General features: G+C 30.9%; 6 protein-coding genes across 9 annotated transcripts; 4 read left to right on the top strand and 2 right to left on the bottom strand.

Moving 5' to 3' along the window:
- The first annotated feature begins 3,004 nt into the window (after positions 1 to 3,004).
- LOC132737748 (linear gramicidin synthase subunit D-like) lies at positions 3,005 to 10,187 on the top strand. Its single transcript, XM_060725085.1, has 2 exons — positions 3,005 to 3,404; positions 4,411 to 10,187. The coding sequence occupies exon 2, from the start codon at positions 4,423 to 4,425 to the stop codon at positions 9,250 to 9,252; it is 4,830 nt and encodes a 1,609-aa protein (XP_060581068.1). The 5' UTR covers positions 3,005 to 3,404; positions 4,411 to 4,422; the 3' UTR covers positions 9,253 to 10,187.
- Positions 10,188 to 14,158: 3,971 nt separating this feature from the next.
- On the bottom strand, positions 14,159 to 25,931 carry LOC132737747 (iron-sulfur cluster assembly 2 homolog, mitochondrial-like). Of its 2 annotated transcripts, none has more exons than XM_060725083.1 (4): positions 25,798 to 25,931; positions 23,473 to 23,593; positions 20,777 to 20,892; positions 14,159 to 15,509 (listed from the first exon to the last, which is right to left on the bottom strand). In XM_060725083.1, the coding sequence occupies exons 1-4, from the start codon at positions 25,836 to 25,838 to the stop codon at positions 15,335 to 15,337; spliced, it is 453 nt and encodes a 150-aa protein (XP_060581066.1). In that variant the 5' UTR covers positions 25,839 to 25,931; the 3' UTR covers positions 14,159 to 15,334. The 2 variants fall into 2 exon arrangements, with proteins under 2 accessions (XP_060581066.1, XP_060581067.1); XM_060725084.1 differs by lacking the exon at positions 25,798 to 25,931 and adding an exon at positions 24,388 to 24,454.
- LOC132737746 (protein ZNRD2-like) lies at positions 25,891 to 29,334 on the top strand. 3 transcript variants are annotated; one of them, XM_060725081.1, is made up of 5 exons: positions 25,891 to 26,015; positions 26,514 to 26,677; positions 27,209 to 27,357; positions 27,664 to 27,748; positions 28,454 to 29,334. In XM_060725081.1, the coding sequence occupies exons 2-5, from the start codon at positions 26,674 to 26,676 to the stop codon at positions 28,828 to 28,830; spliced, it is 615 nt and encodes a 204-aa protein (XP_060581064.1). In that variant the 5' UTR covers positions 25,891 to 26,015; positions 26,514 to 26,673; the 3' UTR covers positions 28,831 to 29,334. The 3 variants fall into 3 exon arrangements, with proteins under 3 accessions (XP_060581064.1, XP_060581062.1, XP_060581063.1); XM_060725079.1 differs by having other exon boundaries at positions 27,206 to 27,357; XM_060725080.1 differs by having other exon boundaries at positions 25,920 to 26,025; positions 27,206 to 27,357.
- A 2,453-nt stretch (positions 29,335 to 31,787) lies between these two features.
- LOC132737744 (uncharacterized) lies at positions 31,788 to 33,497 on the bottom strand. The gene is made up of 2 exons (XM_060725078.1): positions 32,458 to 33,497; positions 31,788 to 32,232 (listed from the first exon to the last, which is right to left on the bottom strand). Exons 1-2 carry the CDS (start codon positions 33,495 to 33,497, stop codon positions 31,788 to 31,790), a joined length of 1,485 nt encoding a protein of 494 aa, XP_060581061.1.
- Positions 33,498 to 34,526: 1,029 nt separating this feature from the next.
- On the top strand, positions 34,527 to 94,377 carry LOC132737743 (inversin-like). Its single transcript, XM_060725077.1, has 19 exons — positions 34,527 to 35,430; positions 43,631 to 43,821; positions 57,051 to 57,270; positions 59,019 to 59,274; positions 59,726 to 59,962; positions 61,617 to 61,691; positions 64,058 to 64,070; positions 68,915 to 69,048; positions 71,385 to 71,542; positions 76,998 to 78,207; positions 78,653 to 78,733; positions 80,405 to 80,481; positions 83,662 to 83,745; positions 86,054 to 86,277; positions 86,703 to 86,857; positions 87,166 to 87,240; positions 89,070 to 89,300; positions 90,381 to 90,455; positions 92,857 to 94,377. Exons 1-19 carry the CDS (start codon positions 34,942 to 34,944, stop codon positions 93,057 to 93,059), a joined length of 4,188 nt encoding a protein of 1,395 aa, XP_060581060.1. The 5' UTR covers positions 34,527 to 34,941; the 3' UTR covers positions 93,060 to 94,377.
- Positions 94,378 to 97,061: 2,684 nt separating this feature from the next.
- Positions 97,062 to 99,357, top strand: LOC132737741 (uncharacterized). Its single transcript, XM_060725075.1, has 4 exons — positions 97,062 to 97,189; positions 98,138 to 98,202; positions 98,523 to 98,625; positions 98,984 to 99,357. Coding segments are annotated over exons 1-4 (357 nt in total). The 5' UTR covers positions 97,062 to 97,187; the 3' UTR covers positions 99,171 to 99,357.
- Positions 99,358 to 121,896: the final 22,539 nt, after the last annotated feature.

The following is a 121,896-nucleotide window of genomic DNA, read 5'->3' as shown; positions in this document are numbered from 1 at the left end:
GTCACGACATATCTAAAAAAAACCTCAATGGAGTACATAAATTACTGTAAGGATCTGTAGGAAATTCAAAATAAAAATTCACGTTAAAAATTTTCTCTTTGTGTAAATTAATTGCTAATTGGTTATTTAAAACAGAAAAAAACAACACGATTTGTGTTTTAAAAGTACTGGTCGTGATCCTGACATGTTCTTTGTAAATATAGAGCCATGGATTCATAAATGAATACATGTATATATTTCAGAATGCAGAATGTCCTCTTTAACCTGTGTACAGGACATTAAATGTCCTCTAAAACCTGTGTACAAGACATATATAGCAAAGGTACTTGCTTGAACTATACTGGACAACCATATGGTTTCGTCGAAACATTGGCAAATTGGTGCACTGGTCTACTTATTATATCTTGACCCAACTACTAACCTTATGCTAAGATAAGAAATTGTAAGATGACCCTATGACGTGATCTCGTCATCAATTGAATGTCTGAATAATTAATTTGATATTGATAAGCATCTTAATCATTGTAGACAAATACTCTTTAAGATGGCAAAAATTCGAGTATATGGACCAGAATGTATATTCACGTAAAAACATAAACCCACAAGAACGTTGAGTTTTTTCACATACATGTATATTGACATAGATAATGTATCTATATATACACACGAAAATATATGAAGTCAGTTCTTTTTCAGTATCTTAAATATCAAACTTTGATTTTATACAATGCAAATAACAAAATACTGCACAGTTTTTAAAGCGGCAACTTTTTTTTCCATTTTTTATTAATTGAAGTTTATACAGGGCACAAGCATCATTACATGAAGGAATTCTTTATCAACAGTCATATAATAATGAAATATAATCAAGATATGTAAAACAACACAGCTGCTATTGTAATTGTGTGTATTCTTATAAACCTAAACGTTTGATAATGTTTTATAACGGGATACAAAAATATTTCTAGAAAAAGAGAGAAAACGGTAAGATACTCGGCCGAAGTCAAACTTGTTAACTTGCATAGGATAAGCTACTACTAACCATGCCAACCGCAAACAGAACATTTTATTCGTCCTCAATAGTTTTATTACAGTTCATTTTTACCCGCAATGTTTTTCCCCCTTTAATTGTCATCTTATATTTAAACAATATTACTTACATTATTTGATTTTTATCAAAATGGAATTTGATTTGAATAGGAAATTATTATAAAACAAAGATTTAGTAGATACAGTACACTAATTCCACGAAGAATTTTGCAACTGTAACTTACCGTGGTAGTCGAAAGTTCGTTTCAATCGTCTTATGCCCGGTTCGAGAAGAGAATATAATGACTAGAACAGCTTAGAAGAGAAACCCATTCGAACGCAAAAGTGTCAAAGGCGATCTGTCATATTTAATATCACATATATATTGAAAAGCTGTTAGAAACATCTAGAAAATATCATTATTGTGTTTTTATATTTATTCTGACTTAATATCTTTTTCCAACACTTCTTGCCATCGCGCACTCGAACAGACCTCTACATATAACGGTATCAATCGAGCAGGCTATTAGTGTTAAAATTCTGCCTATATTCATTTCTTTACTGTTAATTTAAGCGGAAGTCAATGTGAAATCAGACGGCCTTCGGTCGAAAAAGATAAAATGATTTCTTTGCTCAAATCGATGTCAATATTTTGCTTACAATTTACCCGCTGTTTTTCAATTACGTTCCCCTCTATCTGAAAAAGCGATTACACATTTATGTGGATACCCAATTTATGTGAACATTTTTCTTAGGTTTATAAAAACTAAAAAAAAGCTTTTAAAATTCTGTTCTGTTCTGTTCACAATTTACAATTTTTGACGGCTTGTCAATTGATGTCTTGCATTTACTGTCACAAGGTCATACTCGTATCTTCTATTACAATCATGTATAGCACCCGACTTTTGTACCGTTGATTGATGTGAGATATTAATTTGATCATGAAATCTGTATTCTGTATTCGTTTCTGATATCATTATGTGATGGAACGATGTTGATTTCAGTGTCACGGGTTAAATTGTCTAAAACTCGATATATCCAGTTGGAAAATTATGAGGTATACCCGTATACATTATTGAGTACAATACTGTATTCTATTGGACGAATACACAGCTATCAAATCTATATTGGACGAGGCGCAAGCCTAATCTGATATAGGTTTTGTAGCTGTGTACGAGTCCAATGGAATCAGAATTGTTTTCAACAATGTATAATGTAGATTTGATGTAAATTATTGGACTCTGAAAATGAAAACGATGCTAGGTGGAGTACAATATGAATTGAAAAATTGAACTCTGAAAATTAAAACGAGGCTAGCAGGGATACGACATGCATTTAATTGGACAAAATTGATAACATTGCATTTAATGATTTCTATTTGAACAACACATAGTTCAAACGCTCATGATTCATTGGTTATAGTTTATACGTTGTGAAATAATATTTTATATTAATCGCAAATGGCTAAGGACTTTTGCTATAACATTACTTAACCAGAAATAATTATTCTGCAATTCTACGATCATCACGTGGTTACGACATTTATATGTTCTGATGACGGTTCTAATAGATAGAGTACAATTTTCAAAAACCATTTTTTATACTGCAAAGCAAAAAGGAAATATTGGACATGATGCAACCACGGAGAACATGGGAGCTCTGCGGGAAAATGTCTTTAGACTTTGGGGTCAATTCTAAGTTAGGGCTATCTAAATTCAATTCTAAGTGTTCTGCTGTTTTTGTTGCTGTATATTCTATCTTTATTTTCTTAAATAACTTTCCAGCCTATTTTATCTAAACCGAGAGATACTTTCTGCATACTTTTCAGACCGTTTTACATTTGTGAGATGCATCTAATGCAATAATACTATATGAGCTAAAACCAACTTTGATAAAACACATAACAGACCAATCAATGTTGGTGAAGATTTTTTTATTTACAATTTCTTTTGAAATTAGTGGTCCGTGAAGGCGTCAATTGGTATGATAATATTTTATTTAGCAGCGCAATATGAAACTGCATTATACATGTGAAGTATTAGAACTTGCTGGGAACACCAAACGTTTACGACGGACATTGCAGCATCTAACAATCGTAAAACTGCAAAGCCATCGAGCGTTGACAATATCGCGCTTACAAAAGAAAGAGCCGAAATTTCGCCTTGAATGACGACCTGTTACGTTCATGGGCAGAAATGTCCAGTAGTTTGGCCTTATCTGCTGACCTGTTTCAGACCAGGGCAAATAGTTATAATAACTCTAGTGAAAGGGTCAGTGTTGACCATTATTCGTACAAATTTCAAACAGGCAAAAACAGTTTGATGATTTAGAAACAATATAATGCAAGTGCAATATCGGAATATGCGTCAAACCAGGTAATTTATTGTAGTTATAATATTCTAAACATAATAAAAAGACCAAATATGAACATTTCAATATAAAAAAAAATGCAGATCAGTTTAATTTTTCTTTTATTTTATAATTCTGAAAGTTTTAAATAGTGCCCTATTGTTTCGATGTAAAGAATTGATTAAATGTACATATGTATGTTTAATATGACCATGGTAAGGCAATTTAAAGACTAATTTGGCTACACAATTATTTTTTAAAAGTCAATACAAGTTTTGCAGGCATTTTTATCAGAAATGATGAATAAATAAATAAAAAAAATAAAAAGAAATACACATAAAATTTCACAAACATTTCCTTTATAGACAACTAAATCGATGTTATTCACTAGTTTCATAAATTATTCATAAAACACAACAAATAAAGTTCTCACAATAAAAATCATTTCCGAATAATTCAAATGATTCTTTCAAAATACCCATCTACAGAAGAAGCAGCCCTTTGTTCAAGAAAATTCTCAGTATGTTAAAAATAGTTGTACATGCAGTTGGCTCTGTGGCAAAATATCACTCTTAGGTGTATTAAGCTATATATCTGCTGCAAAATTTATTGTTTGAATTTTTAAATAAAGGCTTGTATGAAATAAATTTGGTAGTAAATTGCCTAAAAATCGAATGGCGCATACACGAAATCATTGCTTAACTGATAAAACACCACTTAAGATAGTAGATTAATATTTTGTTCTAGAACATTTTATTTTGACTTTCAATATTCATATGTGTTAAATAACAGAAAAATTCTATTCTACTATTAGAGTAGATTAAGGAACCAATATAATTTACTGTTGATAACATTTAAAGAATATTTCATAAAATATAGCTTTATACCCTTTAAACAATTTTGAAAACAAGAATTGACATACTATAAAAGCATAAAAGAGATCTTTTGAAGTACTCCGCAATTATCGAAATCACCGAAACTCAAATTAATATTCATTATACCTTACTCACGCCGTTTATTATTCGTTTGCAGATAAAAAGTTACATGATGTCAAGCACAACAGTCGAAGGCATAACTTGTGCAGCCATCGGAGAAGGTAATCTTCTTTTGTGTTGCCTTAAAGAACTGCGTCGACGTAAATTTGTTATCAATGCAGTTTTTACGAACACTGAATATGTTGAAGCATTTTGCCACGAAACAAAACTAGTTTGCTACAAACGAAATGAAGACATTGTTAAGGTATTACACAACCATCGAACGGATTACTTGTTTAGCATCTCAAATCCACGCATTCTTAGGACAGATGTACTCCGCATTCCAAAACAATTAACCATAAATTACCACGACAGTCCACTTCCGACTTATGCAGGTGTTCATGCAACATCATGGGCAATAATACGAGGAGAACGCCACCATGGTATAAGTTGGCATGTTGTTGAAGCTGACATTGATACTGGTGATATTCTACAAAGTGAAGCGGTTGAAATTCTAGAAGATGATTCAGCTTTCACGTTGAATTTGAAGTGTGTGGAAGCATCAAAACGTGCTTTTTCTCGATTGCTGGAAGAAATCACAAACGATGATATAAGTAAGGAGAAGCAGTCAAATAATGGACGATCATATTTTGGTCTGTACGAAATACCTCCGAATATAGGCGTACTTAACTTTCATAAAACTATGGACAATGTTTATGATTTAGCTAGGGGCTTAGAATTGGGACATCATGAAAATGCGCTTGGTAGTCCAAAAGTGAAAACTTCAACTGGAGAGTTTTTATTGGTGACCAATGCTTCAAAACCGTCAAACGATAAATATGTTAAGGCGAAAACACCCGGGACCATCTTAGAAATAATTGACGACACGTTAGTTGTAGCAACCTTGACGAACCCCATAAACATCAGTATTGCAAACCTTGATGGTACGGCTCTCTCAGAAGGTCTTTTCCGTTCTCATGGTTTAGTTGTCGGTGATACGTTAGACGACATTATGAATGTTGATGTTAGAGATCTCATTCCGGTAAGAAAAAAGGAGGCATTCTGGCGAAAAAGACTTGTACAGTATGAACCTACCATGTTCTACAGACAAAAGATGAATGTTGTTGCAAGTATTATTGACGTATCTACAAATGTCAACGTTAAGGCGGTCAAAATGGAAGTACCTACATTGAATGACAACATCGGTGACATTTCTGACAGAGGCTTATTCTTGCAAGCATGCTTTTTGGCCTTTCTAGCGAGAATAAATTGCACCGCAACAGTTCATGTTGGATTTTTGACGGAGAAAAAAGACATACCAAATGAATGCATTGACCTATATTCAGATATAACACCTGGTATTTTTGACGTAGACATCAATGCAACAGTCAATGATGTTTTTGAAAAATGTCAAAAGGAAATAAAATTTCAAAAAGAGGCAAGAACATTTCTAAACGACATTTTCTATCGGTACCCAGAGTTGCACGGCCATAAGCCTACTCCACAACATAACCTAGTGCTTGGAGATTTAAAAGAGCTTAGCGACCAATATGTACAGCGCATTTTATACAACTGCAACATACTCATACTGTTCGGTGGAGAGAAAACGTCAGAGATAGAAATTCGTTTCCATGATCGACCAGCACAGGATTTTGGACACATTCTAGATGTTCTACAACACTTCACAACATTCTTGGCAGCTGCCAACGATAGAAAACAGACATCGGATCTCAAAAGCTTGTCGATGATTTCCAGGAATGAGATGAATCAATTTTACAAAGTTTCACCACAGTTGGAAAATGATAGAATCGGAAATGAATCAATATCCAGTCTTGTAGATCGTCAATGCCGACTTACTCCTCTAAGTATCGCATTAAAGACAACGTCATGCATGATGACATACAATAAAATGGCAAACGAAGTAGACATATTACAAGATCTACTAAACAATAATATGTTTGTATCAAACAATGACAAGAAGAAGCCAGTAGTTGCAATATATGCCCCGAATTCTATTTCCTACGTCATTTCCGTTTTGGCCTTAGCAAAAGGTCGCATGGCATTTCTGCCGATTCCCTATGATTTGCCGCCAGATAGGATTGTTTTCACACTAAATGATTCAAAAGTAAACAAAATGATAATGACCAAAGACATTTTCGACAAATGCAATATGAATGGACTGACACCTTTCATGAGAGTAGTAACAGAGCATAAAATTGCTGATGAAAATATTGTCTTGGTTGAATTTGATCGTGTTTTTCAGAACGAAAATGATCAGCTCAACACAGACAGCATAGAAAAAGATTTTTTGTATTTGATGTATACTTCCGGTTCAACAGGTCGCCCGAAAGGAGTAAAGGTGAAAGAATCAGGTGCAATTAATCTCGCACGCGCTCAGATTATGTGTTGGGATATTGTTCCAGGAGATGTTGTAGCACAGTTTGCATCTATCGGGTTTGATGCTTCAATCTCAGAGATCTTTACCTCCCTACTTTCAGGAGCATCTTTGGCAGTCCTCAATCTTTCAGAGAGACTTGGAAATGACTTTTTGGTAGCAATGAATAAGTTGAAAGTTAGTGTTATAACTCTTCCACCATCCGCATTGAATATATACTCCCCCGAAGATCTACCTTTTCTTAGGAAAGTTATTGCTGCAGGCGAAGCATGCACGTTGAATATAGCGAATAAATGGACATCTGGAGAAAATGTTCGATTTTTCAATGCTTATGGCCCAACTGAAGCAACAGTTTGCGCAACTGTGTATGAGCACTTTCCAGACACAGTTTACGAAGACGTAAATAGAGACCTTCCAATAGGAAAAGCTATAGATGGTGTGTTTGTATATCTCTTTGATGACTTTATGCATCCAATTCCTCCTGACGTTGTTGGAGAAATATACATTGGAGGTAAAGGTCTTGCTCATGGATACATTGGTCACGCTCAGCACATGTCTAGGGAAAGATTTGTGCTGAATCCGCTTTCTAAAGAACCATCGCTTCTTTACAAAACAGGTGACCATGCCTTTCAAGATGTCGATGGAAATATCACGTATGTAGGAAGAAGTGATGATCAAGTAAAGATTCGCGGTCATCGAATCGACTTAAGCGAGATCGAGCAAGTACTTATTCAACATCCGAAAATAGAACTGGCTGTAGTCGTTGTCCACAAATGCTCATCAGCAAGCGAATTATCCGTAGCTGCATTCGTTGCACCATCATTTATTTACATATCGGAGCTTCGAGAATACCTAGCGAAAGTCTTGCCTCGATATATGATACCAACATACATAAAGAAACTAGAGGTGAAGGAACTACCAAAGACATTGAATGGAAAAATCAATCGCAAGAAATTGGAGGTTGACGAAAGTATACATGATACCAATGAAACAAATGGCCATAGCCATTTGAATGAGACGCAGTTGGCTGTTGCTAAGTACTGGTGTAAAGTATTTAAGTACGACGAGTCCTTCATATACTCACTTCATCGACAAAGCTCATTTAGCGAATTAGGAGGAAACTCTTTGCAATTGGTCCTTCTGCTGAGATTATTTGAAGATGAAATGAGAGTAAACCTTTCATTTACCGATCTCGGTACTGCCGATACAATTGAAGAGTTTGCAGATGTTATACGTCGACGACGCGATATCAAAGCTAGAAATGAGCAGTGTGATGTCAAAACAAGAAGCGAGTTACGAGAAATGATATTTCACGACTCTGAGTTAGATTCAAGCATATTCCCACATCCGGATAGAAGACGATCCGTTCAATTTACACATTTTACAACACGCATACACAAAGATACGCGCAAGCATCCAAAAAATATCCTGATTTCAGGGGTAACTGGGTTTCTAGGAGCATTCCTTTTATCAGAGATTCTTGAGCAGTCAAATTCGCATGTTTGTTGCATGGTTCGTGAAACCACCGAAGCAAGAGGCATTGGTCGCATCATCGATAATATGCGAAAATATAATCTTTGGAAATTCGAATACAGTTCACGTATTGCTGTGGTTATATCAGATTTGTCACAGAAAAATCTTGGTATTGCGCCTGATATATACAAGTCATTGTGTCATGCCATAGATGTTATCTTCATGAATGCAGCACAGATGAATTTCAACACAGCCTATGATGATCATAGAATATCAAATGTCCATGGTACTAAAGAATTCATAAAGCTGGCATCTACAGGAGTACAAAAATATTTGTTCACTACATCATCACTCAGTGTGTTTCTATTCCCAAAGGAAAATGTAGAAACTGATACTGACAGGCGGGTTTGCAAAGAATCGGAGTTTTTTGATGATCCATTGCTAATTGAAGGCGGTTACGGTCAGAGTAAATGGGCAAGTGAGCGTCTCATCATGCAGGCCCTTGACTTCCTACCGGGTGGTGCAATATTTCGGCCAGCTCGGGTATCCGGACGAAGTACAGATGGAGTTGGTCCTAAGAATGATCTTTTTGCATCAACAATGATTGGGATGAAGAAGATGGGATCTTATCCGGATATGTCTTTCCCATACGACTTGACGCCTGTGGACTTCTGTGCAAGATCAATGGTCGAAGTAACCTTGAAAGTATGCAATTCCGAGAGTGGAACATACGAAAAGATTTACCATTTGTTCAACAAAGATACGATACCGTTCCGAGACTTATTCAAAGGCATGGGTCTAAAGGGACTTTCACTTGATGACTGGCGGAAACAGCTAAAACAAATTGACAGCAGCAACAAGGCACTTATTCCGCTGACACCGTTCTTTCTATCAGCATTTTGGGACAGAGCCCCTGAATGGCCAGTATTTGATACTTCTAACCTCGATAAAGCTATATCTGATCGTGCCAGAGAACTTATTCGTCCGTCTGCAGAACTCTTACAAACATATAAAACGTTCTTTGGCATATAAGAAACTTCTTTGTCTGTAAATAAAATCAATAAAGAACAAAATTTACAATCATGGCCTGTAACAGCGTAAATATTAAAATAAAGCAAAGATATTGGCCGAAATCAATTAATTAATGGTCACTGCAAACTCTTTTCTATGACACAAGCATTTTTCAATCTAATTCGTAAAAACTCGTGCAAAATTATCGGTTTATGTATTGAACAATAAAGTAATTAGTTAATGATAAAGACAATAATATCATTTATGCTAATTTTATTAAAATAAACAACAAGAGGAACACAAAGGCGGGGCAATATACGCCGGAACGAAACTTTGTTTGCGTAATCAAAAATAATCTTTCAATAAGGAAATAAACTCATTCATAAAATTTCACAAAAAATATCTTAGATATTCTTTTAATACTAGATAACCCAATTGTGGGAGCATCTTTACCCAGGTGCATTATTCAGGTCTGCTTAGCACTGCCACATGCTAGATATATAAGCGCTGAGCACTGCATTTTTTTACAAAAAGATTTGATGTGTTTTCTAATACATCAATCTACATAATGCATGGTGACGCCAAGGGCAGAGATATTTTTGACCTGGTTAATCGTCATTGTTAATATGATTTCTGTAGAACTCTATAAAATGATGTTGCATGCCAATATCAAAACTCTGGGCTTTTACAGTATAGGAGTAAATAATTTCAAAATATGTTAACAGGGTGGAACCAATCCTTGCCCAAGGATAATGAATTTTGTCCGTTTTATAGAGGTCAAATAAGCTATGCTATATGCCAAATATCTAAGCTCTGGGCATTTTTGTTTCACAAAAAAACTTAAATATGTTATCATATACAAGTCTATATTAACCAAGTGACCCCTGGGACAGGGCAAATGTTGACCCAAGGGGTATGATATGAATCAATTTTGTGGAGTTTCACAATTTTTCGATATAATCAGGTGACCCCAATAATAACTTTTGGATGATATATTTAGCAAATAAACATATTTAGACTTGCATTTCCTATGTATAACAGTACTAAAGTGAAGTGTGCTTGGAAATGTATCATGTATCATTTTTTCTTTCAATTTCGAGTAATGGAACTTGTCACCTAAATTTCTATTTTCTAATTACATGTAATACATGATCTGTATTCTAGTGGTCTCTTACTTCAATAACTAGTCTATGGTTTATTGTTCTAACTTAAAACAAGAATTTGTAACAGAGTTACCAACGTCCCCCGCCCCGGGAGTTTTATATGAAGCATAAAATTGTGCTATTTCAAAAGATTGAGGTATGGATCTCAGGACATTCAGTCCAAAATTATGATCAATGCTAGATCTGCAAATGTAACAATAAATTTGTTAAAAAAATAAAATGAAACACGGAATTTAAAAATCTATCATGTTAAGCTTTGACCTCTAAGTGTGACCTTGACCTTGGAGGTAGGGGAGCAGGTGTTGTGCATGACATAACGTCTTATTATTGAGACTATTTGTGCCAAGTATTTTCAAAATCCCTTGAACTATGAAGAAGTTATAGATTGGACACAAAATATACCCTATAACAGACTATGTAAATCTTTGACCTCTAAGTGTGACCTTGACCTTGGAGGTAGGGAAACAGATGTTATGCATGACATATCATCTAATCATTGTGACTATTTGTGCAAAGTATTTTCAAAATCCCTTAATCTATGAAGAAGTAATGGATGGGACAAAAAATATACCAAATAACAGACTCTGTTAACCTTTGACCTCTAAGTGTGACCTTGACCTTAAGAGGTAGGGGTGCAGGTGTTGTACCTGACATATTGGCTTATTATTGTGACTATTTGTGCAAAGTTATTTTAAAATCCCTTGAACTATGAAGAAGTTCTAGATTCGACACAAAATATACCCTATAACAGACTATGTTAATTTTTGACCTCTAAGTGTGACCTTGACCTTGGAGGTAGGGATGCAGGTGTTGCGCATGACACATCCTCTTATTAAAGTGACTATTTGTGCAAAGTATTTTCAAAATCCTTTGATCTATGAAAAAGTTTTAGACCGGACAAAAAATATACCCTGTAACAGACTATGTAAGTATTTGACCTCCCAGTGTGACCTTGACCTTGGAGGTAGGTGACCGGTTTTTGCGCATGACACATCATCTGATTATTGTGAACAATTATGGCAGGTATTTACAAAATCCCTTCATAGATAAGAAAGTTATGGACCGGACACGACATATACCCTCAAATAGACAATGTTGACCTTGAATGAGCAAGTACAACCTTGACCCTGAAGGTACAGGTCTGGTTGTTGCGCATGACACATCGTCTTATTATAACAAACATTTGTGCCAAGTTATCTCAAATTCCCTTGATAAATGACAAAGTTATGGACCGGACACGAAATATACCCTGTAACAGATTATGTTTAATATTTGACCTCCAAGTGTGACCTTGACCTTGAAGGTAGGTGACTGGTTTTTGCGCATGACACATCGTCTGATTATTGTGAACAATTATGGCAAGTATTTACAAAATCCCTTCATAGATAAGAAAGTTATGGACCGGACACGACATATACCCTCAAATAGACAATGTTAACCTTGAATGAGCAAGTATGACCTTGACCCTGAAGGTAAGGGTCTAGTTGTTGCGCATGACACATCGTCTTATTATAACAAACATTTGTGCCAAGTTATTTCAAATTCCTTTCATAAATGACAAAGTTATGGACCGGACACGAAATATACCCTGTAACAGACTATGTTAATATTTGACCTCCAAGTGTGACCTTGACCTTGAAGGTAGGTGACTGGTTTTTGCGCATGACACATCGTCTGATTATTGTGAACAATTATGGCAAGTATTTACAAAATCCCTTCATAGATAAGAAAGTTATGGACCAGACACGACATATACCCTCAAATAGGCAATGTTGACCTTGAATGAGCAAGTGTGACCTTGACCCTGGAGGTAGGGGTCTGGTTGTTGCGCATGACACATTGTCTTATTATAATATTTGTGCCAAGTTATTTCAAATTCCTTTCATAAATGACAAAGTTATGGACCGGACACGAAAGTGTGACGGACGGACGGACAGACGGACGGACGGAGCCTATTTCTATATCCCCCTTTTATCTTCGAAAAGGCGGGGGACAATAAATATATCAATTATTTGTGATGAGTTTCAACATTTGTTACATGTTTTTCATTATTTTGCTGAAAATGTTTATATCGTCTGCAAGTTTATACATGTACAATAAAAAAACATCCATTATGACAGATAAAGTAATACATTTTTAATTAGAAAAATCATGATATTCCAAGACATGTAAAAGCCCGTAGAAAGTAACATGGTACATGAACTTTTGGTGACTTGATGCGAAAAACTTGAACAGTCGAATTTTTGGACATATATTTTTATAACAGTAAATTAAAATTAAGGTTATATCATTTTAAGTACGTGTGATATAGTGTAAATATTTATAAGAATAATTGAACATTTTTTAAAAATATTTTTTCCTGATTTTTGTCTTATATCTCCATGAAATATATTTATGTCATTTCCATTTGTAAGATAAATATAATGAAATGAAATATCAATATTTGTAAATACCTGTATATATTCGTATGATTTGTGTTTGCTTGTACAAAGTTGATATTGATACAATAAACAAAATAATTAACTGAATGTTTTCTACTATTCATGATTCCAAGGTTATTGTTAAATTGTAAAGAATCTATAGCACAGATATTATCCACGATAGTGTTTCCTTTGAACGCATGTGTCTACAATAATATCTGAATAATTTCCATTGACCATTTAATTCCGTTAACAGGTATATCACAAAAATGTCTAGATGACAGTTATATCCATTTATCGTTTTTTTTTTAAAATTTATTCTTCAAATTCCATGCTTTTTATCAAGTAGTCTCGTAGTACTAGAATGGCTAAATCCAGATGATTTGCTTGGTAACCTTATAAAACATTATGCCAACAGGAGCATCTAAATGAATTATCTTACTGACAACAAGACATTGGCATTGATTACTTGATGAACTTGACATTCAAACCGCAAGAAGAAAATTAGATAAGATTATAAATAAAGTAAACTGCTGATCACCAAAATGTTTAGTGTTTTAGATATGAAGTGCTGTCTACTATCTAAAAATAACAGGTGTCATTTCTTTCCCAAACTTCACAATATTGCCACACTGTTTGCTCTTGTTTTCTTGAAAATAGTGCCATTAAATAATGATGCAGAAAAAATAGACATCAACATGAAAATTTCAAAACATTAGTCAGACAGTACAGTAGAGTAACTACAAAAATCATTTGAAAATATTCAAACCTTCACTTAAGAGAAAGGCTATCATTTAAGTACTTCTGGATCTAGGCAATCACAAAAGTTGTACAAGGTTGCTTTCTCATGAACGAACCGAGCCAAATATAATATAAGCTTTAGGCATTGCAGTTTCTGAGAAGTCTTGTAAGTTACCTTTACATAAATGACCCAATTTAAAGGCAAGGCCACTTTTTACCCTAGGGGCATGTCTTACATAACTTTTGTAGTGGTCCGCAAGGCAATACAACATGCCAAATATTTAAGCTCTTGGCATTGTTGTTTCACAAAAGAACAGCTAATGTATATTCCTATACAGGTCTATATAAACTAAGTGACCCCTGTGGTGGGGCCATTTGACCCCAGCAACATGATTCATTTTGTAGAAGACAATAAGTTGATGCTCCAAAGGAAATATATGTACTCTGGTATTTGTAATTTCAGAAGATTTTGAAAGATCATTTTTAAAGTCTAATTTTAGCTCATGTGACCTACCTAAGCATCAGACTAGAACCATTTATGAAAATTTTGTAAAGGACCACCAAAGGATCAAATGTAAATTTAAAGTTTGGTCAAAATCCATCAAGTGGTTAAGGACAAGATTTTATTAGAAATTGTGGTGGATGAGAAACACACTACTATCTCAAAAGCTTACCTATGAGCACTTTGTGTTAAGGTAAGCTAAAAACGTTTTATAACAAATTATTGTGAAATTTCATATTGTATTTATTCAAAAACAGCAACACATATTTTATATAACAAATAACAAACTATATCATAGAACAGTTGGAGACATGACCATTTATATATAAGAAAACAAAATAAAATTCAATTGTGTAAAGCTATGTCTGCTTTTATTACAAAGTAACAGTTACTGTCTTTGTTTGCAAAGTAACAGTTTCAGCTTACTTTTTAATAAACTTTTAAAGATCACAAATTCTAACTAAATTTCTCTACCAAATATGCCATAATAAGAAAAGCTTGAACTCCTATTCACTTCTCTTTTACATTGAACAGTAAATACTCATAAATGTTTAATAAATTATCATTAAGTTGTAATTAAAAAAATATAAATCAAATGCTTGTTCTCAAAGGTGCAAAACATTTAGTGCAAAACAAATGCAACTCTGACAATAAAAGTCTTTTAAATAAATATAAACCATTTATTGCAACTGTAGAACATTCTAATACAATCACACTTATAATGTACATGCACTCATAACACAGAATTTCAAAATAAATATTTGCTTAAGAGAATCTTATTAAGAACAATTGCATGGTCCAAATTCAGATGCAAAGTAATAACAAAAACCTGAGGTCTGAGTAATCAAATTAGTAACTTCTGAATAAAATAACCAAAATGCAACAATCACATGACAATGCCAAACTGAAAATCTTTTTTAGCAAGACACTCTTTTAATAGGAGGTGAAATCATTAAACTATTTTGTACTATAGTAAGCCAAGAAGTTATTCACTTGTCATTGTTAACTAAACCAGGGTCTTTCAAATTGCAATTTGAATGACCCTGGTTAAATAACATAATATGACATGTCAAAGTTTGATTTTTGACATTGTCATTGTAATTTTAAATATTTGGAAGCATAGTCTTTGTTATAGGATATTAAACTGAACTGTACTAGAATATGTATTTGATCATACTCTACTGTAAAGAAGGAGCCTGAATAAGTCCAAACACTTATCAACTAGGTATAAATCCAAGTGAAATCACAGGTTTAACATAATAAAACATTAACAAGATTCACAATTTAAGTGCAAAAGAAGCACCACATGAACATCCTTGTTCTGCTTGTGGATTGTCAATCACACGAAATGCAGCCTTAATCAGTTCTTCATGATAGTCTATAGTGGATCCTTTGATAAAATTTAAAGATTCATTATCCACAACAACTTTCACTCCATCACGCTCAAATATTCTGAAATAAAAGATACACACACAATTATATGGCAGATATGTTGACAAACCTGTCAATAACAGTCAGCGTCTCATTGTCCAATTAGGAAATAATGTAATACAACATAACCTACAATAAGAGACAACCTGTCAAAAAAGACCTTATTTAACATTCTCTATAAGTGATAAGTGGCCTGTATATATAGCTTGGACTGTAAATGATGTTGCAATCAACCAAAACATTAATCAACCCTAACCATATTAAATATCTTAAATGATCTTGCCCATCTTTCATTCTGGACACAATCATTCTTCATATGTAGGGAAAATTTCATAATAAGTACTGGTTGAATAGCAAACACTGCAAACCTGATGAAGATGTACCAGAACATCTTATTAATTGACTCAATAGCCCCTCTTCCTTCGGGAAATAGCAGGGACATTAACTTTTTTTATTTTCAAACCTCTGGTAAGGGCCAGTCAAGCATACAGTCAGATATCAAAATCCCTGTTAAAAGTCCTAGCATTGTGATTCAGACATATTCATGGCCAATATGGCACCAAGACAAAACCACAACATTGACTCAGCAGTACAGGGAGAGATGCAAGGTAAATATTTGTCTCATTTTGCATCAAAAACAGTGCCTTTCCCAGGAGATGGGTGGGGTATAGTCTCAACTGACTGGTGCATAAGTACTCTTGTTATTCAATTTCTTGCAAAAAAAATCATGTTTTTTAGACATAAACCACCAAAAGCGTTGAAGCACTTAAAACTTGATATCTTGCAAAACAGACAAAATTCAATTCAAGGATAGTATATACATCTTCTTTAAACTAAACTAATGATAAAGAGACTTTTCCATCTGTAAATTTTGAGCTGTTGCACACAATAACAGATAGAGTAAGGCCACTGTGTCTAAAGGAAAACTTAATCATCATGAAAGGTTAGATAAGTGTGAGAATTTTAACATATTTGATTATGTACTTAATGTGCCTGTTCACCTCTGTTACCTTTATAATTCTTAATAATTCTAATAGTAACAGGTTATATTCTATATCTATATTAACCATCAAAGAAGAACATTTTAGAAATATTCCAAAATGCATTTGTTATTTAAGTCAACATATTGTGATAATGTTAAACAAAGAACAATCCGTGATCTGATGAAAGCCAATTAAGCAGTTGTATGAGAGGGTAATGGGCAGTCTGTTCCTTATATATCATTCACATTAACATTAACAGCTCAAAACAGTTTTTGTATTCAAGGGCCATAGTTCAGCCAAAAATCATTCTACCTGAAAATCCATAAAAAATATACACAAAGTACCTGAGCTGCCAATCAATCCTGTGAAGTTTCACTCAAATTTCATTAGTAGTATTAGAGAAGAAGTCCAGGCAAAACTTTAAAAAGTAAACGTAATTAAAGGGCCAAAACTCTGACGAAAATCATTGAACTGCAAAATGCTGATGATATGCACAACTTAACTTGGTACTGATCATTCCTGTAAAGTTTGGATGAAATTGCACCAGTTCTTTTTGAGGAGTAGTCTGGACAGAGAGACAAAGGAAGTGATCCACATGTACATTATATAAGAAGTGGCTATTTTTTACCATGTATCAGCTATTGTGTAGAAGGTGACACACAAGAGCTGTCACAGGAGACAGCCAAGCTCGACTAATAAAATACTTGACGCAGTAAGGAGGACAAAACTATGAAAGAAAAACCAATTATGTATAATAATGTATTAAGTTAAAGTAAAAAAATATCATTGTTAACATAAATTCCAAGATCAAGGGGAATAATTCTAGAAAAAGTCATGCTAGAGTTATAAACCTTTCACACAACATGTGTGTAATGATAAGAAATATATATTTGAAGTTTGAAGTAGATACCTTAAAAAGTAAAGAAGTTATAATTTTTCTTAAAGAAAATCCTAAGTTCAAAGAAAGATAAATCTGTAAATATTGCTTCAAGAGTTACAAACATTGTCACATAAAATGTAATTGATGATAAGGAATAAGTATTTGAAGTTTGAGGTAGATACCTTTAAAACTAAAAAAGTTATAGTAAAAAATAACATTTTCTAGTAAAAAAATCTAAGTTTATGGGGAAAAAATTCTTGCAATATTAGGTCAGAGTTATGAACCTTGCCACATAAGATGTGGATGATGATAAGTTACATAAATTTGAAGTATGAAGTTGATCCCTTTAGAAATAAATAAGTAACAGTAAAAAATAGTATTTTTTGAGGAAAATTCTAAGTTCAAGGGGAAATAAATCTGAAAATATTTGTGCTAGAGTTATGAACCTTGTCACATAAGATGGGGATGATGATAAGGTACATAAATTTGAAGTATGAGGTTGATCCCTTAATAAATATGGAAGTAACAGTAAAAAATAGTATTTTTTGAGGAAAATTCTAAGTTCAAGGGGAGATAAATCTGAAAATATTTGTGCTAGAGTTATGAACCTTGTCACATAAGATTGGGATGATGATAAGGTACATATATTTGAAGTATGAGGTTGATCCCTTAAGAAATAAAGAAGTAACAGTAAACAAGAGGGCCATGATGGCCCTGAGGTCGCTCACCTGTATATAGGCCCCCCACCCCCGGGCCAATTTTTACCCAAGGGCTTTTATTTGTTTATTTGAACAGACTTGGTAGACACCCATAAGAAGATGTTTCATGCTAAACATCTAAGTTCTAGCTCATTGGCTTTTTTAAAAGAAGATTTTTAAAGTTTTTACTATACACATATAGTTAAAAACAATGTCACCCCTGGGGCAGGGCCAGTTTTGACCCCCGGGTGTTTATTTGAACAAACTTTGTAGATATTTACTAAAAGATGTTTCATACTAAATATCTAAACTCTAGCTATTTGGGTTTTTCCAAAGAAGATTTTTAAGTTTTTGCTATACTCAATCAATCAATGACCCCCCCCGGGCGGGGCCAGTTTTGACCCCAGGGCTTTTATTTGAACATACTTGGTAGACACCCATTAGAACATGTTTCATGCTAAATATCTAAGCTCTAGCTCTTTGAGTTCTTTAAAAGAAGATTTTTTAAGTTTTTACTATATGCATATAGGGAAAATCAATGACCCCCTGGGGCGGGGCCAATTTTGACCCCAGAGCTTTTATTTGAACAAACTTGGTAGACACTCACTAGAAGATGTTTCATGCTAAATATCTTAGCTCTAGCTCTTTGGGTTCTTTAAAAGAAGATTTTTTAAGTTTATACTATATGCATATAGGGAAAATCTATGACCCCTGGGGCGGGGTAAATTATGACCCCAGGGCTTTTATTTGAACAAACTTGGTAGACATTCACTAGAAGATGTTTCATGCCAAATATCTAAGCTCTAGCTCTTGTGGTTCTTTAAAAGAAGATTTTTTAAAGTTTTTACTATATGCATATAGGGAAAATCAATGACCCCCTGGGGCGGGGCCAATTTTGACCCCAGGGCTTTAATTTGAACAAACTTGGTAGACACTCATTAGAAGATGTTTCATGCTTAATATCTTAGCTCTAGCTCTTTGGGTTCTTTAAAAGAAGATTTTTTAAGTTTTTACTATATGCATATAGGGAAAATCAATGACCCCCTGGGGCGGGGCCAATTTTGACCCCAGGGCTTTTATTTGAACAAACTTGGTAGACATTCACTAGAAGATGTTTCATGCCAAATATCTAAGCTCTAGCTCTTACGGTTCTTTAAAAGAAGATTTTTTAAGTTTTTACTATATGCATATAGGGAAAATCAATGACCCCCAGGGGCGGGCCAATTTTGACCCCAGGGCTTTTATTTGAACAAACTTGGTAGACACTCAGTAGAAAATGTTTCATGCCAAATATCTAAGCTCTAGCTCTTATGGTTTTTTAAAAGAAGATATTTAAAGTTTTTCTTTTGGTTGCCATGGCAACCAGAGTTCTGCATGGAATTAAATTCTTTGAACAATTTTTAAAGGTGACCACCAAAGGAACATTCCTGTGAAGTTTGGATGAAATTGGCTCAGTGGTTTATGAGGAGATGTCATTTAAAGCAAAAGTTTACGGACGGACGGACGCCGGACGGACGGACGCCGGACGAAAAGCGATCACAAAAGCTCACCCTGTCACTTTGTGACAGGTGAGCTAAAAATAGTATTTTTTAAGGAAAATTCTAAGTTCAAGGGGAGATAAATCTGAAAATATTGGTGCTAGAGTTATGAACCTTGTCACATAAGATGTGGTTGATGATAAGGAACATATATTTGAAGTTTGAAGTTGATACTTTAAGAAATGACAAAGTTATAGTGAAAAATATTTTACTGCACCAAAACTTTAATCTGAAATCTGGACGCGGACGTGGACGCCGACGCCGGGGCGAGTAGGACAGCTCTCCATATACTTCGTATAGTCGAGCTAAAAAATCATTAGTTACCTTCATATATCTTGTTGTCTTACACAAGTTTCAACAAACATAAATAAATATATTTCCAACAGATCCCACCAATCAAATATCAAACTATGTTGCTTTTTTTTTTCATTGGGGGAAAAACAAATGTCAGACATAGCATGCTTCAACTTAAATAAGATGTTTATTTACATTAAAATGTTTTTACATTAAAAAGTATAAACCTATATGTTAAGAAATATTTTAATAATCTTTACCAACAGTAAAATTATATTGGTATCATAATATTTTGGTTGATTCTTGAAAGTGATGTAACATGGAATGTCTTTGTCATTTATCACACATGAATATTATTTAGTGCACAACTTTATTTGTCATCCAATGAAAACGCTGTATTTCTTAAAAATTCTGTGTGTAAATTTTCATAGAAGAACAAAAGTCAATATTATATTGAATTCCGTTCATAGTCGACTTCTATTTTTCCTAGTACTTCACAGAACCGCATAGTGATGTAATAAAGTGAATGATAATGAGGCCAAATAAAGCTTGACACTAAATATGTTAGTATTCTTCCGTAGCTGTTCTACAGAAATTAGAAACATTCTCCTGTCACTATCGCTCCAGTCGAAGGTTCTAATTTCTGTAGAACAGGACGGATGAACACTAACATATACACGTAAACAGAATAAATTGTTCCAGAACAAAATATTATCCTGCTACTTTAAGTAAGGTTTCATCTGTTTAGCAATGATATCATGCATCTGCCAATCGCTTTTAAGACAATATACTACAATATTTTTTTCATACAGGCATTTAGAAAGAATTCTCAGACAATAAGTTCTGCAGCATATCTATATCTTTTACACACTTAAATGTTGTGAAATAGATTTACCTGTCATCTTCTGTTAAATCTTTACTGAGTTCAAATTGATATTGAAACCCGGAACAGCCTCCACCCTCAACAACTATACGCAAAAACGAGTCATTACCCTTAATGTTTTTCAGCCGCTGAAATAAAAAGAAAAATATGAAAATAATTCAAGCACATCAATATTTGTTTGTCTGTTTTTCTAATGCCAATTTAACTAGGGTTTGGTCCTATCTCCATGGTCAATCCACAGGTGCTTGGCTCATATAATGCTGAAAATCATGTCAAGACATTTTTATTTATAGTAGAAAGATCTGATAATTTACATTGCCCCAGCCCCACTTTAAATTTCTGCTGGACAAAATTCAAAATTGTCATTGTGTTACATGTAATGGTCACTTCATTATAGTGAAACTATGAAATGAAGTGCAGAAAATAGCCTGATATTAACATATAAATATTTCAATTTTGTCTTATGTTACTTGTTAGCATACTTTTCCTTCAGCTAAAACACTTTTCTAATTTTACTACTAACTACTAGAGGAACCCTCCATGCATTATTCCAGTACAACTTGATATTTGAGAACAACCATATACCTTAAGCTACATGTAGCTGCTTAGCTACCTCAGCTTACATTAAACTTAAAGTATACAAAGTCCCTTGTGAGATACAAAGTCCCTTGTGGTATACAATCCCCTGTGGGATATGAAGTCCCTGGTGGGATACAAAGGCCCTAGCAGGATGCAAAGAGTAAATGGTGCATGCACTAAATAATTAGTAAACAGTTATAACTCTACTTAAAATAGCAACATATTAAGAGTATGGAAACAACATAATTTTCCATTTATAAATTTTATTTAAAAAATCATAAAATAAAGTTTTATACCCCTCTAAACAAAAAAAACAACAAAAAACAAAAACAACAGAAAATTTAAAAAAAACTTTTCAATATAAATCTGTTATCATTCAGAATTAAAACATTATTATTTGAATTTCATTTTATTTCAACTACTCCAGGTAATGTAGGGAAACAAACTTTTAATGAAATTGTAAAAAAAAAGTTTACCCCAGCTGTTCTTTTTAATTCAATTACACAAAAATTTGAACATCATTTTTGTCAACTTCATATCAATAAGGCAATAATTTATTCTATCCATAATCCCTAGAAAATGTCATAATATCCTATGGAGTAGTTTAACTTATAAAACCAATGTAAACAAAATCATGACTAATTTTTCATAAATTAACTGCTCTTGCTCACACATATTTAATTCACATATATATCCTAAATATAATAAACATAAAATTCAAATACACCAGATTCAGGCCAAAACATGCTTAATGTTTATATAAATAATCATCTAATCAGTAAGCATTTTAAAATTCCTGGTTCAAATTATCACAAATATTTTTTTAGGAAAAGGGAGGTAACTCAAGTTGTTTCTCTTGTAGCTGGGATCTTATTACAGAATAGTCTCCCTGTATTGTACACACATGAACAATTGACACTAAACATACCTATACAAAACATAAATGACACTAGTAACTGTAACGTCATATTTGTACACAAACTGTATCAATACATTCTTGTACATAACTGACACTATCACTTCAGCACATCACACTTAACATTTATTTTACACTGAAACATATACATTGTACCTACATGACTGTATACAAATTCAAATATACTTTTATTTTAATACTAGTAGGAAGAACATGTACTGCAATTTTTTACATAGGCAATGACGAAAAAAATTAAACTATTACATGTACTTAGAAATTTCATTAAATTGCAAGTTTAAAGAGAATTATGATTAAAGCAGCACGCCTCCAGATTCACGCTAATTTTCATTAAAATTTTGAAAATGTATTTGAATGTATAATATTGTGAAGTAACCAAAAGGAAGCAATTTACACATTATCAATGGCACTTACAACCCACATAAATTACCAAAAAGTGGTCAAAATATGCATAAATACCCCTTACTGCGTTAGTAACGGAGTCGAAATATAATTGTAAATACTAAAAAATTAGTCATTTACCGGACATAACATGTGAAATATTACTTGAATCTTGAATCATTTTACTTTTCCTAAAATCTTAAAACATATTTCTCAAGTTTGATTGTATTGAAATATCTTGACTCATCTGGAGGCATGCAGCATTAAAATAAATTTATGAAAAGCAAGACCTGTCAGTGTAAACAGACATACACCCTCAAAACTACATTATACAAAATTACATTAATTTCATGGATAATGGAAGTTGAGATAAAAATTATATTAAAACCAATAAATTTCTTCAAGAACAAATATTACTATTCATTATATAAATGTTGATACCAAACAACCTAAAGTCTAATAGCATATATTCTAAAAATTCACTTTCAAAGACAGATATTTTACTAACCAAAAATTGAATGAAAATTATGTGTTATTTTTTTGTTTATTTTTCATACATTTTTTAGATCTACATTGTATAATCATGACACTATAAACTTTTTTCACCAGGTGAGAAAGATGTACAGCATTACTGGGACACTAACATACCACTCTGGGAATACCATTCCAAAACTTTCCTGACTGAGCAACCCAGCTGCTTACACATTTTCTCCCCTAATAAGAAAACAATTCTATATTGTGAAACTATTATCAACTTAGCCTATATCTATACATATGCATATTAAATCATATTTGTACAAACTAAAATAAATACCTGTACACAACTGTCACTAAGGCGAAGATCAGCATCTCCCTGGTTACCAGGTTGTGAGCTTGACTCAGACAAATGTTTAGAATTTTGATAGAAGTGTCTCTGCATAGACCATGAAACATTTCTGTAAAAACAAGAACTTTTCTTTAAGTTATTATGGTCAAATGCTAAATGGAAAATGGCTATTACACAAGGAAACCTATTTTTAAATATTATCATTTTAATATAATGATTAACCCTTTACCTCATATATACGCGAAACCACACACTTTCGACCCCCCCCCCTCTTTTAGGCCTCAAATAGTTATAAAAATGTCCTATTTGGGCCCCAAACACATGTTTTTGCTTGAGAAATGTTGCTAAAAAAAGTGAGCACTTTTTCGGCGCCGCTCCCATCCAAAAGATACATAAGGGGGTTGCCAGAAGGGGGATGTGCCCCCTTCTGTTTAGGGGGTTTGAAGGGGGGTGGAAGTTCCCCTCATCGCAAAGAAAAATTTGGACTTGTGAGAGGCTAAAAATGACCCCAGATAGATCATAAGGTAACGTGTAACCAACGCTGAAAAGCATTTGACTTTATCTCAATCCATTGAGAAGTTGCAGCACTTCGAAATCAATTTTGATGGAAAAAATCAATGCAAAATAGTGATTTTTTGGTAATTTTGAGATGTCCCCTCATTGCCATGGTAACAGGAAATTTAAGCCTGAGCATGTTGTTACAAAGACAATGGTCCAGTCAACATTTGTGCCAAGTTTGATTAGTATTGAAGCAGTTTTGATAGTTTTATAGCAATTTGAACTTGTAACAGGAGACTTTTCAATGAAAACAGCCATTTTTCACAAAATGCTCATGAAGTAATGGGTTAAATATTAAAAATGAACACAACTTAACAAAATGGCAAAAACAATATAATTAATTACCTGGGAAGACAGAATCTGATAAGAAAATATAAACTTTAATATAAGGTTATCAACAATTTTTTAGTAATTCTCGCATAGATAATACCACTGCTTATTCAATGATGAATGCCTTAATTTATACTACTGGATGACAAAATATAACAAATACCTATCCTGTGTTCCATTTCCCTTATTGTCTTACTTTAGAAAACTTTCGTAACATCTTTGAATGACTCAAACTCAACATTCTACCACAACAATCTAGACTAGAACTTATCTTATTTCAAAATAATGTATTTAAAGGCCCATTATGCCTCAGAAAAGCTTTTATTTTTATTTCTCAAAAGTTGTCTGGTAAAGTTTCCAAAAAAATACTCCTGGACCAGTTATCTGTAATTCGTCTTTTGCTTCAGTTGATTTTGGCAATAAGTACAGTGATGGTGATTTAGTATTTTGTATGGAAGTTAAAATATTAGTTTGTTTACCTATTGCTAATTTTATGACAAATAATTTTACATTCTACTCTTCTTTCTTCTTGTAAAAAGCACCTTATAAGCTTTAAAAAGTGGTGTTCCTTCAACAACCATTAAGCCATTTATAAATCGGACAAAAAGCACAGAAAATATCTCAAATTTCAGTAAACAATCATGCTATTATTTCAATTTGCAGACAATTATTATCAACACAGAATTAAAATCAAAGCTGGAGCTTGTGATGTAAATCACTTTTAAATTCTAAAAATAAATTATATAATCCATAAATAGACTTGTCAAAGAGACACTGAGATAATTAAATTTTGGACGGTCCATGTCTTTTTTCCAATCAAATTTTTCCATAAAAAAGACAATTAAAATTAGGCGTAAAGGTTCAACATTATCAGTAGGAAAAAACAGTATGTAAAATGGGTCAGACTGTTAACGCCAAAATAAATAGGCTGGAAATTGTAGTATACATGTAAAATTACTTCAAATCCTGATTTATGAAATTATGTAAATTATAATTTATTACGCTAGAACTGTTCCCAGATCTACATAAGTTTAATTTCTGATATAAGATATAAGCATTTGAGTCTCATCTATTACATGTAAATACAATTTGTATACATAATCAAACTTGAATTCTTAAAATACATGTATGATGTAAAGGTCATTCTTTTAAAGTAATATTGGAGATAAGTACAAGCACCATGGTTAAATATCAGTATAAATGGCATGTAACCTCCAAAATATGTACATTTATGAAGTATATTCCATTGTACATTACCCCAATTACAATGTATCTTTTCTGTCTGGAAAATTTATCCGAATATAAATATCCGAATTGACGTAACAAAAGGTTATTTCATTTTGACGCAATCATAATTCTTGAGGCACAAATACTTATAATAAACATAAGAAAACATTACAAATAATTGAAAAAAGTATCAAATACCTGATCAAATTAGGTCTAATTAAACAAAATTTACGAAACATTTTTAACTTGCTCAGGATCACGTAGACGCTTTTGAAATTGTTAAAGGAGGGTTTGTTTATGAATTACTTCCCTTGTAAAAACACAAATTCACAACGTGTTTTGCCTGTCATTTATAATGAGCTAGTTTGTGCTAATTATCATTTATGATTTAATTGTGTCACGTTATAAGATAGCAGGTAAACTGGTGTAAGAAATAAATTTATTGCAGATGTCTAGTTATCTTTAACATAATATTATTCATGTTGAGAAAGGGACCCGGCACAGTGTTTGGATAGTGTAAAAAGTAATTCTAGAAAAAAAAAAGTTTATATTACTATATATTACATAAAAACTATATATTTTTTCTAGAATTACCTTTTTACACTATCCCAACACAGTGCCGGGTCCCTATGGAGTAGATAGGCCTATATGATCTGATGATTTAGATTATCAAATCGACATGTACATATGATAATCATAATATTATAATCTACATGTACCCTGGGACTATAACGTATCGTATGTTCCAGATGTACCAACTAAATTGTGATAAAATCAGGAAAAATACAATGTAATTTATTTTATCAGCATCTACTTTTAGACACTTTATAGATGTTGTTTTTTACACTTAACAGCTTGTCAATTAAATTGCTAGTAAGGCAACAGTGAGTTAATTTGTTATTCCTTCATTTCAGGTTTTAGATAGTTTCTTTATATGCAGCTGAGATAGTTTCTTCATAAGGACCTGTGGTTGTTGTATTAGATCTAGTATACAACTTTACAGATAAAGACGTTTGTCTACCAACAACAAAAAAAAGTAAAATAGGAACATACAAAGCATTGTCAATAAAAAAAATGGGTAAGCTTCTTATTTAATTTAATACTTGTATTGTATAATATTTAGGCACAGGAACTTGAAATTCTATCATATTTGTTTATTTATACTGTATAGGGGGTATATTTTGGATATTATCATTAATATTGATAGAATTTCAAGTTCCTGTGATTTAGGGGCATCCCTGGCCGAGTGGTTAAGGACGTTTACTTCAAACCACTGGCCCCTCACTTCTGTGGGTTTGAATTCAACAGGGTTTTTAGATTCTTTCATGTAAGGAAGCTATCCAGTTAGCTTGCATCGGTGGTTCTACTCCGGTGCCCGTTGGTGCTTGAAATAATGCATGGAAGGGTACCGGATAAACCACCACATGACCTGTACTGTGTTGGTGGGACTTAAGAAATAGAATAAACTATTACAACATTTATCTTAAGCTTGACTTTTTAAAACGTTTTTACTATTTTGATGTGTGACACTTAAGTATAAACATGTTCATTGTATTTCTATTTTAAGTTCATATTAAATAATAATATCTTGTTTATGTTTATAAAGCAGATGATGAATATGAGTGGCAACCACCATCAGAAGCCGAGATGAAGATTATACAGGCAAGGAGAGAACGCTCTGACAAAATCAGTAAACTTATGGGAGACTATATGCTGAAAGGTTACAAGATGCTGGGTATAGTCTGCCAAGAATGTTCCGTATGTATAATCTTATATCTATTCAATGTCACCGGGTGAGAAAATGTGCAGCCTGACCAGGACTCTTAAGTTTAAAAAAAGTGTTTTGCAACCCTACTTACAGAGCTGTCCAGCAGCCTACACATTTTCTACCCTATTCATATACAATTACATTTTTGTAGATGAAAAATAACATTTCTGCAGCATTTACTGTGAGACCTGTTTATAGATTTTGTTGTTTGGCTTAAACCCAAACAAAAATTGAACTGTGTTGTACTATGATATGTTATTGTGTTGTTTCATGTAATTATACTTTTGTTGTTTCAGACAATACTGTTACAAGATAAACAAGGTGTAAATTATTGTGTGGCATGTAAGGAGTTGGATACAGACACTGATAAAGATGACCCAGGTTAGTATTCATTGATTGATTAATTTTGTGGCACTAAATATACCGGAGAATGTCTATGTGCATGAGTCCAAGTTTTGATGGCTCAAAGTTTTTACTGAAGTTTTCTGTAGTTATCTTAGGTTTTGTACAAGTAATTTGTTTTTCCATGGGAGTTAATATCATATCTGACTTAATTAATATAAGCTTTTTCAGGAGATACCTCATATCCATACTTGGCAGAACATAAAACTTAATTCATAGATTGATCGCATTGGGAAGCAATGCAATGTCCAGAATCTGTATCTTTTGCATAATGTTTCTGTTATTGCCCTTTTAAAATTGTTCATATAAACAATTTTTGTGAGAGATTTTGGAGAACTGCACTTAGAAAGAAGTATTACTTTCTGCTCATAATCTTAGAGTTATTGGTTTTGTAATTTTAAAATACCCTGCTTACAAAGCAGCATGTGGAGGTATTTGCATACCAAGTGGCACCTGGTTATATCAGTAACCTGGGTGGCACTATTAATTTCTTTTGATATTGAAGTTGGTTTGATGTCAGATATTGAATCACTAAAAATTTTGATATCAGATATGACAGACAGACTAAAAATCTCACCGATCAAAATTATGTTATTCCATTTTTTTCAGAACCGTGTCTAGAAATATAGATTTTAAATGTTTCCTATGACTTTCTCTATTGTCAGCTGCTGTTTTTATTTTCAGTATTAAGTAGAGATGCTGCAAGGTCTCAGATAATGGAAGGAAGTGTGGCAGAAGATGATGATACAGACTTGTCCTTCATGAGGAGACAAGATCAAACAACCAGTCCATCACATCCTCAACAAGATTTACAGAGAGCCATTCCACTATCCATGGCAACTGTGACATCATCAAATGTGACGTCATCAGTATATCCTAGCCAATCAGCTCAAAGTAGTTCAAATTTGAAATTTAGTGACACTGTAGATACTTTATGTCAGAAGATAAACTGGGCAACTGAGGAGTTAAAGAAAGCCTCAAGTGTAGATTATTGTGTTAATCTCTGTCAACTGATTAAATCCTCCGCAGAAGCTTTACAAAGTTTAAAAAGTGTTGACTGATTTTTTTTTTGTATTTCTAATTTTACATTCTTACAGAATTCTTGAGCAACATAAACGTACATGACAAGTAAAAACATATTTAGCATCAGACTTTGGCAGAAGCTTTAGGAAATTTTAAAAATGTTGACTGATATTTTTTTCATCTTCCTTATTACTAAGGTTTATATTGTTCATAAAGAAATAATTTTTTGTTTTACATTCTTAAAGGAATCCATAGTGAGATATGTAAAAATAAAAATGATACAAATACTCTGCTGAAAAGGAAACACGTTTTTAGCAACAGAAAAAAAGGTGTTATGTAACAAAAAAGGAACTTGTATAAACAGGAACAAATAGAAATGAATTGTCAAAGCGGAACAAATGAATTTACTTACTACAAAAATACATTACATTTTGTATCAGTCAAATGTTTTTACAGAAAAATATCAATAAAGGCATTTGACTTAATTCCCTATGTATTTTAAATGATGTGATTGATCTTTAATATATAGGAATCAAAAGTTATTTGTGTGTGTGTATTTGCGTTTATTTATACTTGCAACCGGTTGCCCATATGGGCAAGGCATTAAGAGGAGTATTAGTCATTTTAGATTTTGGAGGATAGTGCAATTACAGATACAGAAAGATGTCCCACTTCCAGAAGCTTCTCCTAGTTCTTTAGTGTGCCAAGTGTTTAAGCACCCATACACGGGTACGTAAAATGTAATGAATAATATACGTTAGATTCTCAAAGGAGTAGGAGGAAAACCATAGAAAACCATCCAGCAACAGCCTCTCACAGTTTCAATAAAGAGCCGTTCAGTTACAAGTACATCATATATTGGTGTCGATTCTGTAAGCCATCATACCCATAAGCAAACCCTTCTATGATTACTTCTAATTATTTTGGGTACTTTCTTTTTAGACAATGTCATTTTTATCTGGAGGCGTCCTGCTCTTCTTTCAGAAATTCCAAGTTGAAGATCCACGATTTACAATACAGCTTGAACAGACTGCTCCCAAGTGTCATCTAACCTTGGTCTATTGATTTTCATCGCATATTTGCATGTTGGTGCTTAGACAGAAAACAATGATTAATAATAGTATAGTTATTACTTGTCTTGGTAGATTGTTTATTTTACAATTGAATTTAAAATTTAATCAAGTCTGTTCAATCTACTTATTTTCAATCAATTTCCGTTAAAACGAAGAAGAAAAAGAACGGTAGTCAGAATACTACACTTTTGGTTGATAAAATTATATCTGGAACCCAATTATGGCCTATATCACCTCTTGTTCACAGACTTAAATCAATTCGTAATGGTTTGTTACCCTTTATTATTTGCGTCATATTAGTGTGTGGGTATTACAGGCATGTCGCGTAATAAAACTTTCATGAAAAAAATAGGAACGTGCTGTCTATTAAAAACCATGGGTCGTAGTTTGCGGACAAAAGTTACTGGTAAAGGTTTTTTCTAAAATATTTTTTTTTCACCTTTAATGATGAATGTATCAATGTATACTTCTATTTTAGTAACAAAAATAGTTCTGATAGTCAGATCTTTGAGATAATTGACAAAAGGCTTAAGAATACTACATCTACATCATACTGCTTAACAATCAATTCTGATTATGACTAGCAGGCGCGTTGTCAGGGAACTGTTAATAAAAGAATTTATTTATATGCAAACTAAAATGTTAAAAGAATAAAAGTTCTACAAGACTATTAATTTAAAAACATAGTGTGCAGTTTAGAATTTATAGAATGGGTCAAGCCTCTCAGTAAAGATGTTTAAACTGGGGCTAGACTGAACAGTTAGGGGAAGGCTATTCCAAAGACGTATGCTCCTAGGAAAGAAAGAATTTTGAAGATATTGTGTCCTCGAGTAGGGTATCGGTTAGTTCAGATTTCTTGTTTGAGTAAGGTGTTGGTGGTCAACAAAAACAATATTGTTTTGGATTTTATACAAGTAGGTTACAGCACTGATGTTTCGACGCTGTTCAAGGGTTTGCCAATTAAGATCATTTATCATTTTTGAGACACTACTTGTATAGTCATAATCATTAAAAATGTATCTAGCAGCTGATCTTTGTACTTGCTCTATCTTATAAATTAAGTATTTCTGCCAAGGATGCCAAACTATGGAGCAATATTCAACCTGAGGTCTAACATAGGTCTTATATGCAGTTTCTTTTATCTTTTTATTTGGAGTTTTAACATTTCTTCTAATGAATCTGAGGGAGTTATTTGCTTTAGATGTGATGTTGTTTATATGTTTGGTCCATGAAAGGTCTTGACTAATAGTGACTCCTAAGTATTTCGCTTCTTGAGTTGAGTTAAGTTGGATGTTATGGAGGGTATAAGGAAATATTACAGGGTTTCTTTTTCTTGTTATCCTGAGAACTTCACATTTGTCAGGGTTGAATTCCATGGACCAGTCTTTTTCCCATTTTTCTAAAGCATGAAGGTCATCTTGGAGGGTTTGGGCATCTTGTTTAGATCTGATGGTTAGGTAGACAACAGTATCATCTGCAAAGAGTCTAACCTTACCTTTGACACTATCTGGGAGGTCATTTATGTAAGAAAGGAAAAGACAGGGACCTAATACCGAGCCTTGGGGGACACCTGAGAGAACTGGTAGAATTCCTGATTTTTGACCTTCAACTACAACTTGCTGGGAGCGTGACTTAAGGAAGGAATGGACCCAATTTGTAACCTCATAACTTATACCCAATCTTTCTAGTTTACTCACAAGTTTGTGATGGTCCACCTTATCAAATGCCTTACTGAAATCCATGACTATGACATCAGTTTGTTGGCACTTTCAAGATTGTCATGAATTTCCTTGGAGAAGTTTACTAGCTGGGACTCACAACTCCGTTTTGACCTGAAGCCATGTTGATAGGGGCTAAGGATGTTGTGTTATCATAAAAGGACATAGTATTGGACACTAAGATGTGCTCCATCAATTTGGACGCTATGCATGTGAGGGAGATTGGTCTATATATAATTGCTGGGTTTGCATTAAAATGAGCCTTTTTTGAAAACTGAGGCAAGAAATTGCATGCTTCCAGTCTTCTGGGACAATACCTGTTTTAAGTGAGATCTGGAAGATGTGGGTCAGTATGGGAGTAACCTCTCGATGGAGCTCTTTTAATAACCTAGGGGATATTTGGTCAGGACCAGAAGCTTTATTTGGGTTTAGGTCTTTTAAAAGTTTCTTCACACCATCTTCCGATATAGATACTTCTGGCATAGATGGGTGGTGTTTCTGTTTGCAAGCCTGGGATAAGCTAAGGGGCTGAGGCCGAGAGAAGACAGACTCAAACTGGGAGTTAAGGATATCTGCTTTTGCGACTGGATCAGTAAATGTTTGACCTTCTGATTTGAGGGGTGCCACACCACAGCTTTCAGTTTTATTACTTTTAACATATTGGTAGAATTTTTTATTTTTCACATTTTGTGAGTCTTGGCTAAAAATGACAGAGTCTAGGTATTGCCAGTATGCTTTCCTAGTTTCTCTTTGGATTTCACTTTTAAGTACTTTGAGCTTTTTGACCAAATCATTTGATGGGGACTTTGACCTTTTAATGTTTGAATAAGTTCTATCACGTTTCCTAATTTTTCGAATAATGGACTTGTTTAACCATGGTAGATCTCGACGTGTTTTAGTGACTTTAGTTGGTATGTGAATAGAACAAAGGTGGTTTAGTTCGTCCTTGAAGGAAATCCAGGCTTTGTTGGGATCAGTGTAGTGTGTTTCACTGTAGACCTTGGCATATTTACTTACGTCATTTTTTAAACAATTCCAGTTTGCCTTATTATAACATTGGATTTCCCTCTTTGTTTGAAGTGGACGCCCTCTGTTAATTTTGATTTCATGAAAGACTATGTCATGATCTGAGGAGCCTAAGGGAGGTAGGGTTTTTGTACTATGTACGTGGGAAGGCATGTTTGTGAGGAACAGGTCAAGGACGTTGTTACCTCTGGTAGGGATGTTGACCATTTGCTGTAGGTTTAAGTTAATGAGATTTTCAAGGAAAGAAGTGTATATGTTTGGGAACTTACAACCTTCTGTCAGGGATTCTGTTGACCAGTCGATGCTTGACATATTGAAGTCCCCAAGCACCCAGACAATACTATTTTTGGGGATCTTTTTTATGGAAGACCAAAGTTCATTGAGGGGTATCTCATCCTTCTCGTTAGGTTTATAGAAGGAAGAGATATAGATGTCCTTAAAACCTTTAAGGGACATTTTGGCCCAAACTGAATTATATTTTGATTTCGGATCAGGTTGTTCCTGGCTTAGGATGGATTTCGATATAGCAACGAGGGTTCCCCCACCTTTGCCCTCTAGTCTATCATCCCTATATACCTGGAAGTTTAAGAAGTCAGGAAAAATTTCAGCTGTTGATATTTCAGGTTTTAGCCATGTTTCAGTACAGCAAATAATGTCAGGTTTGACTTGGGATATTACCTGTTGTAAATCTGGTATTTTATTTTTAATAGAGCGGCAATTTATGTTTAAGACGCACAACCTTTCACATTCTTTAAGTTTTTTGTTTGCCTTTGGAGGATGACGCTTATTTTTGGGATTAGGGGTGGAAGTAGCAATTGGTTGTGTGCCTGGACTGCTTGAACTAATGTGTGATCTATGGGGGGAGGAGATATCACTATCTTCACTCATGATGGAGTTGAGAGGGGAGAATCTAGTATTTTCATACAATGAACTAAAAAATTCTACATATACAAACAATTTTGCACTAAACTGTTCAAACAGGAACATAAAATGATTGTATTTAGTGACAGGTGTTACTTTATACGGTAATATTCAAATGTGGCTGGTTGTTGGCACAGGTTTTATAGTATTTAATTGTGTAATAATAATATTTTTCTATATTTTAACACCTAACTACCATGTATAAATAAACAGTAACTTCCGAATATACACATAGCGCGAGCCATATACGTGCGGCCATTCATAATCAAGAAAAGTACAAATAGAACTTGTCCGGTTTCAATAACTCCATTTCTTCTTAAATTTACACTCAACATTAGCAATGGTCACTTATGTTTATTAGATATCCGTTAAACTTGTGATATAGTTCATGTTACTGAAATATTAAAATATTACACATTTAATGGTATATGACCGATCCGTACTGATCCGGTATAAGTTTTCTACTATTTTCTACAAATATTACATGACACTGACCTATAGCTTAAACTTTTTTGCTGTTGACTGTTAAGCTGATATTAATACAATGATCTAATGAGTGGGTGGGGCTAGATGTAAGTACAAATGTATATCGTAGTTTTCATAAAAAAACAAACAAGAACAAAAAACAGAAACAAGAAAAAGAAAAAAAAACAAAGAAAAAAGCAAAAGACCAAACAAAAAAGCCCACACCTCTGTTTTTTATCACTGAGAAAATGAAGGCACGGTGATTGAAGACCTAGGCCCACTTCTCACGAGCACTGTCACTTTTAAAAGAAGCGTCCGAAAGGGTGTGCAATGGAAGTTATATGCGTACATGTATATTACATACTAACAGCGTCTCTGAAGACTGTACCTAGTAACTGGAATGTCCGATATCGAGGAACTTGCCTTGTCTGAAAATTGTCGTTCAGTTAACTTCAACAGAATGTTGATTATCGAATATTTAATGTCATATAGAGTATGAACGCTTGTTGCTATATTACGCCAAATACAGCGCGTTTTATACTGACAATATAAGAGTCAGTGCTAATTCAAATTGCAATCAAACCGTATATGACTACCCGTATTGTTAATAGAATAAATATGGATATATAGGTTAAATGTGGCATGTTTTTGTAATATCTTAAGCATACTATATGTATAGTATGTCTTGTTATAAACTATAAATTAATTGTCATCTAAGAATATTCGTCATAAGAGCACCTGTAATGGTATAAATAGACGATTTATGTGAACTCATTAAAAGCAAAATGACAACTTAATGGAATTGTACCCGCTAAGTGCATGTTTAAAGGAATATATTCAAGTGGGATGTTTGCTTGTGTGTCTTATGGTTTCTCGGAGTATACTTAAATAGTTATTTAGTAGTCACTCGTTGTGACCAGGGCTTCTTGTAGAGCCCTAAGCGTAGATGGGGGAGGAAATAACCCCTAGAAAAACGGACGCATCTGTTCCACAACTTGAGAATAAGTTATGGAAGGCGGTGCAAGAAGGAAAATTAAAAAATCTTCAGACGTTCATTAATGATTATAAGGAGCATGATAAATTCGTTCAAGTATTAAATGATAATGATCCAGAATATGAAGAAGATGGTGGTCACGTGGTCATCTATTGTACAAAGGAGGGGAGAGATAAGGGTCCCACGTTCAGTGGCAAAGACTTCGGTGCATGCATTTCGTTACTTGTCGAAAATGGAGCGGACATTAATAAAAAGGACATGGCACAAAAAACTGCCCTATCTTGGGCCGTGACCTTAAAATGTCCTAATTATGTCACAAAGTTGTTGAAATTAGGGGCTGACGTGACGCTATATGACCAAGATGGGAACAGCCCCTTACACATAGCAATATATAAGGGTTACAAAGATATAGTAAACATCATTTTGGATTTTAATCCCAAAGTAAGTAAAATGTTGAAAACGAAATCGTCCTACATTGATATGTATGGAAGCTAAATGCATATTATAAATGTCTTTGTTAATTAAATTTGCATAATTAGCTTTGGCTCAGTTATGAAGATCTCTTAAAGATATGTGGTGTAGGAGTAGACGGGTTTAAGTAGAGTTAGATCAAATAAAATAGATAAACCTTTTCAAACATTTTTTGAGAACAATATAATGCGTACTAGACTTGTTTAAGATCAAAAGGTTTAAAACTATTTAACACATTTCTATAACCAATATATTTAACTAAGTTTGGGGGATCAAAAAGTACACTTTAGACGTTACAATGATACTGATACTATAAAGTTTATAAAACGTAAGCCATTATACACGTATAGATTTAATTCGATCTGCACAGTCCTGTAACTAAGTTTTAACAATGAATAAATATTTTCCTAAATAAAGGATTCGTTTACCATTTAAAATGCTGGTCGAGTTTTGTTTACTCTGTTCATAAACCGGTAACTAGTCTTATAAAATCTATATCATGCCCATTATTTTGATTATTAATACAGACCGGTTTGCTGTCTTACACAAAGAACCTTATTTCACACCGCGGTGTATGCATTTATTATTTTATTCCTAAATGACAACTCTTTTCAATTTCTTTTATACATTTCAGTTTTTGTAAGAATCTTATCAAACAGAGCGATTTACTATTTGAATGTGGCTCATTTTTTAGAATACTTTGTTGCGTCCCAATCAGCATATAACATGTTTTTTAGCCGTGAGAATGCATTCATCTAGCAAATACAAGCTCCTACTTTACTCGGAATTACATTTTTTTACTTCCAAAAATGCTTTAACAGCATAAATATTTTCCACAAATTTAGGAAAGGCAACGTTTTGTTAAAGTTTGTGAAACTGACATTCATTATTCCTGCACCTATACTGAATTAACATCATCATCAACAACAACAACAACAACAACAACAAAAAACAACAGACACCACTACCATTACCAACAATAAAACAAGACCTTGAATGATTTAGACGAATCCTTGAGTTATTCTAGTAATAAAATTGTTCTTGCTAAAATATTAGCTACAGTTTCTTTCTAGAAACCATGAAACATTCTTATATCTACTATATGATAAAATTGAAATCAACAAACTGGGATGAGCAACCATCTCGATCATTTTGTGTTTTATTTACGATGTTTTTCTTCTTAAGGAAGTTAATTAGCCCAGAAACTTTGATTATGTTGATATTAATATAAAACATCCCTTTCCATTGCCCAGTTTGACAAAGAATAAAAGTGTGCTCATCTTCTGCATTTAAATTGCGTTTTAGAAAAAGAATTTAAATGTCGATTATCCTTAAGAGGAAACTATTAAATACAGGCATTGCTGACATTTGTTTTTGTCTGGGATACCTTAAAATTTTCTTATAAATTGAATGCAAGCCTCATAGGAGGATTTAGTTGTTATTTATAAAAAAACTAGCCTATTGCATACTGCAAATTACAATACGTTCAACAGTACGTCTGCCAACGAATAAAATGCCAATTTCTTTGGCATTTAAATGATTAAAAAAAAAACAAGTAACAGCATTTAATCATACATGTACTTTATTATATATTTATTGTATAGATTATTTCACGGTCAGAGTGACTGCGCGCTTTTGTTATAGTTCATGCACACCAAAAGGATAACGTCGATTAACTCCCTTTATAATGATAACGCTATTTGTTTTATTCAGGTAGATACGTATTTAGATTTAATAATTTAGTATACTACACCAGGGTCTTTTTCTGCCAGTATTTGAGACTGAAACCAGCAAATGAAGAAAGAAACTCGATATATAGAATCTATATAATAGAATAAGAGATCTGTTATTCTCATACTTCTCTACATTGGGAGTAAAAATGTAAGGTATCTTTCTGTCCCAGCTCTACATTATGACCAATTTTTTTTTCTAGATGGGCTGTATTGCCCATACTCAAATTTACACAAAATCCCAGCGCGTAGTAGATCTACAATTAGTTGGACTACATTATGATTTACTTTTCTTTTTATTAAAGCAGCATGCCTCCACTGGCCCAGAATCAAGAAAAAAATAAAATAAACACGTTAAATACTGGTCTAGTTAGGTTTCATCCGAAAATCGGTTATTTCTCACCTCCTAAACCAAACGTTTTAGAAAGAAAGTTCACAAATAGATCTATCCCTAAGAAATGAAGAAACCTAATCTTCCAGTTAGATCTATGCTTAAACAACAAAATATCAATAAACTTAACACAAAATTTAATAAATTTCTTGCAGTATTTTTAACAATATATTCTAATTAGCAAGATGTCATTATGCATTAATAGGGAGACACTCTTTGATTGTTACCACTAATTTTGGTAAATTCTGTTCAATTAAATGTATGCCACTGAAATATGAGCCATGTTGAATTTACCACTTCATCTAACAAACAGTATCCTGTCTAACAAACCTGACATTGTCGCTTATTGCTTGATGATCATTGTTATCATGGTACGCTAATGGTGGGTCAATAGCGATTACCTTGTTATCATACTCGCTCAACCCATTCTATCCTTAAATTTTTATACAGATAGAAATTAATCAATAAACTATATTGATACATTTAGTGATTAATAATATCTGTCATATGTTGCGGTTCGGACCGGAATATCCGTCCCGAGGGGACCCGCCCATTGGGCGGTAACGAGGCTTGCCGAGTTACCGCCCATGGGCGGGTTCCCGAGGAACGGATATTCCGATCCGAGCCGCAAACATATGAAAGATATTTTTTCTTGCATATTCTGCCATATTATTTCATATTTAAAATGGTTTACCTCAATATGATATATGTTCATGGAAATTAAAGTCATTCCATCCGTAACTATTTTCTTACAATAGCGTATGAACTTACAACTTAAATAACAACGGCGAAATGACGTCATCCTAAGACATATTTCCCTTCTAAAACGACGTCATTTTAACGCGGTTCATTCATAAATGGCGCTAAAATGACGTTGTTGTTTGGCACGTGACTCATCTGGCACCCCCCATGCCAGATGAAATTTCCGGCATGGGTAAAACTCACGGAAACACCAGTCTGCTATGCAAGAAATTTTAGTATCACTTTGATTTATACTTCTAGATTTAAAGTGCCGGAAGTCCTGTACTTGTTTTAATATTTCGCATTTAGTGATATTTCATTATTAACTCCCCTTCGATCTAATACTGTGCCTGATAGTCCTGTATTTCTTTTATTGACATCAAATAAATTTCTATTAACTAAAGTTGAACTTAAACAATGGTAACATCCATTGATTCCTTACCGCCATGTGATAAGATCTATGATGGTATCCTTTAGACAGGATTTCCTGAAGTGAAAGTAGTAAACACTACGGCATAAATTTCATGCTTTGAATGGAAACATAAAACTCCAAATCAATTCACTTAAATTAGAACATGTAATGTATGTGTATCAGATTTTGTTGATTTAGTTTTTCTAATTATACATAAATTATTCAGGGTAACTTTCTTGCTTTCTGTTATTTTCCTTTAACTTTATAGCTTCACTTCTACATGAAGCTGAGGTGATAAAATAAGAGGTGATGATATTATAGGTCACATGATGTAAAAGTTGATGATGTATGAGGTGATGATATAAAAGTTGATGATATCAAAGGTCAGATGATATTAAAGGGGATGATGTATGAGGTGACAATATAAAAGTTGATGATATGAAAGGTCAGAGATTATAAAAGGTGATGATACATATGGTGATAATGTAAAGGGGATGACAGATTATATTAAAGGTGATGATATAAAAGGTGATAATGTAAAAAGTGATGATATATAAGGTGATGATATATGAGGTGAAAATGTAAAAGGTTATGATATGAAAGGTGATAATGTAAAAAGTAATGATATATAAGGTGATGATATATGAGGTGATTATGTAAAGGTGATGTCAGATGATATTAAAGGTGATGATATAAAAGGTGATAATTAAAAGTTGATGATAAATGAGGTGATGGTAAAGCAGTTGATAATATATGAGTTCATGTTATACATGTATAAGGTAATGATAAGTTGATAAGAAGAGATGTGATGATATATGAGGTGATAATATAGAAGTTGATGATATATGAGTTGATGATATATAAGGTGATGGTATTTAAGTTGACAAGAAAATATGTGATGATATATGAGGTGATAATGTAAAGGGTGATGATATATAGTGTGATTATATTAAAAGTGATGATATATGAGATGATAATATCAAAGGTGATGATAATTAAGGTGACAAGAAAATATATGATATATGAGGTGATAATAAATAAGGTAATCATGGTATTTAAGTTGAAAAGAAGAGATGTGATGATATATGAGGCGATGATATAAAGAACGTGATAAATGAGGTGATAATTTATGAGATAATAAAAAAGGTGAGGTAGTGATTAAAAAGAAATGATATAAAAGGTTATGATATATAAGATGATTATAAGAGGTGACAAAATATCAGGTAATGATATATGATTATATAGTAATAAAATAAGGTGTATATATGAGGTGATATTATATAAGTTGCAAATACAAGTGGTGGAGGTATATAAGGTGATGGTATAAAAGATGGTGATATATCAGGTGATAATACAAGTATTTGATATGGTTAAATGTAAGGTAATATTACAATGTATATGTAGTATATGAGATGATGATAAATAAGTTAATAATAAAAGAGGTGATGATATACATGATGTGAGGATATATATGGTGATACTATAAGGGGATGATACTTTAGGAAGTGATGATTTGGAAAAATCATCATGACTTGCAGAAATGCATGGCTTGAATAGAAATAAGATGTTTTATCTATATCAAATGTAAATACTTTAAATTAAAGCAGATAATTCAGTGATAACTTGAAGATCGACAAAAAGATTGTATTCAGTTTTTTGTATCTTTTAATCATGATTTTTAACACCCAAAAGAAGCCTTTGGTAAAGCTAGTTGATAATATCTGATCACAATTTATATTGCAGTAGTTAACAATTGATAATGTTGTAGTTTATTGTTCAGTATTGTAATGTAAAACTAACTCTATTTAAACAAAATTTAATACAGTGATCTAGTGGTTAGGATATCCACTATTTAAGCCAGGGATCAAAAGTTCAAGCCCTACTGAGATCATATGTTTCTAAATATGACACCAGTACTAATTAGTACAAACAACTGAGAAGAAGTTTGATTTATCCAAGTCTGTTTTTTACATTTGATAAAAAAGGAACAGTTTATCTGTCATAGAGAAAAGAATTTACCAATAACAGAAATATCTTGATATCTCATAATTTTGAGGTGCAGTGCACTGCTGTTGCGCTGACACAACAACTTCTTTTCATGTGTCACATGTGGAGAATAAGCAAGTGTTGACACTTGTCTCTGACAACTTCTCTTTATGCTAAAAGTTGGAGGATCCTGAACATTGGACATACCAATTAATCAAATCAAAATTGTTTCTTTACGGTATGAATAAAATACGATATGAATAAAATAATAAGCTTTTATATGATATATTACCTGATATTTCATCAAATTTTATATGACCAGCAAGTTTTATATGACCAGCACATATTTCATCACCTTTACTATCGATATGTGTGATGAACATGTATCTTATATTAACAGCTCTTATATTATGATCTCTTTTATCATGATTACATGTTATATTATTGTATTCAATATTATCACCTTATTATATTTATCACCTCTTATGTCATCATGACTTTTATATTATCACCTTATATATGACTGCCTGACTTCTGATACATCAACATCTATTATATTATCAACTTATATTTCATCAACTCTTATATCATCATCACTCACTATTAATATTATCTCAGACCTCAAAATTCTTCCATAAAATTGTTGTAAGCTGCAACACACTGATGTTAATTTGTTGTTTAATTTGTTTGAAATGTAAGATTTATTTAGTATCTTCTGAAACAATTGACTCATGCCCTGTGTTTGCTTAAAATTTGGAATTTACATGTGACATGGTCTACCAGGTAGATTTGTTCCAACAAGTATGAAAACATGATCATTTTGAAGCTAAAAATAGCACACATACTTTCTATAATAATTACCACCTACTGTTTTGATTCTAATCAATGATTTTAAAAATCCTAAAAAGTATCTGCAAAACCTATATCAGACTACTTATAATAACCCAAAATTGAAAATTACATAATGAAGTCTGAAAGTAGATTTTATGACCAATTTTACTATGATTTGACCTACAATAAATTCATTTCATGGTGTAACATATAAAACATATTTGTGTTACTAAATGTCTCAACAAAAAAACAACTCAATAATGAATGAGATGTTTTGTCCTTAATGTAGTTAGACATGCTTTACCAAATTTGAATAAAAGGATTATGTTAAATGTTCTTTTCTATTCTTTGAATAAAAAATATAAAAAAATCTGCATTGTCAACATTTAAAAGAACCGTAAACTGGTCAATTGTCACATTGATCTTTAAGTATTGTTCTGTTTTCACCATGACAACCTTGATTGAAATGTTATACTCCTTCTCAATTAGTTATTCATTGAAATCGTTCAACTTTTATCAATAGGTTATAAACCTATTAGAATCAATTTATGGATAGTCATATTCATGAATTAATTTATACATATAGGGAGCAAAACTTGAATGAGCAAACAATATGTATGTAGTTAAGTTAATTTGTTCATCCTACTATTTCACTGATTACATTTCATGATAATGTCATTTTAAATTCATATTTTCCTATTCTTTAAATAAGTGTTTTATCAATGAAAATTATGCAAGAAATTTGTTCCATAGGAATAGATAATAGATGGCAACAATTTGTTTTTGCCCAGTACCCCATCTGCAAATAGGAATACATGATACACTTTTTTAGCCTTTTTTGTCTTCCAGTATAATAATCAGGTAAAAGTTTGTGTCATAGTTATTTTGGGAAAAATGGCTTAAATCTATACCCCAGTTATATTGACCTTTTAAATTATTTGCTAACATTTTGTATTGTGCTAAGTCTAGGTTTGACATTTGATGTGTTTATGTGTCATAAAGTAAATTGTTATATGGTGGCATTGCTCTCTTTAACACAGTCTGAAGGTGGTATATAAAAAACTACCTACATGTATATGCAACCAGTGCAGACCATAATCAGCTGGCACATCCATACTGTCTGTTCATGGTCTGCATTGCTAGTTATTATTCAGTACATATTTTGAAAATTTCCTAAAAAATGAAGAATTGTTTTTGTCCAGACTGAGAGATAGACAACACCATTTAAGATATGTAGCAGGTAAAGGTTGAAGCCCAAGCAGTGGGGTAAAGTGCTGCCTTTTGGAGATTTTACAGCCGGCTAGTATAAAGAAAAATACCTTTTAAGTCATTATGAAATGCTGTACCACTCACTATTTTCATGATTTCAGTGACTACTTTAAAATCTACATAGAGTACTTGGGCAGTTTTTAAATTTTCAAGTAATAGTATTGAGGCTCCTTGGATCCTTATATTTTATTTTCATATTATGAACCCAAGATTTAGATTTTGGTCATATGGTAATTTCTCTGATGGAGGAAGACGCTCCAGAGGTAATACAAGCTTATGTGGGCATCAAGGTAGAACCACTGATCATGCAACTCCAATATCATTACTGATTGTTAAATAAATATTATCGTACCCTAAGTTGGTTCCCTGTCCTAGAGTTAACAGTCCCTTACCATGTATGACAGACAATCAAGACAAATTTACGAAAGGAAACAGTTTGACATGTTTTTTAAACATCAAGTAAATTTAATGTTTCTGCCAAATTTCTTCAACATAAAATGCTTGGATCATTAGAAAATTTAGTTAACTAACTAGCACTGTAAAATGGTTAGGGTAACAAATCAATTGGCCACCCTTGGATATGTTATTATATATGTTATATAATTATATTTTCAGATTCAAATTTATGACGGAAGCATTCATAGCAAGACATGCTTAAAATCCTTTGTTTTTTAGAAAAATAATTTTTATAGTAGTAATGAAATTTAGTCTCTTCAAGGTGTATTAATACTTCTGTACTCAGTAATAATAAGCAGAGCACTCATTATATTTATTATTATTCATAAACTTATTACTTTTATACTTTCATAGGTTGTAAATTTACGGGATAGTCAAGGTGTGCCAGCTCTAGTCACTGCAGTCAAGTATAAACAGTTGGAGATATGTCGTCTGCTACTAGATCATGGAGCAGATGTCAATGCTGCCGAGCAGAAAAACAACAGAACAGCTATTTATCATGCCATAAGAAACAAGCATATAGAAATTTTAGACACCCTGTTAAAGTAAGTTATTCCTTTTTATTCTAACTTACCTATCTATTTGTATTGCTTACCAGTACTGAAGTTTCTAAGCTATGCTTTGACTTATTTTGGAGCCTGGTTCAGAGCTTATATATCAAAATCTTTGAATAACTTTCTGATGGAGTTAAAGTCCAATATACTAGGTAAAAAACTAAGACATATAGCCATATGATGTATAGCGTGAAACTTACGTGGATACTCAAAATACCTCTTTTTTTTAATCAAATATGGATTAAACATTGCAAAAGTGTTTGTAATGATCATGTCTAATTATTCATTAATTATTTGGTTTGGTGGTATAGATCATAGGAGGTTCTTGATCTTTATTTGCATAGATTTATGGTTGTAGCCTATTATATAAGCATCAGATTAAAGATAGTGATAGTTTTTACTGAGGTGAGCTACAAAAGGACCAACATGGACCTCTTGTTTTTTACAAATTACAATTTCCATTGCACAGAACATTATAAAAATAAACATACTATTACAGCATACGATTAGGAGAAAAAATGAAGATAACATTCATATTTCTGTTTTGTCAAGTCAATTGAAAATTTGAATTATGATTCAATTAAACATATTTTGAGTAAAGAATTTATTATGTTTGTGTTTGAAGCTTCCTACAGTACTAGAACATGTCCTGTAGTATGGTCATTGTCAACAAACATGTTTTCTGAATGGAATTAACAAAATAAGAAAAGTGACAAGTTTTGGCTAAGTTGGTGTAATATTAATGTTATTTTTAATCTGCTAGGAAACCCAATATAATATCTTAATACTGACACATTTATAAGTTGAAAAGTAAATGAATTCTATGTCACTCACATAATTACAATATTTATCTTCTGCCAATTAGTAAAAAGATTCTACTAGTAAGTGAGTCGCTTAGGTCTTTGAGGACCATATTGCTACAAGAAGAATGACCTAATGCTTACAGTAATGAATCATAAATAAATATGTAAGGATTTAAAATAAATCAAATAAAATTATTATAATTTATTCATTTTTGAATGTACGTATATAAACAGTTTATTGACCTATGAATAGAGAGTGATGAAGGTCTTTTTGACATTTTGTTTGTTATACGAACTATATTGATTGATTAAACTATTTTAAATGTAATGGCATTAAATATCAGTTCTTTTTTTTAAATGTTTGAAAGGTAGAGAAGTTTAAAGCAGTAAATATTTTCTAATCGATGGTTTAATATATAGAAAGCATTGTTCCTACATTTTTATAAATGTTTAAAGTAGATTTTTATGTGAAAACAACAAATATTAATTGCTTTTTTAGGGAAGTTAACTTTAAAACTAATCTTATAAAATAAAAAAAATTAAATGACACAATTTGAGATTTTTAAATCATTGAACTTTTGTGATGCTTTTCCACTGAATGGATGGAAACATTGCTTCAAGACATTTGTTGGAACTGACACTGATAAGCCAGGCTAGCCGGCACATTAATGCAGGTTAAGGTTTAAAGATTTCTCTGATCCATAACTTCACCCCCCACTAATTTATATGGAACTTTTACCCAGGCTAAGTTATATGGATTTTTTTACCCTACTAAGTTATGTGGAACTTTTCTCTCAAACTAAGTTATATGTAACTTTTACCCCTACTAAGTATAAATATATGGAAATTTTACTCATACTACATTATATGGAACTTTTACCCATATAAAGATATATGGAATGTTTACCCCTTCTAACTTATATGGAACTTTTACCCCTTCTAACTTCTAAGTAATATGGAACTTTTATCCCTACTTAGTTATAATGGAACTTTTACCTCTACTAAGTTATATGGAACTTTTACCAACTAAGTTATATGGACCTTTTATCCCTCATTAAGTTATATGGATCTTTTACCCCTACTAAGTTATACAGAACTTTTACCCCAACTAAGTTATATGGAACTTTTCATTCTTTTGTACATGTATAAAGGATGGTGAAACTGAGTTGCCAGCCATATAGAGTCTGATTATTCTGCACATATGCACAGGTTAACGAAATGGCTGTATGACTGATAGCATATAGTCAAGTCAAAATCAGTGCAGGAATTACTAAGTTTAACCTTTATCACCCTAAATATCTTAAATGGACTTGTCCATCTTTTAATCTTGGCAAACCTATCCTTCATTTTTAGGGACAATTCCAAAATATGGCATGAATGTGCCAATTGAACTTGGTCCGCACTGTTCACATGGGTAAAATCTGTTGCTGTCACTATCAAGCTTATAATAGCTTATTATCCATTTTGTGTAATATTTTATATGTTATAATTTTCATTTAATCAATTCTTATAACAATAAACATACTAATTTCATGAATGATTAATGATCCTGAGAAGTCAGGTGGGAGTTGTTCTATATATATTCAATATAATATTCATTAAAGTGTTGGCTTGCCCGAGTATATGGTCCAGAATTCTTTAATATTTAAACATTTGTTTGCAAAGAGAAATTAATATCAACTAGTATTATTCTTTTTCACTGACAAATAAGTGCTGTATTGAATACTTTGCTGCCTTAGGTTATGTTAGAATTCTTGGATGCCTGCATATTTTCTCATTAGCGATTGCAATACATCAATATGTCTTAAAAGTAAAAAAAAAAATACTTTACCTCACAAATATTATATCAACTTAAGTATATAATATATGAGCAGTGGCTATTGATTTTGGTCTTGTGGTCTAAAAAATTTATTTTGTTTATTTATTTATTTTTTTGGGGGGGGGGGGGGGAGGAGGGGGTGGGGGCGGGCCTTGTTTCTAAAAGTATGTCTGCAGCAAAAGTACTAGTATTTAGTTCCAGCGGTATAAAATTATGACTAATTTGTTTTGAACTCAATAAATGTAAAGAAGTATATAAGAACTTGATCAAGTAATACACAAAAGATGTATAAAAGATACAAATAAAAAATTTAGAATTATTTCACAAATTGTATTAATTTGAGCATATTTCAAAATCAGACATATTGAACAATAATTGTGTATTCAGAACACTAACCAGAACAGCTGACCATTTCTAGCATTAGAAGATGTGTTTTTAGAATATTAATGCTCTCAGTCAGAACAATGCAAAATATTTGAATTATATTTTAAAATACAATGTAAAATAGAACATTAAGTGATTTAAAATCTTAATTGATACTAGACCTTTCAGAAACCTTGAATTTTGCTCTTCTTGACCTCATGAATTATTTCCTTAAAGATAAAGACTGCACAGTATGAAACTGAAAGCTAATTTGCGTCTGCTGTCAGCATTCTCGCTTTTTACTCTTTTTTTAAAATGACGTATGATTTTGTTCAACTTTTAAGCTTACTTAATAGTTCTAGAATCTTAGCAAAGTGATGGCTTAAGTTTGAGAACAGTATAAATTTCAAAACATTGATTTATTTGATATTACAAACAATAACCAATATTAATGTTTAATTTTTGATGTTATTTAATTAATGATGGCATTTTGATAGCTCAAATTACTCTTGAAACTCCTATAGTCAAATATTTATAATAGGTCTATAATAAATTAGAAGTCAAATATTTTTAATAGGTCTCTAGGTAGTAGTAACATGCTCTTGTTTTGGTAAATGTGACTAAAGAAACCCCCAGAAGTCTTTTATCAAAGGGACTCCACTGAGGTTTAAAAGCCTAAAAACATAACATTTGAATTTCTTACATAAATGAGCTGGGGCACTTTAAACAGTAATATATGCAAAGATAGTAAAGAAATATACTTTGAAATAAATTGAAAATCGTATTTTTATGCTTTTCTAAGCCTAATTTGGAGTTTGGGTCAGTTTTTTACAATTTGAATAATTATTCTGAAAAAATGGTGTGCGCGAATGATCTGAAATTTTGCACAAAGATTAGTGGTTAAACCTTCATCAAATGGTACAATTATCTGGAAAAAATATTTTCAGTCCCATCATGTCAAAAAATCTCAGTGGAGTCCCTTGAAATATTCAACTTAGAAATGAATAAAAATCTTTGGTTTAATCAGTAAAATTTTGCGTATGTTTTTGTTGCATATACTAGAAACAAAGCATTGGGATTATATTAAGGATCAGTGTTTTCTCTTCTGTTAAATACTTCTTGACTTAAATGGAAGATTATGTTTAATTGTGTGTTATAATCTAAAAAATAATAAGTCATTTATGTCTTTGTAGGTTAAAATCTTATATATTTACAGTTTATATTGATTACATACATGTATGTGCATACAATTAAACCTATATGTAAAAGCTAAGTTCTGTACTCTGAATATTGCAAATGTGAAATTGTATCTGTTTTGTATATTAGAAAGAAAAAAAGCAATACAATATTGAAATGACATAAATGTTATGCATAAACAACAATCAAAGCCACCCACAGGGTATAATGCTCTGCAAAGTTTGAACTGTCCTATACTAAATCCAGTGATGATGCCTTCCCCACCCCAGCCCCCTTCCTCACTGAGTCCCCAATTTTCAAAAGTGGATAGGCATGGGATAAAGAATAAAAAAGTTGGTTGGAAAACTCTATATTAATCAATAATAAAGTGATATCTTATAAATTATTTGAAGTTACAGAGTCCATAAGTAAGTAACAATGTTATATTCTACTAAATCTGAATTAAGAAGAAATACTGCTTAAACAACAACTGTGACCTTCTTAATATTGTAGTAATCTGTCTTAAAACAAGGTCAGCTTACAAGAAAACCAAATTACTAAATTAATTGTAGTGGTCAACCTTAAAATCAGATTAAATTTAATTACCAATTCACTTAGAGATGACCTTTGGCACATGTTTCTTTTTCTTTTAAAATCTTTTGAGTACTGTATTGAAAAATGTCAGGAAAAAATGTAAGCTTTAAGTTTAACATAACTCTTTGTGAAATAGAAAATTATTTTAATAATACTTGGAATTTTATGTATGCACATTGTGTTTTTGTTAATTCACTATCATTCATAATTGTATAACTTATATTTCATTGCGCTCAATGAAGAATTATAGGCATTACATTGAAATCATTTATGTTGTACACCCCTTACAGGGGGACGGTAAAATGAAACCTTTGTATTTCTAGTGTTACTTTTAATTGTGTTTCGGGTATAGAAACATATAGTGTTTGTTCATTTGCTTCGTTAGTTCTTGTAGTTTCTAAAGGACGATAAACCCAAAGTTGTAAACTTTCATACAATGTATACTTCTCGACTGTTATCTACTAATTAATTTTCATTTTGTTTTGTTTTTATTTGTTTTTTATTTGTAAAGAAGGACAGTATAGTGACAAGAGTTTTAGAGTGAAAGCTGTTTTTCTTGTTGTTTTGTTTGTGTTCGTAAAAGGATTTATAAAGAAATATTATAATATGGATATTGCTTATAATGGATATTATTAATTACTATAGTGAGTAAAAACCTTACTTGTAAAATAAAATTTATAACAATTTTTTATGCATGTATTCTTTAAACTATTAATATTTATCATGTTTTTAAAACTTATAGATAAATTAGTTATGTGTTCTCAAAATTTCAGATATCAAACTTTAATTTGTTCTAAAAATTTATAACAATTATTAATTTTTTTAAACTTTATCTTAAAAGACATGATTGATTAAAACATTTGCATTACTTCAATGAAAAATGAATAGAAATTTGACTATTAAATCATAAGATTAAAAAATTTGGATATTCATTGTGTTACTTTTTGTTTTTGTTCAATACATGTAAAATTGTATTATGTAATCTGTGTTACTAAGTATTGGTATAATTTGATGAATTTATAAAATGGGCAAATATTTAGGGAAGTTCAGCTCTGAGTTTTAAATTAAAGGGAATAAAGTTGTTCTTAGCAGATATATTTTCCTGATTTAAAAAAAAACAAAAAAAAACAACAACAAATACAACAACACATCAACATAAAAACACAAGAAAAAATGGGGGGAAATTAAAAATGGTAGGTTCAAAGATAATCCTTTATCTTTATTTTAAAAAAGTCATGAAAAGTAGTAATTTGATGAAAAGTAGTAATTTGATAGAATTAAAAAGAGAGACGTTCCTTGCAATCATCTGAAATACTTTGTGGAGAGAACATCATATATTAATGTGTCACATGTTACAGCAGCACTTTTTCTACCCTGTCTTTCATGAAAGCAGCACGCCTCCAGATTCATCCTAATTTTCATGAAATTTTTGAAAATGTATTTAAAGGTAAAATTTTGTGAAATGAACAAAGAAAGTACTTGACACATTACAATCGGCACTTAAAATCCACGTAAATTACCAAAAAGAGGTCAAAATATGCATAAATAGCCCATACTGCGTTAGTAACGCAGTAGAAATATGGTGCTAAATACTACAAAATACAGTCATTAATTGCACATAAGATATAAATTATCACTTGAATCTTTAATTTGTTTACTTTTCTCTAAGTTTTAGTATGGTTTTTCAAAGTTTAATTTTCTTGAAATATTTTGGGTCATCTGGAGGCATGCAGCTTTAAATTAAGAAATTGTTTTATTAAGTGAATATAATTGTTATTCTAATCCCATTTAATACTGTTAAAGACTATAAATTGTTAATCCTATTGTAGTGGTCTTGATTGAGGTTTATATAAAACATACCCTTGATTAACAGCATTAAAGAGAATACTTTCCTGAGCCCTTTGAATGGCAGACCTTTTCCATTAATGCCAACAGTGCAGACCATGATGACTGACGGCATGGATCTGCAATCTGCACTGGGCACACGGGTAAATGCTATAACTGCCAGCAATTAAAAAATAAAATACAAAACGTTTGAGCTACTGCATTAATTTTTAGTGATAATATTCTATAATATAAGTTTAAAAAGTTGATTAAATCATAATATTTACAATAACTTATTAGTGATACTGTTTAATTTATTTCAAATATTTTATAAATATTGTTTATACTGAAGAAGGCTGTATAGTCGAAACATGTATACCATGATATTATAAAAAAAAAGTAAATTCTACTGGAGTTGTTTTAAATTATTCAGCATTAAATATTTTGTATCTAATTCAGTTTTCATAAGCCTTGGTCTGGTAATACAGACTTTCAGCAAGCATAATTAGCTTTGCTTCTGATCTATCAAGATTTTTACTCTCTAAATTCATTGATAGTTATATTGCTTAGTTATTTATACTAATGATTTTTTACCAATATTAAAAATTGGGGAATGCCCATTGTTTTGTTTAAGGTAATGAGTTTAGCTAAAATAGTGTCTTAAGTTAAGCTGCATTGATGTAAAGGCTGGCCTGGCTCTATACTGGTGGTTGTAGACAAAGTCAATATCCTCATTCATATTCTAAAAATTACCGTGTAAATGTAACGATCAAATTGTGAATGATTTTTATTTCATATGATATGTCACTCTAACATTAATGTTTTTCTGTTGCCAAGTTATTTTATGGGCAATGAGATGAAATAACAACAGTACTTTTGTATATTATGTTATGGAATGTATTATTTTTTAGAAGTGTGTTAATGTGAAGTCAGAGTAATTTAAAATAAGTCATAGATTATAACTGTATGGTTGGTGAAGTGAAGTTAATAAACACAATGCCTTGATTGTAAAATTGAAATCTGAGATTAAAGTACTTTCCCCCAAATTAATCAATTGTATAAAAATGGTAAGTAAATTCAATGTGCATTTATGCTGTATACACTCTTGCTTCAATATTTTGAAATGTAAATGAATAATTTATTGAATATTTTGATATTGTATTTCATATATTCATTAAGAAATATGATTTATTTAATATTGTAATCTCATGTACAACAAACATGATCCACATTCATTATAAAATGATTATACACATGGATGTAAATCATTCAAAAGCTTTTTAAAATGATAAAACAGTAGAGATAAAATGTTCTAAAACTTTATGAAATGATATTGCACTAGAGACACAATGTTCTAAAACTTTATAAAATGATATTGCACTAGAGATACAATGTTTTCATACTTTATAAAATGATATTGCACTAGAGATACAATGTTTTCATACTTTATGAAATGATATTGCACTAGAGATACAATGTTTTAAAACATTATGAAATGATATTACACTAGAGATACAATGTTCTAAAACTTTATGAAATGATATCACACTAGAGATACAATGTTCTAAAACTTTATGAAATGATATTACACTAGAGATACAATGTTCTAAAACTTTATGAAATGATATTACACTAGAGATACAATGTTCTAAAACTTTATGAAATGATATTACACTAGAGATACAATGTTCTAAAACTTTTTGAAATGATATTACACTAGAGATACAATGTTCTAAAACTTTATGAAATGATATTACACTAGAGATACAATGTTCTAAAACTTTATGAAATGATATCACACTCACTTAGAGATACAATGTTCTAAAACTTTATGAAATGATATGACACTAGAGATACAATGTTCTAAAACTTTATGAAATGATATCACACTAGAGATACAATGTTCTAAAACTTTATGAAATGATATCACACTAGAGATACAATGTTCTAAAACTTTATGAAATGATATCACACTCACTTAGAGATACAATGTTCTAAAACTTTATGAAATGATATTACACTAGAGATACAATGGTCTAAAACTTTTTGAAATGATATTACACTAGAGATACAATGTTCTAAAACTTTATGAAATGATATCACACTAGAGATACAATGTTCTAAAACTTTAAGAAATGATATCACACTAGAGATACAATGTTCTAAAACTTTATGAAATGATATCACACTAGAGATACAATGTTCTAAAACTTTATGAAATGATATCACACTAGAGATACAATGTTCTAAAACTTTATGAAATGATATCACACTAGAGATACAATGTTCTAAAACTTTATGAAATGATATCACACTAGAGATACAATGTTCTAAAACTTTATGAAATGATATTACACTAGAGATACAATGTTCTAAAAAACTTTATGAAATGATATCACACTAGAGATACAATGTTCTTAAACTTTATGAAATGATATTACACTAGAGATACAATGTTCTAAAACTTTATGAAATGATATTACACTAGAGATACAATGTTCTAAAACTTTATGAAATGATATTACACTAGAGATACAATGTTCTAAAACTTTATGAAATGATATTACACTAGAGATACAATGTTCTAAAACTTTATGAAATGATATCACACTAGAGATACAATGTTCTAAAACTTTATGAAATGATATCACACTAGAGATACAATGTTCTAAAACTTTATGAAATGATATCACACTAGAGATACAATGTTCTAAAACTTTATGAAATGATATCACACTAGAGATACAATGTTCTAAAAATTTATGAAATGATATCACACTAGAGATACAATGTTCTAAAACTTTATAAAATGATATCACACTAGAGATACAATGTTCTAAAACTTTATGAAATGATATTACACTAGAGATACAATGTTCTAAAACTTTATGAAATGATATCACACTAGAGATACAATGTTCTAAAACTTTATGAAATGATATCACACTAGAGATACAATGTTCTAAAACTTTATGAAATGATATCACACTAGAGATACAATGTTCTAAAACTTTATGAAATGATATTACACTAGAGATACAATGTTCTAAAACTTTATGAAATGATATCACACTAGAGATACAATGTTCTAATACTTTATATAGAGAATAATAGGTTGGTGCCGTGGATGGAGAAAGTTTATCTGGCGAGGCGGAGGAATTTTTTGGGTGAGCCGAAGGCGAACGCAATAAATTCCGGAGCAGAGCCAGATAAACTTTCTCCATCCACGGCACCAATATATTATTCTATTTATCTTGTCACTGTTTTTTTAAAGAATTTTATTAGGCAAACTACCTTTAATCACACTATCGGAAATGTTTCTATATAAACAAAGAAGGCCCGAAGCGTGCATTATTCTACAACAATGCACTAGCCGTTCTTATTATCTCCCTGTGTATTTTCACATTGAGGGCACCATTTTGTTTGAAAAATGTGATAAATAAAAACAATTTTTTGTCGAATTTTGTTGTGAAAACTATCTAGAATGAAAAAAAAATGGTCTAACTAAGAAAATGAATTCGAACACCAATATCTTTTATTCAGTCGTTAACGCTGTACAGACGTTTAAAATATTGTTTACGTGACGTCACAATGTAGCGCCAAACAGCACGTGCAAAACAATCAAATCAAGTACGCTATTTTAATGTCGAAAACGAGTTAAGTTTTACATTTATTTCACTTTTAATAATTTTTATTTCGCTTGAAAAATTATAGAGTGAAATAAAATAAACAAACAAAGTTTTATCAACGTTTCCAAAATTCGTTATTCTACACACAGAAGATTTAACGACAGTTTTTATATTTTTTCTTGAAAAGTAGTCCGGCAAACATGCATACCACGTGATCAAGTGCCGTAGATCAGTAAAAATATACGACACCTTGTTATCGGGCCGAAATTGATACAAGTGACAGGATAAGAAATGACATTACACTAGAGATACAATGTTCTAAAACTTTATGAAATGATATTACACTAGAGATACAATGTTCTAAAACTTTATGAAATGATATCACACTAGAGATACAATGTTCTAAAACTTTATGAAATGATATTACACTAGAGATACAATGTTCTAAAACTTTATGAAATGATATCACACTAGAGATACAATGTTCTAAAACTTTATGAAATGATATTACACTAGAGATACAATGTTCTAAAACTTTATGAAATGAATATTACACTAGAGATACAATGTTCTAAAACTTTATGAAATGATATTACACTAGAGATACAATGTTCTAAAACTTTATGAAATGATATTACACTAGAGATACAATGTTCTAAAACTTTATGAAATGATATTACACTAGAGATACAATGTTCTAAAACTTTATGAAATGATATCACACTAGAGATACAATGTTCTAAAACTTTATGAAATGATATTACACTAGAGATACAATGTTCTAAAACTTTATGAAATGATATTACACTAGAGATACAATGTTCTAAAACTTTATGAAATGATATTACACTAGAGATACAATGTTCTAAAACTTTATGAAATGATATTACACTAGAGATACAATGTTCTAAAACTTTATGAAATGATATTACACTAGAGATACAATGATGCAATGCTTTATGAAATGATATTGCACTTAAGTGAGAAAATGTTCTAATACCTTATGAAATTATGTTACACTAGAGATACAACGATGCAATGCTTTATGAAATGATATTGCACTAGAGAAACAATGTTCTAACAATGTTCTAATGCTTTATTTAATGATGTAACACTAGAGATGCAATGATATAATGCTTTATGAAATGATATTGCACTTGAGATACAATGATGTAATGCATTATGAAATGATATTGCACTAGAAACACAATGTTCTAATGCTTTATGTAATGATATTACACTAGAGATACAATGTCTCAATGCTTTATGAAATGATATAATCAATACTTGAACATAAAGATTGAAATTTTCCATATGGTGATATAGTCATCAATATAATAATACAAAAAATTGGGAAATTATAGTTTAAGCCTTAAATTTATTCTTGAACCTGATCTGCAGAACCTTTGCACATTATGCCACATGTGTAGAGCCAGGCTGGCCTGTACATTTGAGTAGGCTCTATATTGTTTTGCGACTGAGACATTTAATTAGATGTCACTATCCTTTAGTTTCTAATGGACATACGCTGATCCAAATTAAAATCAGGGCAGGTCCTTCAAACACAGTTAACAGTCAAGTAGTAAATTAAAACGTTTGTAAGTAACAGTAAAAGTATCATTTGATGAAAAGAACTATTACTTCAGAGGTGTTTGTCGAGGGTAACAGTATTTTTACGAGGGATGATATTTTTGCTGTTACAGACCTATGTCATTTGATTTATTACTCCAAACAAATTGCTTCATTTGGACACATTTCCTATAGGTTTTTATTTTTCAGATTTTTACTATGAAAAAAAAATGTTGCCTACGTCACTGTACAAAACTTTCAGTCACATGCTACACTTGAATAACTCCCATTGGCCAAAAGTGAGGGGTAATAATATTAAATGTCGCATTTACTATAATTTCTTCCAGAAAAAGCAGATCATGCTGCTTTACTTATTTCTCTTTAAAATTTGCTTACTTTTCATAAAATGAAAATTTATTTACTGCTGCATTTCTAAATGTGACCTTCACAAATCAATTTGCAATATCATTTAGAATTCAGATAACAGTTTAAAATAGAATCAATGAGCTGATACGGCACATACTCTTAACAAATAGTGTCATACTTTTAAACTTCTTTTTAGGTCCTGTAACTATGTTTAGTATGCAAAGAAGCCTCCTTATCTAAATTGCTAAAATAACTTGTTTTGTTTGTGTGATGTGATGAAAGTCTAGCAAAAAGTGAAAGCTTCAGCTGTAATATAAAGGTTATATAATATCTACATTGAAATACGGTAAAAATTATTAAGGTTTTCCCAGTGCCTTGTATATTTTGTCAATTAAGGTCATGATAATTGATGAGTTTTATTCTATTAGAGGTATCATATGTGCATTTAATATTCTAAAATACTAAATGTGTCTGGGGAGATCATAGTGGTTGCATTGTGGTGTACATTTAGCATTTATAGATATCTTTAGCAGATTATTAAATATTGCAGATTTAAACAAGTAAATATTTTTTCTTTTCTTAGTAAAAAATGTATGTCAGACTTTGTAGGTATGCAATATATGCTTAATGAGGATTGATTCATTTATTCAGGTACAAAAAGCAGCTTTCACTGTTAAGTACTGACGCTGGACATGTCACTCATGCCCTAAAAGAGTTGATTAATTTTATACCTTAAGTTGTGATAAATTACCTCAATGAAATTTTCACAAAGTATTAGCCAAATAAATGAATTTTGAACAGAAAAGTATGTCACTGTACAGTGGTCAATGAGCACATTTAACATACAGTAACCAGTTACAATAATGAATTATGCATGAAGGTAAGCCCTGAAAACTGTTTGTGCCAGCAATTAGGGCCGACACCCTTAAGCCATCTCTTCATACTAGTGGCTCATACACCGTAGTACCCTTCTTGTCATCCCTGCCAAGTTTTAGGACCATTCCCCTCAGGTTCAGTCAGGACTTTGGCAGCTCATTCAATATTTTTAAAAATTGATTTACATTTTTCTATTTTCAGACATACACCTCGTATTGACACTGTAGATTCCGAAGGTCGTTCTATTTTATACCTCTGCTGCGAGTCAACTGATATACGATTCTTTCACAAGATAATCAGCCAACACCCAAAATTTTCAACAACGATAATGGACCAGCCCGGTGACGATGATAAGACACCTGTGATTGTTGCGTGTCAAAACGGCAACGCTGAACAGCTCAAGTTCCTGCTAGAAAATGGGGTCAGTATCATTATCATCCCTTTTTCCCCTTGTTCCCAGGTAATAAATTTGTTGTCATGTTTTGTATTTCAGGAACTGTCTTGGTTAAGTTATATATAGGACTGATTGTGAAGCTTAATACTGGTGGTTAAATTGTCTCCAATATTGCCATCAGAGCTTCAATAATTGAAATTTTGCTTTAATTAAAGCTATTGTTTGTAAAATATTTTATTATGTAAAATGTTTTTTTCCAAACAATGTGATTTGGGCTTAACTGAAATCACTTTGTTGCATGGGTCTGTTTATTCCTACATCTGTCTTTAAAGCTTAGCTCTCCCACACAAAACGGGTCTAATAACCATCAACATATTTGATTACAATTATTAAATATGCATAGAAGTAAATGTTGCAGTTTCCACAAACAGTTGTTATGTTTTATTAGACACAGATATAAACAACTGTTTTATCACAATTGTGAACATATTGTTGCAACTTACTATATAAATATCAGTTTTAAACTGGATTACTGATATAATTATATTCTTCTTTATTTGTCTCTTTATATAGACATAATTTTCTATGATATATTGTGCAGCAATCGATTAAGGGGTACTACCTGCAACCAATGGATCTACTTGCAACCAGTTAAAAATAATTTAAGTCAATATTTACAAAATAAAAAGTTTCAATGGTTTAAAATTACAGCATCATTAACATAGCAAGACATTTATTAATCATCTAGTTCCATATAAACACACAAGTCTGTGGTGAAATTTTATCTTTTGATGACATTTTATTTAAAAAATGCCCAAACTACAATGTGTGGGACAGAAGCTTTAACTTATCTGCTCAAATATATTAAAGGCTATACCCCTTGAAGGATTTTCTTCAAATTTGGGTCAAATGTCCATCAAGATAAGGCAGTGTAGAATCCATGCTGTCCATGTAGTCAGGCATAAGGTCGAGATCTCACTTGATGGTTAAATGTAAGGGCTGACAATTTTGTGTTTGCTCTATAAATCTTTGAAGGATGGATTTTCTTCAATTTGAGCTCAAACATTCACCTCAGCATGGTGACATGCAGAACTCATGCCGCCACTGTGATATCATTAGAATAGAATCACAGGTGAAAGTCAAATGTCAGACAATTTTTGTTTCAGATCTATAAATCTTACACTATATGAAGGATTTTTTTTCAATATTTAATCAAATATTCACATCATAAAGGTGATGCTTAGAACACATGCTTGGCTGTCACTTAAAGGTCAATTGTCAGACAATTATCCAATCATTAAAACCTATTCTCTTTGATGGAAGCTCAAACATTTACCTTAATGACTACATAAAACTCTGTGTCATGTGAAAAGTGGGTTTTTTGTCACTCCTTAATGACAGCTCTCACTAGTTTTGTTGTAAAAAAACTCTTTTCAATATTTCTTAATCCATGAAAATATACTATTGTATAAACAAGCAGTTGGTAAACTAAATGCCTCTAAATTTGCTAATTATTTATTATTGAACAAAATTAATGATTTTTTTGTTAATTTGCTTGATTGAAAAGCATATCTATTTCTCTAATGCTAAAATTACACAGGCTAAATATTAATGATCAAGGCTTTAACCATGCCATTAGTACTTTGCTACCAGTTTTCCCTAACATCAGGTATGAATTATTACCATTTCCTGATAATACTGAATATTTAATGACCTGTGAAGTAACAATGTTGTTAAAATACATGTATTCATTACGTTTTAAAATCATACTTCAGGCATTGGTGACAGCATGTGATACCTCGGGGAAGACGGCTCTCCATCATTGTGCCGACAACCTAGAGACCCAGTGTGCCGAGATGCTCCTCGAGAACGACAGTTCGATCCTCGAGGTGCAGGATGAGCAGGGATATACTGCGCTGGCACTAGCTGTACTGGTGGGCAACGTGAACCTGATAAAACTGCTGTTAGAAAAAGGGGCAAATATTGGTACAGAAGATAATGAAGGGCATACACTAGCTCACTGGGCAGCAGGTAAAAAATATGGTGGATATTGTGAATATAAAAAATGTTAAAAAATATATGAACTCATGAAAATTTAATTAAAATGGCAAGATATATACAAGGCCCTGTTGTGCCTGACAAAAAATATTCATCAGGAGCAAAAACCAAAACTTAGTTTAAATCAAAGGACAAAATTATACAAAAATTGACATTAACTTAAAATCTGAAATGAAAGTATAGAATCAAGGTACACGTATACACTAAAATAAAGTAAGTTTTTATAAAGAACATCATAATACTGATAATGAGCATAATAATATGCAAAAGCTTAAGTTGTTGGATTAACATAAAGGAATGTTTCCCGTATATAAGGACATAAACCACCCTTGGTGGTGAGCTAGCTTTTCACTGACAGGGTTTGTGTACTTGAATGCTACAAAAGTAAGTTTTTATAGTGAACAGAATACAATTTTGGTTTCAGTATGTGGACACCTGAAGGTATTAGATGTATTAATACAGAATAAGGCAAACTTATCTACGGCTGATAGTCATGTTGCCTACCCTATTCACTACGCAGCTCAGATGAATGGTGCTAACTCGGGTAATACAGAGTCTAGAATTTCTGAGAAAGTCTTAAAAAAATTCCTTGAGGCCAAAGTACAGCTAGATGTAGAAGATGATGCAGGGAGACAACCCTTGCTTTGGGCAGCTTGTTCAGGTAGGATTTATCTTTCTTGAAAACCAACTTTATAAAATCAATATTTACCTCTATATTTTTTTTAAGTATCAAAGGGATTTCTTTTTTTTTTATAAAAAAACATAATTTTTTTATGATAAATTTTAACCAAACTTTTTACAGAAAGTTTTAGTTCACTAAGGTTCTGTGTTCTAATTTTTAAAGGGTTAAAACTAACAATGTAGAATGTTCATTTAGGTCAGATAATTGGTCAGGGCATTAAATGGTTTGAAAACATTTGCCCCTAAACTTCTTTGAACTCTCCTGAAAATTTCAAAGAGACAACTCTGAGTGAGGTAGGCTACTGAAAGTACTTTATTGCTTGTATTAATATAGGTTGCTGAATATTAGGTGTCTGTTGTCGGAAATAATGTTCTTTTGTTTGATAAGGTAGGAGGGTAGGGAATGGGTTTTACTTTCCTTCAAATTTGTTTTAAAGTTGGTGATTGGTTTTTAGCTCGACTATTTGCAGAAATAATCGAGCTAATGCAGTCACCCATTTATCGGCGTTGGCGTCCCTGCGGTTAAGTTTTTTGCGTGTAAGCTGGTATCCCATAACTACTGAAGGGAAATGGATTGAAACTTCACACACTAGTCTTGTTCTCTGTGATGATTATCTAACATGATTGGCACAAGTGTCATAACTCTGATTTGCTTTTTTGGCATAATTATGCCCCTTTTTCGACTAAGAAATTCTTGGTTAAGTTTTTGCGTGCAAGCTGGTATCTCCATAACTACTGAAGGGAATGGATTGAAACTTCACACACTTGTTCTCTGTGATTATCTAACATGATTGGCATAAGTCCCATAACTCTGATTTTTTCTTTCATTATTATGCACCTTGTTCAACTTCTAGTCAAATTCTAGGTTAAGTTTTTGCTTGTAAGCTGGTATCTCCATAACTGCTGAAGGGTTAGTGCCTTTTTTTGGAACAATTTTATGAATTCATAATAATAAAGCAGTGATTAACTCGAAAAAAACATCTATACAACCTTTGTATTTTTGGAAATTTTTTATTATTTGTAACTTTTTATATAAAAAACCCCATTGTGAAATTTTTTGAATAGTTGAGGTTACGTCCTCCGACAGTTTTTGTTGAGTTTCCTCGGGATAGTGTAACCCAAATTGAATTTATCAGAGACCAAAAAGCCACCACATTTTACCTGGGGGCTGTCAGAGATTCCCCAGTATTTCCAAAAAATGTATCTTTTTGGGGATGTTAGAGTATATAAATCACAATAAAGTGCGGGAAATAAACTTAGGTCCCCCTTTTACAGTCCAAAATTAAAATTGGCAAACCCAGATGTTTTGTTTATTTCCCTGACGGGGAAGTTTTAAGAGGAGGAGTTCAGCTAAATATCTTAAATGGACTTGTCCATCTCTCAATCTCGACAAAACCATTTATCATTTTTAGGAAATATTTCAAACCATGAACAGACTGAATAGATAGCATTGCAGACAAAGATATGCCTCTGCACTATTTACATTGGTAGAAGCTGTTGCTGGCAGTGTTAAGTGTAAATTACCTGATGGGGTGTAATGTTACCATAGGAGAATATAATCATTATCATTTTAATATGCACAATGAAACAACTTTGATAAAATATTCATTGAATATGTACAATTGTTATTTCAGGTAATGCAGACTCCTGTAGAATGTTATTGAAAGCTGGGGCTGACATAAACTCCATTGACAAAGATAATCTGACAGGTAAAACCAAACACAATAACATAGAAAATATCTATAACAAAATTTAATTAGATTAATTAAGATTGATGATACATTAAGTATTACATAATGAATGCTAGAGTTGAGAAAAATGTGGGTATGTCTTCAAAAGAGTCAAGCCAGATCAGCGAGGCTGTGTAGTCCGAGCAGGTTCTTTTTATTTGGTGTTCAGTTTCACTTTTTTGTGCCCCCACTTTAGGGGGGCGGGGGCATTTAGATTTACCCTTGTCCATTCATCTGTCCGTCCGTCCCTTCTCCATTGTGTCACACGTTACTCAAAAAGTATTTGACCTAGAGTCATGAATCCTTACAGGAATGTTGCTTAGTATGTGAAGTTGTGCACCTAGGTATTTTCGTGTGGATTTGTTTAGTATTTTTAGAGTTATTGCCCTTGACTTAGTAAAAATTTGCAATTTTCAACTTGTGTCGCATGTAACTCAAAAAGTATTTGACCTAGAGTCATGAAATCTTACAGGAATGTTGCTCAGTATGTGAAGTTGTGCATCTGGGTATTTTCTTGTGGATTTATTTAGTATTTGCAGAGTTATTGTCCTTGACTTGCAAAAAATTTGCAATTTTTTTAACTTGTGTCGCATGTAGCTCAAAAATTATTTAGCCTAGGGTCATGAAACTTTACAGGAATGTTTATCAGCATGTGAAGTTGTGCACCTGGTTATTTTCATGTGAATATATTTAGAAATTTTAAAGTTATTGCCCTTGACTTAGTTAAAATTTGCAATTTTCAATTTGTGTCGCATGTAACTCAAAAAGTGTTTGACCTAAAGTCATAAAATTTTACAGGAATTTTGATCAGCATGTGAAGTTGTGCACCTGGGGTTTTGCTTGTGGATTTATTCTGTTTTGTCAGAGTTATTGCCTTTAGTAAAAATTTGCAATTTTCAACTTGCTCATGCATAGCTCAAAAAGTATTTGACCTGTAGGCCTGAAGGTTTACAAGAATGTTGGTCAGCAAGTGTACTAATGCAGGGGTTTTGGTTTTTTTTTTTATTTTTAAAATTTTCCAAAATTGTGGCACTTTTTAAGTCCAAAAAATATTTGACCCAGATATAAATTGACAAAAAGTGGAGTGTGGGGGGCCCTTCCTTGGAAAAAAATTTTAATTGAACTGAAACCCTTAAACTACCAAAAGGACTTTTCAAAGGGAATTATAATTTTTTTTTTCTCTTGAAAAGTAACAACCTTATGTGGATGTAAAATTTTTTGAAATGTTTTCTATTTGTGATTTAAAACTATGGTTTGGGTTTCATTTAAATTTTACAAAGATTTTAAATAAAAATGGTTGTTTCTCATTTAAAACAAATTTTGATGAAAAGTTACGTCTTTGTCATCAAAAATTTTGGGAAAGGAAAAGTTTGCCAAATTTTAAAAGATTTTTTTTTCATCTTGATGATCCCTTCTTTTTGTTCTCCTAAAAGAACCAAAGCTAAGCTTTTTTCTTATTAGAGAGAAAACATTTAGGTAACTTGGGACAGGGATTGACTTTTGTTTTTACTGTGTAGGAGCTATTAGTTATGAATACTTTTAAAACCCCTTTTTTGCAAAACGTAAGCAGTGAGTGTAAAGTTTTTGTCAAGGAAAAAGCTTGCCCTAAAGAGATCTTAAAAAACTGCGTTGTAATTTCACCACTGCCAAATTTCAACCCAATTAAAAAAGAGTCCTTGCAATAAATGGCCCGTAAGTTTTACCTCATTTTTTTGTTAATAATTGTTTTTTTTCCCTTTCAAAAAATGATGTTGCAAAAAAAATTTCTGTTAAAAGTGATTTATTTAAGGATATGTTGATTGGGCCCGAAAAAAGAAAAAAATAATGAAAATACCAAATTTTTTAATGCAATCCCCCGGGGGTAAAAAAGGGATGTACACAAGCTTTAATTAAAAAAAAAAGTAACGTGAATCATTGGATAACGGGGCAGAAAGAAAGGAAAAAATTTGTCAAAAAAAATTTATGTACCCAAAAAATTGTATAGGAAATGTAATATATAAAAACGATTGTTTTGACTAATTGAGGCAAATGTTTTTAAAAAATTTTTTTTAGTCTATTAAGGGGTTTCCAAAAACATATTGCAAAAGGGCCACAGTCAAAAAGTCAGGCCCCCCCTGCATCTATTTTCACTAAACAAAAATTTCTGTACTTTTTACTTCTAAATTTTTTTTAAAAACCCCTTTAAAAAATAACAAGGGAACTTTTTCCTGATTCAAAAAAAGGCAAATCCCTTTTTAAAAATTTAAAGCAGTTGGCTTTTTAAAGTTTTTTTTTTTTAATTTCATACTTTTCCCAAGACTGTCTCAAATGTTTTGTTATGTTTTTTTAGAACTAACAATTTTTAGATGAACTGAGATTGTAACCTTAAACATTGATTACCACATGCTGACTATTGTCTTTTGGAAAAGTGATATCAATATTAAAAGTTAGAAATCCATTCCACTATTTATTGTATGATTGAATTAATCTTGAAGTCAACATGTAACAGTTTGATATCTCTAAATACACAATTTTGTGTCTTGTGCTTCATTTTTTTTGCTCATTACATGTTTTGATTAAGGCCATTCATTGATTTTCAGTTGGATAATCATTTAGGTATTAAGTGACAGTTATCTATTGCATTTACAGTTTAAGTTGTTATATCTGAAAGGATTTATTTTCTCAGTTTTTTTAGTAAAATTCTGATCTTTTTTTCTACCCAAATAATAAGCATTGATGTGTAATTGTAATCAGTTAAGTTTACCAATAGCAATGATTTTAACAGTTTTTTTAAATTCATTTAAAATGGGTAATACATTGTATTTATAAATAAAGGAGTTCCACTGAGGTCAAAAAGCCTACAAACATAAAATTTGAAAGTCTTACATAATTCTTAGAGAAAAGTAGAAAAAAGAAATATACACAGAATTCTATTGAATATCATTACTTTGTGCACATCCTACACAATTGAGTGAAAAAAATGTTGCAATGCCTTTCATTTCAGTGCCATTTTGAGCAACCAAAAAAAAAAAAACGGGGTGAAAGAATGAGCTAAAAATTTGCACACAAGTTATTGGTTTACATCAATTGGAATTAAAATCTCGGATAAATGTTTCCATTCCCATCACATCAAAAAAACCTCATTGGAGTCCCTTAAACTACAAAAACTAGGATTATTATCTGCTTTTCAACTAAAGTTTATCATGTAAGATTATAAGAAATATGCTTCTTATGTAGCCAACTGATGCATCTAGAATTGAGAATTGCCTGGCCTCGTATTTATTCATCTTATATTGTTCTGAAAAAGTTGCCTACCCTAGGTTATCATTGGCAACTAAAAAACATACATACACAAAAATAGTGATGAGGTGACTTTGATTCCATAGAATAGATAAATGTTAAATAACTTGTACAAATAGTTTATATATAAATTTATGGTTTCACAAGAAACACTTGTTTGTAAAAATGATTATAATAAGTCAGACATTGAATGGACTGTAAACAAAAAGTAATAAGGACATTTTACAATGTTAAAGGCACTCAACTGAGGTCCAAATGCATAAAATTTAGTAAGAAAAAAATCTAATTTCTCACATAGATCATCTGGAGTACAAATTTTTTTTTTAAAGAAATGCTAAAGATAATTAAGCAATATACTCCGAAATAGACTGAAAATCATATTTTTGTTCTGTACTTAGCCCAATAAGAGTGATTCGCATTGCAATGCTTTTCAATTTTAGGTCATTTTTCAAAATTAAAATAATTATTCTAGAAAAACAGAGTGATTAATGATCTGAAATTTTTCACACACATTATTATCAAATAGAACATTAATCTCAAAAAATTATTTCCTGTCTTGTCATGTCAAATAAACCTTACCGTGGATTGCCTTTTAGCCATATAAGAACATTATAAAAAACTATCAAGATACTTTTGAGAGTTAACACTTCAAAAGCAATCTCAAAAGCAGAAAGCTAACATTTAAACATCAAATTGAAAAAAAAAAAAACCCAAAAAATAAGAAATTAAATGTTCACAAAAAATCCCACCAAATTCAGGTACACGCATTTTTGAAGGCTTAGATTTGTTACAAGGGCTACTTTGTCTATCAATATTTTAAAACTTGATGATACCTTTCACTTTGTAGAGTTTTATTTTAATAACCAATAAATGTTAACCCCAGTCTTATTGATGATTTAATAAAAGTTAATAATTGAGCCGCGTCACAACAAAACCAACATAATGGGTTTGCGACCAGCATGGATGCAGACCAGCCTGCGCAGTCTGATCAGGATCTATGCTCTTTGCTATCAGTAACTCTACTTGTAATAGGGTTTGTAAGCGAACAGCATGGATCCTGATCAGACTGTGTGGATGCGCAGGCTGGTCTGGATCCATGCTGGTCGCAAACCCATTATGTTGGTTTTGTCGTGACGCGGCTCATATCACTTACAGATAAAAATTGATTAAATCTAAACTTTACATATTGATAGATGATGTTCTTCTAAGATGTCAGAAAACTGAAATTCCAATGTCAAGTTTGGTATCTTAAGAATATACATTAAAGCAGCACACCTCTAGATTTGTGATATTTTGTTATGAAAATTTGAAAAATTGATCTGATATGTAAATTATGTTATCAATGTCTAATGAAGCCTAATGCACTGAAATCAGCTATAACTTGTCAGAATATACAGAGATTTTTTTGAACTCATTTAGAATAGGGTAGAATTTTGGTAATAAATATATAGAGGATATTAAATGAATGCTGAGGTTCAATACTAAAGTTATTAAACGAGTTGAATAAAATCATATAATGCGAGCCTTTGGCGAGCAAAATATTAGTTTATTCAATGAGTCCAATAAATTCAGTATTGAACCTACACGAATATAATATTCTGTTTATCACCTTCCCAAAATAAAGACTGCTTAAAGTGCAAATGATATGCACCTGTAGTGTAACACTAATATTTCGCATGTCTTTACAGTATGTTTTTATAATGCAAGTTACATGTCAAAATATATGCACGGCCGTGCAATAACATTTATATGGAGTAGCAAAATAGGCACGGGTATGTGATAAAGTAAATTATGTAATAATATGCATAATACATTCAAAAACGTACCTCAATTATTAATATTCACATACTTTAAACACTTAATGAGAAATTATGGTAGGTTAAAAGATTTAATTTAGACTTTTTGGAAATTTGAAAATTTGTTTTTTCACTGACCTGGTGACGTGTTGCTTTAAGATTTGACTCTGCAACCATATTACATAGTAAAGTGAGACTTTGGTATACCAAAGAGTTTACTCGCTGTCTTCCATGGTAGTCATGTAAGGCTTTTGTTAGTTATAGGATTTTATGATATAATGATTAGCAAACATGACCTTGATGTATACAATAATGGTGTAACTGTAATGAAAGGAATAGCAATTAATTCTCACTAAGTTGTGTTAAAACCTATCTGTTTATCACATTGTAAATTCTAAAGTTATTAGATTGTGCTGTCTGTAAATTTTCGATAAAAAAGTTTTAATATATATGAGGAAGGGAATAAATTCTGTGTGGATAGAATAATAGCAATGGTAAATTTCTTTTTATACATTTGTATCTTATATCAATATTACATATTTTTATATTCAAAATTTAAAGTTCCAGACAATACAGTTAAAAAATGGGAAAAAGATGAATGAAGCAATGCCTTTTTCAATTAATATTGCAATTATTCATTAACAAAACTATGATACTAATTGCATGAAAAAACAACTACTGGTTCAACCCATTAGGGGTCTTCAAGATATTATATATATCAAGAGAAAAAAAATGTACAATTTTGATGATTTGTAATAAAAAGAAATTAGTGCAGTGCTTTACTGTAATTTTCATTGTATATTTCAAATAATTGTTTTGAATACAAAGTACTGGTCGGGGACCATCAACCGGACACCCTTTTAACATTTTTTCATACATACTTCATAATTTCAAATTTAGAGACCTGAAAATTAGACACAGTACAGCTTAAGGTTCTTCCCTTAACTAACAAAATAGTTTGTTTATTTCTGATTACTAGTATATTGACACTTATATCTGAGGCTCGTGCAGGAGGATATCAAAATTACCTAAATTGGCTACACTACAGTACCATGTGTCCGGACAGATATGTACATGATATGATTTTATTCAGTTAAATGCTTGGGTATTTTAATTTTTAACATGATATACAATATTTTAGCAGGAAATGCTAAAGTTTTGGATATTCTATTGTTTACTCTGCAAATGATTATAGCTAGTATATCAGTTCAGGTATTGCACTCTTAACGCCCAAATTTTCAATGTCAACATTATTGAAATAGACATTAAAATATTACCGTTGAAATAAATTTAATTACTTTTTTATGGAAGAAAAATGCATTTATTGTTTTTAAAAAAGTGACTGATAGATCCACAACCAATGAACAAAGAAAAACAACTAAATTAAGCATTTTCGGGGCTGTCCGGGTTTGGTGGTTGTCCGTTTTTGGTGGTCCCCAACCAGTAGATGATATGTATTTAGTTTAACATGAATATACAAACACTGTGAATATTTTTTTTTTCATTTTGATTAAATACATACAGTAAATTTGTATTATTCATTATAAGGTATATTATATCATTGGAAATGCAAATTATTCTTTAGAAACATTCAAACTGATTATGAAATAATATGAAATTAGTATCTGCATCTGATATAAAATGGATAAATAGAAAAGATAAATGGACAAACCTGAATATACACGTTTTCCATAGAAATTGAAATACAGTCATGAAAAGTCATGAAAGAATCATAAAATGTTAAATTGCCAATTTTGTTTGTTTTGAAAACTTTGCATGCAATTTCATTATCTCTATATAATTCTTCTTACATCCTTTTCTCATTCTTAAACATATACAATTATAGTCATCGGTTTTGTCATTTTTATTTTTTTTCTAGTTTCATACATGTATATTTATTATCACCACTGTTAAACTTATTCATGGAACTGCAGCAGAAAAACAATCTTTGTGTTGATGAGAACTAATTGACAAAACTAAGATCACAGGTTCTTGTTGAAATTTGCAAAATTTGCAAATTTGCAACACCTTTGGTCTTTGTTTCATCAATGTCTTATCCAAAAGATTAAAAGTAATTTCAGGCACCCTTGGATAATCATATAAATAACTTTTAAATTTTATTTTCAGTCCCGCCCACTGTGCCGCTATTAAAGGTTGCCTGGATACTCTCAAGTTACTGGAGAAAGAGAAGGTTGATTTATGGCACCAAAATAAAAAGGGAGACTACCCAATACATGAAGCTGCACAAAAAGGACACATAGGTTAGCTCTCTTGTATCTTTTCTATTATTTCTTTAATTTTTTCCCGGCTTTAAAAATACAAAATCTGTGTAATTTGTGATGGACACCTTGATTTTAACACATAACCATACTAAATGTCTTTATGAAAATGTCTGTTTTCATCCTGGAAAAAACATTGATCTTTTTAGGGAAGATTTCAGAATATGTACTGACTAGACAGACTCAGATCATGGACTTGGTCTGTTCTAGAGGCATGAGTAGATTTAGTCACCACCAGCAGGATAAGGGTTAATACTGGACTGTCTTAAACTGATTCAAAAGATATCAATATTAAAATAGTATAATATAGAGTATTGTATAAATGAATTGGCAAAGACTTGCAGACTGGTATGCCCTTAATTGACTGGTTATTGTCATTCCAAATCTTGTAACATGTGATTATTTTGTAAAAGTTCAACACTGATTATATTTTGATGAATTGTCATATTTTTCCCATTTCTGTCCTATACTACAAAGATCAGACTGATGAACATTTGTTTAATTATTTGTAAAAACATTGTCATCAAATGAATATTAGCTGTGTTTAGTAACAAAATTGAATGAATTTTTGCAAGTTTCTGACAGATTAACCTCGTACCATTTGATATACTGGTCTGGCCTTAAAAGTTGTGTGCAATTTTTCAAAATAATTATGATATTATGATTATGAAAATAGACCCAAAAATGAAAAGCGTTAAAATGCTGTTAAATAACATAGCACAAAACTATGAATTTCAATTTTATTCTGAGTTATTCTGATTTTTTTTGTGCATATCTTTTTGAGTGCCCATTTTGATCTTTGTAATAAGTTTTTTAGATTTTTTGACCTCAGGGGAGTTCCTGTAATCACCAAATAGAAATATTATCTTGAAATTTTTTTGGGGGACAAACAATTTAGCATTTTATATAAATCATTATTTAAATTGTATGCTAAAAATTTAAGCCATGGTGTAAATTTGTCTTTCCTTTCATTTCTAACGCATCATTTATTAGATGAATAAACAAATTTACCTTTTTTTCAATAAAGTTAGAAATATGGTTATCCTATGTCAGAAATTTGATCTATTTTACCATAGAAAGGTTTATATTTCAAACACTAAGATAAGTTTTCGTATTTTATTGTAGATTTAATTTTGACTTATCTCTTCTATCAAAGTAAATTTTGTTGTCACCTTTTGCTAAAATCAATAATGGTTTTGAAATGTTGACAAATTAGGTATATTGAAGTAGTGTCACATTTTGGTTTTTATCCCCCTTTTCATAAATATGACTTGCATACCTGTGGTTGAATAAATAAATATTTTTTCTAAAATTAGGTTGAAATATTTTTACTGTATTGACTATAATTTGAATTGTAGTTTAATATAGAATATGATAAAAAATAATTTATCTTAATTTAACCTGCTAGTTCTTTAATAGGATTGATTAAAAAGGATGGCATTCCAGGATAGAGGCAAGCTAGTCTGAACATCTACATAGTATATTTTAAATGCTGTTTAACCTTTTCCCTCATATAGACGTGTTTTGACGGCTTTTTGTCCCCCCCTTTTTGAGGCCTCAAACAGTGAAAAATGCCCTATTTGGGTTCAAACACTGTTTTTCGTTTGAGAAATGTTGTTAAAAAAGTGATCACTTTTTCCGCGCGGCCCCCAATCAAAATGAAAGACAATTTTGGACATGTGACAGACTAAAAATGGCCTCAGGTCAATCCTAAGGTAATGCGTAACAAACGCTGAAAAGCCTTTTACTCTATCTCAATGTATTGAGAAGTTGCAGCAATTTGAAATCAGTTTTGATGGAAAAGAACAATGCAAAATAGTGATTTTTTCGCAAATTTGAGACGTCCCCCTGTTGCCATGTTAACAGGACATTTAAGATTGAGCATGCTGTTACAGAAGTTATGGTTCAGTCAATATTTGTGCCAAGTTTCATCAGTATTGAAGCATTTTTCATAGTTTTATAGCAATTTGAACTTGTAACATGAGGCTTTTCAATGAAAACGGCCATTTTTTATAATATGCTCATGGGGTAAAAGGTTAAGATGCTGCATATGAATTTCATCTGTATTGACCTATTCACATTTAATGTTGTTTTATTATTCTATATTTTCGAAATTTTTACCATTTATAACCAGCTTCTATGTTTAGAAATGTCCATTATTGATTTTGGGTATATCAAGATGAAAATTTAAAGTTGGTATAATGAGCCTGGTCATACTGCATGGATGTGCAGGCTGGCCTGGCTCTATACTGGTGGCAAAGGCTCGCACTTTTGGTTATTGTAGAGTAAAGATTAAAATATTGTTTTGTACATTTCAGATGTTGTCAAGTATTTAATGCAGCATAAGAATGTTGTAAATGTGACAAATAACGTTGGTAAAACTCTCCTTCACATCGCCGCGGCAACCAACAATTTTCCTCTTTGCAAGCTTCTCATTAATGCAGACTGTAACAAAAATGCACTCATGAAGCATCAAGTAAGTAAAGAATTTTTGTTTCTTAATTTAAAACACGTATTTACTGAGCAGAGCAACAGAGAAAATATATTAAAAGACCACTTCAGGAACAGACGAGATAAAATTGAATGCATTATTCCACATGCATGTATTTGGCACTGTAAACTTTGCTGTATGAGAAACAAATATTCTGTTCTTCAAATGATTTATTAAAAAAATTATTTATGTTGTTATGTTTGCAAAATAATAACTAACCTCACCAGTCTCTATATGAATTTATACATGTATTATGAATGATCTTACTATTGTTAATATTGCCTAACTCAGATCATTATAGTCATCTTGCTAAAAAGCAATTCATTTCAACTATAAGAGCAAAGGGAGACTAATCTTGAAAAGTTACAGAAATAGATTTTAATTGTTGCCATTCAAAAGTATCACTTTTGAAATACTACTAAAACGTTTTATGAAAAGAAATTATTAGGGTAAATGGTTATAATGAAGTCTTTGAGGCCTGTTAAAATTAAAAATATTTTTTTACTAACAAACTGTATAATACCTATTTAAATGGTTATATAAAATATTTCAATAATTTGTAAGAAAGTGTATGTATAGCTGTGTTTGCTCATGTTAAAGTATAATTTCCTATTATTATTCAAACTGTTTACTTTTCTATAATAAGTATAGTATGTATTTCTTCAAGAGAATAATCTGTAGATTTGATAAAAGTTTGATTTAAGAAATCTTGTTATATGGCATTTGATGGTAAATTAACATGGAATAAGTAGATATATCTTATAACAATTATTAAAATCTTATCAGAGGTAATGTACTTGAGTTATAAGTTGAGAAGGTGAGATTTTAATGTTTTTATAAAAACTTTATTTTCAATATTTGTGTTTATTTATCTCCTTTAAAGGAGAAATACCCTAGTTGCTAAGGTGCATGTCACCAACCCAAGGATTGAGGGTTTTAGGCTTTCTGAGGTCAAAGCCATGTTCTCTCATATGACACCAGTAGTGGTTAGTGCCAGGAAAAGGACTTCTTTAAGGTTCGAATAAGCTGACTGTTTTCTACGCAACTAAAACAAGCAAATTATGATTGCTTATGAGAAAAAAAATTGTCGTAGTACTTTTCAATCATATCTCAACTTTGATAATATCTTGATTCACTTTATTATTTTTTTTTTGTCAAACCCTTCAGTTCATATAGTTTTGTAACTTGTTGAATAGTAGCTAATAGTATAGAAAGAAATAAATGAATCTAATTAGCTATATACACTAATGCTCATTTTTAGCTTGACTATTCGATAAGAATAAGTAGAGCTATTGCAGTCACCCGAGCGTCGGCGTCGGCGTAACCACTTATGTTAAAGTTTTTGTAATAGTTCAAATATTTTCAAAGTCCATTGACATATGGCTTTGAAACTTTGCACACTTGTTCACCATCATGACCCCAACCTGTAGACAGGAGGAGGTAACTCTATCAAGCATTTTGACAGAATTATGCCCCTTTTTCGACTTAGAATTTACGTTAAAGTTTTTGTAATAGTTCAAATATTTTCAAAGTCCATTGACATATGGCTTTGAAACTTTGCACACTTGTTCACCAGCATGACCCCAACCTGTAGACAGGAGGAGGTAACTCTATCAAGTATTTTGACAGAATTATGCCCCTTTTTCGACTTAGAATTTACGTTAAAGTTTTTGTAATAGTTCAAATATTTTCAAAGTCCATTAACATATGGCTTTGAAACTTTGCACACTTGTTCACCATCATGACCCCAACCTGTAGACAGGAGGAGGTAACTCTATCAAGCATTTTGACAGAATTATGCCCCTTTTTCGACTTAGAATTTACGTTAAAGTTTTTGTAATAGTTCAAATATTTTCAAAGTCCATTAACATATGGCTTTGAAACTTTGCACACTTGTTCACCATCATGACCCCAACCTGTAGACAGGAGGAGGTAACTCTATCAAGCATTTTGACAGAATTATGCCCCTTTTTCGACTTAGAATTTACGTTAAAGTTTTTGTAATAGTTCAAATATTTTCAAAGTCCATAGACATATGGCTTTGAAACTTTGCACACTTGTTCAACATCATGACCCCAACCTGTAGACAGCAGGAGGTAACTCTAATAAGCATTTTGACAGAATTATGCCCCTTTTTCGACTTAGAATTTACGTTAAAGTTTTTGTAATAGTTCAAATATTTTCAAAGTCCATTGACATATGGCTTTGAAACTTTGCACACTTGTTCACCATCATGACCCCAACCTGTAGACAGGAGGAGGTAACTCTATCAACCATTTCGACAGAATTATGCCCCTTTTTCGACTTAGAATTTACGTTAAAGTTTTTGTAATAGTTCAAATATTTTCAAAGTCCATTGACATATGGCTTTGAAACTTTGCACACTTGTTCACCATCATGACCCCAACCTGTAGACAGGAGGAGGTAACTCTATCAAGCATTTTGACAGAATTATGCCCCTTTTTCGACTTAGAATTTACGTTAAAGTTTTTGTAATAGTTCAAATATTTTCAAAGTCCATTGACATATGGCTTTGAAACTTTGCACACTTGTTCACCATTATGACCCCAACCTGTAAACAGGAGGAGGTAACTGTATCAGGCATTTTTTTTACTATCAAGCACTAAGAATAGTCGAGCATGCTGTCCTACCGACAGCTCTTGTTGATTATATCTCTTATTATTTGATGCTAGTCCATATCATAAATAAGATGTTGCCAATTTAATCTCTGGACTGATTCATGTCAAAGATTATTATAAAAAAAGTAATATAGTCACATTTCAGTAAAGTCTAGTCTTTTACTGGTTACATGACAGATTAAGATGTTAGAGTATAAGATCTCATCATTTCTGTAAAGGAGAGGAATGGTTATAGTGCTAGACTAATTGTGGTCAACCGTATAAACCTGTTTACGACAAAAAATACCATTGAATACCCCTTTGTATTTATGATAAACAGGCCAATATAAAAAATCTGCATTTACCGGTAGATAAAAAGAACATGATAGTTTGGCAACATTTATGTTATGGGGCAAGCAAGCGTGTAGATCCAAGCATTCTTACCAGTCTCAATAATGTTGGCTGCACAGATTTAAAATTTTATATTCAAATATCCCTTTAAATCAACAATAGACCGTCCCAAATTAAAGCATGACAAGTCCATTTTTCAAATTTAATGAGATAAAAGTTTAAACGTTGGAAATGATCATTATTTTCTTAAATATCTGCTAGTGACAGTATAATATTTATTTGTAGATTTATTGTTAATAGCAATCCATTGAAAGTGGCGAGGCTCGAGGCAACACTGTCATAATTTATGAATATACAAGACAAGTTACTACAGTCTTTCCACAAACCTTTATCACCCATTTAAGGCTTTAGCTACTTATTGTTAAACCATAATTTTAAAAGGGAAAAATGGAAAATATTTCCAATTTGTTGACACAATCTTTACTACAAAGATTTAACCATTTGGCCGCAGTAAGAAGAAATTGTAATCAGATTAAGGGTGAATAGAAAGAAATATATCTACCAATTACATGGTTGTCTTCGGTGTGATATACCCGGTACATAATGTATCATAGTTTAAATGGTATTGTTCTAAAAATACAGATTGTAAGACATGTGTGTTATTGATGAATTGTAAAAATATACATTGATATATTGATAGAAATGTTTACATGGATATTTACGTTGACATTATATTAAGGTAAATTTATACATATTATTTTACAATCAGTGAACTCACGGTCAAAATGAATACTAATTATTCAGCTGTCATTTTTTTATAATGTTAGTATTTGGTTAAAATAATAACTTTCTGATATAATCAGAATAATTAAGAATTTAGTTCTGTCATTTCTAAAACACATTTGAATGAGTAATTATTTGTACTTACTAAGGGAAATAAGTGTAACTTTCACACTTACTAATGGACATAGGTCTGTCATTCACACTTACTAAAGGAAAAATCATATCATTCACACATACTAAGAAAAATAAGTGTAACATTCACACTAACCAAGAAATATATGTCTATCATTCACCCTTACTTAAGTGAAAAGCATGTATGCTTCACACATACTCTTGGGATATTTAGTATTTAATTCACACTTAATTAAGAGAAATAAGTACATAATTTACAATTAACAAGGAATTTAAGTGAAACTTTAAGACCTATTATGAGAAATTTTAAGAAGCTTAAAAATGATTATTCTGTGAGTCTGTTTTAGCTGGCCAAATCATAGTGTCTGTGCAGCTCATTTTTTGCAATTTGGTATTGAAATCCCTTAGACATATAATGGAGTATTCCAAATTCGAAATGCTTGTTGAATGGTTGCAGCAATAATTACATGCCTGTCCCACCAGTATTTTAGTGTTCAAGTTCATACAACCTAACAGTTTTTACACTTTGGCTATTTGATTACCTTTTGATGTTAATATCTTTCACATTATCATAATCATAAACAATAAGCATTTTTTCCAATTTAGGAAAGAATAAACCCATTTATACAAATAAAGCAACTTAAGGGTTACATATTGTCTGACGGATCTGTTATAAGTTACTTTACAATGCATTGTCAAAACAAATTACATATTGACATAGGAAATAAATTTTGTAACTATATTTTGGTGACACTTGAATGACCTTAGCTACAGTAAAGTTGAAATTAAATATTATTGTTAAATCATTAAAATGTATGCACTATATTAATTTTCCTCTACACAACTACGGTAATTGTATAGATGAATATCAGCATTATTTGTTGATCATTAACTCCAACTTGTTTAATTCAAGGTTATCTTTTTGTCTGTTTTTGAATAGAAATAGCCCAAAGTCGGTCAGTCAAATTATCAAGTTACTGAAAAAAATATTTGTTTTGTTGTTTCAATAAAAGTAGTACTACCATTTTAAGTTAGATAGTTTGAATTAGTTAAAATGTTAGCAGAAGTGGAAGTCCACTAAATAACAAGATGACTGTTCTTAATTGAAAACTTGTGAAGTCTATTACCCAAAGTCAATTATGTAAGGGTAAAGTGCTATATTTATATAAGCACACAATTCATATTTAAAGGGAGATAATAAATAAGATTAAAATCAATTAGAAATCTATTTCTTGATAATGAAATTGTCAAACCTGCAGAAAAATATCACAGTGAGCAATGATAATTTGTGACATAATGTATATATATTGATATATTTTATCCAAGAGAAAATTGAGTGCCACACTTTATTTACAGAAAATTTGGTAAATTTGTGACAAAAATGACTGTTAACTAATTATCACAGTGTGCCATACATGAAAGGAATAAACATTATTTCCTCGCCATAACCATGTATTTTATACTCAAGTTGGTTTATACTTAAACTTTATTTCAGTCATTATTCAGCAGACTTATACCAACTTCCTGTTTATGCAAATGTTTATTTTTACCTTCAGGGCAAAGAGTTCACACCTTATGACCTTGCAGTTATAAAAGGATATAAGGAAGCTGCAGATTATTTGAAACAAAAAGGAGCTCTTTCCTATGCTGATCTTTCAAATACTGAAAAACGAGAATCAAAATCTGCACGAACACGTAAACCTAATGTAGAACCTGTGAAAGAGGAAACAGAAAAGAAGGGAAAGAAGTCTCCAACTAAAGAGGCTGGTAAAACTTCACCAGCCAAAGATAAAAGCGACCAAGAATCAAAAACTCGTCCTAAATCACCTGTTAAAGCAGTAGCAGCTGTATCAGCAAACGAAAAAGAAAAGGAGAAAAAAGGTGAAGAAGAAGAAAAGGCAAAGAAAGTTTCACCTTCAAAGACTCCTTCACCAGCCAAGGGTAAAGAAAGTCCAGCAAAATCTGACGGAAAAGGAAGTCCTACAAAATCTGAGGGAAAAGGAAGTCCTGCAAAATCAGAAGGAAAAGAAAGTCCAAAAGGATCTGAAGGCAGAGAAAGTCCTGAAAAATCGGAAAGTCCTAAGCTTGATAAATCAGTTGGTATTGACAAATCTTCTGCTGCTGTAAACACAGAAAAACAACAGAAAAAGGGGATAAGTAAGAAACCCAGTGCTGATTCTGTATTGGAAAAGGAAGATGGTATAAGGACATCAAATGTTTCGCTGAGATCAGAGGAATCACCTCTTACCAAGGATGTTAGTACACAGAAACAAGGTCCAAGACTGAGAGACGGGAGTACTTCACCAATGGGTCAGTCTCAAGGAAAGAAGAAGGAGAAGGAAAAGGAGACGGGAAAATATGTTTCTCTTGAAAGAATCGAACCAAGTAAGAATGACGATGATGCAGATAGTCATCCTGAAAGAAGAAATAGAACTGGTAGAAAAACACCAAGGAGTAGAGTAGGGTTTAATGATAATGATGATAGTGGTAATGAAACAGATCCAAGCCGTTCAAGATCTAGACATGGCATGCATAAAAGTAAAAAACCTTATATTGATCATGTACGAGCAAGTGTTCGAAAATATCAAGACAAAAGAAACTATTCTCGTAGTTTGAATCAGTTGAAACGTGCACAAGTGCATACTGGACCAATGCATGATATTGTTATGTTCAGTAAAATGATGGATAATTATCGGCGTGGTTTGATGGGAGATGAAGAGGACATTGACCTTCGGAACTATGCTAACTGGGATGGTTATCTCAATGGTATGTATATAGTAAAATCTTTTCTAATTATTGTATCCCTTATTATAGGTAGAATTATACCAGAAAGATGTTCTTTGTTTTAATTTGAATCATATTATCTCATTCATTTACCATTTGTAAGAAGATTATTTTTAGGTTTTATCAGTGATCAACATTTTTGTCAAATATTGATACAAGTCTTATTTTAGCCCATTATGGAGTGTTTTATTTGTACATATATTCAGAGAATACATATGAAATCACAAGGTGGTTAAATTCTATTTTTATTATAATTCCTGCTAGCTAGATATTTTATCGTCATGTGAACCCTTTCAGAATCAATGAAAGAATGCTCAAAAGAAATAAACTAATTTATTTCTATCCAAGGAATATCATAAAAAATATGTAATAACTATGTATGTATTCTTATATATATGCATTATATACATGTGACATTTATCAACAGTATGCAAACATTGTCGGCAGATGAGAAATCGACCACAATCATCACCAGTTAAAAGGAAACATTTACTGATATATGACCTAGGCATTGATCTAATTATTATTTTAGCCTTCCTTTTCTCTCACATTGTTTGTTGTTGTTATTTATGTGAACCCGTTGACAAGATAAATCTTTAAAAAAAAAAAAATGAAAAAAAAAAAAAAAAACCCAAAAACAGAGAAAACTCATGATTATGAAATATAGTAAAACGGAATCCCTAAAAAAGGTCTAAAACAGCAATAGTTTTATTGCTAATTTAAATTTTTATCCTTGATCATATATTAGAATATTTAATTCTTTCTTGTTACTCTTTTATAATATACTGGCATGAGTACAGTGCAACATAATATGCATGTATTTCTGTATATTTTTCGTCAGCATGGATGTTTGCTATTTTCTATCTTTGTATTTTCTTGTTGCGAATTACATATTTCGCTTTTATGAGCCTTTGGGAAAGTCTTGTATTATCTTATAAGGTAGAGATTAAGAGTCATGGGTTTACATTAAAAGTAAATGAAGTTCATATTATTTCATTGTTTTTTAATCAGTTTCATAATTAAATGTCCAATTAATGACAATTTTATTTTGGTGATTGATTTAATTGATTAATAAATCATTTATCAGTATAATTGATTACCCATTGTTCTTGCACAAAAGAAATATATGGCAAAAGGAAACATGTTAGTTTTACTTTGATGTGAACTTCATTTCATATGTTGTTATTACACTGTTATATCTTAATTGTGATAATTTGAAAACACGACACATATACACTTTATGTTATACTACTAACCCTTAAAATGTTGAATTTCTAAAATGGATTTGTCCACCTTCCAATTTTTGGCATTGCCCATTATCACATATCAGGACAAAAATTTGAAGTTTTTTAGTCATCAGTTTAGAGCCTGGTTACACTGCACAGATGTACAGCTCTAAAATGATGACTAAAAAACTTCAAATTTTTGTGATAATGGGCAATGCCAAAAAATGGATGGTGGACAAATCCATTTTAGAAATTCTAAAGTTCTTGTTGTGTTAATTCTGTACTACAGATGACTAAAATAGAATCTAAACCCGAGTTTGATTTTTATCAAATAGCAAAGTCAAAAGAGTTACTTAGGTGACTCCAAACATTTCTTCTTTTTTGTGTAAATGTGTCAGTGTTTTCAGACATTGTGTTCACTTAATTGTCAAATGAAGCATAAACTGTCTTATCTTCAATACCCGAGAAATTGTTGATTGGAAGTTTATGCAAGAGACCTCCAATGACTTTGATTTGCACTTAAATAATGTTGTATCTTTTTTTTCTAATGAAGCACCCCACAGAAGAACATGTTCCTTTGACTTTTTCAACATCCACAGATATATATTTTAGCAATTTCCAGTGTGTCTTTTAATATATTAAACACCATTCATTCCTAAGGCAAATAATATATTAAAAGTTATTTGACCTGTTCATGCATTTATTTTTTTATTTAATTATTAATATTGTAGACATTTGAAAATAGAAACATTAAAAGCAAATATAACTAGTTTTTGTATTTTTATTCAGGTTTCCTTCTTTCCCCTAAAATTAGTTAGAATACTGTAATAGACTGAGAAAAAGAAACATGTTTAAAGTTATAATTAAATAAGAAATATATTAAAGTAATGAGTAAGAAATATAATATATGAGTTAAGATGGTATAAGTATGTAATTGATGACAATGTTTTCAGAGCAATTACGATTTGTATCACACCTGTATAATGAGGATGGTACAGCTACACCTCGTGAAGTACAGGATATGGCAAAGGTACACAACTCTGTCTGATGTCAGTAACAATAACTCTTTGTAGACAACCTTCTCTTTTAAAAAAAAAGTGTGTTTCTTTTGAAATCAGGAAACAAAGTTTAGATTGATGTTATTTGCAAATAGAAGTTTTAATTTCTTTTCAAATAATGTCAATCTCGCTGATTGAAATAAGAGTTTGGAGTTAAAATTCAGAAATGTATTGCCTATTTATGAAGTTGAATCCATTAGTTAGTTAGTTACTTTTCCTTTATATTCATTTATATTTTATTCACAATAAAATATTTAAGTATTTTAGCTGGCCGTTTATAATGCAAAAACAGATAAGTATATGTTGGAAGTGTTTTTTATTTCTGATTTAATTATGTGTAATGACTATTCATAGCAGAGTCACTAAAACACTTTGTTTTATATCACTACATTTGAACTTTTATAGCACTGATTTAAGAAAAGGAAAGGTTGTCTTCAAAAACTAATGATAATGTTTGTTCAGAAAATTTATACAAAATTTTGTATTAAATTTTCTATGTTTTTAATAAAAACTGTTCAGTAGGTAGAATTAATTTTGAATTTTATTTTTCTAATTTATTAAGAGGGTTCATCACATTCTGGGATGTTGCCAAGGCTTATGAGCAGAAAGGTATTAAATGAATACATCACTGCGTTCTGATTGGTTAAACAATCCAAACTTACTGCATTTGTTGTGAAAGTTATTCTTATTGATGTTGTTTAAAATATTTTTTTCAATATGTAAAAATTGCAAGTATTTATTTACTTGTTTGGTACTTGGTATAAAATCTTCAACATTTATGCCAGTAAAAGACTTAATGTCTTTATTGTCCATTTCCATTTGATCTTAATTAACATACTTTATAAATTTACCAAATCCATTTTTTACAAAATTTTAGGTCTTTTTTTTTGTTCAGTTACTTCCATCTTTAAACTAATTTCATGAAAGTTGTCTGAAAGTAAAACATTATGGAATCATAAGAAGTTGCTGGGAAGGCAGAAATTTTTATAACTGGCAGTCCTGAACCACTTTTCACTTATGACATGAACATTTGTTTGTATTAATCATATTTCTACATGTGTCAAATGGTTCCTAAATTATTAAAGTGACATTATGCTCATTGTTTTGCATGTTAAATTGAGTTGAATAAGAAATATATTTTAAATGATTGGCTATTGTAATGGTAATTGACCAATAATTGACTAGAAATATGTTAATGATACAATTTAAAAACGACCTAATTATAAAAAGACTGTCCCACTCTTTTTAACAATTGGATGGTACAGATACGTTCTGTATGGCACATTATATATATATATAGACATTTCTGTTGTTCATATGGATTTTTTTTCACAGTGTGATATAAAATTGAACACAAATATGGCAAAATGTTAAGTTATTTTGATATTTACCTAATTTCACTTACCATTTACACATAGATGGGCATAATGTCACTTTTAACTATGATCTTAACCTAATGGATTTTCACTGAATTTGTAAAGTGGGCTTGTCATATAAGGTGATTTCAATAAAAAATGACTTTTAAGATTAATTAATAACAGCCAATATTTAAGCTATAAACTGGCAAACAAGTCCTTTCGTTGGTCTCCAGAGAAATGCATTACTCTTAAAGTCCATCTTTAAGATCTATCTATAGGTTGTACAAATAATACATGAATAATTTGTGCCTAAAAACATGAATATTTTAAAAAGTTCAAAATTCTGTTGAATTCAGGAAAGAATTCAGCAAGATTATATAAAATCTTTTACACTTGCAGATTCCCAGATAGTAAATTTTTATCAAAACATAATCTTTGATCCAATTGAACAAAGCTTATTCAATTATCTTGTAGTATATTTGAGTTGCTATCTGTCCATATGCATTCAATCTGTAGCAACCAGTAAATTATTGTTTTACTTTACACTAGTGTACTTGAAAACTTGGAACAAGTGCAGTAATATTGGATTACCAATGATTGCAATGTTCAGTACATTATATTATATACCATGCTATGTCAATATCAAACACTGGGTTTTGGAATTACACACTTTGATTTATATCTCTTACTTTATTATATGTAAACCAGACTTTTCAAAGTATAACCGAAATTAAGAAATAATATTTTCATTCTCATATTTTTAAATAGTGAATTTCTATAATACTACGGGCACAGATCAAGCCATTTCTTATAAGATAATGATTTTTAGATCAGATAAGCTATATATTTAGTTAAATTGAAAGAAAAAGCAGACTGAAAATGTTCTTTAGATATCTGAATGCCTTGTCAAAACTCAAAGAATATTGTTTTGTATTTTGATCTTGATTGCATTCGATTGCAATTTTAATTATTGACTGAAAGACCTTGTGCTATTTGAGACTACAGAATGCATAAAGAATAAATTTGGTGTCATAAGATTGTCAATTAATTATGGTTATTAGGTTTCATGGTTGTTTTTATTTAAATTATATATGCATTTTTTATGTCAAATTTAAGGAAATCGTTACTTCAAAACATACTACATTGTATTTGTATTCATAAAATGCTTTGGATAGTCTGGGCAGATTTCTCTTTGTAAGATTTTGAAATTTGGTTTTCTATACTTTCTTTGTTCAATCAATTTCCTTTTTCTTCTGACTGGGCACATTCTTTCTTTTTGAAATTCTGATGAACACTCTGCATGTATTGTCTGAATAAATTTTCATCAATGTATTTATGTCTTCTAAACAAAATTTAACTTTATCTTGTTCAAGATTTACTCTATGTCTGACTTACATATGTACAGGGTAAACATGCTTGCAATGTCTTTAAGGACAATATGGGCTTTATATTCCCACATTATATAATACCTTCGAGCAACAAACTAATTTTGATTGTGAAAACCTAGTTTTTTTTCTCCTCAAGTCTCGGGGAAGAAAAGATGTTTGTCATTTATGACAATAACATTAACATGAAATTTAATAGACAAATCCATAAACATGCAGCAAGTCATGCAGTATGAACTTGTGAGAATACTTTATATTTTAGAATAATTTTTACGCTAGTTTTGTCTTTTGACTGGTTAGTATATAAGGTCATTGCAAGCATGGGGATAGAAGTTTGTTAACACATATTTTTTCTGCATGATATATGCATGTGTTTTACTGTGTGTGTGTTTACATTGTCTGTACACAGGAGCACCATAAGATGTTAGAGACTGAGGCTAACAACCGCAAAAAGGACTCTGAAAATCGGTGTGAAAAAATGACCAAAGAAGAGGTTTGATATATGTTTCATTGTAAACTAGTATACGAAGTACACACCATAATATACAGTCTGAAGATTAACAAATGAAATATTGAGATTCAGATTAAGCAAAAAAAATAGAGCAAATTATGGAACAAGTCTCCTTGTGCAAATGTTTCGTGTTTTTCCCACAAAAAAATTACAATGTTTGAAATCAAACAAGCAGTAAAACATTGAAAAATATTTCAAAATTATTTCTATACTATTGGTTGCTAGACTTTAGTATTCTTATCACAAATTCCTAAAATTACCAAAGGACAAGACTTTCCCATTTTACAAATTAGCAATATAGAATTTTTAAGAAAAAAGAGGTACTTTGACATATAGACTACTGAAATAAAACTAAAATCCTTTTTGATTGGCTGAAATGCAAAAAAAAAGTCATATTTTAAATAGCTCTATTAGTTGTAAAAAACAATGGATTTAGATTTTTTTACTGATAAATCACGACACAGATGAAGTTTGATAGCTAATGATTTAGGTAAAGGTTAAATATATGGCCAAATATCAGACACAATAAAAACTATAAAGGGTCAATACTGTATAAAAATGTCTGAAGCTTGAAGGTGTTTCACTTTGTGAGCTCAAAACACTAATTGAAATAATATAAAGGTATGAATTAATAAAGGCTTTATCTTTAACTAATTATCCATTTAAAACTTTTGAAACAGAACAAAATAATAAAGAAAACAATAAACAAAAATGAAACGAAACAAAAATGATAAAGTACATGATTATGATTGTAAGTTATATTATTGAAGGACCACGAAAACTTTGCATTAACTCTTGTCTTTTGCCTAGTTTTCCTGGCTATAATATTCTATATCGGTGAAAAGATAAAAATAGATTTATTTACAGTTATATCTTGATTATAAAATTAGTTGTATTTGATAGCATTGTAAATTGGAAAAAAAGAAACAATTGTATGCACTCGTCGTTAACTTAAAAACATTTTAGCATAAAGAAATGTTGAACTGTTAAATTACTGCTTTAACTTTGTACCCATTTAAAATCTACTCCACTATACAGTTTGTAAATCGTCAATAGTTCTTTAATGATTATGCTAAATTGGATTTTAATTATATCTTTGTCAATCACTGTAATACACAAGGTTTGTATAATACCCACACAATGCATACAAGAACAAAAGCCACAAATCAGTGATCCTACTGATAACAATTAAAACTTATTACATGTGGAATATATTGTAAAGGAAAAGGATTTATAAAATGGCGGAATTATCATTTTTACGGCATTTAACGGAAAAAAAGAATCAGACGACATGGAGGAAAATGGTGTGTAGCTTTCATAATTTGCCACCTTTTTACTGAGATGGAACTGATAGTAAAATGTGTATTGTAAATATAGTATAAATTAAGATTGCAAAGACACGTGAAGGTCAATTTAATTTGTGCAGCATTTTTCCATTGTCGTTTGTTTTACAAAAGCTTCGAGAATTGATTTAATTATCTTATTAATTTGATACAAAGCATAGTAAGAGTTTTGGTATAGAAAAACACTTGTAATGAACACTGATTTTGATAAGTTTGTTTCCAGATATTATATTTTATTATATAAATTTATTAAGAAAGGTTTGGCAATTAGATCTAGTAATGTATTGTTGTAAATGAAATGTATTTTTTTCTTTAATGGATGTTTATTAGTATCAGGTAACTTAAAAACCAGTAAAGCCTAAACATGACATGATGCTCTTACATAATAATACAATTTACACTTCTAAAAAAAGAAAAGATAAACAATGGAGCATTTTTCGCAGTATATCATATGAATTTTCAATGTATAGTCAAATGACTATGTTTGAAATTATAAAACATTGTTACACCAAGTGTTTCTTTTTTGTGCATTCTGATTTTGTATGGTGTAGATGTGTATGTAAATAAAAATAGTAAATTCTCCATAACAAAGTGATCTCTTATCTTAAAAACAGTTTAGCATTGTGAAGTCGGTACATTGTTAAATATTTTCTTATTTAGTACTTTGTTCAAATGCACAGTTTGGGACGTTACGAAAAAAAAAATCAACTCAAAGAGAGACTTTAAAAATATTTTAGTTCCTCATCAATTCTTGTCTATTTTCAGATTTTTTTGTTGTATAATATTAACATGAATATTTCAAAACAAAACTTTACTTAAATCTATGCCAGATAACAAACAACACTTTTTCATAGAATTGTTTTGGTTTTCTTCATTTTATATCCATTGTTTATTGAACGTTAATTGACAATTAATTGATACGTAATTGGCTGGTATTTACCTATCAGGAGTTCCAGAGAAAGAAGAATATGGACATGGATAAGGAGATCGACAGTTTAGCTACTCGTACAGCGGAAATGTTTGACAATGTTAAAACTGGGGCATCAAGTAGCTTAGCTAGTGCTAAATCACGCAATACTAAATTACGAGATGAAATAAGAAAGTCCCGAGAAGAGAGAATTTTGAACACAACAGATCCCCATGAAAGAGAATTGCTTCAAAGACAGCAACTGTGAGTCATCTAATTTTTTTCTGTCTGATAGATCAGTTCAAATTTAAATGCAGTAGAAATATTGTCACTTAGATATGTGTCTTATCTTGTGTTATGACACGAAATAAACTACTATTTTACAATGGTTCCTGTAAATGTAAATGAAACTTAACTTTTTTTACATCAATGATCATAACCTTGAAAGATGATTTCATTTAAATCTATTAAACAAAAACTTTTCATGTTATCACACATTTTTTAAGATAATCATACCAGTTTATAATTATGACAACTATTATTATTGTAATATCAGTATATGAGGTTTTGTGTATATAAAGTGTTTATATTACCGGTATAAAAAGTATCCTTTGAAGTTTTTATAACAATCTTATATTGCTTGTGTTGATATATTTATATACAACCTGTAACTGTTTTCTATATAAAAGTGAAGATCAGTTAGCAGATCAACAACAGCAGATAGAGCTGGAGCGTAAAGAGAGAAACAGGACATGGCATCGTCGTAAAGATGAAGACATGAGAAAAAAGCTTCTTCAGGCGTATAGACCTTACTTTCCTAATGATGTATTCAACAAAAAATCAGGTTCGTTCTTTCATGTAGCTATTATATAAACATGACTTGTTTCTATATCTCATTTATAAGTGTGTCCGAAATATAGCATGAGTTATGTAAATAAAATATGTAAATTATTTTATAAAAACCAATAAAATTGCTATAGCACTTACTATATTTTACTTTGCTTTACTTATAAGAAATATTTACAATATGCATTTTACTATATTATGCTGAATAGAAAATACAGTGTCTTTTATAAGTGAATGATAATACATTTACATATTTGGTAACCTTATGAATATTGATGCTGAAATTCTATGTTGCCTTTAAATTAGTACAAAATGGTAGGCTAACGCCTTTACCTGTAACACCAAGGCCAAAAACACAAAAAAGAACCAAAGTTAAAGGAGGTAAGTCTCTCAAATTGCGCAAAATGCACTGGTATCTTTGTTTTCTTTTATCAAGCACTTTGGTAACAGTGACATTTATTGTTGATTTGAGGGTTCCGCCATTTTCTTTTTCAAATCTAGACTCCCTAATTAATGTTATATACTTACAATTAATTCAAATTAATATTTTAAATAAAAGTTTCTTTGATTTTATTTGGAGATAACTAGTATTTCATAAAACTGCATAGATAGAATATTACTAAATATTTTTATTCTTTTTATTTTACTACCTCATAGTTCATGTCAAAAAAGGAATAACCAATTAGTAATAACCCATTATATTTTAATTAACATGCATATAAGTGCAACATCACCATCACTGTTCCATCTCATTTCTGAAAGCTAGAATTTTGCATGCCTTTCATATTGATAATGTACAATATTTACTAGCTGATAGTTTTTTTTCCATTTGTTTTACTAGATAGTCACTCTATGCCTGGTGTATGGTGGTTTCAGGGATCGGTTATTTTACATGTTTGTAGTCATTTTTTAAGTTTCAATTGATAACTCACGATCTTAGTAATGAAACGAATATGTACCTCGTTAATAGAATCAACAGTGTGCATGTCTTATTGCTCATTTGTTAGTCTTCGTCTTATTCCTCGTTTGATTCTCTAAACGAACACACTATGATATTATCCGATCAGAATAATTGTGCAGACATATATTTTCTGTAAGAGAAATTGATACCATGCAATTATATCTCCATTGGACTGTTGACATTGAAAAAACTTTCAAAGAAAACGAAGTTTTGAGGCATTTTGAATGATTTTTTTAAACTTTCTTTTTCAATTGAAAAAAATGTTGCTATGATTTTTTTTCTTGGCTTTTAAATTTGGAGATACCTTCTTTGGTGTTTCAGCATCAATAACATAATTATTTATTTAATAATTTCCTTGATTCTTCCTGGGTGTCCGTGGCCAAATGGGTAAGGTCGTTCTTTTCAAACCTCTTTCACCTCACCGTTGTTGTTTTCACTTTTGAATACCGCAAGTGATTTGATTCTTTTATCCGAGAAAGCTGTCGAGCAAGCCTATGGAACTTCGGTGGTTCTACTCAGATGCCTTTTTGTGCCTGAAATAATGCACTGACGGTAGGTGAGATCTTCATTCATCAGTAAAGCTGCTTAGTCCCTTTCACAGTGTTAGTGCGACGTACAACTTAACTAAACAGAAAAACTGATTCTTTCAAGACATAAATAATTTGGTGATAAAAATGACGGAAATGCGTCTAAGCCGATTGTAACTTTGTTGCTCCTTACTGTAAAGCAAATAATCATTTGAAACATTTTGAGTATAGCGTTTTATGCAAGATTGTTGCAAACAGTTTTAGTTTATATTGAGCAAGTATACCCTGATACGTGAATCTGTAAGACGTCCATATCACTTCTTTAAGTGCGGATGATGTTAAAATGAAGCTTTGACTTTGTGAAATTATGTCTAAGGAATCTATGAGAATAGGAACCAGACTCATTTAGATTTTAATTGGTAAATTGTTCTCATTTAAGTGATGGTTGTGGGTGCGATGAAACCATTTGATTTTCGTAATATTTAAATTATTTGGAATGCATGGTGTTTATTTACATAAATGTCATTTTAAATCTTTTCTGCGACATTCAAAAAGTTTTAGATATAAATTGCATATGAACATAGATAATAAAATAGACGAACAGAAATTCCAAATTTTTAAGACATGTTTCCAAACAACTCTTAGTCAAAACGAAATAGCCAAGAGGAAATTTCGTGGTGAAAGCCGAATGCCAAAAAATGAAAGTTGTATGCCGATTTCAGTTTGTATATCTGGCGGTAGAGTGAAATCAGCAGGTCGATTGAGGGTTGAGTCTTCCCCATCACCCCGCCCAAGACGACCATTCCAGTCACCCCGTCCTAGCTCTACGAAGTCAGGCACTACAGAGAGTAACTATTCCTCTGCTCAGTATAGGTTAAAAGAAGAGAAAAACCAAGTTCAGATGACACCATATGGTTTACGTAGAGTCAGAAATCAAGAAAGACCGTCTTATGGTTAGTAGTCGTCATTTTTTAAAGAAGTATACACCTTTCTGAGTAATGAATTGTGGTCTTACAGTTACATACAGTGTTTTTTTTCTGTTCTTTATATCTTACTTAGGGAAACATATAGGCTAAAATATCTTATGCTACCAGAGCAGTTATGTGATCTGCTTCTGTTTATCAATCTTATTTTAATCTCACTTCAAATATTTCATCAGGTCACGCTTTGATGATGCACATTTTGGTTTTTAATTTTGTCTTGCCGTTTCTTTTTTGCACCTTTAGTTTTGTTTTCACGACGATAAATTTCAATGCTATACAAATTTTGTTCCTGTCAATGACTTCAAAGTGTTCTTTACTTTTAGCTGCTAAATTTGTGTAATGGAATTGGCCTGCAGTGAATTTGAAACATTAGGATTTATAATGTCAAAATACAAATTGTTAGCTTCCAACAGTATGGAGTCTGGTAAGATTAAATGGATGCGAAAACCTGACTTGGTTCTTTACTGGTGGTAATGGCTTCTCAGTAATCATTTTTGGTTTCAGCTGATTGAGGGCTAAATATGTTTACATTGAAATATTTCTGATTGTTTTCAATTGTTGCTATTTATTGCATTTATATTGTACTTCTTTATTTTTTATAGACACGATCAGTAGTATGTATATGCAAGAGATAATTCTATTATGAACCGACTATTTAATCCACCATTTCTTTAACTCGGCCATATTCTGAAAAAGTATAGACGTTTTTGTTGGTTCAAGTCGAATTAAAGTACCTGTAGAGTCGTAAATATTACCTTCGAATTTGATTCATATAAAGATGTATTATAATGGGTTAGAATCTTAACTTCATTTGTTTATACAGACGAACAAAAACTCATTTAAAATATCGTAAATGGTAACATAATTACCTCTATTGTTGTTTGCTCAAGAGAACATTAAGAAGGTGGATCAAATAGTAAATGTATTTCACAAAATTAATTGCATGGTCGATCGTTTCAATTAAGATTTTGAGTAAGTAACCAGATAATATAATGACAACTAACTTATCAAGAATGAGAACATTGACCAAATGTTTTTCCTTCAATATAGAAGAGGTAGAGGCCGAGCTGGCAGATGCCATTTTCTTTAGTCCGAATCGGTGCACTAAATCAGCCGATATTGCAGGTATACGGACGCTAAATGTGACTGCCTGTCGTGTAGAGCTAAATGTGTCATTTGAATGTGTAGTTGGTTTCTCAAAGAGTGATTGTTATCGAATGATGTTTCATTTTTGTTCTCTCAAAATGTCGTTCCAGTAATTTTAATATATTTTTATCTATTTTTGATGTGTTATATAACATTTTAACAAAAACAATTCTGTGTGAAATAAAAACTTTTTGCAAAGTTTTACTGGGAAGACATTCATATATAAAGAATAATGACGGAACTACTTAATCGGCTTTATAGAACAAATGTCAAGCAAATATGCTTTTAGTCCATTGTATCATTGTCATTCATAATTAATGTTTCAAAACGTTTATGATTATTCTTCATTTATGGAAGTAAACATCGTTCAATTCATATAAATAATATTTTTTTTTGTTCTACAAGTAAATAATGTCACATAAACGTCATGAAATTTCAATATTAATAAAGCGACATTCAAGAAGGAAACAGTGTGCATCAATTGGATAAAAGAAACAAATGTTTTTAGCAATTTACTGCAAGTTAATTGTCTTGAAGTACACAATCTTCTTTGGTCTTTGTATATCCAAGACGACATAGTGAATAAGAAATATTATATTCCCTTTCCATCATTATTCTTTGTCATATAATATATGTGTAATTTTGATAATTTAATAAATGACAGTAAATAGTGGTAAACATTAAATTGTACTGAAGTTGGATACTGCCAAGTGTGTGTTAATGTTGTTTGGTAAATCATTTAACAGATCGACCTGCTCGTGTCTATGTTTTCAAGTCAGAATTTGAGATCCAAAATCCAAAATATGGTTATAATCCTGAACAAATTCTTAAGAATATACGGTATTGTAAAAGTTTATAAGTATAGCATCATTTGTCATATATATCTGAAAATATGATGTACGCATGCGCGATCGTATCTTGCATGTCGCTTTGTGACATCTTTCATCAGAAAAGCTTGCTTTTTCATTTACAGTTTGCTTCATTACATTTATTCTAACATTACATTGCATTAGAGCAAAAGGCATTGCGAACTGGCTGTGTTGAATTAATTTGGAGGACCAGTTCTAGTATTTTATATGCATGTTAGTAAATATTATAAGGTATGCTGCATTATGTACGTCAGCTTATTCTTATCATTTTATAACGTATTTGTTTAATCCTTATATATAACCATATTGTCAAATAGTTACATTGGCTTCATAATAATGTTGGTGTTGTTGTGATATATCACGTAGATAGGCATTTATTGTTTTTCAGGAAAATACAATTATCAGATCCCCAAAGATGATTTTCCTGAAATCATAAAGTTGACTACGGAGTCGATAGTCAGTAGTTATAGGTTACATCGAATGATTGGTTCTGCAGGATCAAAATATATACATTTTAGTGTTTCGAAACTAAATTAGCTAGGCTGCGTTAAGTGTTACATTTAACATATCCGACGATTGTCTTTCAATTAGCACAATGTAAGCAAACGTTCAGGAATTTTGTATTTGTTGCGGCGGTAAAGCAATTAACTCTGTATTACAGGAAGTTTTAAGTCTACACAATCGTGTAACAGCGATGGTAACTCATACATATTTTTATCTTTCTTTATCTTCTACACTCTGTCTATCTATTTTATATACTAGTCTACAATTTTTTAAACTGAATTAATTCACTAGCTATCAATTAACATTTTTCTCTTAGAAACTAGTTTTCGATTTCAGTAGCTGGAAATATGTGGAATCTACAATACTTTCAATGGCAAAGACAATAGCTTGATCTATATTATTGTGTAAGATCGATATCAGTTTGGTTGATACAACTGACCGTCACGACCGATTTAAAACACACTTAATATTACCTTAAAATTATTAACACCTTTTGGTGAATTTAATGTGGAATTAATGAAATAACATGTCTTGTTACATGATTAAGACTTTATAAAGTATTTCTTTACCCTCAATCTTTACTAAACAAAAGAACTTTCTCCTTCAATATATTACTATCCGTATAACCGTATAGTTTGCTTTGTACATGTATGACATTGTCAGGTGTGGCTTTACCTAGTAAACATTACCCTTTTACTTTCACTTACTAGTATACAATGCGTAAAGATTGATCCGTTAAATTTAATTTAATTCATTTGAATTTTCTAATTCTTAAGTTTGTTTACGTTTAATTAAAACATATTTTTATTCAAAATATCTTTTTTTTCACAATTCACAATTATATACTATATAAAACATCTTTCGAAACAAAAATAGGTATGAATATTGACGCATTTTCCGGCCATCTTATTATGTTATCTTATAATATTATCTTATAACGATATCTTATATTGTAATCATATTTTCTTATAATATTATCTTATAATATTATCTTGATCCTTTTGCAGCGAACTGGAGTCGCAAATACGACGGCAGTATCCGGCCACGTACGAGTCTTGTATTTGTGGAGCCACGCGTTTACGACGATTTATTACGGGAAGAGAAGGACGCCAAACAGTTAATCTCGTCGGACGTCCGCCGGCATCTTACTAACGGCGATGTTCAACATGAAAAACTGCCAAACGATGATGATTCATTTTTAGGGTCGTGATGGAAAATTGTACACTTTATATACACATTATATCGCCTATCCTTATTATAGTGATATGGAAGAGAAATAAAAGGTTAATTAAATTTCAGATGCAGTTCACCTTTTGTACTGTATGTGACAGCAAAATACATTGTTTGCAGTTAAATGTAATTAATACGCTGTGATCATGACTTTTGCAGGGATTCTTCACTTTTAAGGTTGTGTTTGAAAATTTTATTTTAGATATGAGGTTGAACAATCTTGGATCACTGTCCAATCTTTGCAAAGGACATACTGCTATTGGCAGATTTCGGATTGAATTATTTCTTTTTTGAATTTACGTTTTTAAGTTACGTAAACGGTAGCCCCGGCGAGTATTTTATATTTATATTATTTGTACATTTTAGATAGAATTTGTGTTACATTCCTGAAACAATAAGAGACCGAATTAGTTGGTTATTGTTTGTTTTATTTATTTCTGTGATACACTGACTTGTGATATTTATTTCTTTATGTTTGATTTGATAATTATAGTATGATAATGTGGTTCTCTGTGATAAAGTTATACAGATACAATGATAAAATGACGTTCAATTTACAATTAAGCCTCGACCTCTTAGATTTCCTGTCTCAATGGCTTGATTTATCAATATGATATACTACATATATATAAACCTGACTGTGACCAACTTACTTATCATGGTCACAAACGCACTTGAAAATTCGACCATCATTACACTTAGACATAGACAAAATCTTTTTAAAGACCAAGATTTAGAAAAATGATTGTGTTTTGTTTTTAATTTGTTCATATTCATACCACTTTGTCCTTATTATGTAAGCATACAAATAATTCAGCTATTTTATAAATGTTCAACCGCATTTTTAATTGATACAAATACTGTTGTTATTTAGCCATTTTGAAATATTATATAATGACAATGTTACAGTAAAATGATTATGCAGTGATGAAAAGAAATAACACCGTTAAATATTGTTGACGGAAATTAGAAAGATATCCAACATTTATCTGTGATAAAAAAATTGTCCCAGTTTATTTTTTTGTAACCCAGTGTTCTTTATCATTACTTAAATTATTTTCATTACTTTGTAATCTTAACGCATGAAATTACGTGCACTAATCCGTCCAGCCATGATGTTAGATTGTTGACGAAAGTGTGTTTTCAATAAGTATTCAGAAAAGTTTAATGGGCACAAGATGGAAAGTTGCATGCATAATAAAGTTCAATGATAATATAGGTATATATTTAGAATAAAGTGATAAGATAAATATGCTACTGTAATGATTAACAATAAAGATGCTTCATACATTATATAATTTTGTTATTATTTAAACATATATCATGTAAAATGAAAGGATCAGTGTGAAAATATGTTGTTTTATATTGTTTGCAAGAGCAGACAGTGTTTTGCTGTTGCATAATTTCCTCCCTCTGCAATTGATTAATGCAACAACTCTTAAATCACAAACCAAATTTCAGATTAATATTCCTGTGTGGCCACCAGTTTGAAGCCACGAAATGAGGGAATTTTTTATCAGCACAGTGGCGAGCTGTCTTCACAATGATAATTACATTTGAGAGCGTCTGACCAGTTATTTCAATTATATGCGGGCGTCATTTTTCTTAGTTCCTCATAATGTTATATATTTTGCTGTTGTGAAAACGTGGCTATAAGGCGGCAAGAAATTTACATAAAAATGGATATACAAAGAAATAATCTTTTTTGAAGTAGACGTCTTACGAGTTTTAAATTCATTTCTCACATACGTTACATAGCTTTGATTCTATACAATTTATGACAATTACCAAATTTCAAGCAAATTAGATTAAAGTACATAGCTGTACCTTTAAATAATTCTGGAAGGGACAATATTGATGATAATAAAAAAGGGAAAGAAAAAAATGACTAAAGTGAAACTGGTGCATGTTGGGTTTGAGAGAATGTGCATGAGCTTAATAATGAAATCTGACTGTCATGTTTTCTGGCACCGTCTTAAACAGGATTCAAGATTTTTTTTTTATATTAAGTGACTTGATTCCTTTGGCATATCCTTTGATGTGATCATACGGAGGTCAAGAACCCTCACTGTTGAGGGTATGGTACAAGAATGAATGAACAATTTTATGTAAGAAGTGTAACTACTTGAGCTAGTCTTAATTAATTAACTCGTTTACCTGCTGAATGTGTTTTTGTCGCCTTGGTACTGGAGCAGTTTATTTTAGGTAAGGAGTTTCATTATCAAAATATGAGCTGCCAACGACATATGAGACGAATGTGCAGGCTGATCTGGCTCTATATTAGTATCAAAGGCTAATGGTGCTTGAAGGTTAAGGTTTATATCTTAAATAGAGAAGTATAGAATCCCTACAGAGAGCCCAAAACGGCATAATAGAAAATGCGCACGCCCCTTAGCACCGGTTTAAGCAGTATTCAACATTTAAAATGAAATGGAAAAGATTTGAATGTTTTAATTTCCTCAGACCTACACATTACCTCCGTAATATAATAAAAATTCACCTATTATGTAATTATAATCACATAATTATTTCATAAAGACACCAGCCATGTTATTTCCTTCTTGCTGATGTATGATAACTGTTGAGCGATATGAAGAAGGGTTCATCTAAAGTTGAATTTTTCATTTCAATAAAACTAATAAATACGGATTGTCTTTTGTTAAACCATGCATACAATAACTGTAAGAAACTTGCCATCCATTGTCTTATCTTGAAACCCATATAGAAAGGGACTACGTTTTTTCATACAATGTTTCTACAAAACAATTCGTAAAGCTTACAATATCGACACAGCATATAAACTAAGGGCATAACCTAAAATATGAATGTTGACATTACAACAGTAATAAATATGTCGGAAATACTTTAGATACAGAAATATAAAATACATTCCATAGTGATCTTTTATCCGACATATTAAATTAAAAGATTGATTAATTTATCAAGCTGTTTTTTTTTTTTAATTTGAAAGTCAGCCAACAGAAGTGAGCCTTGCCAGACTGCACGGATGTGCAGGATAGCCTGGCCAAAGGTTATCGCTTCCGGTTCCACTAATATAAGGTTACGGTTAATGCTCTATATTTGCGATGAGTGATGACGTGATTAAAGATATGTTATAAAGTACTATCATAGATTCAACCACTCAAGTAAACTATAAATACTTGTTTAATCACACTTTATTGTTTTGATAGTATTAGGTCATGAATTAGAATCATATCATTTAATCAAAGTTATATCTATTTGTTTTACACAGATGATACCAGTATCAAAATGTTGATATTCTCATTTATGTTTTCTTACTGATTAAATGTTTTGACTAATGTAGCTGCAAAGAATTAGAATGATGGACCTCCCGCATATTGATTAATTTGATTAACGTAACCCTATAGTTCGATAAAGACATTGAGATTTTCTTTTTCATACGGGACAACTGACCCACTTGCTCATTGATACAAACCTGATGCCCGTTCGTTAATTCATAATAATGATAACAATAATAATTAAATAGTTATAATAACAATAATAACAATAATAATAATAGTTATTATTATTAAGGTAATATTTAAAGAATAATGACAATATTACAAAACATGAAAAACAAACCAAACAAGAAAGGGCGGCATTCATTGAACGCATCCCCCAACACAGGATTACCAGCAAGGAGCCCAGTTCATATTCCCAATCATTTTTTATTTTATAATGGTGTTTAAAAAATAATGACAGTAAGTACAAAGTTCATATAGATAATTCATCATAGATATTATTTTGATGCAATTAGTATAGTCGAGTTATTTTTCAAATTTTTGATCACCTTACATATATAATAAAACGTAGTAAGAACGAAATGTAATTTTTTTTAAATGATTAGTTATCATTGTTAATGGTATGTTAAATTGCAAGTTATCTTGTATATAATTAGATATTTTTGTGTTATAAATAAAGATGATATAAACAATTATCTACATTTTGATCATCGTATAACTTCGTATTAGCATTTTATATTTTGCTTTAAGTGAATCGACGAAACAAAAGTTTATTTTATTTTGAACAAACATGTGATGTATCATCTCACCGAATACATTAAATAGTTTGGATAATATAGTATTGTATGTGAGTATATACAATTCAAATTTAACTTATTTTTTTTATTATATTTCTAACGTTTTTTTTATATTTTGTTCTGTTGATTAATAGTTAGAAGGACTGGTAAGCAGTTAACAGATTACAGGCTTTTTTTGCGTGTGTATAAAAATTATGAAGGTCCTAGTATGGAGCTTTGTGACACGCCTGGCTTGACTACGAACATTTCAAATTGTAATCTTTCATTTTTTCCCCATTTTTCTCCTTTTTGACAAATACGACTCAAATAATTATTTTTTTCAGAGAAATTGTAAAGTTTTTAATTTTAACCAAATCAAACGCATTTATTAGATCGATGAATACAACTCCCTCTAATTTTCCACAATCAACATTATTTATCTACATATCGAAATCTGGAAAAAGGGTGATTCCACGGAAGCTTTTAAAACAACAAAAATAACATGAAAATTTGAGATTTAGTTTGATTAAGTCTGTCAATGAGAGATGATTAAAAGTGCAACATGCCTCATGTCCGCTAGCACCGACTTGAGCGGTTATTTTCAAACCTTATTGTGCTGCAATCAATGATCTTAAAGGACAAGAAAATATAACAACACTGAAGTAAAGAACAGGACAACGTTTTATAGCTGCCACACAGCACTTGACATCTTGTTGTTAAGTCAAGTCTTGTTTAATATACATGCAATGTGAATGTCTCATTTTCTTTTTCATCCTTTTTAATATTTTCAAACACTTTAAATTAATATCAAAATATTCAGAACAACGTTCAAGTAACATTTGTTTTGCCCGAAATAAGTGTTGAGGATTTTAAAAGTTGCGTATTAATTAGTTTAATTATGACATGCATACTCACATTTATATGCTTTTGGTAGTATTTCAAAGAATGATATTTCATTTTTGAAAATCATTCTTATATTGTTTTGTTGGAAGAAGGAAGATTTGATTGTGTATTTGTAGGACAATGGAACCGGTCACACGGAGATGGTTCCCGTTATTCTTCTTAGGCATATTGGTTCTCCAAAGTAAGTACTGTACAAAAAGAGTTTTGGATGTTAAAAATATACATACAAAGTATTTCTTTGACTATGAATGACTATTTTTTACTTTGCAGCATGTTATTCGTACTTGCTGCATATATTCACAGGTTTTTTAGGTTGTTCCTTTTAATGCTTCACGGTAAAGTGCGGTTTGAATCTATTCCACCTTTCAATAATTATAAGGTATGAAATCAACAAGGTTATCAAAATTTTGGATATCTTGTTGAATTCTATATAAAATTCTTCAAAGAAATATTCATTTAAATACAGCATGGTAATTTTTCAATGAATTATTGTTTATCTAGGTGGTTTCATGGATTGTTGGGATGCTGGAAGAGGTCGTACACGTTCTTCGAATTCTAAAAGAACTCATGTTAGAAAAAGTAGGGTTACCTCAACTTCCGAATCGTGAGTATTTCAACTGAACAAAATTCAACTGATTTATTGTCACCTTAAATTTGAAAGTGATTCCATGATACTTGTAAACAAAAGCAACTGGAACATATTTAAAAAAAATACTTCTATTTTCCACAATGTGTGAATTTGCAAACCAAATAATATTTTAATTAAACTAATAATTCATTTTTATTTTTCCATGTGTATATTGTCGGAGTTTACATTCACTAACATATTTTTCATCTGTGTCAATCGCACTCTTGTAGCCTTCTTTACGATATTTGGTTTCTTTTGGTACACATTGGTACACTCGTAACATGAAGTTTCTTCTTGCAGTTTGACAGTAACCATTGTTATTAATATTTTTCAGATCTAATTCTCGTGAAAATAACAAGCTGATTGGTATAATTATAGGTTCTGCGATAGGTGGTTTAATTGCTCTAACTATAACAGTATTCTTAGCTTACTACTTCTGCTCTTCTAAAAGATCTAGTCGGCAAGTTACAGCAGTATCCAATGAAGTTCAGATGGACCAACAAAGCCATGACAGTTTCTGAAATATATCATTGCTTGATATTTATTTTTAATTGGATTTTTTTCGTTACATTTAAAATATTAAAACTATCAAAAAGTGAACAACAACATTATATTAAAGTGTTGTACAGTGTTATGTCATTATAAATAATACATATCATGCTGTTTTAATCAAAGTGTGGACTATTGCTAAATCAATCAATTTTGACGCATCTTTTTATGACAAAAGCGATTGACAAGCTATACTGTAAACTTTCAACGTTGTGTATACATGTATAATAACTGAACAATGATGGGATGTAAATAAAGATTACTACTATAAACTACAAACAAATATAAAGATTACTGCATATTTGAAGGGTTGTTTGTGTCTTATATATACAAGTATATTTAAGATGTTCAATGAATCATCTTGCAATCTTACAAAAAGTGTTCAACCTAACTTGAATTCATGCTACCAGTCTTAACAAAAATAAATGAAAGATTGTGTTTCTATCATCTTTAGCATGAGCTAAACTCCAATCTTGGTACATACATTTTTAATATTGATGTACATGGTTATGATGTTAAAGAAAATAATAGTTTTAAGTAAAATGATGTTGTTCCTTATATGTCATCTTGTGATTGAGGGATTGCCTTTAATGGTTGAGGCATTAGAATTGGAGCCACCGTTTATGGGTTCGAATAACTAGAGTCTATGCATCTCTCAGCTCCAGCGGGTGTTTTTGACCTCTGGTGTTGCTTTTAACACCCGAGGTTAACCAAAACCATCTTTCCTGTTTCGACGCCATATGACTTGTACTGTGTTGGTGCGCCGTAAAGTCAAATAAACAAACAAACAAGATATATTACCATGGCACGTAGATAATTATTACTTCCTTTACTTCAAATATGTTTAACAATTAAAATAATACCAGTCAGTCTGATTTTTGTTACCCTGGGGAAAGTTTTAATATTTAATTAATTAAGCATATTTGTTTTACTTAAAGTAGGCTATGGAAATTTATTACCCTTCCATTTTGTTCAACCTTTTTGATTGGATATTGATCCGTCGAAATAAATTGATATTACCGAGCCAGACGGGTAATATACACACTAAATATACCCGTTTGGTACCCCACGTTGTAAACAACATGCGTTGTGGCGATGCGCGTACGGTTCAATTTTACGCGGTGTAAATTCCGATATACAAGCACTTTTTAAATGTCAAATGAAAAAAAAGTAATGATGAATATTCTCATCAGTATTGGAAACAAAAAAAGCCTCGTCAATGCTTGATATTAATTACAAAAAAGTGTCTTCGACAGACTACCCCTTTTCTCTTGTTTACATTCGTTAGGTACGAAAGCAAATACGTCATGTATTTATGTGACGTCATGTTGTGGTGAAGGGGTACCCTAAAGGGAATCTTATTTCGACGTTACAATTAAAACAGCAATGATTTATTTTAAAATCTTACTCGGCATGGGAAGGGAAATAAAATTGTTATTTTGGTTTTGGAATGATATATGTGGATATACTACCTGGCAAGATTTTATATCACCCTCGCCTAACGGCTCGGGCGATATAAAATCTTGCTAGGTAATATATCAACATATATCACTCAAAAACCAAAATAACATATAATATTATGTTGTTAATAAGACACGAATTGGTGATATTTTCTGCAGTCTAATTTATTAAGTTCAAATCTTTGACGATCATAACAAAGTATATAATGCCAGATATTAAATAATAAAGTAATTTGCTTGCCATCGTCATTTGTCATTTTTGATTCGATTTGATAACTATGTAAAATCTTAATTTATTCGACATAATGATAATTCCAATGTTATGGCCTTTGCTATTAATTTCGGGCTATTGTGGCACTGAGTTGAGCACTTCCAAGCATTTAACGCTGTGATACTCTAAAAAATAACGTCACGTCACTTTTGGCTTTTCATTTATAACCACGAAATGTTTTTTAATATTGTATGTATCAAATCATTTAATCAAAGTCTATCTGTATTGTTTAGATAAATTACATCCATTAAATTTCAAGATATTCCGTCATCGCAAAAGTCATCAAATATCAAAGAAATTCCCGTGTAACTCACCCCCTCGGTACATACACATCGTTGAGAGGCTAAGGACATTTGCAATTGATTAAAAATACAATTCAACCAGTTGTTGGGCAACGAACGTTTAAGGATACAAAGATACAAATGCTCCTTGTACGTAGTGACGGCCGGAACGACAGGCCCATTGCTTTGCACCAACATCCCTTATCAAGTCTACCTCCTTCATTATTGTCACATGTTACTGATTATTAAGGAGCTCATTTACCGCAGCACAGTGACCTACTTTCGGCTGAAAATCTAATTATCTTTCTAATACTCTGTTTAAAAAAAGATAGGTAAATTATCATTGTTTTGTGCTTTAAAATTAAACTTTTACGGGCAGGACTGGTGACATGTCCGGGCCCGTACTCGATAGCAAACATTACTTTTTTGACGGGCGGATATGCCTTCATTAAACAAAGACTACAGATTTAATTGAAAATAATATGTACAATCTATTTTCTCTGTAATCTAGTCAGTTGACATCGAGAGCTAATTGTGTATATAACATCTGATCGCTGATTTATACACGGCTCTGACTCCAGGATTCTATTTGCCGTGAAGACAGTCACATGTCACAGAATATCTATTCCAACACTATCATTCTTAAACAAATCATCAGACAAGCTTTATTCAGTAGCTTTCAGAAAGAAGCAAGTTTTCTACAAACAATTATTCAATATATATCTAGATCGCATTGATGATCAGATATACGTTTTTGCATGTATCATTATTACTTATTCATACAAAACGTCACTATTCTTTCGATTTAATACTGGTGTACAGTGTTGCAGAACATAAATAATTTATCAATTGTTATGGACAATAAGGACATTTCTCGAGATTTTTGGTGACATGCTGGAATAGTGAATAAACCTCACATTATGACATACAAACAAAGAACATACATGCAGACGCTTAATCAGGTAAGTTGAATTAGATTTTTTGGTGTCTTTAGCATAAATTTTTTAGTATATTAATTAATATGATTGGTATTATTGAAAAGAACTTATTCGTAATAGCTCTTACAAAGATGAATCAATAAAATGATAAGAAAGAAATGTTTGAATTGCTAATATGAATATGATAATAAAACCGATTCACTTTAAATTTAAATATCGAAATTGAATCGCAGTCGAATTATTTCAACACATTTTTATTTAATCAAAACGTATTCTTTATTAAATAATTTCATAGCAATGTCCTGTAATAGCTGTGCCAATTTCAAATACTAATACGACAGACCTATAAACAAGACGGAAACTTCTAATTTACGACTTTTAGAGATGTTGTTAATAAGGTAATCAAATCTCCAAATTAAATTATCGAGATTGACCAAGATGTTTACTATTATTACAGAATGTACGCATGAGAGACATGGTCAATCAGTCATGTTGATAAGATGTTTATCTTTAATTAAGTTATAAAGCTATAGTTTGTTTGCATTGGCGTATATATTACTGTTACACAGAGGAAAGAACTGTTTAACGCGTCAACTAAATTATGCTTGTATCTGGTGTTCTTGAGATAACATGTACATTATCAGGTTAATCGGAAAACAAAATATTATGTTTAATCTTAAGTAAACTACATTGTACCAAAAAAAATTTTGATATAGTCTGTGTATCTTAACCAAATATACTTATAAAAATAATGCCGTTTTATTATCAACTTAACAAACTGCTCATAATATAGCAAATATATAGCCAACGTGATTTGTGAATTGATTTCCAGCAATGTGCGCGTCATTTAATTGTCACTACAAAAGTCTTTGGTAATTTAGAAATTCTGTAACAATTGTTTTATGGCTTATTTATCAACATGCTGTTCATATTTAGAATAAACATGTTCATTTAAGCTCGATTTTGAAACAAGTTCTTACTACTTATTTTATCGCTTTTGAGTCTTCCTTTAACAACTTATAATACTGTTGTTATGTTAGGAAATATGGTCATAACCTGACAAAAGCTGGGAACCACAATTTTTTAGGTTAAGAGGCAGACCCGTTATACTAGGATATTATAGTTAAACATGTAAAAAAACATTAAATCGTATAATGATTCACCCTAAACCTGCTTTCAACATCCAAATTAAAATAAAATAGCTACCAACTAAATAGGTTGTTTTCTCTATATTGATTGCAAACGCGAGTTACATTTAGTTTCTGCAGTATAAGGGTTCAAAATGATGAGATAAATTCATGTTGTTTTTTTTTACTGGCATTGACATGTGTTTTATTTGTATTGTTGACATTTCTTTTGAAAAAAAAGAGAGAATCAGTCGCTATATCAAGGTTTTACCTTTAAAAGATAATAAAACAGTGATTTAAATCAAGTAAATGATTATTGATTAAAAAGTTGTGACGGATCACAAATAGATAAGAAAGCGTTCGTAAAAGTGAAAAAAAAGTTCAATTAAAGTTGTACATGTAATACGAACGCTTACGGGATTAAGTTTGAATGAGTACTTAATGAAGCGTAAGTAATTCTATAAGTTTAACGGATAAAAACTGATTGAAATGAAACATATCCTGTTAGTAATCATGATTGACATATCAAATGAAAGGGTAAAAGTCTATACGTATTAAAGAGACTAATGTCACCTCGGTCATTTTTTTACATATACACCTACACTTAACTACATGTTACTGCATCAAAGTAAAACGGTTTAAAAGTGGTTATGATTTAATTTCGATGGTTTAATCATTAATTTATCTAAATGTTGCCAATTTGGAGAGCATTTGTAAAGGATAATAAATCATCTCATTTTTGTATGCTACAGGTATGCCACCTTTTATCATGATATAGTTTTTTGTTTCAAAATAGCGAGTTAGTAAATAAATGTATCAATATATTATTATAATATGCTAATACTGCACGTTTGTAACGTTACTTTTCATTGGATAATCGTGACTTTAGATTTATAGATTTAAGAAATCTCCACTTTATCTCTAAAAGAATGATGTTTGATGTATTTTAAATTCGTTATAAATAAATTCTGACAGGTTATATGACCGTATATAAACGTTTTTTTCCAAAATTACCCTCGACAGGCAGCTCTTGTTGTATTTCCTAACACCCCTTGTATAGAACCATATATAGCCTATCAAAAAATCTTGATAACTTATAACATATAAATTATAATTCGTCATATATTTGATAAAATGTAGTTTTGTTTTGCCATCAAGGCCAACAATGCTCTAACATAATTTTTTTTACTTTGTTAACAGCAATGATAATATTGGCAATGCTTGGGACCGTTGTAAGAAAGAAGTATGCATATTTAAGATCACTGAGGAGATATTCACTAGATCAAGTAAGATTGGTGGTTGTGTGCTTGTATTTGAATGTAACAAATATTTTACTAACCTCCTTTACTTAACATATGATTGAACATTACTTTACAACAAATTTAACAACGTTGTTTCAGCTGCATGACGACATTCTTAAAAAAATTAATGATAATGATAAATGATAAAATTTTACAGTAACAAACAATATTTTACCGGTATTTTCTGACTAAGTCTCGAGACATTGTCTTAAATATTATCAACAATATTATTTCCGTTATGATATAATATTTCATTTTGATATAATGCTCTTTTCCTGCATGTATGCACTTTCATCCTGCCTATATATGACGCACGTTGGTCGTAAGCGGTAAGAAGTTTATTTAGAGTTTATTATTTTCGATGGCATTGGCCTCTGAAAAATATAGAAGTATCAAAGCTAAAACAGTATTAACGTAATCGTATAAAATACCGTCGACTTTAAACAAAATAACAAAAGATCCACGTTTAGTATCAAATAATATTTATATAACAAACACATCATTTTCATAAACATATTTTCAATAAGACGTAATCCAATGATATACATTGCACTTAAGGTTGACGCGTGCAGATTTTGATAAAAAAACATTAACATTTTTTATAAATTCAACCCCTTTTCTGGCACTTAACCAAGACCTAGAGGGTAAAGTATATATATTCTGTTGAAATCAATTACAATTATATTGATACTATTCATTTGGACAAAGTGAATCACCTATACTTGCTTTACAAAAGAGTTCATTGCGTATGTTGTGTTATGTATTTTTCTTTCCTTTATGAACCTGGTGGAATCATGTTGCCTTTATCATATTTGTATTTAAAGATAGAAAATACAAGTAATTATGGCATCAATTTTATTGCAATAAAAATGAAGGAGTCACTTATTAAAGAGAATAAAGTTCACAAACAGTCTTGTAATTGATACAACCATGTAATTAATTACATAAATGTATAACTTAATAATAAAGTTTTGCCGTTTATAATCCTTTTAACCTTGTGATTATTTTGCTGTGTTTTGTTTATATCATTAATTCGCCTGTAAACGTAATTTTTATTATCTGTAACGCAGACAACACAAGATGGTTATTCTGTTTTCATTTTACAATTACAATTAGAATTGTGTTTCTTCCTCTAATTTAACGAACGCCGACAAAACATTTATATATGGACTTGTCCCTATTGAAAATATGCTTCTAAAAATTGCAGCAAATCAAGCACAGGGGACATTGTTTGGCTTTTTTATAATGATACGTTCTTAGAACTACATGCATTAATAATGGAACGAATTTTCAGACTAACACGGATATAAAAGGAACATCCATACAAAAATAAACATTTTAATTTCATTTTTGTTCTCGATATTGCAATTTGATATGTCGTTCCGTCGCAGTTAAAATTAAAATTGCCGATAAAGTAACACAACATAATACAATTTTGATCTTTTTTAAAAAATAACATCAATTATATTTTATTTTTGATTTGATAACACTATTTATCTAATACCTGATTAGATCTACTAGTATATTTTGAAAGAAAAAAAAAACAAAAAAACTTTTTCCTTTCAGACCTCTGACAATGAAGAGGAGGCGAACATTTGGTTGTAAGTGATAAACTCTTTTATATTTTCACTGTTATCTGATATTATTTATTTCATATTAAATATTGCTTGTAGATCAGAATATATGTATACTATACAAACATTCGCTGATATAGAATTGCTTGTTCATAGCAACAGCAGTAACTGTAAGTTTATTGTACGACAATGTGTCATCAAATGACCAAAGGAGGAATCCTTTACAAACACAATAAGTCTAACTAATGCCATGCTTTAAACTTGATAGGTTTCTTTATGATCATTAATCTCCCACATTATTTCAAGATAAAATGTTGTTTCGTGACTCAGTGTAAAATGATGTAACACTCTTTAGAATTATTAAAATCACAAATACGTGACAGATACCCTTTTTTATTTATCCAATTTAGGTCAATGAGACACTTATATGCAGTTAGATATAAAACATATCACATTTTTTGAAAGTTTGTTTTTGCTTCGCGCTCTTGTAAATATCTAAAATTCCCATCTCTTGGTGGCATATATGGCATATTCACTAAAATACCTAACAATTGTCCTGTATATGGTATGTAAAGTACATTAAGTTATAAAATATACCGGGTATACAGTGTCAATCAGTAAAAGAACTTATTAAAAAAAATAACAAAAACACATTCATAATAGTAGAGACCATGTCAAAGTAAAGTTCAGCTACACGTTCAGCCACACACTGCTTAAATATTATGTATTCAATCCCCTTACCAGAATGTTTTCATTCGGAAACAATACTGCAAAATTCTTGCAAACCAAGATCAACCGGCGAATATATGGTGTATGATAATCATGATAATGATTTACAATTCTGCATTGTTCGCTATTAAGTCAGTATACTCGTATATATTGAAATTTACTCTTAAAAGGATGAATGGTTATGTCCAGATTGGAAGATGGACAAGTCCAAGATTTTTAGCGTGGTTGTGATTTAAAAGTTTTTGTGATGTCAGACTATTCAGACTATTCTAAATAACTTGTTTAATGATTTAATGGTGTTAATAAACCGTTTAAGGTCTAGTTTAAAAAAATGAATCTTAACATTGAAGGTGTATTGATATCGTTTTTAAAAACTTGATAATTATTTACTTATTATTTATACATAGTATTCATTCATTCATCCGAAAATCCACACATCTCTCAACAAAAACAGAGACGTGTGTCAAACACAGAAGAATGAAGATAAAAGTGTTGAAATTATATTACTTATCAATAAATTAATACTACATTACTGCAATGATATTAAGAAAGAAAAAGAATGTTGATGTGCAACCGTAACCTTTGCAACCATCAACCTTTACACAATATGTTTAAGTATGATTTATATAACAAGTTTCATGTCAAATTAAGAATGCAGAAAGTGACTAGAATTTTTTTTCAAAGCAAGCACCAAAACTAAATTTTCACATCTCAATTCTTCAAATATTGATATATTACATACCTATATTTATACTATTTAATTATTTTAAATGACGGACAAAACGTTTTTGGGAAATCCAAAACTTATATTTAAGTAAAACATGTTATGATTTTAGAAGTTTTAAGATATTACGGATTTAACTACATGTATATTCAATTTGATAATAGTACCTGTACTTTTTAATTCGTGTACATTATTACACAACTAACTTTATTGTCTGATGTCAGTGTCTAAAGACACGTTATGCCTCAGAAACAAATTAATGTTTACCTGCTTAAGAAAGGGCAAACATGAGTTTATTAAGTTTAAATAACGGTTTAAGAATGTTAGATGTTCTTAACCTGATGACAAGAGCCATCAATGTGAAAGTATTTATTATGCAGCAAAATGTATAAAGTAGTTTTTTGACTTCCAAACAAAAATAAAATCACTCTATTTGTACTAATAACCAAAAAAAGAAACTGAGACAAAGTATGGTTCATGTAATTGACCATCAGTATCTTTGTGGAAACTTTTAAAATACAACAAAGTAAAAAAAAAGTGTTTGGTAAAAAACCCCAACATTTCAGAGGCATAATGGGCCTTTAAATTCAATATACCAAAATTAGTCATGAAATGATTTAAAATATAACAAAGTGCTTACAAGTCATTTTATTCAATGTATAAAGTATATGTATAAAACTGCTTGACATAATTAATTGCACAGACTTACTATTAAAACTTCTCGCAGGCTATGAAGTTATATTGTTTGATGTCTGAGCCAAAATTATACAGTCAACGTACACTATTAAAGTATTTTTTTAGCTGCACTGTTGATTCAACCTTAGTTTTGATTGAAAGTACATAAATAATGTGAATAAATTTCGTTTGAATTATTCCAAGCATTGCGGGATATTTTTCTTTTCTTTAAATAAGGAGAATAATATATAGCGGAACTTATGTTTAGTGATATTTCAATATAGCCTGAGATTTGTTATTAATATACAGTATATCAGCAATACTGATACATATTGTTCTATAGTAATTATCAGTTTCATAAACGACTTCAAGAGAAATTAACGGGTCTTTGACGTCAAAACTTGTACGAAATTAGCGAAGAAATGTAACATAGGCAAGGTGACAAAAATAAGATATTTTTGTACTATATTATAAACGATTTTCTGAAGATATTTTAGCTTTACTAAAGAAAGTGTAATATTTTTTCACTGGAATGAAAGATATAATCATGCCGACTATATCCTTTATACATATGTGCAAGAAACATTTTGGAAGATTGTAAGTATTTGTTTTATAAATGATTATACTTAATTATATGCCTTTAGTAACGTATTTTATTTTCTGTTCAAGTTTTATACTTGTCCATATGTTTTTGCAAAACAACAGTTGCCTATATAGATCTAACTGTGCATAGTTTCTTTCTGATGAAGGCTTAACTTAGATTGCATGAATCAAAACAAAAGAACATAATTTTGTAAGATATTGTAGATCTAGAATAATTTTATAACAGCCAATAGCATTTTACCTCAATACCTGATCAAAGGAAGCGTTTTATTACCATTTTCTATTTTTTTGATATACTTCTTTTATTGTTTAGCGCACAACAGTAAAAAAATGTTGACATGCATTATTGTGCAGACAATATGACTTTTTCATACACCATCTGTTTGAATTTTATTTTCTGTAAATTAGAAAAAAAAGATAACGAGTTTCGTAAACAAATGCGTTTTTAGCTCGACTTTTCTATGAAAAGGGGAGCTATCCTACTCGCCCCGGCGTCGGCGTCGGCGTCGGCGTCACACCTTGGTTAAGTTTTTCGTACCACCCCACTTTATTTCAGAAGTATTACAAGTATGGCTTTGAAACTTACCATACTTGTTCACCATCATAACCTCCATCTACAGACAAGAGTACATAACTCTGTCAAGGTTTTTGACAGAATTATGGCCCTTTTTTGACTTAGAAAGTGTATTGAGCTTGGTTAAGTTTTTTGTACCACCTCACTTTATTTCAAAACCATTGGAGGTATTGCTTTGAAACTGACCATACTTGTTTACCATCACGACCTTCATCAACAGACAAGAGGACATAACTCTGTCAAGGTTTTTGACAGAATTATGCCCCTTTTTGACTTAGAAAATACATTGAATATGGGTAAAATCCACTTATTGCCTTAACCCTTTGAGATATTGCTTTGAAACTTTTAATGCTATTTCACATCATTACCCCCATCTGTACGCAAGAGAAGGTAACTCTGTCAAGGATTTGTTTTAAAAATTAAGGCCTTTTATCGACTTACAATTAAATTTATTTAAGGCTCAACTCAGTTTTTTTTTCTTTCTTACCAGCCCTCTTTTGACTTAAACATTTCAAACTTTGCTGCAGTGTTCAAGGGTATCACACAATTCAGTAAAATAATTCTTCACTAAATATCTTAATGCTCATGGCCATTGTTCACTTTAAAAATACAGAGATTCTTGTATTGCCTTTTACTGCAAAAACTTTTTTTATTGGCAAGCAATAAAAAAGTCGAGCGCGCTGTCTTACGGACAGCTCTTGTTATGCATACCTGATAAAAATCTATAAAATATAAAAGTGTTGCTAACTAGTTACACGTTTTACAACTAATGCAATAGATTTATTTTTCAAAGCGACCTTTGTCAAGATTATGGTGTATTATTGGTTTGAAATTTTGACATGATATATGATTGTGTCATGGACTTATAAGATCCAATTCTTTTTCTTTTTTTTAAGTTTTATTTTACATTTAACAATGGTAAACTTGGGTGTGGTTGACAGTGTGTCGTAACATAGAATTATAATTTAGGATTTGTTCTACGTTGCCCCATGACATAACGATATGTTTTTGAATTTGCTTGAAATTGTGCAGTTTCATAAGATTATTGTGTTTTTTTTACATTGCGCTTTGATGGTATATTACTTTTTTGATTTATTTGAAAATGTGCCATTACATAGAATTAAGAGCTTTGGTTTGCTAGACATTTCGCCGCGACATAACATTACTTGTTGTAAGATTACATTTAGTTTTATAATTTGTATGAAATAATGCTATCATAAAACATTATACTTTTGAACTTTTTCTTGTAGTGTGCCTTGAATATTTTTCAATTTTTAACTACTTTTCTTAATTTTCAAAAGCGATAAAATAAATGCTTTTATTTCAATTAAAAAAGGAGGAATAAAAACATTACTACAATTTATAGCAATTTATCTTTTTGTGTCTGATAATGTCTTTAAAATAAAGTAATGTACTTTGGTCACATGTAAATCAATGAAAACACTATATAAGAGAAATAGAATTGTTTAAATTTCGATTCTCAGAAATGTCGTCAGACTAATGCAAAGAGGGGCAGACGTCAATTTACAAATTTGATTTAAATGTAGACCAGATAAATCAACCATTGTTGTATATGTAAAGAATAGTTTGTTGATAATGAATACGTCTACATCGTCAAGTATTTTATTTCAAGCGCACAATACAGACAAAGTTTGCATGTTCAATGGTACTTTATGAATATTTTATTCATAGGATTGAATATTATTTTCTCTGAACATAACAAGGAGAAAAAACAAACACTTTTCAAGAAAATTATAATCAAATTTTAACGAAGTGAAATTTTGCGACTTGCAACTCATTTTTTTAGATCACAAATTCTTCAAGGAACTGTTTAATCCCTTTGGAAGTTATTCTTACTAAAGAATATTAACAAAGTGACGTGTTAATAAAATATTCAATTTTAATTTTCATCATTTAAAAATGGATTATGCTCATTATTTCTTATTTCCTTATTTCCCATCATCGCCTATTGATTTTAACTTCTTACATCAAATTATTCAGAATGTGAATACTTCAGGGAGTAATAAAATTGATTGTAGTAGCGCAAAATGAGTTTAAAACAAAATGAAATTGAATTTCAGTAAAAAACAATTTTTCTTTGATGTTAACTTATTCGTGAGTCATGTAACTTGCGGGTTATAATAAAAAATTGCGTAACAATTAGGCGATATTAAAATTTCTTTTATGTTTATATATTAAGGGCTTTTTTATAATTTAAAAAGTTTTGCTCTTTGAATTTATATGAAATATATGATAAGAATAATCAATAATTATAACGGCTTTCAACAAAGGTAAAAGTTAACAATTTATATAAAACCATTACGGTATGTTATCTATAATTATAAAAGCATACAATATAAACGGTCAAAAGTTGTACAAAAAATGAGAAGGCAAAATAAATGTTATAAAGTAGTTTGATAATTTTCGATTTCATTAGAATTTCTTATTTGATGCCCTATAGGGTATATGTCTTCCTTTTTATTTCAACTTGTTATTCCAATGTTTTCCGCAAAGACCTGTTTAAATACTCACACAAATACTATACATTTCTGTTCTTTCTTGCATTTAAGATAAATTGACACGTCAAGTAAATTTCCTTTACCCACATTAGCTCATATAAATACACTTTTATCAGGTTTCCCTGCTTTATTCTATCTTATACCTGTTTCTTTTGCAATATTATCTAATAGAAATAGAATAGAATAGAAAAATTTCTTCACGGGGAAATGCCAATACTTGTGTTAAAAACATAAACTCATTGCGTGTTATTCTGTCATTTAAAGGGCTAAACAATAAAATCTTATTCATTGTACTACTTCTTTCAATAATTCCAAACAACCTTGCATGTTTATTTATATTAATGTGTATGCTAAATCTTGAATAAAAGCGATACCAATTTATCATGATATTACGTTCATACGAATTGCGATACCAGATCTAGAATAACCGTAGTTTGTCTTTGTTAAAACCAATTAAAGATATCTGTATAATCACTGTAAACCGTTATCGTATGAGCCTCAGCTGATTATGTTAGATCCCTTATCTGATTTACATGAAAATATTACCATAATTCATGGATAAATAGCATTGTTATGGAGTTGATTATGCAGATTTAATGTATTTATGTAATAGTTCTTCACTGCCCTCTTGTGTGATCGGTCACTTTGTACATATACTCCCTTGGTATGTTATCAAATTTGCAAGTAAAGAAAATCTTTTACAGATTCATACAACAATTTATGATAAACATGAACTTAAAAGAACAAGTAATGCAATACTGCAGCCTGATTCATCCCTTTCAGTCATCTGATTTTACAAAACAATATAGTAACTATCATTGCAATACAAAAATACAATTGCAATGATAATTTTCCCACACAACATAAAATCTTTGTAATCCACCATCGCAATAGTCTTTATCATTCATCATTTAGTTGTTTTACCACACAACTTAGTTAAGTCTTCATAACTTATATACGTATTTTAAGTTATTTTAACTCTACGTTATAATTGATATGCCACAGCCTCTGCTTCACGGCATTGGCGTATTTTTCCTCTCCTGCCTTGTTTAGTCAGGCCATTGTAGGTGATCATTTTGCTGTTCTGCCTTCCTTTAAGGCATTGGGTACTTTTGGTATGGTCATTCGGTTTTCTATAAGACTGTTTCAGTGTCTCATAATTTCTTTAACTTATTGTTACCATAACAACTGTTAGAATTTTGCTTGGCAGGGAATCATTTTGTTTACACTGTTTCGTCGCATAGGAACATTTGGTGCTAAGAGTAATGTTTGGTGTATTTTTAACCAGTTTAAGCTCCCCAGCAGTGCATTTGCTGGTACCACTAAGTGTTCCTGAAGACGTATATCTTGTAGTGTAAATTGAGATGACAATTGTTGTGTCACAGTTCGTTATGTGTTGTCAAAGGAAAGTGTCTCTTTACCCTTGGTTTTCCATTTTAAATCCCTCCCTGGTCGGTCCCTTCCCCTTTTACCTACGTCCCTTCTGATTGAATACATTCTTTAGTGTTTTTCCTGTGTTTCTTTACTTGTCCTTAATTATATTGTTAGCTTTATCAGATTATCGTCATTGATGTGTCCGTGTACCCTCTCCTCGGCGTTTGTTCGGTGCCTTGATGGGTTCCTTGTCGATGGTTCGGCGTTGCCAGGTGTGATTGGGCTGCGTTCATTGAATACCGCTCTTCTTTGTTGATCTTTGTTCACATATAATTGATTGTAATAACAACACATCATCGGTTTAATTCTTACAATACCACATTTTATAATCTTCAACACCCAACAGTGACATCCTTTTTAATTCGAAACTGAAACGGTCATTTCTACAGACAATTGATGTCGACTTTACAACACTGCATAGCAACACAACATTGTAATAGTTTTATCGGTAACTTACTGGTACATTTGTATATTCTTTACCAAAATTCCTTTTATCTGTTTCGGCACTACCGTTTTCGAAGATATAAAAAGTGAACAATCTCCATTGCTTTGATAATTAAACATACTATCGCAAACTAACTGTTTAAAAATATAGTAAGTGAAAAAAAAACCAATAAGATCATAGCATATAAGACATTTATTTTGATCATTATTATTGCCTTAGTTTCTGCTACCGGTATTATTTCAAATGTTGTCAAAAAATAACCTTATCGAAGTGGTATCATATCTGAAATTTCTAAATCGTACATTTGTATGAATAGTCTTATCCATTTTGTTGTTATGTTCTGATCGATAAACAAAAAACAACCTGGTACTTATAGTCGTCTGTGATTGATATTTCCTTGTTTTCCTTTCATGGTAGTTAAGTTTTTGTTAGAACATTCGGATTTGCTTACAAGATGAAATTAGACGTATTTTTTGTTGTGTTCGGAAAATGCTATAAGTTTATATTTCAATCAATTTACTTAGTATTTTATTTCATGATATTGTAATGGAATTATGACAGGTATCAAAGGAAAGCATTCTTAAAGTAAATTAATGATAGTTTGACGAATATATAATGATGTAAGTATTTGTTAAATATGAAATTTTACTTGCTTTTACTTGGAATATTAAATACACTGTACATTTGAATAGATTTTTAATCGCCCTGTGGTGAATTTTCTACATAAGGGACACTGATGAACCGAATGTTAGTAACGACTTAGTGTGCTTTGCTAATTGAAGAGGTGGCATGTAAGTTGTTTTTTTATGTTTGTTTACTTATATGGGACTTAAATAAATAACTAAATGAAAACTTAAATAGCTGAATAAAATGAACATAAGTGAGCAATATTTACTTACATAATATCTATTTGTCTCCTTTTTTGTTTTCTTTAGTGGCTGTAAGTTTTGTTAATAACCGAATATTATTATTTGTCTTTTAGAAAAATGCTGACATACCGACTCTGTTATCATTGAAAAAGGAAAGAAACCTTTTCTCTTCTGACATTATAGCGCTTTTTAATAGAGGTACTGCTTTAAAATTTTTGATTTTCTTTCATTTTCATCATCGTCTATTTTAGGAAAGTACATTATTTTTAAACACAACAGAACACGAAAATAGATAAGTGATTAAAGCAATTATTAGGAAATAAAGTTTTAAATAAGGAAATTGAATAAATCTAGTATCCTAACTTAGAATGAGATTAGCTTTGAAACCAGATGTAATTCACTTGTCTCTCTGTAACAGAATCAAATATATTGATCATGTGATCAGTTATAATCTATCATCTTGACACTAATTTCATTTCTATTCCATGATTAAACCGTGTCTTTTTCTCATAATTAGATTCTTTATCTGCTCGTCTCAATGTAGTTGTTTTAGTTAACGATCTATTTTCCTCAATATATTTTGAAAAAAAAAAATCATCGGGTAAAAAATCTTTGTAAATTAGACTGAATTTTTTATTGTGTTCATTAAATATAAGAAAAAACAATTGTTTTTAGATAATTACCCGAGGTCTCATAAATGCATATCTTATAAATTTAATTCCTACAAATACAGAGAATTTTAAAGCTGTTTTTTTGAAAGGTTACAGATAAAGGATTAATTAAACGTCAGATTGCGCCCTTTTTTGTCGTACCAGATTAAAAGCTTTAAAATTCCACTGACGATTCTCTATTATCAATTAAAACATGTTTTTATTTCTCTTAGAATTCATAACAAAGACTACCACTGTAAAATACTCTTTTCCTTCCATTTTACATATATTTTGGTGCCAATGTTATGTAATTTACCTTTCCATTCACAATGAACATGGGAAAAATATATTCCTTCGTATGTATTGTCTGTCATGCAACCACTATTTTTGATATCACTTTTACATGTTTTTGTATTCAGGCTTTAAAACCTTGTTTTCCGCGGGGATTCAGTCATTTTTTAACTTCTAAGCTTCCTTAAGAATACAGATTTTTTTTTATATTTAATTGTGCAAATAGCTTCAATTCATCGTGACTTTATAAAAAGTGGCAACTTAATTTTATACTTGGCTGACAAGGAATGTTCATAATGATTTGTTTGTTTTATAATCGTGCAATATTCAAAATAAGTTTTAAACAAATGCAAAACGAACATTTGATATAGCATTACACATACTCTGTAACAATTTCATCGTCGAACAAGAATCAGATTATCAAAAATACGTGTCAACAATTTCGAAATGCAAACAATTTATGATACAAGTATCTGCACGTTGTTTACATTACTTGTAATAAAGTGTGCTCAGTTTCATTTCCCTTCATGTGAAGTATCACTGTATTGACATTTCGGTTTGTTAAAAAGATAAAAATATGTTGTCATAGCAAACTGTCTAAAGAATATCTCATACTTAAGCTAACGGTGGCTTCACAAACTTAAGTATTTGAGTCATCATATGGTATATAAAAGGTCATATGAATTGGACTTATATAATCTAAGTGGTATTTATTGGATTGATACACGAGTAACGATGCCAACCATTTCCTTAATTGATACTTGTCTTAGGCACTTCAGAACAAAGCAAGTATATTTACAATTTCTTTAAATTCTTTATTGTTTTGATATGATTTATATTTTCCTTGATTTGATTTGATATTTATGAAACTATTGTTTTTGTTAAAACTAATCTTTCGCAGCATATCATATAAAGATAAGTCAAAAGATGTTGAGGTCAGTTTTATAATACAATATCATTAACAAATCTCATTATTGTACAGCAAGATACAACACCTACTGATCTTTTGGGTAATATTTTAAATGGAAATACATATTTTAACTAGTTTGATTTAAGTACTGCATTAAAATTCTTGACTGGACTCCTCTAAGGTTTTTCTTTATTAAAATAACAGGAATGAAAATATTTTGTCGGAACCAATAACTTTTGTACAAACTTTCAGATCATTCGCTTACTCAGCTTTTTTATCATGTGCAATTGTGCAAAATGACCTCAAATTACCTAAAACAATCGATTTTAGATTTAATTCTGAATGTATTTCTTACTATGATTTGCTTTATCATTTTAATCAGAAGTAACACATCTATATTTTTTACTAAGTCAAATAAAAATAAATGTATATAAATACAATCACTACACATTGAAATAAAGTCAACTTGATATGCATACTAGTTGATTTCCGGTTTTGTTGATAAACAATCAAAAAACAATTAAGATTTATGATAAATGTACTTAATATTTTGAAGTGGAAATTTCATACTAAGAGTAAATTGTTTTCAATGTTAGGGTCAAGTTATCACAAAGATTTTTGTTTTTTAATCGTTGATCTTAAAAAAGTTTTTTTTATGTGTTGTTGTAGTTTAAAGTTCCTAAACATGTAAGTTTGTCTCTATTACAATGCCAAATAATTTTTTATTTGACTGTCAATATTCCACTTCGGACATTTTTATGGTTTATAGAATAAAAGTGTCGCGTTTAAAACTTGTTTAGAATGCAAATTGCAATCTTCTCCAATAATATCATTTTCAAATATCAAGCGTCTCCTTGTAAAGTTAAAACATTTATTAAAAATAACATTTTCCTGAAAGTTTCTACGATTTAACAGCATACTGTTTATATTTAATGTTTTAGAAATGGACAATTTAAGTTTAAAAATTATTAAAAAAATGTTCAACTAGAATCTAAAGGGATATCGCAGATTCAATATACATGGCAGCTGGCTTTTGAACAAAAATGCTGCAACTTTAAGACAAATTGGTTTCCCAAAATAGACAAGACAAGAGAATCTTCAAATCTTTATCAAAATCACTTTCTTTGAATGATATAAAGTATTTTACTATTCTGTTATATGTCAATAAATCCTCTTGCCACGAAGTAAAACAAATAGACATAGTGCAATCTTTACTTATACAAAAATATAAATATTTGTGTTTTATAGATTGCATTTAGTATTTCATCAATCTATACAACAACAACAACAACAATAATAATTTATAATTTCACTTTTAACGTTCTGGTTCCGCTTTAGGAATTTCGTTTTTTTTATAAAATAATTATGTAAGATTACACATGAAACAACAAAACGAATCATTTCGTTTTCAGATTCAGTATTGTTTATAAAATAGGGACAGATATATGCGTAGCTTATAGGAAACAACTTTTTTCCAAATTTTAAACAAGGTACTTAACTTATGATATATAAGAACAATCAAATAAGGTTTATATGCATAGTCTGACTGTAGAAAAATAACTTTTCAGTCAATATATTAATTTTTATTTTATACTGAACTTCGATATGAATTATCTGTTTATTCTGAGATACACACGTTTGCTCTACATAAAACAATTAAGCAAATGCCTTGAAATTATAAATTGTCGAGATATTGACAGTACTCACGCATCCTGTCTAATGCTAAATAAAATATTGAATAATTCTAGCACAAAACGATGTTACAACAAACTGTACATTGATTTTTAAATAAATTTAATGGTCTGTCAGGAAATAAACGTATTCATCTAAACATAACACGGTTGTTCGCACCGAAATAAAGAACGTTATAAGAGTAGGAATACTTTTTTCATATTTATTTTTACATGAAGCCATAACCAATTCAAAGTAATATCATATTGATCATAATTCTTATGCTTTTTTCAGATGTCAATTTTTATAATTTCATGACTGGTTATTCTAAATTTCATAGTTTCTGGTGTAATGATCGCGTGACGTCATTTTATTATCATTATGATTATGGTTATCATCTGATAAAAAAACTTTAATCCTATTTCTGCCTGATTTTAAGTAAAGAGTATGAGAATAATGAAGCAACAACATTCCGTGATTTGATTATAATGCATGTGATGTTTGCAAGCATTAACTTTAACAAATAATAGTATATTTTTCTAGGAGCTTTAACGTTTTATAATCCTTTAAAGTAAACACTAAATTTGCTGTTCTGAATGAGCCAAAGCCATTTTTTACAATGTCATAAAAATATATAAATGTTATTACAATATAATTTTTTTGTTGAAAATGGTTAGTCGAGCCTAGTACATGTATATAGCAAATTGCCTACAATTGAAGTACAAACGTAGAAAACCGGCAGCCAAACTAATGAATATTTCAACAGATCGTTTTTTGCTGCTCTTTTCGGAGTGATTTTAAGAATTTGATATTTTCTGAATAAAAGCAATCATACATAAAATGTATTATGTTACTTTGGATATATTTGAATTTACGATAATACAGCTTTCTAGAAACAATACTGTTACAACAGAAATGCCTAAAAAGTACAAAAACTCCACTGAGCTTCTTTGCGTAGATAAACAAAATATCATAACAGTCGCCTTTTAGATGTTGCATGCTTTGATTGCTCAATACCTTTGTTAAGACTGATTCGGCTTATTGAATTCTTATAAGGCTGACCTGGACTTGTCAAGCCTCTATTTGTGATACTGTTCATTGTAAATCTAATTTATGATATCAAGAAGAAAAATTTGAATTTATCAAGTCACCAATCTAAAAGCCAGTGCAATGCCCCGGATGTGCAGACTGACCAAGCTCTATAGTAGTGGTAACGGATGTCCAGTTTTTTAAACTATTGTTATGAGGTTATTATACATGTTGAGAACAATATTTAATTCCATTGAACATACCTGTGAAACTCATATTGGACGAAACGCCGCTGGGTTTGCAGCTGTATATGAGTCCAATGGAATCCGTATTGTATTCAACAATGCATAATAACCATTTTATTTCACACTACCATTTTTTTCTGACATTTTGATAGGACTTTGTATCTGTTGAACAATAATAATTTGATATGGATTGTTGGACTCTAAAAGTGAGACACAATACAATAGCGATTTTATATAGAATTTTGGACACGTAAAATTATTACAGTACAATAATTGATAAGATTTGATGCAATAATGATTTGTATTGAGACCACATGGTGCATAATATAGACATGCATTGGTTGCATTTTAAAAGTGGTGAAAGAAAGATTAAACTTTCATACAGTTGTGTACGTTTCATTATGCCAGTTTGCCGAATATAAAGTCCATTTTTTTTTTAGATATTCTCAATAAAATTGCTGATCAAGTAGACATATTATGAATCTTATTTCAAGTTAATACTGTGCATTTAATTGACCAATGTAATGGGTTCTAAGAAATTAATGTCTTTTATGGTATAGGAAAAAACTTACTTTTTATACAGTTTTCATAGTATTTTGTACTTACTTTATCCTTTCAAATGTTTAAAATATTGCTTTGGTAATAATCTTGAACACAGAGACATTTACATTAAAATTATGTCATTTTAATAATTGTTCAATTTCGCTCTTATGGCAAAATTAATCTTAACAATATTGTAAAAATGATAAAACCTTTATAAAATCCTATTTAGATAAGACATTAATTTTATCATCACTTATTCTTAGGCAAATAAATAGCCATGGGAACATGTGTCACTCTCTTCCCGGCGTATTAATCGATTTCCGCACAATCACTCTTTATTAAATTTCCTGCGCTCAAAGTATAGTTCTTGTTCTAAATGGATTAATTCAGACGCTTGACTCTCTAAATACTGTACGTGTTATTAGATAATGCCTTAGACAGACTTTTCATTAAACTGATTTGAAAACCAAAGTAATATCTGAATTGTTTATTTCTGTTCTTGATCACAAAAATGTTTGCTGTCTGACAACCACATGTTGCAAACTTATCACATTGTTATTTTACATCTTGCCGGGAGAAATTGTGCTCGTTACATAAATTCAATTGTTCAATTGAAAATGCATTGTCATTTGTAAATACTAGTATTTTGTTGCAGAAATTGTTTGTATAAAGGACTTTATTCTTGCTTTACACTTTCTATTGAGGGTTGTTTTATATAAAACGCCGTTGGAATGTACGCGAACTGTGTAAGGCATCGGTTTTAAAAAGCACGTCAATTACTTAACATTGCTGGAATTAACTGATTGACTCACTTTATACTTTAAGTTTAAATAATGCCTACAATTCCATTACTTGATGTCTATCTAAGGCACTTCAGAACAATGTAAGTATTTATACTATCTTAGTTATAAATGTTTTGAAATAAAAATTATAAAGAATGAAATCAACAATAATTTTATTGTTAATTTTTTTAGAATTGAAAGATAAAGATAATATAAGTTGTAGATGTAGAGGAAGTCAAATCAACTCAGTTAATTAAACTTTGACAAGTCATATGACTATCATTTTTTTAAATCTTCAAGAAAAAAATAGCGACGTTTTATACGAACGGTAAAACGAATTCAGGGTTAAATATGGAATGTTATCATTTGGTAGAAATACAATGTCATCCGTACATCTTTTTAGCAATACTCGCACCATGTCATTCTTACATTTTATAGCACTACAAGGTAATGCAAACTTTTGAAGCAATACAACACCATGCTAACATTTGTAGCACTACATTGTCATCCTAACATTTGTAACAATACAATGTAATTCTAATAGTTTGTAGCAATACAATGGAATTCTTATAGTTTGTAGCAATACAATGGAATTCTTATAGTTTGTAGCAATACAATGTCATAGTAGTAGTTTGTAGCAATACAATGTCATAGTAATAGTTTGTAGCAATACAATGTCATAGTAATAGTTTGTAACAATACATTGTCATTCTAATAGTTCATAGCAATACAATGGCATTCTAATAGTTCATAGCAATACAAGGACATTCTAATAGTTTGTAGCAATACAAGGTCATAGTAATGGTTTGTAGTAATACAAGGTCATAGTAATGGTTTGTAGCAATACAAGGTCATAGTAATGGTTTGTAGCAATACAAGGTCATAGTAATGGTTTGTAGCAATACAATGGAATTCTTATAGTTTGTAGCAATACAATGGAATTCTAATAGTTTGTAGCAATACAAGGTCATAGTAGTAGTTTGTAGCAATACAAGGTCATAGTAATGGTTTGTAGCAATACAAGGTCATAGTAATGGTTTGTAGCAATACAAG

The sequence above is a fragment of the Ruditapes philippinarum genome, unplaced genomic scaffold (assembly GCF_026571515.1).
Source record: "Ruditapes philippinarum isolate M1 unplaced genomic scaffold, ASM2657151v2 ctg1792_1_1_1_1, whole genome shotgun sequence".
Classification (NCBI taxonomy): domain Eukaryota; kingdom Metazoa; phylum Mollusca; class Bivalvia; order Venerida; family Veneridae; genus Ruditapes; species Ruditapes philippinarum.
The sequence above is the reverse complement of the archived record's forward strand: the minus strand, read 5'-3'. Positions and strand labels throughout refer to the sequence as shown.

Coding starts and splice junctions, on each gene's coding strand:
- LOC132737744 (XM_060725078.1), bottom strand. CDS start 33,497: ATGAGTGAAGATAGTGATATCTCCTCCCCCCATAGATCACACATTAGT. Junction 32,233..32,457: donor ACACGTCGAGATCTACCATG/GTTAAACAAGTC, acceptor ATATGTTAAAAG/TAATAAAACTGAAAGCTGTG.
- LOC132737741 (XM_060725075.1), top strand. Junction 98,203..98,522: donor AGGCATATTGGTTCTCCAAA/GTAAGTACTGTA, acceptor TTGTTTATCTAG/GTGGTTTCATGGATTGTTGG. Junction 98,626..98,983: donor GTTACCTCAACTTCCGAATC/GTGAGTATTTCA, acceptor AATATTTTTCAG/ATCTAATTCTCGTGAAAATA.
- LOC132737747 (XM_060725083.1), bottom strand. CDS start 25,838: ATGTTTCGTAAATTTTGTTTAATTAGACCTAATTTGATCAG. Junction 20,893..23,472: donor TTAGTGACAGTTGTGTACAG/GTATTTATTTTA, acceptor TTTTTATTTCAG/CGGCTGAAAAACATTAAGGG. Junction 15,510..20,776: donor GATTTAACAGAAGATGACAG/GTAAATCTATTT, acceptor CTTTTATTTCAG/AATATTTGAGCGTGATGGAG.
- LOC132737743 (XM_060725077.1), top strand. CDS start 34,942: ATGGGGGAGGAAATAACCCCTAGAAAAACGGACGCATCTGTTCCACAA. Junction 71,543..76,997: donor ATGCACTCATGAAGCATCAA/GTAAGTAAAGAA, acceptor TTTTACCTTCAG/GGCAAAGAGTTCACACCTTA. Junction 90,456..92,856: donor TAAATCAGCCGATATTGCAG/GTATACGGACGC, acceptor ATCCTTTTGCAG/CGAACTGGAGTCGCAAATAC.
- LOC132737748 (XM_060725085.1), top strand. CDS start 4,423: ATGATGTCAAGCACAACAGTCGAAGGCATAACTTGTGCAGCCATCGGA.
- LOC132737746 (XM_060725079.1), top strand. Junction 27,358..27,663: donor TAGTCTGCCAAGAATGTTCC/GTATGTATAATC, acceptor TTGTTGTTTCAG/ACAATACTGTTACAAGATAA. Junction 27,749..28,453: donor CACTGATAAAGATGACCCAG/GTTAGTATTCAT, acceptor TTTTATTTTCAG/TATTAAGTAGAGATGCTGCA.